Source organism: Musca autumnalis, unplaced genomic scaffold (assembly GCF_047663935.1).
Source record: "Musca autumnalis isolate F117 unplaced genomic scaffold, ASM4766393v1 scaffold_1, whole genome shotgun sequence".
NCBI classification, from domain to species: domain Eukaryota; kingdom Metazoa; phylum Arthropoda; class Insecta; order Diptera; family Muscidae; genus Musca; species Musca autumnalis.
This window is the reverse complement of record NW_027411644.1, coordinates 221,517,251-221,661,429: the sequence shown is the minus strand read 5'-3', so window position 1 is coordinate 221,661,429 and position 144,179 is coordinate 221,517,251. Positions and strand designations below refer to the sequence as shown.

The 144,179-nt window shown below is 36.3% G+C and overlaps 1 protein-coding gene across 29 annotated transcripts; it reads left to right on the top strand.

Annotated features, from left to right (window-relative positions):
- Positions 1-28,588: 28,588 nt before the first annotated feature.
- CanA1 (Calcineurin A1) lies at positions 28,589-109,652 on the top strand. 29 transcript variants are annotated; one of them, XM_073960242.1, is made up of 15 exons: positions 28,679-28,925; positions 29,217-29,235; positions 29,801-30,152; positions 69,506-69,834; positions 69,916-70,027; positions 77,734-77,879; positions 77,944-78,083; positions 78,221-78,298; positions 78,426-78,519; positions 88,207-88,332; positions 88,537-88,618; positions 97,898-97,954; positions 98,337-98,421; positions 108,719-108,816; positions 109,161-109,652. In XM_073960242.1, exons 3-15 carry the CDS (start codon positions 30,008-30,010, stop codon positions 109,361-109,363), a joined length of 1,695 nt encoding a protein of 564 aa, XP_073816343.1. In that variant the 5' UTR covers positions 28,679-28,925; positions 29,217-29,235; positions 29,801-30,007; the 3' UTR covers positions 109,364-109,652. The 29 variants fall into 29 exon arrangements, with proteins under 29 accessions (XP_073816340.1, XP_073816352.1, XP_073816345.1 ...); XM_073960233.1 differs by having other exon boundaries at positions 98,334-98,421; XM_073960245.1 differs by having other exon boundaries at positions 28,786-29,121.
- The last annotated feature ends 34,527 nt before the right edge of the window (positions 109,653-144,179 follow it).

The following is a 144,179-nucleotide window of genomic DNA, read 5'->3' as shown; positions in this document are numbered from 1 at the left end:
TCAAAAATCTTCGGAAAAAATATGCGCACGATAACTCTTGAAGGGAATGACCGATATCTACCAGATATAGATCAGGTTCGAATATGGACTATATTTGTGCACTCTTTTGGGTACCTCCCACACAAAATTTCAGATAAGTTCACATTGGGACCTGCTCTCGAATCATTGTGATTTTTGTTGAAGCGATCTGCATTCGCTACCTCCATTACGACGGTAAAAGTTTTTTCAGGTGCAGGTCCATATTTCTTGGGAAAACATCCCGAAAGGTGTAAAAACCCTATGTCACCATATGTGGCTCTCGAACTGTTCTACCGATTTGGTGCAACATTTGATCTTCGTCATATTTTATCCAAACTTAGGTTCATGGGGCAGTACCGGTCCTTAACTTCCGGTACTTCTCCCCAATATTTAAAAAATGTCACTAAAATGTTAGGACGATAACACTTGAATGGCCCAATCAATTTGGTCCAAACTTTGGATCTCCTAATATTTTGTCAAAATTTAGTTTAACTTCTAAAATGGCCCATATCGGTCCTCCCTAATGGTATCCCCCACAAAAGTTCAACATTTGTGTTAATTCCTAATCCACATTTTTGTCGGCAAGTTCAAATGTTGAAAAAGGGCCACAAAATTCTGAAGAGACGCTAAATACATTCTATCTGTCCGTAGATGAAGGTTTCAATTCACATTGGCTGAGGGTATACCTCTGTCGGCAAAGCCGACTGACACTTTTTTACTTGTTGAAACCTTTTTTAACTATCAAGTCAACCAAGTGCCTCTGGTCGTCCTAGAATCATTCTTCAATACACACACATATACAATCGAAGGTGTTTTTCCTTCATGCGATGACGTGATTGCATGGCATCTTTTGCATTGGTTCAAACGAAGTCGTGAAAGATCCGATCTTTTCATCAGCATTTGGACCCATTCCATCAATCCAATAGAGATGAATTTTGTGTTTTTATTTATACACATTTTTCTGAATATATAAGATTAATTATTTACAATAGACTTGATGTTGTCGGAAACTCGAAATCACAACCAACGTTGTTAAAACTCTCATCGTAATGATAATGTCATTGCAAAGGGTTGGTGAAAATGACATGCCAAAGCATTGGTGGAAATGACATGCCACAGCATCGGTGAAAATGACATGTCAAAGCATTGGTGTAAATGAAATGCTTTGGATCCAAAACTGAATAGCATCTTTGGGGGGTCCACGCTCATACAAAATTCATCGATGAAGATGCTAAAAAGATGACATGGCAGATCACTTGCACCCATGATTGAATGACATCTTTGGCATCGAACATTTTGCTGGGTGAATATTGTTTCCAACATTAGTTTATGTTCGGAAATGAGCCATGTCGATCCATTCCTTCAGGTACCTCCCCAACAAATGTTCAAAAATATTAGGAAAAAGTACGCGCGATAACCTATTTGGTCCATACTTTGAACATCGTGAAATTTCTACCAGACATAGATGAGGTTACATTGCTCCATTACGACGGTGCACATTTTTTCCATACTCCATGTCCATACTTCCTGAGAAAATAGCCCAAAAGTTGTAAAATAACCCGTATGGCACCATGTGTACTGACTGAAGCGCACTTGCACTGACCAACAGTTTGGTTCAAACTTTGACGTTCCTAATATATTGTCCAAACTTAGTTTAAGTTCGATGGTGAGAAATATCGGTCTACAATATCGGTCTAAAATTTACTAAAATTGTATCCGCCATATAGGAGATCCATTTTTTGGACAAAATCTGTTGAATTAAGCAACCTAATATTTTGTCCAAATGTAGTTTAACTTCGAGAATGGTCCAATTCGGTATTTCCTTAGGGTACCTCCCCCACAAAAATTCAATATTATTGTTTAATTTTTGTATGGTTTTTTGTTGACCTTTGGACTCAGATTTCCTTTTTAGTTTAGTTTGGCTCGAGGTCGTTTTTTGTTTAAGTGCAGGTTATGATCTGTTCGAAGATCATTTCGATGCTTCTACTTGTGGTCCTGTTTACAGCGATATTATGTTTACATGGGCAAGTACATGCTTCCAGACATAATGGTCGAAAAGATCAGCAAGTTTAAAAATCCTCAAAGGGCCATAATATTCTGAAAACCATCTAAATACATAAATTTTGTGGAAAAGGACTTTGTTTTTGTAACCAGTATTTGTTCTGTCCGTAGATGAAATTTTTAATTCACATAGGCTGAGTGTATTTCTCTGTCGGCAAAGCAGATTAATACTTTCTTCCTTGTTTTTGTATTCTATCACGCTACGGTGTCACAATATGATTAAGTTCCCAAGACCAAACAAATTTCACCCAGTGTAATTCTTGTAGCATTTTATTTCCTCCATATTCTATCAATACATTTAACAAAACTATTGGACAATGTTTGTCACAAAAATTTTGAATTGGTTCCACTGTGCGGCGTCTACCAGATATTGTTCATTCGAATTGTCTATCTTTTACCATTACGTAGATGATATAATTTATTCACCAAATACTGTAGGTCACATGCTACTGTCTCGAGTTTTTTTTCCTTCGTATTCGTTGATTTTGCTTTTAGTTTTATATCGGGGTATCACACGAATGGCACAAAGCAAAGCAGTCGATTAATTTTAGAACACAAAAATAAACACTGATATAAAATTAATATACGCTGCCTACACCCTCATGTCTCCCTTGTCTGCGTGAGTTCAAAAAAAAGAATTCAATACTGGCAGACAAGTAACTGCTCTTGGCCAAATTTTCTGAACAAATTACCAAAAGGAAAAAAAGTTTTAAGAGCGATTATATTTGGCACTCAATAAATGTTTGAAATACAATTTGTTTTTATTTTATTTGTTATCTTGTGACTTGTGACAAGCAATTTACATACATACAGACAGACATTAAGTACAAGTACATCTGTATATGTCACCGCAGGGGAAAGAATCCCCGCAGATGAACAAAGATGGGGGAACCAATATGCTAATGAGAAGAATCTAATGAAATTTTAGTCAAGATGTCCACTTCTATCGTATTTTTTTTTTCTTTTTGTTGACAATATTTGCCAATAGTTGGCACTTTCCTTCATATTTAAATTCCCATTTATTTCATGACAGCTTTTAATTGTTTCTCCTGTTTTGTGATAATTCTTGTTTGTTTGTTATTAAAATATTAGAAATACTATGTAGATAGACAACATCAAAGCAAAAATACTTTGAGGGAATTCTACAGAGGCGTAGTTGTTTTTAATCCCTAGAAATGTTTTTTTATATTCTGTTCATTTGTTTTGCCCCCCTTCGAACCAAATCAAAGCCAACAACGTCCATTAGTTCTCATAATTTTTCATTGGTATGGACATCTCAAGCATAGCCAAAATCCTAATGAGTCGTGTGACTTGTTAAATCTTTTATCAGATCTTTTGTGTCTCAACGAGAGGAAAGATCTTTGCGCAGTGTGCAAATTTGCCCCCGCACACACACACGGACACAAAGAGCAATAATTGTGGGAAATTATCGAGAATATCTTCTTGTCAATTTATATATGAGTGCCAAAAGGCAATGAATTGGTATTCTTTTTTGAATTTATCTGGAAATTATTTTTTTTTCAGAAGTGATGAACGACAACAATAAAAACAATGTACACAGTACACATGTTTATATCAAAGGTGTCCCCTAGAAAATGAAGAAAATTTATTTCCATGGCTTTGGGAATGGAATTCATAATTGTGGCAATTAATCAAGAGAACATCAACTTGGGATATGGCCACAATTACTCCTGTCATTCTGGATAAACATTAAAAATTATTTTAATTGTGTTATTATATTGTTGAATTATGTAATCGTTGAGGCTGAGGGATGGCGTAATAGATGTCATTACATTTTTCATGACGAATTACGTGGAGTCATATGAAGGGTTATATAAAACACCAGTTAACAGTTCTGACGTTTCATTCATTTGAACATAAAACAAGAAAAAAAGTATCAGTCGGCTTTGCCGACAGAGATATACCCTCAGCCTATGTGAATTGAAATACGTATTAATCTACAGACAGATCGAATATATTTCGGGTCTTTTCATAAATTTGTGGCCATTTTGTACCTTTGAACTTGCCGACGATAATGTGGATTGGGACTAGACGACATAGGAAGTGGACCTGATTTTGAGAGTCATATCTTTTTGATATATGTATATTGGGCACAGTAGTCATTTCAGTGGGTCATCTTATAACTTTTGGACCAGTAGCCAGGAAGCATGGACTTGTCCACGGAAAACATAATATGACTGTAAACAGCAGGACCACAATGAACAGGATCGGCATTCATTTCCAAAGCATCTTCGAAGAGACCGTAAACTGCATATCGACACGAATGTTGAACTTTTGTGGGGGAGGTACCCTAAGGGGAAGAAGAAGTTCTCGTGCTCTCCAGCGACTACTTATAGGAGTTTTTACACCTTTCGGGCTGTTTCCTCAAGAAGTACGGACTTGCCCCTGAAAAAACATTTATCGTCGTAATTGAGGTAGCGAATGCAAGTTGTTTCAACAGAAATCAAAGTGTCTCGAGAGCCGGTCTTAAAGTGAACCTATCCGAAATTTTGTGTGGGAGGTACCCGAGTGAGTGCACAAATATAGTCCATAATTAAACCTGATCTATATCTGGTAGATATATTACGATGTGTAAAGTATGGAACAAATCGTTCACTCAATTCAAGAGTTATCGTGCGCACAATTTTCCGAATATTTTTGAACTTTTGTGGGGGAGGTACCTGAAGGAATGGACCGATTTGGATTATCTTCGATCGTAAACTATGTTTGAACAAAATATTACGATAGCCAATTTTGGACTTAATCGGCAGATCCGTTCGAGAGTTATTTGCGCTCAAACATACGGTGTCATAGGGGTTTTTAGCGGGGTTTCAGGGTATTTTCTCAGGAAGTATGGACTTCCTCCAGATAAAACTTGCACCGTTGTATAGGGGGCGGTGAATACAAGTTGCTACAACAAAAATCAAAGCGATTCTAGACAAGGCCCTAAACCGAACTTTTCCGAAATTTTGTGTGGGAGGTACCCGAAGGAGTGGACCAATCGAGTCCATATTGGAACCCAATCTAAACCTGTTAGAAAATTTACGATATACAAAGTATGGACCAAATCGGTTACTCCCTTCAAGAGGTATCGTGCGCACAATTTTTCCGAACATTTTTTGTGGGGGAGGTACCTGAAGGAGTGGACCGATATCGCCCATCTTCGAACTTAAACTAAATTTGGACAAAATATTACGAAGCCTAAGTTTGGACCGTATCGGTTAATCCGTTCGAGAGTTATCGTGCGCTCCAGCCAGCAGGACACACAGACGGACGTACATGGCTAGATCGACTCCAAATTGTCTGAAACACATTTCGTCCAAACATACTTGGGGTCTAAAACTATTATTTCGATGAGGCACATTTTCATCGTATCAAAGTGTATATACCCTCTTTAGCCTAAAGGCGGAGGGTATAAAAAATCTGCTTCCAAAACCCCTGATATGAAGAAAACTGAAGAAACTCATAAGTCCATATTGTTTGTCTAGAGATGAGCGTGTGTCATTAAACTTTAATGTTGTTTATTTGGCCTATTAGGACCAAGATCATTTTAATGTTATTTTAATTAATTTATAGTTGGAGTCGAGATTACTGACCGAAGATTTCTTTGCAAGTGTAAAAGGAAAGACGACTATTCGGACCCACACAATCACCATTATGGGACCTGGTTTCTCTGTTGGTAGCAGCTCATCAGACATATCGGTTGTGTCTGTTATCAAACTATTCATTTCTCAAATGCAAGTTGTTTTTTACAGTGATGAGATTGTTTCTCATTCACGCAACCTTCGGAAGTTATGAGTTTGGCTCTGAACGCTAACACGCCGTGTTTTTCAAGGACCTGTTTTCAAACCCCAGCCTGGCTCAAGCTGATTTTTATTTATGTGAAGATCATTAGGGCGGAGATCATTTTAATTTTGTTGTTAAGTGTCAGTAGTGTAGTTCGGACTCCTTACACAAAATGTACAGATTCCTAACAGGCAGATGTATGTACATACATATGGTAAATTTCAAATTTCCTTTACAATTACATAGAAAAAAAAATTAAAAATTTTTTTGGCGAGCACATCTAACATTTTTGGTATAGAGGTTGAGGAAAATATTCTGGTTTCAAATCTGTTCGCGTTCACAAAATTGGAAGATGCGCGCAAAAGTTATAGCGGCTTTTATGGTCATATATTTAAAAATATATTTATAAATAAATCGTTAACATCATTCCATATCTATTCGTAGATGTTTAAAAATTCACTAAATTTATTATTATTTTCGCTGAAAATCAACAAATAATAAAAAAATCTTGAAGTAAATCCAAATTATCCTGTCCCAGAGTCCGTACAAACCCTCAAAAAATAAATTAAAAAATATATGCGGAATCTAGACAGTGCGTAGAAAAATAATTAGAGAAAAAAAATTAGAAAAAAATATTTGGGAGTTCCCAAACTATTTCGCTAAAATCCCATACAATAATTAATGTGTCCTGCTAAAACTTCATTAGGAAATATGGTTTACCATCGTGAAAGCTTAGTTGCTTACTGTGATAATTTATAAGGATAGGAAATTAAGAGCAATATTGAAATTACAATCATTCAAAAAATGTGAAAATTATAAAGCCTATTATTCGCGAATTAGTTAAAATCGGATGTGCATCAACTCAGTTTTTGGATACAGCGATTCAATCTCTTTCAATAATAATGCATATTTCGATGTTTCACTCAGCGGCCATTGTGGGCCGTCAGTTGCATCTCACAATGCCAAAAACCTTAAAGTGGGTAAAAGGCGCCCAATGTGCGTACGATTTTGATGCGTATCCGGTTACAGTAGCACCCATCAAATATACTTAAAAATACACCTATTTCAAATAGATTCTTCATGAATAGCGGAAGTGCCTCTACATTCTATTTTGCGTAAGGTACCCATATTACTCGCGTATCTGTGTAATTTATGACACGCGTTTTCGCAAATATTTTTAAAGAAAATCGCGGCTTAATACGCGGATTTGTCAAAATATATTTTTCCTGATTTTCCTATTTTCAAGGTATCTATATCCACGGTTTTAGTGGATGGATTCGATCGCCGAAGGGCTCATTAGATCCTTCGCGTAAAAAAACTAAATTCACGCGAGGTTCAAAGAAAATTGAATGACACTTGTAAATTTAAACACAAAAATAGGTTTTTTAAGAAAATTTACTCATCCAATTTTGGTTTTTAGACTCCAATTACTAGGATGCTGTATGGAGCACACTTATGAGATATTCATTAAACGATGTAAAATGACGAGTTCTATAATCCTATTATGAGTTTTGAATACTATCTTGTTGCGCGTCCGGATTAGTAAAAAAATTCAAAAAACCCCGAAATTCCGGCTTCAAAATGTCAGCATCAATTTTAGGTGGATGAAGTGGTTATATCGAAAAATCAAACACTAGTATTATGTTCCCCGTAGAGTATTCTGCGATTCTTTCTTTGCGCATAGGTCTATAAAATTTAAGGTTAAGCCAGAAATCGGAAGGGAACATAAAAAACTTGTTGGCTTCAACCCATTTTGACCCATTTCTGTATTTATGCTAACGAGGGTATATCACGCATATTGTCAATTATTTCATATTCCATTTCAGAAAAAAAGGATACATTTTTTCGCGCTACATCAACGATTTTTGATATGTAGGTTAAGAAAAAAATTCCCAGTACGAAACTGGTCGCGAGACAATTTTTGGTTGTTGCGGATAAAAGTTATGGCGCTTTTATTTCGCTTTTTAAGAAAGAAAATATTATAAAAACGCTAATTATTTTAATGAGCACAATTGTTACAAAAAACTTCTCTCGAATTGACTTCAGCGAGTAGATTGCATAATACCTCCAAAATGTTACACAGAATTCGCGGAATGTACATAAAATTGATAAATTATTGAATATAAGTACATTTTTTTCAAAATGAAGGCCCATTTAGTGGTCATAAAATTACATAAAAATTTGTTGTGGATCAAAACTTCACGGCGAATCAAATGAGACTACAATCATACAGATTGATGTTAAAGTTTCGATGTTACAGCCAAAATAAACACATATTTTGGTCAAAACAAGTAAGCAAAGGCTATAGTCGGACAGGGCCGACCATGTGGTACCCTACACCACAACCTCTAAGAATTAGCTATGTGCAACCGCCTTGCACGCTGAATGTCCGGTTTCGATTCTAAGGCCTGGCCACAACAAATTTTCAACGGTGGCAAAATACCCCTTAGTAATGTGGGCGATATTTCCTGAGTATTTCAGCCATCTAAAACTTCTTTACAAGTGACAACTTAGGACACGCCTTTCGGATTCGGCGATAAAAACTAGGTCACATATCAATGACCTAATATGAATGCATTGATATAAGAGAAGCCTCACTTGTCCCTACTGGGATGTTTGTGGAACAATTACATAAATTATACATTTTTAAAAAAGTTGAAAAATTCATATTGATTAACATCTCCTATTACATCTTTAAATTGTTTATAAATATGAGGTTCCTTTTTGAAATACCCCTAATATAAATAAAAATATATACAATGCAATTTGCCATATCTCTGAAATCTGATATTTTTTTTTAATTGTGAGTTTATTGAAGATCTATCGTCCAAAAATTGTGCACTTGTACCTCACATATGCTTGATAATGCACGCAGTTTTGTGATTTTCATGGTATTTCGAAAATAGTTCATTGTAGTCATATATTGTGATATCTAAAATATATTTTATACCGGTAGAAATAACTAATAATGAATAGAAATTCAAATAATTTGCATTCAAACAAATTTATAAATCCCAAAGTTATTCATATTCAATTACACACAAAGTAAGATAGTAAGATAGTAACTCATCTGTGCTAACGGTGATATACCCTCAGCATCTGACCAAAAACAGAAACAAACACAATAATTATGCCGTATAAAAAATATATTGATTTTTGTATCACGAGTGGGTATAGTAATTTAAGGCTATACCAAATCATTTTTGTAAGCTAACTTCAGATTTTTGAAAAAGTTTGAGAGTTATTTTTGGAAGTATGCACTTACTCCGCAAAAATTGTACCATTGCAATAGGGACCGTGAAAGGAACCTTTTTTAAAACAATTCAAATAGATCCGAGACGGGTCCTCAAACTGCACTTTTCCCAAATTTTGTGTGGGAGATACTCGAAGGACGGGACCGATATAGCCCATATTCCAACCTGATACATGACTGGATGAAATAATAGGATGTGCAAAGTTTGGACCAATCAGAAAATCCCCTTGAGAGTTATCTTGCGGATTTGCCATTTTAGTTAGGTTTCTTGTTTGTTTTTTATGGTTTCTTGGAGATTTTCGGCCATAATGTGAGGAAGTATGTACTTAAATTTCACTTTTCAGAATTTTGTGTGGGAGGTACTCGAAGGTGTGGACCGATATAGTCTTACACGATCTTTATCTGAAAGAATAATAAATAATAATATACGGAAAGCTTGGACCAAATCGATTGCTCACTTTGCCAGTTTTCGTTCACACAATTTTTCAAAAACAATTTTGAACTTTTTTGGGAGAGGTGTGGACCGACATAGCCTACATTCGAACTTAAACAAAGTTTGGGCAAAATATTACGAAGTATAAAATTTGGTTCTAATCGGTAGATCCGTTCGAGAGTAATCGTGCGCACCAGCCAGCTAGACATTAAGAGAGACAGATGAACGGACAGGGCTAAATAGACTCCAAATTGTCTGAAACGAATTTCGTCCAAACATACTTGGGGTCTAAAACCAATATTTCGATGAGACACATATTTGGTTGTATTTTGTTTGTATCCCCTTTACCCTAAATCCTGAGGTATAAAATAGGTGGCGAGGCGAACCCATGTTGCAATATTTGTATAAAAAAATCCAATTTGACAACTGAACTGAAAATTTATCTGTAATGATAGAGACAATTTGTAGCATGGGAGGAAATTGTGGTTCTCTACACAAAACCCATTATATATTAGGCAGTAGGTCCGTTATCTAGCAGACACATTATTGCAATTTGAATCAGGGGAAAGGTCAGTAGTTATTATTCCATATGTAGACTACTTTGCCGGTACATTCCCTCCAGGAATTAAAATATGGACCAAAAATAAAATTTGTATATTTTTTATACAAAAGTTATGGTCTATGTCACCCGCTAAATAATATCAGATCATCATGCAAAATTATAGGCATTTTCTTCAACCTAAACACTTACTTCGTGCAAAATTTCGTGACTATTGAGCTATAATTGCGACCTCTAGCGGGTTTATGATTACACTACAAACAAAAAACTGGATTCGAGTATATTAGGCTATATTTCTGTTATCTGATCACGTACATCAACATAATTGACATCAATTGAAAGCCAAGAGATCGTCTTCCAGATATAACTCACGATAGAAGAATGTGTCTTTTAGGAACAAATATATAAGCTGTATATTAACATTTTTCACAATTTTCACACAAAAGTTCTGGTCCATTCAACCCCCTAAATATTATCCGATCGCCATCTCAAAACGCAAACTTGCTCTTTGCCATATGCTCTAACCTTATTTAAAATTTCGAGGCGATCGGACTATTATTGAGACCTAAAGCGCAGCTACAAAATCGGATAAAAATTATGTTTTTGGTCCATTTCACCCGCTAAATATTTCACGATCATCACCAATTAAAATAGCGATCTATTCTGATGTGAAACCGACCTACATATCAAATTTCGTGACGGTCGGTCCATAATTGCGGCATTCAGTTTGATTACAATTTATAATGGACAGACGGACACACGGACGGACGGACACACATCTCAAAATCGCTTTATCTCGCCGAGATATGAAGATTGGTATACCACATTGGGGGTCTCCGACGAATATTTCGCAGTGTTGCATGAATTTTTCCCAAAACAAACTTATAATACCCTTTTCACATAGTGGTGTAGGGTATAAAAATAATTTTGTGTTTGAAAAAATATTTTTTCACATGCATTATGTAGTAGAAAATATTGTAAAAACTTAGGAATACTTCCTTCATTTTGCTTAAATCTTATTGACATTCATATTAAAGCTTTTCCATTGGGGAAGGTAATTGGGTTGATGATGATATATCTCATAGCTTCTGAAATGGAAATTGAGGTCAAATAACCCATTTTAATTTATATGCATTTTAAAATACGTGTAAATCGCGTAATTATCAAAATCATTTTGTCCGCATGTGATTTTCATGTACAGCAAGACCATATCTATTATGTTGTATATATTTTTCAAAATATAATTTGGACTCTAAGATGTAACATCGGCTGCATCTTAGCATTAAGAAACCTATAAAATATCGCTAATTTGCGCAAAGTGCATACAATTTTTGTCCGCATCCGATTTCAGTGTTCACCATGTAAATCTATATCGATATATATCTATTTCAAGGCGATCAATCACGAACCGTGGATGTAGAATCTCACACTCTTTTTGGGATAAAATGAATGTAGCTTCCTTATCAGTGAAGTTTTCAAATCTCTGTTTCCGCTAAAACGAAGATGCTGCGCTAGTTTTTTTCATTGCAATGGAAACGATCCGCAGAAAACGCGATAAAATACGCGATATTTTCAAAAACAATTTTAGGTGATTTTTCTACTTTGGAATTTCTCGTAACTCGCGTTTTAGTAGATGGATTTTCACGAGGAATGATTTATTGGATCCGGAACGTACAAAACTAAAATGGTATTCTGGAGACAATTACAAATATTAGACCCGAAAAATATGATTTTTAGAAAAATGTTCGCACAAAATTTCCGCATTTGGATGCAGATTTCTATGAAGCTGTGCAGACTACATTCACAATATACGTATCAAATAACTCAGAATCGCAAGTACTACAATCCTATATATGATTTTTTGAAAAACCTGTTTGCGGAATGAAATTAGAAGAAAATTTCAAAAAAAAACACTTTAAATCTGGCTTCAAAATGTCAGCATCATTTAATGGTAGAAGCAGTTCAAATTTTGAAAAGTTATACATTAGTGAGATGATCCTTATTTCGTTGGCTACTTTTACTTTGACAGGAAAATCAAGAGAAGTGTGGTTTACTCACAAATCGAGAGAAAACAAAAAAAGACATGTTGGCTTCAACCCATTTTTTAACATAAACATAGCCACAGCTTCCACGCAAATTATCTTTTAAGGCCGATATTTTTTGCCACGTCCAAAAACATTTCATTTTGTCCAAAAATATTTAATTTGTATAATATACAATCACAAGTCGCGTGTTCTAAAAGGGTAAACCTTGGCTTCAGCTATGTTAAATTTTCAAAAATATTGGTATACACTTTCATACGGGGAAAATGTGCCTCATCGAAATAATGGTTTTAGACCCCAAGTATGTTTGGACGAAATGTGTTTCAGACAATTTGAAGTCCATTGAGCAATGTCCGTCCGTCTGTCTGTCTGGCTGGTGCGCACGATAACTCTCGAACGGATGAACCGATTTGGTCCAAAATTTGGCACTAATTCCGGTACCTCCCCCACAAAAGTTCGAAAATGTTCGGAAAATTTGTGCGCATGATAACTCCTGAAGCAAATAAATAAAATAATTAGATGGGGTTCCAATATGGACTCAATCGGTCCACGCCTTCGGGTACCTCCCACACAAAATTTTGGAAAAGTCCAGTTTAGGACCTGTTCTCGAATCGGAGGTACAAGTTTCATCAGATGCAAAACCCTACTTCCTGAGAAAATAGCCTGAATGGCTCAAAAACCCCCTATGACACCGTGTGTAGTAACTCTCGAACGGATCTGTCGATTCGATCCAAAATTTGGCCTTCATAATATTTTGTCCAAACTTAGTTTATGTTCGAAGATAAGCTATATCGGTTCACTCCTTCAGGTACCTCCCCAAAAAAGTTCAAAAATGTTCGGAAAAATTGTTCGCACGATAACCCTTGAAGGGACAGACCGATTTGGTCCATACTTTACGCATCCTAATATATCTACCAGTATAGATCAGGTTTGAATATGGACTATATTTGCCCATTGGCAAGTCCATAGTTCTTGGAAAAACAGCCCGAAAGTTGTAAAAAATCCTTATGGCACCATATGAAGTAGTTGGAGAGCACAATAACTCTCGAAATGATAGCCTTCGTCATATTTTGTCCAAACTTAGTTTAACTTCTAAAATGGGCCATATCGGTCCTCTCCTTAGGATACCTCCCCCACAAAAGTTCAACATTTGTGTCCAAGTGCAGTTTAGGGTGTGTTCAGAGATCCTTTGGAAATTTATACCGATGATGTACAGCCATATTATGTTTTCCGTGGACAAGTCCATGCTTCCTGGCATACTGGTCCAACTGGTGTATGATAACCCACTCAAATGACTAGTGGGCGCGATATCTATCGAAAAGATATGACTCTCAATATAAGATCCACTTCCGTAATGCACTATGTCGGTCCATTCCCTCCTCCGCAAAACTTTTGAAATTTAATCCTAATCCACATTTTTGTCGGCAAGTTCAAATGTCCAAAAAGTGCCACAAAATTCTGAAAAGACCCTAAATACATTCGATCTGTCCGTAGATGAAAGTTCCAATTCACATAGGCTGAGGGTATATCTCTGTCGGCTGATACTTTTTAACTTGCTCTACATTGATGCCAGCACAGCTTCCACGAAAATTATTTTTATTGGTCGACACTATTTAAAAAATTTCAGTCATACTATATAGAATATGTTAACAGTTCGCTAATTCTGAAAGGGTGAAACTCGGATTCATCGATTGCAAAACATTTTTGGTTTTTACCATATGTACTTGAAACGAAAATGTGGCGATGCCATAAAATAGGACATGATTTCAGGAGAGGGAATACAACAGCTATGCTCACCCATAAACGGTAACGTACATTAGGCCGGGCCGATTTTTATGGAAGGAAAAAACCTTAAAGGGGGCGCGTCGCGTTTCTGAATCCTGGGATTGTACTGAGCACAAAAGGTTCGTAGAGCATATGTCTACGATGAAAATCGAGCATCTCGATTTTGACTTAAAGTTTTTATCCACGTTTTTGGATATTTTGTCATTTAACAGCCAAACTATTGAGATTTTCGATCTAAAACTAAGTCAAAAATTGTAGCCAAGACAATAATTAAGAACTCTATAGTACATGTTTTTTGTTTTGTTCAATATTTATTTTGAAAATTATGACAAATTCTGTTAGTTTTTTGTGAATTTTCTCACACTTCAACCACTATAATTTAGCCATTTGTTAACAGATTTAAAAAAGGAGTGGGCCGATATGGTCCCCATTCGAAGCCGATCTATATCTGGTAGGAATAATACGACATGCATAGTTTGGACCACATCGATTGCTCCATTCGAGAGTTATCGTATACACCATTTTACAGAAAAAAATTAACTTTTGTTGGGGAGGTACCTGAAGAAGTGGACCGATATGTCCCATCTTCGAAGTTAAACTAAGTTAAGGCAAAATATTACTACACCCAAAATTTTGTTCGAATCGGTTGATCCGTTCGAGAGTTATCGTGCGCACCAGCCAGACGGACGGACATTGATAAATCGACTCCATATTGTCTGAAATGGATTTCGTCCAAACCATTATTTAGATGAGGCACATTTTTTCAGTATGAATACACTACCCTCGTTAGCATAAATGCTGAGGGTATAAAAACAAGTAAAAAAATAACAATCGGCATTGCTGACAGAGATATAACCTCAGCATGTTTGAGCTGAAACTATGATCTATTGTCAATATAGAATCTAATACCGGTTATGCAGATTTTGTGGCCCTTCTTGGAAGTATGAACTTGCAGACAAAAAATATATTTGGTTTTAAGCTCAAAAGTGTTGCGGAGGATGTACTTTTGAAGGAATGGACCGACTTAGTCGATTTTGAAAGTGGATCTTATTTTGGGAGTCATTCCTTTCGATAGATATTGTGCCCATTAGTCATTCCAGTTTTTCAGATTTTGGACCGCTATGTCAGGAAGCATGGACTTGCCCATGAAAAACATAATATCGTTTCAACAGAACCACAAGGAATAGCATCGGTAGAATTTTCCAAAGGATAATCCAACAGATCATAAACTGCAGTTAAACAAAAATGTTGAACTTTTGTGGGGAAGGTACCCTAAGGGGAATACCGATGTGGACCATTTCTAAAGTAAAACTATATTTAGACAAAATATTCAACAGATATAGCTCGTACAATGTTAGTGACATTTTTTTTTTACTTTTGGTGGGAGGTACCGGCGGTTGCGCGCTGACAGTGGCCATCTTCAAACTTATACTATGTTTGGGTAAAAGATTATGAAGGCCAAATTTTGTACAGAATCTCCTGATCTGTTCGAACCGCGAACGGCGAATCTGCGCCTGTCAGGACTCTTTACAGAGAAAAGAAGGGATATATTATAGAACCGCCTAGAGGGATCGTATGACCGCTGCCCAGACCAAGACATTAAAATTTTTCTAGAACATTCCAGCCTGCATGAGATTACATCTGACAATGGAATGCGGCTGATCGATTTTGCAGCAGCAAAAAAAACATGGTAGTGAGCAGTACAAAGTTCCAACACCTAGACAGGTGAATGTACCCATATGAAGAATCCAGAAACCAGATCGAGTACGTTTGAACGCTCGTTTAGGATGTTAGATGCGACATCGATTCGAGGAGCGAACATCGATTCGGACCTCGTTTAAACAGGACGGAAGCTGGATGTCGAGGATTTGCAAAGACATCAGACCCATATGTCTTTTCATAAAAGACCAAAAAGATATTTTCAGAGAAGACTAAAAACCAACAGGTCTTCTCACGGAAGACCAATTGGTGTTTTTATAGAAGGCCAACAGGTCTTCTCTCTAAATATGACTAAATCTTCTCTAAGGCGAACAACAAATCGTATCATAGAAGATCAGCAGGTCTTTTCAAAGAAGACTCATAAAGACCAAAAAGACATTAAAATACTTTTAATTTATATATACTTCATTAAATTTATTATAAAAGTTGTCACTTAATGTTGTTATTTTAAACCAACAAAAATATCACAAAAACAATAATATAGTTGAGCCGTATTGGCACTTTCCCCAAAGTGTCTGTCATTTCAGAAGACATCAACATAAACATCGATATGTCTTAAAGCAAACAAACCGACATAAATGTCCGTTCTCACATATCAAAAATGTTTAGTTTTGTTGTTATTTTTATTGTTGTATATGAGATACCCATCTATAATAGCAGCCAGAAGCCGCCGCCGCATCAATCGACCTCAAAATCTTCTAAATCTATATCTGTCCTAAGTACTTGTTGTTGTCGTTGTCGTCGTTGTCTTTGTCTCTGATTCAAATGAGACTGGTTGTCGTTTTTCTCTAATAATATACGTATGTTTGTATGCAGATAAATATATTTGATTACTTTTTAATGTGGCCAAATAAAAATCATTATTATTCGACAACAGCCAAACACATGGACAAGAACACTGGTTGTTTGGGCGGCGATCACAGAGAAAAGTTTTCTTTACGCTCATCAAGAGAAAGTCAAACAAATATATACCAGCCAATTCAATAGAAACGCAGAGACATACGACTATACAAATCTGAAAATAAAAGCATGTTGTAGAACAGCAACAACAGCAATTAAAACACAATGAGCAAAAAATAAGAAAAATAACAACAATGACATTGTCACAAATTACACTTTCATCAAACGAGATGAACCATTTTCCACACATCAGCATCACCTTAAACACCGAAACGCTCGTCCGATGCCCGACAAGGTGGAACAACAAACGATACGCAACAAATCCTTCCACACCGAAAAAACATTTTGATATTTCGCCTCAACCCTTCTATAACGTCGCCTTCATTTATCTTGTGTGGATTGTTTGCAAAATTGAGAATTCTATAGCAGAAGGAAAATTCAAAAAAAAAATCGCCAAGAGCACGAAAAGCAAGAATAGCAAAGATATCATCAAATATAAGGCAAATTGCACACCCGCAATATAGAGAACCCACATTTGATAACATAAAGAATATGTGTATCGATATTCTAGTGTCTATTGGCATGTTATTAAATGTAGAACACCATTTTCGCAGGAAATAAGTAAACATTATTACTACAAATTAATACAATACCTTTTTAGATTTTATGTTTTATATTTTTACTAGCCGTCCCGGTCCGCGTTGCTGGTCCTTGAAGCAGTTTTATGTTATCTGAAGTCAGCGATTGTATTTTTATTGCATCGCTAATTAGTCGGGATCTGCAAGTGATTATAAATAAAAAAATCTTCAGATTTGTTTGTGTCGATATGCAATTTTAACATACCGCCAAAAAGCTGATGACTTGAGGCATGCATTTATTTCATCTGCTGGAATAGTACAACTGGAAGTGTTTGCCTGAAATCTAAAGGTGAATTGCTTCTTAAATTATTTTGTGTCATTGTAGATTCGTTCCAGGTGATAACTTATATTTAATACTGCACATCGATACCTCCATATAATAGTATGCTAAGTCTAAAAAGTGAGTTTTGCAGGAGAAGCTCTCAAAGTGTGGAAATTTTTTTGAACTTCACTACTATGCTAAGTCAATATTTGCTTATAACTTCTGTTCGGATTGACCGATCATTACCAAAATTTGACAGAATTAAAGTTAAAGGACGTTAAAAATAAAGATGTAAAGAACTTGAAAACATGCTAAGTCGACTTAGCATACTATTGTTTGGAGGCGTCGACATGTTCCCTTCATTCACATGAATGTTCAGTGGCAACTTAAGGACCAACTGTGTCGTCCTTACACCTTCTTATAATGTACATCTTATATATCTGATGAAGCTATAGCTATCGATATGTTGCCTTCTAATTTAAATACTTGCTTTCCAATAAGACCAAAGCTTCGCTATGCACAACATCTGGTATTTCCATTGATTTGTAACATATTTAAGAACGGGTCTTATGGTTTGTACATTTTACATGTATAGCGCATTTAAAAAATAGGACGCAAGGTATAGCCCGCACCTCCGAAATGTAACAAAATTTATAGAATTTTTCCACCAAGGGCCATCCCTGTACATCATATGAAAATTACATAGAAATCGGTTTAGAAGTTTTGAAGATATAACACATTTAAAAAGTGGGCGTGGTCGGGTCTTAAAGCCACAAATAAGTCCCTCGGGTCGGAGACACAACCACCATTGTCTATCGAATTAATTTTCCAACCACGCTCCGCCGAAATTCCACAAAATATATACTTTATTTTCACCAAGCACAAAGGGACATATATGCAGCCTTTTTCACCAGGATTATCCCGGTACATTCCCTGAAATTTTTGGGAAAATCGGCTCAGAAGTTTCAAAGATAGAAATTGGGCGTGGTCGGATCTTAAGGTCCCAAAATGAGTACCTAGGGTCGGAGAATCGAAGGGTGGAAGTTCGGAGCAGGGTGGTTCGTTGCAGAGTGGTTCGATATGTAGAAGTTCGGAGCGGGGTGGATGGGAGGGTGTGGTTCGGAGGGTGGAAATTCCGAGCGCGGTGGATCGGTGGTTCAGAGGGTGGTTGCTCGGAGGAATTAATTCAATCACTCGTTTTATTTTTGCTAAAATAGAGGTTTTATTATCAAACATAGTGGTTTTATTATTCAACACAATGTATATCATATTTTAACCACGGGTCCTCCCTCTACATTCTCTGAAATTTTCAGGAAAATAGGTTCAGTAGTTTTGGGTATGTAACGTATTTAAAAGTGGACGTGATAAAATAAGGTTTTTATAAAAATAGGGCATATGGGAGGTACCTCGCCCTCTCCGAAATTAAAAAAAATATATATAGCCTATTTTCACCATGGGTGTTTCTTGTACATTCCCTGAAATTTTGAAGAAAATCGGTTCAGCCGTTTTTGAGTGTATGCGGAACATACAAACATACACACATTGTCTTTTAGATATTAGATATCATTTTTAAAGACTTAGGCATAGACATAAAAACCCAAGTCGGGTTATGGTGCACATTTTACAGAAAGAGTTATCGAAATCGGTCCAGCCGTTCTCAACTGATGTCATTACCAACGAACGACATTTGATTTTTATTTATATAGATATTTTATACTAGCAGACACCGGCCCGCGTTGCTGGCCCGTCGTAATGAGTCTTAATGATATCCTTTTATCGACTTTATGCTTGAAAATTCAAAAACAGAAGGAGGATTTTAAATTTATTAACAGATTTGGGCTGTTTCTCTTACGGACTTTGCCGGATTTTTTCGCCAATTTATGCTTTTTAGGATTTATTATCGTCCAAGTTAAAAAATGGTTAAGTCGAATTCTCCCGATTATTGAGACTTATATGTTTTAGTTGCGTGGTCTGATATTTTGGCTCCAAATATGTACCTAGGCTGCACACAACTTCATTACCTACCAAAATGTATGCTGAAACCGATAGGGGAAGGCATGGGGAAGGTACCCCACCTCTTCCGAAATTCATAAAATATATATAACAACGGCAAACATTGAACTTTTGCTGCAAATGGAAATCCCTCCAGTAGTATTGGAGTTATGACATATTTAAAAAAAACAGGCGTGGTCGTGTCTTTAGGCCCTAAAGAAGTACCTAGATTGTAGATTAATCCGTAAATTTTTAAACTGATACATGCTTTTTGCAAATATAACGTTTTTAAAAAAATATCGCATAGGGGGGGGTACCGCCCCCTCTGGAATTCAATAAAATATGTAGCCTGTTTTCGAAGGCCATTCCTGACAATTTCAGTAGTTTTTGTAAAAAAGATTTAAAATTGGAAAAAAGTGGGCGTGGTAAACTTTTCTTTCCATAAAAAGATAAGGCGTTTTTTAAATATGCCCCTTCAAATTTCAAGAAACTATGCATTCTATTCTCACCTTGTATATTCCCTGAAATATTCAGGAAAATAGGTTCAATAGTTTTGTAGATGTAACATATTTTAAAAAGTAGGTGTGGTCAAGTCTTTAGATCCTAAAAAGTGGATAAGGTCGGAGACACAACCACAATCGTCTACCAAATTAACTTCCTCTTCCGAAGTTCAACTGAATTTGTAACCTATTTTAACCGGGGGCCTCCCTGTACATTCCCTGACAATTTCAGAAAAATCGGTTCAGTAGTTTTTGTAGAAAAAGATAAAAATTGAAAAATGAAAAAAGTACATAAAAACCTAAGTCGGGTTATGGCGAACATTTCACAGAAAACATTATCCAAATCGGTCCAACTGATGCCATTACCAACGAACGAAATTTGATTTTTATTTATATAGATTTTATATTTTATATTCTATACTAGCTGACCGTATTGCGTTTTAATGACAACTTTTTATGGAGTTTATGCTTTACAACTCAAAAATAGGTATTTTCTACCTCTTTTTTTTAAATTTATCAACAGATTTTCTCTTACGGACTTTGTCGGATTTGTTCACTCATTTATGCTGTTTAGGATTTATTATCGTCCTAACATACATATGTTCCCACAATATCCCTGAAGGGACAAGGGAGACTTCTCTCATATCAATGAGTGCACGCCGATTCATATTGGCTCAATGATACGGGACCTACTTTTTATTGCCGAGTCCGAACGGCGTGTCTTACGACACCACTTGTAGAGAAGTTTTTCATGGCTTAAATACTCAGGAAATGTCGCCGGCATTACTGAGGGGGAATTTTGCCACCGTTGAAAATTTGATGTTGCTTGGCCTGGGATTCGAACCGCAGACTTTCTGAATGCAAGGCGGACGTGCTAACCATTGCACCACGGTGGCCCCCGATCGTCCTAAAGCGATCTAAAAATGGTAAAGTCAAATTCTCCCGCTTATTGAGATGATGGACCGTTGAATTTCACCATTTAAGGAAATTTGTAAATATTTAATTTTTCTTAATAGGGAATATGCCGTGCCACCTTTCATAAATGAGAGCCAAATGAGAAATGAGAACAAAATCCACATATACATACAAATATTGGAATATGTGTGATTTGTTTTGTTTGAAAAATAAAGTGTGTGGGTATTTTGAATTATTTTATTTAATTGATTTCTTCAAAATAATGAATGAAAGCGCCATTGAATCTTATCTGTAAAATTTTAATTTTGCTTCAAGAATGTGTTGCATAAATTTGTTTTAAGATTTTCGGTGTTATTCGCGAGTTACGTTCTACTCGGCAGCTACAAAGCCAGTGAGTGATTTTGACATTCTCTTTCTATAAGAGACAGTCCTTTCGAAATACATAAACCCAAATTTAATGGAAAAGTGTACGTTTACGTGTTATTTCGTAGGGCTTGTCGGTCGCATTGATTTTCGTTTCGAAGGTGTTTACATGAACAGAAAATTATTTTTTTTCCACTTCCAAAGCGCAAGAAACCTTTCGGTCGACATACATGAACAGGCTGTTAATCTCTAAATTTAATTTTCAAGCCGATGCATTCATAACTTTAACAAATATAGCGATTATAAAACAACAGGCCCCCAGAATTCATCAACAAAAATATAGCATTTTTAACAACGGGTTATTCCTGAACATTTTCTGAAAATTTCATGAAATTATGTTCAATAGTTAAAAAAAAATAATTAAAAAGAGTGGGAGTGGTCATCAGTTTTCAAGACGTAACATATTTAAGAAAGTGGTCCGGTATTTTGTCTCCAAATATGTACCCATTGTCTCCCAAAATTAATGCTAAAACCGATATAATAATAAGTTTGGCATATACATATTACGTTTGAAAGAAATGCGTGAAATTCATAAAGCACACATTGCCACGGCAGAACTTGATCATTTGCTGCAATTTTCATGGAAATCGGTTCAGGATTTTGGCGATATAACATATTTGAAAAAGTAGACGTGGTCGGATCTTTAGGCCTAAATTAAGTACCTAGATTCTAGATTAATTCGTAAATTTTCAAACCGATACATTTGTTATTATTGAAAATGTTGCGTTTTTTAATATCAAACAAGCTATACAGCCTTTCCTTTCACCAGGAGCCATCCTAAATCGGTTTCGTAGTTTTATATATTTATATATTTTAATTTTTATATTTTCCATTTTATATTTTAAATTTTATATTTTGTATTTAATATTTTACTTTTTATTTTTATATTTTATTTTTTATATTTATATTTTATAATTCATATTTTATATATGTATAATATTTTATATTTTTCATTTTATATTTAGTATTTCATATTTTTTATTTTTATATTTTATACTTTATATTCTATTTTTATATTTCATATTTTATGTTTTATATTTTATGCTTTACCATTTATATTTTATATTTCGTATTTTATATTTCACATTTTATATTATCTTTTTTATTTTTTATTTTACGGCGTACGTCGTTTTATATTTTAAGTTTTGTATTTTATAATTTCTAGTATGTATTTTATATTTTGTATATTATATTTTAAATTTTATATTTTTATACTAAATTTAAATGAAAGGTGCTTACACCTGGGAAGTTTTTGCGGTTTCTGAAACTATAATGTTCATAGATGAGAAAAATCAAAAAACAAACAAAAAATCGCCGGTGGGATTTTCAAATAAATCGCGGTCAAAGTTCTCATTTTTAGGCTTTGTTAAGGTATTCACGATTTTGCTTGGAAACCGCAAGACCAATCGAAATGGGATTAAAGAAAATGTTGTAGCAGTGAAAATTCTCTACAAAATTGACATCAATGGTATTTTCGTAGATTTTACCCCCATAGCACGGTACATCTCGATTTTCGGTATTTTGAAGTCTGTGGCCACAGTAACCCATAGCAATGACTGAAATTTGGTATTTAGTCTTTGTTTGAGTTATCCAACTTTCCCTAACAAATTTCTCGGTGCAGGTCCACGTCTTAATATAGCCCCCATAGAACGGTACCTCCCGATTTTCGGTATTTTGAATGTTGTGGCCACAATAGCAATGGCTGAAATTTGGTATGTAGTCTTTGTTTGGGTTACACTGTGCAACATTTTTAAGGTAATCTTGTGCAAACAATTCGAACTGAGGATTTTTTGAAAGTTCAGACCCAAACGACAAGAAACCCTAGTTGGGTTTTGTTGTGTCAGATCCAGCTCGGATTATATGGCCCATCTAAACATGGTTAAATATTGAGTTTTTAAAGAAATTCTGGGCTATATCTCTGAAACCAATGCGAATCTTCTTCTGACCTCTGAAGCAAATTTGTAGATAAGGACAAGAATAAAATATTTGTAGAAATAATGAACTCGAAAAAATACATTAATTGCCTCAAATTTCGAAACATATGCAAAAATTCCACAATTTTTATACATTTCGAAACCGTATCTCCAAACCCGTTAATTTTTTCTGAATATTTTCTTTTGGATAAAAATTCCCTGGAATGTAATACACAACTCTTCAGAATATGTCATTGTTGAAAAATGCCTCTATGCCGTTGTTTTCAGTACATTTTTCAACGACGATTTAATAAAAATGTCAATAATGTGGTGAAATCCGAAATGCGAGAATAAACTGTTGGTGTGAACTGTGTTTGAAATACGTGTTGTAAAAGATATGATGAAAACAAGTGAGCCAAGGCTATAGTCGGGTCGGGGCCGACTATGTGATACCCTACACCACTACCCCTACCACTGTTCATAACCTTTTGACTAATAAAATTCAAAATATTAAAATTGGGATAGCTTAGCGCCTTTGCTCTGAATGTCTTCATTAACACAGCCAATTTTTTTGGAACGCATTTAAGTGCATCGACAGTACAACCCAAATAAAAAACGGAAAAGTGGGATGTATTTCAACCATCAATAGGCTTCTTTCTCTGTTAGATCCCCATCAACCCCCAAAATTTCGTGAGGATCCGATCAAAATTTCGTAGTGTGATTGCACAAAAATGGAAAAAGGGATGCATTACCGACTATTGCGATATCTCTGTTGTTTGACCACCTACGACAACCTACGTAACATCGTTGCAAAGGTGATATTTTCTACTTTCATTAGCAGGTTTGCTTTGCTTTTGATATACCCCTTTTAGAAGCGGAGATATTCGCTTTGAAATAAAACGTTGACTTTTTCCCCAAATACGTTTTTTGCCCATTCCGACCCCTGAATATTATCCGACCATCACCAAAATCAATAGGCATCTTTCTCTTTAGGATCGCCATTAGCCCCCAAAATTTCGTGACGATCCGATTAAAATTGCGACCTGTAGCGTGATTACAAAAAAATGAAAAAATGGGATGTATTGCCGACTATTGTGATATCTTCGTTATGTGGCCACCTACGCCAACCTACTTTGCATCACTGTAAATATGGGATTTTCTACTTTCATAGTCGGACTTTGTTTTTGGAAGATCCTCAACCGAAGCTGTCATATTCGTCATTATTATTAAAATCGCTAATATAAAAAGTTGGGTTCTATTAGCGGCTATTCCGATATATTCGTTGTTAGATCACCTACGAGAACCTACTTTACATCATTAGAAAGGCGATATTTTCTACTTTCTGTTGGTATACCCCATATTGAAGCTGAGATATTCGCTTAGGAAAAAAACGTTGCCTTTTTCTCCAAATAAGGTTTTTGCCCATTACGACCCCTAAATATTATCCGACCATCACCAAAATCAATAGGCTTCTTCATCTGTGTGACCCCCATTAACCCTCAAAATTTCGTGACGATCCGATAGAAATTGCCACCTGTAGCGTGATTTCTACAAAAGTGGAAAAATGGGATGTATTACCGACTATTGCGATATCTCCGTTATTTGGTCACCTACGCCGACCTAGTTTACATCATTGGAAAGACGGGATCTTCTACTTTCACAGCCAGGCTTTGCTATTGGAAAGTCCCCAACCAAAGCTGGTGATATTTGTCATTATAATTAAAATCGCAAACATGAAAATTTGGGTTTTATTTGCGACTATTGTGATATCTTCGTGGTTTGATCACCTACGAGAACCTACTTTACATCATTAGAAAGGTGATATTTTCTACTTTTATTGTCAGGTTTTGCTTTTGGAATACCCCGTATAAAAGCTGAGATATTCGCTTTGGAAAAAAACGTTGTCTTTTTATCCACATAAGTTTTTTGCTCATTCCGACCCCTAAATATTATCCGACCATCATCAAAATCAATAGGCTTCTTCCCCTCCGGGACCCCCATCAACATCCAAAATTTCGTGACGATCCGATCAAAACTGCGACCTGTAGCGTGATTACAAGGTTTAGATGGACAGACGGACAGACGGACGGACGGACACACATAGCCAGATCGACTCAGCTCGTCGAGACATTCATTTTGGTATATATAAGTATGGGTCTACGACCATTATTTCGATGCGTTACAAACTTTTTGGCCAAAACCAACTTATAATACCTTCCCCACATAGTGGTGTAGGGTATAAAAAGTTGGGTTCTATTAGCGGCTATTCCGATATATTCGTTGTTAGATCACCTACGAGAACCTACTTTACATCATTAGAAAGGCGATATTTTCTACTTTCATGGCCAGGTTTTTCTGTTGGTATACCCCATATTGAAGCTGAGATATTCGCTTAGGAAAAAAACGTTGTCTTTTTCTCCAAATAAGGTTTTTGCCCATTACGACCCCTAAATATTATCCGACCATCACCAGAATCAATAGGCTTCTTCATCTGTGTGACCCCCATTAACCCTCAAAATTTCGTGACGATCCGATCAAAATTGCCACCTGTAGCGTGATTTCTACAAAAGTGGAAAAATGGGATGTATTACCGACTATTGCGATATCTCCGTTATTTGGTCACCTACGCCGACCTAGTTTACATCATTGGAAAGACGGGATCTTCTACTTTCACAGCCAGGCTTTGCTATTGGAAAGTCCCCAACCAAAGCTGTGATATTTGTCATTATAATTAAAATCGCAAACATGAAAATTTGGGTTTTATTTGCGACTATTGTGATATCTTCGTGGTTTGATCACCTACGAGAACCTACTTTACATTATTAGAAAGGTGATATTTTCTACTTTTATTGTCAGGTTTTGCTTTTGGAATAGCCCGTATAAAAGCTGAGATATTCGCTTTGGAAAAAAACGTTGTCTTTTTATCCACATAAGTTTTTTGCTCATTCCGACCCCTAAATATTATCCGACCATCATCAAAATCAATAGGCTTCTTCCCCTCCGGGACCCCCATCAACATCCAAAATTTCGTGACGATCCGATCAAAACTGCGACCTGTAGCGTGATTACAAGGTTTAGATGGACAGACGGACAGACGGACGGACGGACGGACGGACGGACTGACGGACACACATAGCCAGATCGACTCAGCTCGTCGAGACATTCATTTTGGTATATATAAGTATGGGTCTACGACCATTATTTCGATGCGTTACAAACTTTTTGGCCAAAACCAACTTATAATACCCTCCCCACATAGTGGTGTAGGGTATAAATACCGCTGAAACAACATTTAGTAAGCATTTTAGAGTTAGAGTTCAGAATGTTCTAAAGAATTGTTGAGAACTTTATTTGGAAGATTTTTGCAAAGGTTGTTTGGTTCAACTCCCAATAGTTTAGCGGATATAGACCAGAATTTCAGCAGTTAGATAAAATTTCCTATATTTTATAGATTTCGATGCCCTAGATGGCGTTTTTCTTATGCGGTTTTTTTAAAAGATAAGTTCTACTAGTTTAGGGCTACAATATTGCTAAAGACAGCAATGTCAAATTCCTATTCGTTTTTGAGATAAAGGCCTGATAAATGCAAAAAAGTGTAGATTTAGCCCGGTTTAGATGAAGCCATAAAATCCGAACTGGATCTGACAGGACAAAACCATACTAGGGTTTTTGTAGTCTAAATATGTACTTTCAAAAAATGCATAGTAGAAGTTATTTGCATATTCAGTGTTGCATATTGTTATCCAACTTTCCCCCAGAAATATCTCGGTACAGGTCCACGCCTTAATATAGCCCCCATAGAACGGCACCTCCCGATTTTCGGCATTTTGAAGGTTTTGGCCTCAATATGTCTGAAATTTAGTATTTACGTTGGAGGTAAAAACTTTTCCGATTGAAATTCGTCGGTATAAGTACACGTTTCGATATAGGCCTCATAGAACGGTACCTCCCGATTTTAGTAATTCTGAAGGTTGTGACGTCAATATCCCACCCAAATGACTAAAATTTCTTATTTCGTCTTCCATGGGTTTATAAAATATTCCAGATGAGAATTATTGGTATAGGTCCACATCTTTCTATATCCCCCATAGGAATGTACCTCTTGATTTTCGGTATTTTGAAGGTTTTAGGCACATTATCTTACCGAAATATCGGATAGTTGGTATTTAGTCTTCTTTCCGCCAGAAATTTGACGGTATAGATCGACGTTGTGATATAGCCCTCATATAACGGCACCTAACGAATTTAAGTATTTTGAAGGATAGCCACATTGGTTTACCGAAATTGTTGAAATTTGGTATTTAGTCTTCTTCATAAACAAAAGGAAATTAATTGTTCCATTTTACTAAACACCACTCGTGGTGGAGGGTATAACAAGTTCGCCCCGGCCGAACTTTACGCCGTTCTTACTTGTTTATTTTATATTTTATATTTTGATTGTTTTTAAGTCTGGAGTATGACCCCAATGGCTTGAACTTCATCTTTACTTTCTGTTACAGAGAGTAATGTTTTTCAAAACGAACTGACATTGTTGCAAAATTTTACTGATCGCTACCAATGTCATGAGTGTATCCCGGCAAACAACCATCAGCACGTATCAACTAAGAACTCATCGAGTTCTGTAATTTGAAAAAAACATCACAACAGTTGCCTGTGAGTAATTGTTGTTGGAATTTGTTTCAAATTTCACTGCGCGTGCCATCCGCTGTTTTTTGTTTGTATTGTTTTGGTTAAAGTTTTAATCTCACTTGATATTTTATATTTTTATATTTTATATTTTAAATTTGATATTTTTATATTTTATTTTATAATTCATATTTTAAATTTTATATTTTATATTATTTTGTATTTTATATTTCATTTTATATTTTACATTTTATACTTTATATTTTATTTGATTTTGGGAATTTTGAAGGTTTGAAAGTCGTTACCACCGATTTACTTGCAAACTCTCTAACTGTATACAGTCCTGATTTAGAGCTGGTAATGATGGAAATGGTGTATATGAATGATGAAAATGTCTCAAAAACTAGATCGATGAAAATTGATTATTTCGACAAATAAAATCATAAAGTTCATGGTGCATAATTTTAAACAATTATTATATTATTAAAGGAAATAGTTTAGCAACAAAGCCATTTAAAAGTGTACAACGGAAATTGGAAAATTGAATGAGAATTGGTGAATTTAAAATTGTCTATTATTTTACATTTGAAAGTCAAACAAATTGTACGATACAATCAAAGAAAAATAGATAATGATACATGTATTCAAATCGATTTCGATTCTCTCTAAATATTTGATGGTTTATTCTCTCGCTCAGGCAAAAATGTATTTGTTGTTTATTACATTTTCAAAACAAAATCAAAAGCACCCAAAAAATAAAATTAAGCAAAAAATCGTGAGAAAAATAAGAACACATATCTTGACTGACTGAATACCGAATTCAAGGGCAATGAAAATTCAACATTTTCTTTTCAGTTGTTGGCACATCGACGATTGTGCGACTGCTGCTTCTACGACCGTCTGGCAGTTTCAGTTTCTAATTCGCAAAAAACAAATAATCGTGTGAAACGAAAACGCACTGTATTTCACAAAATATCGCACAAGTCGGTCGGTATGCGTGCGTACTGAAATATAACGTAAAATTTCGTATTGAAAATTTTGTGCAAATTATGAAAATCGTTGTTGACTGAAAATTCGGAAAAATATGCCAAGTTAATAAGGTGAACAAAATAACAAACAAGAAAGAATACGTCTGTACGCGTGTGTAAAATACAAGAAATGTTGTTTGAAATGGAAACAAATTAAAATAAAAATATGTCTCTTTTTGTGAAAGTTCAAGTTCAATAACAAAAAAATGCTTTTGAGAAATATCTTTGAAACAAAAAAGAAATTTGTCGTAATTTGTCCATCCAAATTGTGCGTGTTTGTTCTTGGTGGAAGTGTGAGAAACAAGCAGCATTGGCCTTCTAAATAAAAATATTTATTTTTTAAAATTTTTATTTTTGTTTCAGTGCACTACATATCAAAACAGTGAGTGGCATAAATTGTCAATTATCACTGAAAAAAAGCAAGCAAAACAAGGATACAATGTTTTAGAATAACAAGACAAACTACAAATTATCAATTGACCAGCACATCATAGTGACAACACCTTTCTGGGTTATACCCATGATATGTAGTGTTGATGATTAAGATAAATTTACAATACGTGTGAAAAGTGTATCAATGTTGTGTGTTTTAAAATTAAGATAATTTGTTACAATAGTGAATCTATATTTTAAAATTCTCTTTAAAACATATGGGCTAGAAGTGCAGGGCCTAGGAGTAGTGGACTTTAAATTTAATTTCCATCAAAACGGTATAAACGAGGATTAAAACGTTCACCAATTTCTGATCTAAGATATTTAGGATATTGCGTAGTGCTAAGCGCGTTCATGGCTGTTAAATCCTAATAAAATTTAAAAAAACCCGCTTGTGCTCTTTATTTATGCCCAGACTTTTCAGCCCATTTGTGTTATATAGAAAATCGAGCGAAAGTTGAAAATTAAAAAATTGTGAAAAAATATATATTTTATCTCTATTTATAAAATTCTAGAAGGATAGCAACAACAACAGCAATACAAAAAAAAATCATCAAAAAAGATAAAGAAATAAAACAAATCAAAAAGAATATCATCTAAAAGCAAAAATAAACTAAAGAAGAAAGTGTATTATTTTTCAAAAGTTTGTGTGTGGTGATATTTTTGCCAAAAAGCAATAAAATATTTTAAAAATTTGAAAATATTTGAAAATTTTTGTGAAAATGTCTTCGAAAACAACATCAACGACCGCATCGGCGGCCAACAACCAACAACAGAATTCTTCATCAAACACAGATACGACCAACACAACAACCGGAAACAAGACAAAGTGTAAATACACCAAAACCAAGGAGCGCATGATTGAGGGTAAACAAAACATGAATTTATTGTATAGCGTCCCCCACCCATCCCTAACAGAAAACAACAACTAAAAACCTCACATTCATTCATTAGCGTCTCAATAAAATAATCTCCTGTCTGAAATTAATAGACTAACAATAACATAATTTATTGCAACAATTCGATGCTTGTGTCTTTGTAGTTTTTTACAATGTCATGGCTGGTTGAATGTTTTTTCGTGGTATAGGGGGGATTTGTCGGCATTGCCATTGACATTGCCACCTTCATACACACACAGAATTTGCCTCGTTTTATTCTTGAGGCAGGCATGAGCTATTTTTACTTAATTTTCTCATCGAATATAAATCAACAAGTGTTCAATTACTTTCGAGTATATGGCGATCATGTGAATAAAGGGAAATACTTTTTCGTTCATTCAGCACACCATGACCTCAGTTACAGAATATTTCCACATGTATGGACATAATGTTTATATCTAATAAATTTATAAATCTGTGTATGTAAATACTTGCGGTCTTATGTGCGTTTCGGTGTTTGTGTTAAATGGGAACTCCTTCCAGTCATCGCCGACTTTGTAAGGTACATGACTTGGTTTACTGGAAACAGTAGAGGGCGGGTAACTGGCTTCTTGTTTCTTCTTCTCAAGTTTTTGCTCCTAAGGAGGAAGTTTTCAGAGTCTCTTAGGGATCACTCTACTTATTTTGTAGACTTGTTGATTTTTTGGTTCAATTGTAACACCATTGTACAGTGGATGCGCCCAACGACAAAGATCAAAAAAATGTATGTCATAATTTTTAGAATTTAAAGATGAAAATCGCTTCTAAACATTCCAAAATTTTCGGAACTCAACTTTTTTTGCCATTTTTCGCGGTTTTTAAGGAGAAAGAGCCTTACAAACAGGACTAATTTTGAACAAAAAACAAGTAAGAAAGTATAAGTCAGCGGAGATATACCCTCAGCCACTAATAACAAGTAAAAGAGTATCAGTCGGGGAGGTACCATAAAGAGAAGATCGATATCAGTCATTTTAGAAGTTTAACTAAATTTGGACAAAATATTATGAGATCCAATTTTTGGACCAATACGGTAGCCCCTTTCAAGGGATATCGTGCACCCAATTTAAGTGACATTTTTTAGATAATGGAAGGGGAAGTACAGGAAGTTGTTGCCAATCTTCGAACTGAAACAAAGTTTGGACACCTTTTGGGCTGTTTTCTCAAGAAGTATGGACTTGCCCCTGAGTGGAAGGAGTGGACAGATATAGTCCACATTCTCGAAGGAGTGGACAGATATAGTCCATATTCGAACCTGATCCATATCTGGTAAATATATTAGGACGTGTAAAGTATGGAATAAATCGGTCACTCCCTTCAAGAATTATGATGCGCATATTTTTCTCGAACATTTTTGAACTTTTGTGAGGGAGGTACCTGAAGGATATCGTTTATCTTTGAACCTAAACTAAGTTTGCACAAAATATTTTTGACCGAATCGGAAGATCCGTTTGAGAGCTATCTTGCGCTCCAACCACTGCACATGGTGTCATGGGGTTTTTTGCACCTTTCAGGTTATTTTCTCAGGAAGTATGGACTTGTCCCAGATGAAACTTGTACCGTCGTATGGGGGGCAGTGAATACAGATTGTTATAACAAAAATCGAAGCGAGAGCAGGTCCAAAACTGAACTTTTCCGAAATTTTGTGTGGGAGGTACCCGAAGGAGTGGACCGCCTGAGTCCATATTAAAACCTCATCTAAGTCTTGTAGAAATTTCATGATGTACAAAGTATGGACCAAAACCGTTACGCCCTTTAAGAAAAATTTTCCGAAGATTTTCAAACTTTTGTGGGTGTGTACCGATATAACCCATCTTCGAACTTAAACTAAGTTTCGACAAAATATTGCGAATCGGTTGATCCATTCGAGAGTTTTCGTGCGCTCCAGTCAGACAGACAGACGGACATGGCTAAATCAACTCCAAATTGTCTGAACACACATTTCGTCCAAACATACTTGGGGTCTAAAACAATTATTTCGATGAGGCACATTTTTCCCGTATGAAAGTGTATATACCCTCGTTAGCATAAATAAAACAACAAAACCAAACCGTATCGCGATGTTAGGCTATACCAAATCATTGACATATACCACGCATTTCTAGTAACTAAACATCTTCATAAAGGACTCGAAATATTAAATTACGTTAAACTAAGTTTGGCAGAAGTTTTTGAAAAAGTACCACAAACCGTATAAAAAATATATTGATTTTGATTTTTAGGTACCGCGATGTAAGGCTATACCAAATCATTGACATATCGTCGGTGTCATGCTTAAGTGTTCCATACGCCATTTTTGACATTTTGAGATAAAGGTACCTTACAAGGTTTTGAACCATGCTCTTTCTAATTTTTTGGTCGGTTTTTCTCTATCTCTTATAGTTTCTGAGATATTCAGATGCCAGTATGTTCCATATCCGCTTTGTGACCCAAAAAATCTTGTCGTTTTGTTCCATATCCATAAAGCCTGGCGTATGGAACAAAACAACTTTGAACTTTTTAGTTCCATATCCATGTCGTTTGGCGTATGGAACAAAAAGAGACAAAAACGAATTGTTCCGCACCAAAAATGATGGCGTATGGAACAAAAAATTGCCCATTTTTGCCAAGTTACGAATAATGTGGCGTATGGAACAAATTGTTTTAAAGGACTTGGTTTAAAAACGGAAGAATAATAGTTTCTAAATCCAAATATTTTTGAGTATTGTATTGTTATATGAAAACGAAAATGTATCAATCGTTTAAACAAAAAATCACTAGTTTAAAAACAAAATTTTGATGTAAGTCCACAAAAATATACGTAAAAACGTCCATTCGACTTGAAGCTAGTATGGACACCGACTATAAAAATGATATTATAAGAAAAACGAGAGAAGTCTCCCTTGTCCCTTATGGGATGTTTGTGGAACAATTATTATAATTATAAGAAAAACGCGTTTAAATGTCTTATGTTACCTTAGAAATGCAAAATATCAATCCGTTTTGTCCGATCGCAACTTTTACCACTGGAGGCAATCCCTTAAATAAATGTTAGGAAACCTATAATAATGGCCCTTATTGTATTTATATGTATAAAATAAATATTTCATTTAAAGTCCTGATTTTTAAACTCCACAGTAGCACTTCATATAAGGGAGGTGGAACACGATTGACAAAAAGTATTTTGGTTGAAATGTGACAAAACGTGTTCCATGTGACACAAACTGCCAAAAACATGCAAAAAAGATTCCATGGAACAATTCAGCAACCTTTTACAATTATAATAAGTAAGAAAAGCGTTATGTTCGGTCGGGCCGAACTTTTTATACCCTCCACCACAAATTTCAGCCATTTCGGTGGATTAATGTGGCCACTACCTTCAAAATACCGAAATTTGGAAGGTACCGTTCTATGGGGGCTATATGATGGCGTGGACCTATACCTACAAATTTCTGGGGGAAAGTTTTATACGCCTAAAGAAGACTAAATACCAAATTTCAGCCATATCGGTGTGATAATGAGGCTAAAACGTTCAAAATATCGAAAATCGGGAGATATTGTATTATGGGCAATGAACGGAAACAAACAAAACGATTCGCGTACCAATCACACAAAGCCACAAACTTTTCAGCTTCTCTGTATCGTTTCATTCTCACAACCAAAACAAAAACACAAACTTTTCAATGTAAAAAGATGGAAACTGTACGATTGCTGTAATGTAACTTCGGCTATGCTTTGCCGAGTTGTTTCATTCACCACCGAAACGACAAGTATTTTTGGGAAACGTTTGCAGTGCGTATTGTCAATGACACACTCAGACACACACACACATGTGATTGCTTAACAACCCTATAAGTTAGCATCAGCATACCACAGTGAACACAGTGAATTTTATCAACCACCAAACGTTTTTGATTTATTCACATGTGTTTAGTACTATTCCGTTTTCTATCTGCTCTTGTGGAGTTGAGTACTTTTCGCTTTTCGTTTTGTTCGTACTCACGAATGTAAACAAAACAAAACTAAACAGCGAGCTCGGCCAACGTGGGTTATGTTTCGTTTTGTATTGTTCCTATGGAAAATACGAAACGAAACGATTGGAAATGTTATTTAAAGTATTTTTACGTACGCTGATTATGGGGGCTATATCAACACGTGGACCTATATAAACATTTTATGGTAGAAATGTTTCTTAGCCTCTGGAAACACAAAATACGAAGTTACAACCGATTCTTTGGTCAAATGGGTCTAATACATTCAAAATATATTAAAATGACGCGTACTTTATAAGGGGTCTTATGTGGGAACTATACCAAAACGTGGACCTATATAACCCAACTTTGGTAGGAATGTTTTCTGGCCTCTGAAGACACAAAATACCAAATTACAACCAATTCTGTGGTCAAATGGGTCTAATAAATTCAAAATATATTAAAATGACGCGTACTTTATATGGGGCCTTATATGGGGGCTATACCAAAACGTGGACCTATATAACCCAACTTTGGTAGGAACATTGTTTGGCCTCTGGAGACACAAAGTACCAAATTACAACCAATTCGGTGGTAAAATGGGCCAAATATCTTAAAAATTCCTTAAAACGACGACGCGTCACGCGTCATTTTGTATGGGGGCTATACGAAAGCGTGGACCTTCATAGCCCGCTTTCAATACCAAAAGCCCTACGTAAATATAACATATTTTCCCAAAATTTCATCAGACAGACAGACGGACGGACATGGCTATATCGATGTAGAATTGCATGCTGATCAAGAATGTATATACTTTGTGGGGTCTACAATGATTATTTCGAGTAGTTACAAACGTAGTGACAAACTTAATATACACCCATCCTATGGTGGAGGGTATACAAATTGGCCGTAACTTCTAGACTATCACAGATATCTGACTAAAATAAACTACTGATATATTCTATGAGTTTAGTTAAGTAGAAATGAGCTCTTAAAGTATTGGATTATTGCACCATTTTTATCCTGTATGGCCTTAAACATTAACTTGAGTTTTTCTCTAATCAGGCAAATGGCGTATGGAACACTTAAGCATGACACCGACGATATGCCACACATTTTTAGTAACTAAACATCTTTATAATGGACTCGAAATATTAAATTACGTTAGACTAAGTTTGGCAGAAATTTTTGAAAAAGTTTTAGAGTTATCTAGCACAATAGCCATTTTTGTATGCGTAGGCAGGGTTTTGCAGCTTTTGGGCCATTATATCAGGAATTATTGACTTACTCCGGAAAAAAAGTATCGTTGTAAATGAAGCCGCTAGAACAACTTACTGAAACAAAAATCAAAACGATGCGAAAAGAGCTCTTAAACTTCACTTTTTCCGAATTTTGTGTGGAAGGTACCCGAGGAGTGGACCGATATAGTCCATATTCCAACCTGAAACATGACCGGATGAAATAATACGATGTGCAAAGTCTGCACCAATCAGAAACTTCCTGCGAAAATTATCATGCGGATTTGCCATTTTGGTTGGTTCCTTCAGGGTTTCCTGGAGCTTTTAGGTCAATATCTCTGAAAGTATTAACTTGCACAAGAAAAAATTGTACCGTCGTAAAGGAAGCCGCAAGGACAACCTACTGAAAAAAAATCAAAATGATCCGAGAGGAGCTCTCAAATTTCATTTCCACGCACTGAGAACTAAAAATACATTATTACAGGCAACTCTGCTGAAAAAGATGATTAAATCCAATAAAATACAGAAAGTTGATGGTAACCCTATATGGAGGCAGTGGTAAAAAGTGGACCGATATCGCATTTCTTTTAAGGTTATGTTCTAAAATTTGAGTTCACTATTAAAATCTACTCCTTTTGAAAAATTGTTTAATATCCGTAAGGGCGTATTCAAATCATGGACCAGTTACTTGAGAGAACGGTCGTGTTTTTGTTGAGCTCCGATTAAAAAGCTAAATTGTGATTACTTTAAATATTTTTAAGCTTTGAAAAGTGTGCCACATTGTGTCTGAACATCGCTGAAGTGTCTGAAATCACTAGTTATACGATTCAACAGCAAAAAAGGCTCTGTTTTATAAACTAAGTTTTCACGAAATTTCATCCAATTTAGTATGCATAGCCAAAAAGAAAAGAAAATAAACATAAAAACAAGAAGTTGGTGAGAGTGAGAGAGATCTGAGTGCATTTGACGTTTACCTAAGATAACCAAAAGCAAACAATAGTTTTTCTTAACATTATGTTAAGAAGCTTTTAATCCATACTCAAACCGTCAAAAATCCGTAAAACAGCTTTTCCGTTCAAATTTAAAAATGGAAATTGACTCAGAAATCGAAGATATTAAAAAGCTGCAGGAAACAACTGATAAAATGACGGTAGCCGTGGAGCTTAAATCGGCGAGAACAGTGTCGGAGGTCTTTAAGTCTACCAAGATGCTAGTTGGAACCTCTATCTTCATAGAACGAGACCTAAGTGGTCCACGTTTACAGAGGAAAAGGGTGATGTTGCTGCTAAAAAAAGAACTGCAGAAAATTAACAAAGATATCAGGATAGGTGTACGTGGCGATCAGCTTGCAACAGAGGGAAGGTCTTTCCATTGGAATAACGAAAATAAGCTGATGTGTGGACAAAGTTGTGGCATAGACGTTCTGATTAATATATTTGGTGGTAATATTAAAAATTTAAATATAAATTACAAAGACTTAGTTGAAAAACTACACTCAAAAAACTAAATAAATCTAAAAATGCTATTGCTAATGTTTGTTATTAAAATAAAAACTCTTCCTATTCTATTAAACAATCTAATAATTATATACTAAAAATAATAGCTTACAACATCCATGGCTTGGGCAACAAAATCCTTCACCACTTTTTTTTTCAATATCTAGATGAATTTGATATATTTATTCTTACTGAAACTCATTTAGAGTCAAAAAATCAGGAATATTACGCAAACAAATTCCCAAATTTTAAAACCTACTGGACACCAGCTACAAGATCTAGTTCCAGAGGAAGAGGAATTGGGGGCCAAGTATATGGTGTGAATAAAAAATTAGAAAATAAAGGCCTTAAGATAGGCAAGATGTGCTTATATGTGAGTTTGAGTCAACAAAATTCGAAATTCTTCCCGTATATCTACGAGGAGCAAACTGGATTGAGGACTTCGAAAAATTGAAGAGTGATATAGAGAGTTATGAGAGCAACAAAATAGTCATCGGAGATCACAATGCTCGAATTGGAGAGGAACAGGAGTTACCTGAAGAAATTCTTGACAACTGCCTTAGTACAAGAAAATCAAATGATAAAACGATTACCGCTAATGGGAAAAAGTATATTGAAATGTGTAATGATAATGGTCTAGTAGTTTTAAATGGACGCTGCATTGGGGATACTGAAGGCAATTATACTTTCTCAAACAATAATGGAAGCTCAGTGATTGACCTATGTGCAATTACAATAGGAATGTTACATTATGTTCAGTCATTCCAAGTAGATAATAAAATTTGGTCCGATCATTTTCCTCTCATTCTTTCTTTATCTATACCATGTGGACATACGGAAACTGTCAACGAATCCAACCCCTTGCCCAAACTTATGTGGAAAGAAAGGAATATACTTACCTACCAAACCACATTAAACAGTAACTTATATAAAATTACACATGGATCCAAGCTTAACGATTTATCCAGATTAATACACGAGTCATACCCTAGTGCTGAAAATATTGCAAGAAAACGATTCAAAAATAAATGGTTTGATACGGACTGCCTAAAGGTCAGAACGAAAACGATGAGAAAGCTTAATAAATATCGCAGATCAGGCAACGCAAACGACAGACGTTTATATCTAGAAGAAAAAAATATACCTATTTATGTAAAACCAAAAAACAGGAATATTATCAAAAAATAGAACAAAAGTTGGACACTGTATCAGACAGCAAGGCCTGGTGGAGGCTGGCAAGGGAAATTCGTCAGGAGAATATGGAATCGAGTTGCAACATTCCCGCAAAAGAGTTGAAGTCGTATTTTGAAAGTCTCCTAAACCCAAAAGCAACACGGAAATAATCTATTACGCGCCTATTAATACTGCAGATGAACTTTTAGATAGAGATTTCACACTTGCAGAACTCAAGAATCAATTAAAAACTGTTAAGACAAACAAAGCTCCAGGGGAAGATCGAATACCATATGAGTTCTTTCTTAACGCTACTGAGGAATTCTTAAGAACACTTTGCAATATGTACACTGGCATATTAAATGGAAACGACGATCTTGAATTATTTCGCACCGCTATCATTTTCCCAATTCACAAAAAGGGCGACGTAACAGATGTATCCAACTTTAGAGGAATATCTTTTTTGAACTGCATTGCTAAGCTGATGATTGGAATGCTGAATACTAGAATAGAGGATTGGTTAAACCGGCACAAAATTTTCAATGAATATCAAGCGGGTTTTCGAAAAGGTTACTCTACTATAGACAATATATTTAATCTAGCTGCAATAGTCAATATTAAATTGAGCGAAAACAAAAAAGTTTATGCATTCTTCGTTGATTTTAAGGCGGCCTTTGATAGAGTGCCAAGGGATTTGTTAATCTATAAACTATACGAAATTGGGTTGTCGGCGAAACTAGTTCGTTTTATTGAGAATATATATCAACACACAAAAGCTGCTGTTTGGTCTGGTACCCAGTTGTCACAATATTTTAGTACTTTTACTGGAGTAAAGCAAGGTTGCCTTTTGTCTCCTATTCTGTTCGCGATCTACTTAAATGATTTGCATGATCAACTTGATGGGGGACTATATGTAGAAGAAACAAATATCCGACTTTTAATGTACGCGGATGATATTGTGCTATTGGCGGACAATCCTTTAATCTTGCAGAGAATGATTGATAAACTTGAAGATAACTGTAAAAAATGGGGAATGGAAGTAAACCAGATGAAATCGGAGATAATGGTTTTTCGGAAAGGAGGCATACTTGCAAGAAATGAAAAGTGGACATACAAAGGTGAAACAATAAGGATTGTAAAGGAATACAAATATCTTGGCATGATTTTAACGCCCAAATTTTCGTTCACGAAACATATGATCAAAAAGGAAGAAGCCACCAAAATGTCAATAAACTCAACATGGAAAAATTTTATATGTAGACCATCAGTAAATCTAACTGCAAAATGGAAAATGTTTTTAGCTGTTTGTCGTTCCATACACAGCTACGGTGCGCAAATATGGGGAAATTCATATTTTAATGAGGTGGAAAAACTATATCGGTATTTCATTAAAAGAATATTGAAGCTACCAGAATCAACGCCAAATTACATAATATCTTTGGAAACCGGTTATGAACCGGGTTACATATACACATATTCTCTCCATTTAAACTATCTGGCAAAAGTTTTATTTGACCTAGGCAATCATAGGCTGCCAAAAATACTCGCCCTGAAACTAGCAAACAGAAATTTATTTTGGATCAAAGATTATATGTCAAAACTTGCAGAAAACAATATAGACAATGTGAATATATTAACAAACAAGAAATGTTGGATGGACGCCGGTCATAAACTGTTAATGGCATTAACAGAGAAAGAGTTTGCTTCGTATATACAAAAGGCACAACAAAGCGAGCATCGAATATACAAATACCTTGAGCACGGCATTGGTCCATTGTACTGCAATGAAGCTGTAACGCAGGAACAAATTACGTTAATAATGAAAGCTAGAGGAGATCTGTTTCGATTAAACTGTAACAGATACGCAAACGCTGAAAATCAAACATGCTCTCTATGTAATACCGGAGAAGCAGAAACAATAATCCATTTTATTGGTCAGTGCCCAATTTTGAGATACTCAAGACTCAAATTTTTTAACAAAACCTTCTTGGATGCTCTTGAAGATATTAACATACTAAATGGTGGTGAAGACTTTTGTTGGCTCAATTTATACCAATTTTTGAAAGAGTCACTAAAATATAGAAAAATGTTAATAGAAGAATTTAATTACTAAACAGCAAAATACTAAAAATAAATAACAACTCAACATCCCAGCGGACGGTTCTCTACATAACCATGCTGGAATATTCTTTATAAGTCAAACTTAATATTATGTATTACCAATTTATAATTTTTATAACGTTATATGAAAATAATGAATAATATTGACAATTTTTCGCGGGAAGCTTTACTATGTAATAAGAACTCCTAGTACAGGGCTACATCAAATCCGGTTAAATAATGTGATGGTAACAGTAAAATACTTCATACACTTAAGCCAGGATAGGCCTGTTGTGACCTCTAATTGCGGAAGCCTAAGGGGAATAAATTTTTATTGCTTAATTTAATAAAATAAATTGATCAGTTAAGAAATTCTGTGCCATTGACATAATCTCTTACGTTTTTGAACTCGCTTGCCTTAATTTGGTATAGTATTATAGTATAGTGTTATTCCCTAGAAATTGGTTTCTTAGCGTCGCGAAGACTGGGCAATGACAGAGATAGTGTTCCAACGTTTCGTCGTCCTCTCCGCAGCTCTGCATACGCTGCTTTCTGCACAACCGATTTTGTGCAGGTGTACTTGTATACCTAGGTGTTCTGTAAGGATGCCTGTCAGTCTACTGTCCTTTTAACTCATTAAAAGGAGTTCCTTTGTTTTATCCTCGTCTGGTTTTCCCCAGAGGATTTTTGTGTTTTTCGCTTTCTTCAGTGTTCCAGAGGGATGTATGAGCGTATTCTGCCCATGCCTTTAACTCTAGACGCGCCGCTTTTAAAGGCTTAGCATTATCTAGGCTTATCGTAGTTTGCTCCCTGACTTGCCTTGCCAAGGAGTTAGCTATCTCGTTACCCCTAATCCATTTATGTCCTGGTACCATGGTGGGAGTAGTCGTTGATTGATCGGATTTCGGCCTGTAGGATCGTATTATGATCCGGCAGTCGTTCCAGGGTTCCATCGATCCACATGTCTCTGTCCGGTATTAAAATTTCACACAAGGCGGCTTCAATTGTTTCAGGTATACCGTCTGATACAATATGATCTATTGACTCACCCGTTGTAACCTGTAATATGCTTTGGTGGTATGTTTGGTGGTCTCTTACGATCCACTCGCTCATCGACTTAAGTCTTATAGCTGCGATGGCTGCCTCATACCACCTTTGGGTGGCCAAATAAAATTGTCTCTAAAGCCCTAGTTGGTGTAGTCCTCATTGCCCCGCTAATACTTAAGCAGCACATTCAATGGACTTTTTGTAGTACTTTTACGTTGCATTTCTTGTCCCTAGCTGTCCACCATACCACAGAAGCGTAAGTTAGAATCGGTCTAATTACGCTTCTGTATAACCAGTGTGTCGTCCTAGGATTGAAACCCTATTTTGAGCCTACAGCCCTTCTGCAGGTTGACCAGCATGTGTGGGCTTTATTAGCCCTTTCCTGAATATGGTCTTTCCATTTAAGTTTCCTGTCTAGAATTACTGCCAGGTACCTTATTGTTGGAGAAATGTTTATCATCTTTATCATCGTAAGCTCCTATTTTCGTTTTTCTAGTGAATAGACATAGTTCGGTTTCTTCCGGGTTGACATTTAGACCTTTCGGTCTAGCCCAGTTATAAGCTATTTTTAGAGCCGTTTTTGCCCTTCTACAGAGTATATTTGGACTATTTCCCCTAAGAAGTATTATAACGTCGTCTGCATAGCAGATGGGTTCAAATCCCTCGTCGGTTAAGATCCTTAGTAGACTATTTATGGTGGTAACCCATAGGAGAGGTGATAGTATTGCTCCCTGTGGCGTCCCCTGACCAACTTTATTTTTTTTTTTTTGTTACGTCTTGTAGCGCGCAGCTTATCCATCTATTCCTTAGCATGTGGTGCCTCAAGGCCCGTTTTACCTGAAACTCGCTCCTTCGATGTCGATGCAAACTGCGAGTGTATACAACTTCATCTCGAAGGTTCTCTCTATATGGCGTACTACCTCATGTAATGCGGTTTCCACTGATCTACCTTTTACGTATGCATGTTGTTTGTACTTGAGCATATCGTTAGAGATGTTACTCTTTATCATGGTGTCGACCGTCCGTTCCATTGTTTTGAGTAAGAATGAAGTTAAACTTATCGGACGATTAGATTTTGGTATTGCATAACTAGACTTGCAGGGCTTGGGAATAAATACTACCCTTGCCTCTTGCCAGGCCAATGGAGTATACGCAAAGTTTAAGCAAGCATTGAAAATCTCGACCAGATTGGACGAAATGTAGTCCACTTCCCTTTGAAGTAAGGCTGGGAAAATCTGGTCTGGTCCCGCTGCTTTGTATGGTGAGAAGCTCATTATTGCTTCTTTAATCATCAGGTTGTCGATTTTTGGTGCTTCTTCTGATGCATAAGCTGTCTCCATCGGTGACAATGTGTGTGTCGTAGTACTCGACGGGAAGTGCATTCTCATCAGAAGGCTAAGAGTTTCCTCTGTTGTTTCCATCTTTTTACCCGTCTCATCAACCATAATCTCGGGATGTGAGTGAGTTTTAGATAGAAACTTTTTAATTTTAGAGACGTCATTTACGCTATCTACCTGTTCACAAAAAAGCTTCCAGGAGTTCCGTTTGGCGTTTCTTGCCATTTTGTTGTATTCCTTTAGTTTTGTTTGGTAGTTGTCCTAGAATACAGCTGCTTTTTTACGTTTTGCCCTATTGTAAAGTCTTCGGACCTCTTTGCTCTTTGCCCTAACTCTGTTAGCAAAGGTTGGTGTATTTCCTATGTTAAGGGTTAGCAGGTCGTTAGTATTCAAAAATTCTAGATGGACTTGACCCCTCTTGTTAGTGTTAGTACTACCCCACGAAATGTGGTGAGAGTTAGCATCGCTACCTACTAGTACTTCGTTACCTGTTTGCTTGATTTTCCTCACCAGTTGCTGCAGTTCCGACGAAGGTGGTAATGTCGGCGATTCGAACGGCAGGTAAATTGATGCTAGGTATATATTACCATTCCCTTGCTTCAACACTGTGGCGTCCGAGGTTGACAACTCTGGTGAGAAAAGAAAGCATACGTTTTTATGGCATATAATACAGGTCCTCGGTAGGTTTCCTGTATTAGCGTAAAAGAGTTGGTAGTTAATGTGGTTTAGTCCGGAAACGTTGTTCTTTACCGCCCAAGGTTCCTGGATTAAACCGATGTGTATATTACCTTTGTTTATTTTATCCATCCGGGCTTGAGTTGCCGTTTCGCTCCACTGGAGGTTTATCTGGATGACCTCAATCATGAGTCATCCAGTAAGCGGACTTCTTGGGAGTCGCTGATGGCTTCGACCCCCTCTTCGGTGTTGATCGGTGGTTTGTCCTCCTTGCTGGATTGGAGGATGCCTCCTCTTCCCCGACTCGTGCCCTTCCAACCTTAAAGGTGACTGCATTACAGATGTAATACGCCTTGCGCTTTGTCTTTGTAAGACTGGCTAGTGAGAGGTCGTATATTCCAACCGCAAGGAGAGTGCCATCCTCTTTCTCCTCCCTGTGGAAGACTTCCCACCTCTTCACTTCCAAGGTCTCATTTTGCTTGCCAAAGACCTCGAGCATGCGTTCTGTCTCGAACTTGCAGCCATACCCTTTCACGTATACCGTCGCTTAAGTCAGGTGAGGTATCTCGTCCTTCCTCACCAGCTTCAATTTTCCGCATTCACAAGGAGTTGTCACACTGTTGAGCACTTCCTCGAGAGCGGCCGGGTTCGCGTGCGGTCCGAAGTGGTATACTAAGAGCTCGCTGCTGACAATTTTTATTGGTCCACTCTTTAAAATGTGTTCCAGTATTTTATCGCTCACCCTATTTTCAATGGCCTGCTGGTGCTCTTTAGGTAATCTGCCGGACCCTCTAATGGTATCGATCACTGCATAGCACCTCTCGTCCCTGTAGTTCTTCCTGGCCACCTTGGCGTAAGTATATGGCGGCTCCGAACCAGTCTCTGCGCCCATCTTCCTCTTTTGGAAGGCCCTGGGCTTGTTAACAGAGCCCTTGCAACTTCCAGAGGATTCCGCGCTCGCGCTCACCTTCTTCGTGTCCAAGCACTCCTTTTCGCCCTCCGACGAAGGGTTCCTTGGGCAGTCTCCTTCGCGTGGGTTTAAAAGGAATTGCTTAGGGCATTTGATGGTGGGAAGCTCATTTTCTTCTTACTTGGTTTGGCGGTATTTTCTTCCTCTAGAGATCTGATCCTCTTCGCCGCTTCCGAAGAAGTGGAGGGATTGTTGATCTCTTTTGGGGCGGACCGCTGTTCTTTATTTAGCTGTGCCTGGATCCTCCTGTACCTACGTCACTGGGCTCCAGTCCACCGAACCGTTCATATTCCATATTCCAAACTGGTACATGGCTAGGTGAAATAATACAAAGTTTAAACCAATCAGAAACTCGGTGCGAGAGTTATCTTACGGATTTTCGGAAGTATGGACTTGCGACTAAAAAATGTTAACGGTCGTAATGGGAGCCGACAACCTGTTGAAAAAAATTCAAAACGATCCGATAGGAGCTCTTAAACTTCACTTCTTCCGAATTTTTGTGTGCGAGGTACCCGTAGGCGGGGGCCGAACCCGATCTATATCTGAAAGGAACTATACGATGTGCAAAGTTTGGACCAAATCGATTGCTACCTTCGAGAGTTATTTTTCACCCCATTTTACAGAAATATTTTGAACATTTGTGTGGGATGTAACAAAAGGAGTGGACCGATATGGCCCATCTTCGAACTTAAACTAAGTTTGGACAAAAATTTGGTTCGAATCGGTTAATCCGTTCGAGAGTTTTCGTTCGCACCTTAAACTTCAGACAGACGGACGGACATGGCTAAATCGACTTCAAATTGTCTGAAACGAATTTCGTCTAAACATGCTTGGAGTCTAAACCATTATTTGAACTTTTCATTCACAATTTTGGGAATTAATGTCACCGATTTTTGACTTTAACTCAAAAAATAAGTTACAGAATTCTACTACTGGTAAAGTGTTTTTATCGATTGGACCATAAATGTATTTTCGTGATTGAAATTGAACTTTGGTCCCATACAAATTACTACGGAAACAAAGATCGCTCTGGTAGCACGGATTAACGTTAACCGTTCGCCATAAAACGTCATATATAAGGTTTTAGGATGAAATGGAACAAATTAAAAAAAAACAATTTTGTCATTTTTTGGGACGCCCTTATGTAAATATACGTACAACATTTACTATTCGATCGTGTTCAATTTAGAATTGATATATAACTCAAGCATAACAGTAAACAAATTCAAAAATAATATTGGTACTTACAGAATATAAAAACAAATATCAATTCCTGAAAAGATACAAAAATAAATTAACGATTTTGTGGAAATAAGTTAGCGTCACAAAAAACACAGAACTCAAAAACATTATAAAATGTCAGTCCAAATTCGTTGCAAGGCGAAATAAAGAAAGCAAACAAGAGCCAAGTGATACCCACACTCGCACTCATTGTTTTTACGAAAAAGTACAAAGGAAGGAAAAAAAATACATTTTTGAACCAAAAGTTATGGCTCATTTTATCCGATAAATAATTTTCCATCATCATGGAAAGTGCGGCCAAGATAGTTCTTTTTTCGTATGTCATGTATCAAATTATCATGATTTGACACCAGAATATTAGAATATACGGCAGTAAATGCAATCGTATATACAGTTAAACCTTTTTTTACGAATATTTTTAAAACATCTCAAAATAAAGAATAAGCCTCATAGACTAATAAATGTATAGACAGAGAAGTTGTAATGTGCTTGTTGTTTGGGGTAAATTGGAATATTTTTTTGAATATTTTTATATGAGGATGTAGATGCGGCCAAAATTACCCACATATTGTCTTTTACCAGAATAAGTAGTTTACAAATTGATAGTTATTGCCATTTTAAGAATTAAGTGCATAGCCAACTGACTTAATTCACACCCAGTGGGAGAATTTAGGTGAGAGGATATCTTTGTCTTTTTTAGTCTATGTAAATCTCGATAAATAAACTTTGCAGTAGAAATATGACGTACATAAAAATACGACAGATTTAAATAAAATATTTGATTTTTTTTTAAATTAGTATTAAATAATGGATTTTGCATTTTAATAAAATAGTACCCTATAAACAAAATTCAATCAACATTTGTCCATGTTTGGGCGTATAAGGAGGTGTGAAAAATAATAGAGCCAACCTGAGTTAACAACAATATTTCTTAAGAAAATTGTAATTTGACCATTAAAATCTTAGAAGAAAATCAAGTTATCCTTGTTAGCATTATTTTCCAGAATAAATTCCGCACCGCATATTACATTTAGACCCCGGAAGGGCCTGAAAACCCATATGTTCCCAGAAATAAAGATAATGCCCACTACGAACCTCAAATATACCGCAATATCGTAACAAAAGTTGTAATTTGAATGGAATTGGAAAAACTTTTAACAAAAATAAGTAAACACTAAAAACCGGTTGAAAATTTTTGATATTTTTAAGATTTCAGTGCAAAAAATGGTGGGTCTTGTAAGGAATATCACTTGGTTGATATCAACTCTAATAAAGTAATATTATAAAAGTATTTATTGAAAATTATCACGAGATTTTGAAATAAGGACAGGATATGTTTATTCATGTCCCCAGTGGAACATGTGGTTTGGCCTATGGCTGAACATTTCCTTGGCAGATGGTACAAAAGTTTGTTTAATTTGAACAGAGGAAAAGTATATAGCAAATTGACACCATTTTCAATCAACTCTGCTAACTCCAGTCATTCTAAATCTTTTAAAAGGTCTGATGTGCTAAGCAATTTAGGTTCTGGGCACAGAGGAGTTTCCATTGAGTACATGAATTATTTCAAAATCTCGTGATTTTTCTTCCAATAAATATTTTTAGACTATGTTTAAACTACACGTACGTTTTATTAGAGTTGATATCAACCAAAGCAAAATTGTGCATTCCTTACAAGACCCACCATTTTGTGCACTGTAATCTACAAATTTTTTCAACCGGTTTTTAGGTATTTTTGCTTAGCCAATTCCATCCAAATTAAAACTTTTGTTACGCTATTGCGGTATATTCGAGTTCCGTATTGGCGGAAGTGTTTTAGAAACGTTTAATATATTTGACGACTACTGTTCTATTACTTCGCACAGGAGTATGTATGTATATAGTAAAAATTTCCTTAAAATTCCATTTAAAAAAAAATAAAAACATTTTTGCGAGCACATCTTCGAGTTTTGTTATAGAGATTAAGGAATAAAATCTGGTTTCAAATCTGTTCGCGTTCACAAAATTGGCTGATGCGCGTAAATGTTATGGCGGTTTTTATTCTCTTATAAAGAAAAAATATTTTAAAAATTCTTAATTGTTGTATTGAGAAAATGTATGCATATATCATCAACAGCATTTGAAATCCATCCGTTGATACACCATAATTTCTAAAATTTGTTTTTATTTTCGCGGAAAATAAAAAAAAAAATTAAAACAAGTAAAAAAGTATCAGTCGGCTTTGCCGACAGAGATATACCCTCAGCCTGTGTATATTGAAACAATTTTTTTCCAAAAAACGCATGATTTAGGGAGTTTTAAAAATTTTGGGCGTTTGAACTGACAAAAATGTTGATTAGGATTTAATATCAAAAGTTTTGCGGAGGAGATACTAAAAAGAATGGATCTCCAGCCACTACATATGGTACCATAGGGGTTTTTAGAACTTCAGGGATGTTTGCTCAAGAAGTATGAACTTGCCCCTGAAACAACTTTTTCCATCGCAATTGAGGCAGCAATGCAAGTTGCTTCAACAAAAATCAAAGTGATTCGAAAGCAGGTCTTAAAGTGAACATGTATCCGAAATTTTGAGTGGGAGGTACCGGATGGAGTGGACAAATATAGACTATATTTGAACCTGATCTATATCTGGTAGATATATTAGGATGTGTAAAGTATGGACCAATTCGGCCACTCTCTTCAAGAGTTATCGTACGCACAATTTTTCCGAACATTTTTGAACTTTTGTGGGGGAGGTACCTGAAGGAGTGGACCGATATGGCTTATCTTCGAACTTAAACTATGTTTGGCCAAAATATTACTAAGGCTAAACTTTGGACCGAATCGGCAGACCTGTTCGAGAGTTATTTTGCCCTCCAACCTCCTCACACGGTGTCATAGGGGTTTTTTGCAACTTTCAGGCTATTTTCTCAGGAAGTATGCACTTGCCCCTGATGAAACTTATACCGTCGTATGGAGGGCAGTGAATACAAGTTGCTAAAGCAAAAATCAAAGCGATTCGAGAGATGTTCCTAAACTGAACTTTTCCAAAATTTTGTGTGGGAGGTACCCGACGGAGTGGACCGATTGAGTCCATATTAAAACTTGATCTAAGTCTGGTACACGCTCCACGATGGGCAAAGTATGGACCAAATCGGTTACACCCTTCAAGAGTTATCGTGCGTACAAATTTTCCGAACATTTTCGAACTTTTGTGGGGGAGGTATCGGAAGGAGTGGACCGATAAAGCTCATCTTCGAACTTAAACTAAGTTTGGACAAAATATTACGAAAGCCAAAATTTGAACCGAATCGGTTCATCCCTTCGAGAGTTATCGTGCGCTCCAGCCAGCCAGACAGACAGACGGACGGACATTGCTCAATCGACTCCAAATTGTCTGAAACACATTTCGTCCAAACATACTTGGGGTCTAAAACCATTATTTCGATGAGGCACATTTTGCCCGTATGAAAGTGTATATACCCTTCATAGCCTAAAGGCTGAGGGTATAAAAAATATGGAGAAAGTTTTAATTATACTAACAAACAAACAAATACGTGCAGAATCTAGACAACGCGTAAAAAATATGAAACCAAAATTATGAACATTGGCTTTACAAATTGCATATTATAGCAACAACAAAAGTGAACAAACTTATTTTTAAAATATTATTCCAAATATATTTTTTGTTCGATTAGAAGAATTAAAAAAAATCCCATACAATAACACTGTGATACAAAAGTGGACAAAATTTTTTTGCAGGATTTCTGATGCACAAATTCGGTTTTGTGGGAGTCCATAGAAGACGAAAATACCTTTGGTTTCTTTGGGTCACTTCGGGTTTTGATTTTATAACGGTAAATGTAGTGAAAAATGGGCTTTCTTGGATTTTCAATTTTAAACGGACATTACTTCTTTTTTCCACAAACGATTTGCACACACTGTTTTTCATTATAAAGGGGAGAGTAATGCCTTTCGAACAAGCCATAGATTTTTAAAATCGTTTAACAAATGGCTAAGCAATAGTGGTTTAAATGTGACAAAAACGCTTTAAAAATCAGTAAAATGTTTTTCCTTGTGCTCTAGGCTGCGTAAACGACACCTAACAGTACAATTATTAACTGTTAACAAGTAGACAATTTAGTTGGCTTTCCAAAATGGGAAAAACCAACGAAATCGGTTGAAAAATGAATGCCTTATGGCATTTTTTGTGTTTCAACTTTTTGGTTTTTTTCATATTTTCCTTTATAAAAGATGGGTAGCTTAGCATGTATGATTCTAATTGTGATTATCCTGCTTAACAATTACGCACAAGATATCAATGTTTTATAAAGGAAAATATGAAAAAAGCCAAAAAGTTGAAACACAAAAAATGCCATAACGCATTCATTTTTAACGGATTTTGTTGGTTTTTCCCATTTTGGAAAGCCAACTAAATTTCCTACTTGCTAAGAGTAAATAATTGTACTGTTAGGTGTCGTTTACGCAGCCTACAGCACAAGGAAAAACATTTTACTGTTTTTTAATGCGTTTTTGTCACACTTAAACCACTATTACTTTGCCATTTGTTAACCGATTTTAAAAATCTATGGCTTGTTCGAAAGGCATTACTCTCCCCTTTATAATGAAAAACAGTGTGTGCAAATCGTTTGTGGAAAAAAGAAGTAATGTCCGTTTAAAATTGAAAATCCAAGAAAGCCCATTTTTCACTACATTTACCGTTATAAAATGAAAAACCGAAGTGACCCAAAGAAACCAAAGGTATTTTCATCTTCTGTGGACTCCCACAAATCCGAATTTATGCATTAGAACCCCTGCAAATTTTCACTGTAGCACAGTGTAATTAATGTATCATGCTAAAACTTCATCAAGAAATATGGTTTACCATCGCGAAAGTTTAACTGCTTACTGTGATAAGTTCTAAGGATAGGAAATTAAGAGCAATATTGAAATTACAATCATTGAAAAAATATGAAAATTAAAATGCTTGTTATTCGCGAATTAGTTAAAGTCGGTTGATGCGCATCCGATTTTCGCTACAGCGAATCAATCTCTTTCAATACCTATGCATAATTCGATGTTTGAGTGAACGGCCAAAGTGTGCCGTCAGTTGCATCCCACAATGCAAAAACCTTAAAGTGGGTAAAAGTCGCGTAATATGCATACGATTTTGATGCGCATCCTGTTTCATTAGCGCCCATCAAAAATACGTCATTATACACCTAATTTAAATAGATTCTTCAAGAACCGCAGATGTGCATCCACATTCTATTTTGAATAAAATACCCATATTACTCGCATATCTCTGTAATTTATGACACGTGTTTTCGCAAATATTATAATCGCGAATAAAGGATTCCATTTATGTAAAAAATTTTAACGAAAATCGCGGTTTAGTACAAGGATTTGTCAAAATATATTTTAGCTGATTTTCCTATTTCCAAGGTATCTATATCCGCGGTTTTAGTGGATAGATTCGATCGCGGAAGGGCTCATTACATCCGTCGCGTAAAAAAAAACTAAATTCAATTGAATGACACTTGTAAATTTTGAACGAAAAAATAGGTTTTTTAAGAAAATTAACGCATTAAATTTTGGCTTTTAGACTCCAATTAATAGGATGCTGTACGGAGCACACTCATTAGATATACATTAAACGACGTAGAATCACGAGTTCTGTAATCCTATTATGAGTTTGGAACATTATCTTGTTGCGCGTCCGGATTATTAAAAAATTCAAACAAAAAACCCCGAAATTCCGGCTTCAAAATGTCAGCATAAATTTTAGGTGGATGCAGTGGATATATCGAAAAATTATACACTAGTATCATATTGCCCATGAAGTATTCTTTGACTCTTTCTTTGGGCATATGTCTATAAAATGTAAGGTTAAGCCAGAAATCGGAAGGGAGCATTAAAAACTTGTTGGCTTTAACCCATTTTTACCTATTTTTCTACATTGATGCCAACACAGTTTCCACGTAAATTAATTTTAATTGTCGACCTTATGGGATTCCTCCTAAAACACTTAATTTTAAACAATTTCAATCATACTATAGCAAGATAACTCTCGAACGTATCTGCCGATCGGTCCAAAATGTGGCCTTCGTAATATGTTATGCAAACTTAGTTTAAGTTGGAAGATAAGCCATATCAGTCCACTCCTTCAGGTACCTCCCCCACAAAAGTTCAAACATGTTCGGAAAAATTGTGCGTAAGATAACTCTTGATGGGAGTGACCGATTTAGTCCATAGTTTACACATCCCGATATATCTACCAGATATAGATCAAGTTCGAATATGGACTATATTTGTCCAATCCATCGGGTACCTCCCACAAAAAATTTTTGGATAAATTCACTTTAAGACCTGATCTCGAATCACTTTGATTTTTGTTGAAGCAACTTGCATTCGCTGCCTCAATTACGAAAGTAAAAGTTTTTTCAAGGGCAAGTCCATACTTTTTGAGAAAACAGCCCGAAAGTTGTAAAAACCCCCTATGGTATCATATATAGTGGATGGAGGACCGAACCGAATACTGCATTCCTCCACACTTTGAATATTGTAATATTTCTTCGAATATTATATGAACTTCCGGTTCCTCCCCCACAAAAGTTCGCAAATATTCGCGAAAATGGTACGTGCGATTTCTCATAGACGTAGCAACCGATTACGTCCAAACTTTGGATCTCTAAATATTGTCGAAACTTAGCTTATGTTCAAATTTGGGCCCTATCTGTCCAATGCTTTTTTCCAGCATTTTTTCTTTCACATCAATTTAAATGTATAGTCATAGCTGGCATCCTTACAGACCAATCTGCAGAAAACCCCGCATGAATATCTAATTTTTTCAACGAGTTATAACGTTATTTTTAAATGGGTACAAATGTACCCGGTTATTGATCTATGTACTAAAAAAACGTAGAGTTTCTATACGTGATCCTGAGTAGAAACACCTCTTCTTCATTTGCTCCAAGTTTCATGTAAATATCTCTATTATTAAAGATTTGACAGCAATTTTATTTTAAAAATTATACATTTGTACCCGGTTATTGACCGTAGGGTTAAAAACGAAAGCTTCTGGATTTTTTGGAAACAATTCTCAAAAAAAAAACACATTCACATGCTTTATTTGCATTTCCAGTGTTTAGTGGTCATTAAACCAAAAAATTAAAAATATAAACAATTTGTCATTATTTTTCATATTTTTTTTTCTTAAGAATAAACAATGAAACTCAAATTTAAGTATGTTTGAGGAAAATTATATATATTAATACTTGTTTTTGTGGCCTATTTTAAGAAGCAAAGAAAACAAACAGAAAATAGATGAAAATAGAATGTAAATGAGACATCGTCCACATTGTCACTGATGTGTGCACTCTAGAAGTTTAACATATATGTACATACATACATCTGCAAATGCAGCGAAAACAGATAGCCAAATGAATTTTACAACTAATTAATTTTTAATTTATTTATATTTTGGTTTCAAAGGGTCACATGACTCGTATAAAGTTATATATATTTATTAAATCTATAATTAAATTACATGTTATAAAATACGTATCGTCAAATTTAATATAATAAACACCCACAATATTTTGAAAACCAATTTACATTTAACACCACCAAGTGATAACATGATTAAGTGACCACAATTAATCTCAAGTAAATGAGATTTAAAAATACATTTTTAGTTATTGTCCACGTGACTTAGTCACAGCACAAATGATGATTAATTAGGAAAAACACAAAAAAAAAAAAAAAACAAAAAATTCCCACCATAGACATTGTGTCCAATCGCTGAGTGTCTACTTGGGTGAGTGTTCACTAACAATAAATACCGGCAAAACAAAATAATGACAGCAACAGGGCAGAAATAACAAAAAATTCAAAATAAAACCAACAATAAATGCCAATGTGTACTGTTGAAACAGTAGCAAGTTAATGGATTTTAATATATGCATATGCACTAGGGTGACCCAAAAAAATGTTAGGATTCGTTTTTTAGCCAAAGCAATGAACTGGGAAAATTTGATCATCATAATTTTTTGTATGATATACTTTTAGTAACAATAAACTGGGGCTATGTAGATTCTTGTTCTATAAAAATTTGAAATGAAAAATATTTTCATTTGATAATTTTGACTGAAAAAAACATTCAGCACTGTAAAAAAACAAATTGCATTTGAAATAGTAAAAGTTAGATGATAGAGAAGCCGTCCCACATCCGATATGTCTAAGGAGCCTTCTTTAACAAAGGCGAAACGTGTCATGTCACATAGTGGTGGGTGTGTGGGTTCGATTCGTCGGTTTTCCTTTTTCAGATGCATTATTGATTATTAAGCTCGATTTCGAACGAGAAATTAATTAAAAAAGAAAAATATTTTCTTTATATTTTTTTCATTTGACATTTATTTCCTTTATAAAAGTTTTCATTCCAAATTTTCGAAGAAACAGAATTGACCCCTTGGTAAAGTTTTTCTCACCGATTAGACAATAATTACTCCATTTAGAGCAATTTCCTAAAAACTCACCTTTGACCCCATGCTAATTACTATGGTAACAAAGATCGCTAGGTGGTACGGGTTAACATTAACCGATCGCCATAAAATTTCATATATGTATAAGGTTTTTGGGTCAAATGGAAAAAATGTAGGGGGTAGCCATACAAAAATATTTTTAACAAGTAAAATTGGGTCTGTCGTTCTTGCCGACTGAAGTATACAATCAGCTCACGACAGAGATATACCCTCAACTTTTGCGAGTTCAAAATTCGAAAGTGATGCGGAGGAGGTACCTGAAGGAATGGAATGACATACTCCACTTTGGAAGCGGATGTTATTTTGGGAGTCATATAAATCGGTCACTGTTTAACGTAGAGGTTTTGGACCAGTATGTAAGGAAGCATGGGCTTGTCTACAAAACAAAATTTTTTGGATTGAATCGACCGATCCGTTCGAGAGTTATCGTGCGCTCCAGTCACTACACATCGCACCAAAGAGCATGGACTTGGCCTTGAAAAACTTGTACCGTCGTAATGGGGCCAGTGGTTACAAGTTGCTACAACAAAAATCAAAAAGGGTACCCGAAGTAGTGAACCGATATAGTCCATATCTGAACCTAATCGGTCACTGTCTTCGAGAGTTTTCGTGCACACAATTTTAGCGAAAAGTTTTGAACTTTTGTGGGGAGGTACCCGAAGCAGTGGGCCAATATGACCCATCTTCGATGTTTGATCAAAGTATTGCGAAGGGCAAATTTTGGACCTAATCGTTCGAAAGTATCGTGCGCTCGAACAACTACATATGGTGCCATAGTGGGGTTTAAAAACTTTTGGGCAATTTTCTCAGGAAAAAACTTGTACCATCGTAATGGCGGCAGCGAATACAAGTTGTTGCAAAAAGAATCCGTGTGAATACTTTTTAAACCTGCTTGATATGCCTGTTGATCTAGGGGTTCTCTCCTATATTGTTGGACCTCCCTCTCTATAGCATGAATATCCTTCCTGATATGCCTGAATGTGTCGGGCCTAGCCAACAGATGGCGATTGGGATGGATCTCACGGTAACACCCAAGCAAGTACTGTAACGAAAACATCTCATTGCATTGCTTTACTCGAACAATCGTTGCCTCCTCATGTAGATGGTCCACTGAAGACTTAAGGAGTCATCGTGTTGCTGTTCTCAGGGCGGAATTCTGACAGATTTTAATTTTTTCCCTATTCGCATCACATAATCCCGGGGACCAAACTGGTGCCGCGTAGCTTACCACAAACCGACCTATCACGTTATATGTGGTCAACAAGGTTTCTATATCTGCACCCCAATTGCTGCCGGCTAGGGACTTGAGGACCTTGTTCCTGCTTTTCAGTTTAACGCAGATAGCTGTGGCGTGTGCACACGACTTGAAAGTTTGGGCAGTTTGTAGTCGGAATTCTGCTACCGTCGACCACGACATTCAATTCTCTTCCAAACTGCGCTGTCCATGTGGTAAACAGAGTGGCTGTAGATTTTCCGCGTGGGAAAAGGTGGTAAGATCGGTTAAATAGGAGTTCAGTCTCTCACAGATGTCATCAGGGAAGATACCTGCCGCCAGAATCGTGCAATCATTCGCATATGTTACGATCTCGATGCCGTCTGGAGGGGGCGGAATACAGGAGAGGTAGATGCTAAACAATTTCGGAGATATCACTTCACCTTGGGGAACTTCCTGTTTCACTCTAGGGGGGTTGGACTTCTTCTATGACTGGCAACCCCTTAGATGCACCCACTCATGAAATCTATTGCATCTCACCGAAAGTTGGGTGAATATGCGAATGTGACAAACTGAGAACAAATTAATTGTTCCTGGGTTTTCCTCCGTCACGGCACGGATCTAAGAATTCGGAGCAGACATTCCGGGATATGCTGCTCCCAACACAGAAAAACGAAACAAATAAAAACAAGGGTCATTGCTACGGGCGACAAAAGCGAAATCGGCATATACGATTCACTTTTGCTGGCATCCTTGCCTGGCTTCCGTAACGGGACCACCCTGCCCATTTTTCAGACTTCGAGAACAATGAGCGTAGCTAGCGACAACTTGAGAACTTTAGTGTGATACTCCACTCCCGGCTCATCCAGCTGCTTCAGCATTACCATGGAGATTCCATCAGAGCCCAACGCTTTGGATCATTTAGCCTTCCTGATGGCATTCGCAACATCATCCATTGTAAACTGTGGTGGTTCATCCTCGGCAGGAAGAGATCCCGGGGTGCTTGACAAACTGTCGATTCAAATAACTTGCGCACCTCTTCGGGTCAGTCAACGTAACGTCGCCAAACGTGACTGAGATCCTATCTTCCATCCTTCTAGGGTTCGAGTGTGACTTAACCGTTGTCCACAATTCACGTATACCGGTTCCAAAGTTGCAACTCTTTAGATTATTTAACCGCTTGTTCCGCTTGTGTTCACCGACAAGCCTGTTAACTTCCAGTGTCAACTCCCTGACTCTGGGGTCATTGGGGTTGGCTCGACGAAGCTCATCACGCTCATTTGCTAATCCCAGGTTGTCAGGTAACGTCATTTGTCAGACCAGGTGATATGATGGTTATGTCTGGCGAACTGTAAGACTATCTTCTAATTCTGGTAGGGGCGTGCTCATTTACCGTGCAAAACGTAGAACTATCAATCTACTCAGCCAGTGCTGTACCTCTCTTGTCATTTACGAGGCTCATGAGGCTCCCCTGGACCAGACGTTTATGACCTTCCAAAAGCGAGCTAATGTCAGGCTCGTAATCTGAGATACAGTTATTTCTCGGCAGGATGTATGCGCTCAGCAACTCTATCTCGGCAGTTCCACATCTGACTGCTACCCCCATACATTTCATGTACGGATCATTAGAGACAGGCTTAAGCGTGATAGGTATGTATTGGACAGACTAGTGCATTAGGAAAGCTAATCCCCCATCTCCACTTCTGGTGCGATCCTTCCTTAACACGTTGTAAGCTACAGTTGTTGTTGAGCTTGGTTTCTTGCACCGCCGCGACCTTGATGTTCTTCCGACTCATGAAATCTACTATTTTCTCGATCTTACCTTAGAGTCCATTGCAATTAAATTGTTAAAGGATGCATTTTCTGGGATTGGGACAACAACGGCTGGTGTTAAATGCTGCGTGTGCGGTTGCTTTCGAGGGGACTGCGGGGGAGTTTCGTAATCTGACGACGACTCACCGGGACTGTATTCACGCAGCATGCAGCAACATAGTCCCTGTCGTAGTCCCTCACGTGGACAAGTCCAGAGCAACCCCTTAGGTACACCCACTCCTGAAATCTATTGCATCACACCGAAAGTTGGGTGAAGATGCGAATGTGACAAACTGAGCACAAATAAATTGGTCCTGGGTTTTCCTCCGTCCCGGCACGGATCAAAAGAATTCGGAGCAGACATTGCGGGATGTGCTGCTCCCAACACAGAAAAACGAAACAAATACAAACACATGTATGGACCAATTATGGAACAATGTTTACGAAATTTTGTATGGAGGTCGGGTTCAGACCATAATAGACCCCCATTAGTATTTGGCGATGATCGTAAAATGGACCAAAAACAAAATTTTTATCCAATTTTGTAGCGGCTCTGTAGGTCGCAATGGTTGTTGTTGTTGTTGTAACAGTGTTTTTGTTATGTTTATTTGTTCGTTCTTCTGTTCAATCTGGCTCTGGGTCTATCTCCAGTTCAAGAAAAGTGGCTGCTTCGATGGGATGTAGCCATAGATCCACTGGAGTTAGATGGGTAGGTTTGGCGGGGCAGTTAAAAAGGTGTTGTGTGTCGTGCGGGCCCATGCCGCATACTGGGCAGATGTCTTGCACGGTGCGATCGATTTCCGCCCAATAAGAATTTAGGCGACTGCAATATCCCGAGCGTAGTTGGGCCAAAACTACTCTAGTTTGTCGTGGCAGCTGACGCTCCTCAGCTGCGATAGATGGAGGATGTACTCCAAGTACTTTATTCACACTATAATTGCTTAAGGCCTTGGCAACTGCGTCCGTGTGAATGCTATTCAATCCTGCTTGATATGCTTGTTGATCTAGGGGTTCTCTCCTGTATCGTTGGACCTCTCCCTCTAGAGCATGGATATCCTTCCTGATCTCCCTGAATGGGCCGGGCCTACCCACAAGATGGTGATTGGGATGGCTCACACGATAACATCCAAGCAGGTACTGCAACGAAAGCATCTCATTGTGTTGCTTTACAGGAAGAATTTTTGCCTCCTCATGTAGATGGTCCACTGAAGATTTGAGGAGGCACCCTGTCGCTGTTCTCAGGGCTGCATTTTGGCAAGTTTGAATCTTTTTCCAGTTCGAATCACACAATCTCGGGGACCAGACTGGAGCCGCATAGCTTACCACAGACCGACCTATCGCGTTATATGTGGTCAACAAGGTTTCCTTATCTGCACCCCAAGTGCTGCCGGCCAGGGACTTGAGGACCTTGTTCCTATTTTTCAACTTGTCGCAGATAGCTGTGGCGTGTGCGCACGACGTGAATGTAGTGTCGAATGTGACCCCTAAAATTTTAGGGCAGTTTGTGGTCGGAATTCTGCTACCGTCGACCACGACATTCAACTCACGTCCAAACTGCGCTGTCCATGTGGTGAACAGAGTGGCTGTAGATTTTGTGGGGGAAATCTGCATATTCCTCGAATGGAAAAAGGTGGTAAGATCAGTTAAATAGTTGTTCGGTCTCTCACAGATGTCATCAGGATAGGTACCCGACGCCAAGATCGTGCAATCATCCGCATACGTCACGATCTCAATGCCGTCTGGAGGGGGTGGAATACAGGAGAGGTAGAGGTTAAACAGTTCCGGAGATATCACCCCACCTTGGGGAACTCCCTGTTTCACTCTACGGGGTTTGGGCTTCTTATTCCTGAATTCCACGTACGACTGGCGTCCACACATATAGTTGACTATCCAACGTTTCAAGCTTGGCCGGAGGGTTGTCTGCTCAATGTCCTCAAACAGCGTGGAGTGCCTGACTGTATCAAAGGCTTTTGATAACACTGTGTGTAATTTTTCGAGTCATGGAAAATTAACCATATTCTGACACCTCAGCATGATAGAAGACCAAAAAAAAGAAGACACGTGTCTCGGCGTTTCGTGCCATCACTTAGAATTTCGCGGTTATGGGCTCCCAAATGTCTAAGGCCTTGATATCAAAAATGGTCATATTGTCAGGCTCATATCTTCCAAACCATTAAGAATTTTGAATTCTACTCCGAGGCAATGTTGTAGCACTTGTCATAAAGAAAAAATCGTGCCAATACACAAAATCCATCCAAGGTCATCTTCAAGGTCAAAAATCATCAATGTTAAATTTCTTTAAACTTTTTTTTCGGGTTTTAGTCCATAGATATTTAACCGCTAGCAATTTGTGGAAACAGTCAACTAAAAAATTGTACCTTAGACCTCAGCAAAGAACTTTCTTGACTGCACGAACTTTCTAGGTGTAGTCCTTAAAGGTGAAAATAGCAACAAAACTATAAGAAAATTGCATTTTTGTCGATTTTGCTTCATAGATACCAAACCGTTCAAAATCTAAAGAAACAACTAACTAATAAAATGTACTTTAGATCTCAATACATAACATTCTAGAATATACAAAATTTCCAGGAGCCGTTCTGAAAGGTCAGAATGGGGAAAAAGTCTTAAATAATAAATTTTTCCCGGTTCACGTCCATAGAGCCCAAAGCGTTCAAAATCTAAGGAAACAACCAATTACAAAAATATATCTGACATCACAATAAACAACTTTTTAGAACATACGAATTATCTATGAATCGATCTTAAAAGTCAAAATAGCAAAAAACATAAAAAAATGTGTTTTTTATAATTTTTTTCTCGTGCTTTAGTCCATAGATCTCAAACCGTTCAAAATTCAAGGAAACAACCAACTACAAAAATATATCTGACATCACAATAAACAACTCTTTAGAACATACGAACTATCTATGAATCGATCTTAAAAGTCAAAATAACAAAAAACCTGAAAAAAGTGTGTTTTTAATCATTTATTTCCCGTGCTTTAGTCCATAGGGTACCAACCGATCAAAATTCAAGGAAACAACCAACTACAAAAATATCTCTGACATCATAATAAACAACTTTTTAGAACATACGAACTATCTATGAATCGATCTTAAAAGTCAAAATAACAATAAACCTGAAAAAAGTGCATTTTTAATCATTTATTTCCCGTGCTTTAGTCCATAGGGTACCAACCGTTCAAAATTCAAGGAAACAGCCAACTATATAAATGTATTTTACATCACAATAAACAGCTTTTTAGAACACACGAATTTTCTAGGCTTTAAAAAAATGTATGATTTTTATAATTGTTTCTCGTGATTTTGTCCATAGAACCCAAATCCCAAATCGCAAAGCTACCGAAGTTTTTAGTAAGCAAACTTACGATGGTTTTAGAAACTAATTTAATAGGTCCAAATTTATTTATTTCATATTACAAAAGAAACTTAAATATATACATATTTTAAAATGAAACAAAAACTGATTACAAGTGAATTTAAGAGAGCATATACTTTGTTTTTCGACGAACTCGACTTGACCGGCGAAAACTATTCCCCCAATACAGTGTGTCGCCCGTGTTATAACTATCTCATGGCATGGTTAAATGGTGGTAAGCATAGTATGAAATATTGTAAGCCGATAACATGGAATAAAATCCAAGATGATCATGACGAAAGCACATGCTACACATGCGTAAACTACACATGTGAGATGATACTAAAAATGTTTATGAACATGATGGATCTGGACTTATTAACCGTACTCTCTTACATTGGGGGTCCAAATCTTCGTCCGAATCTGATTCACAACATACGGTCTCCAAAAGTACGTTTGTCTGCCCTTTATCATCAACGTTTTCGAATTCATCGACGTCATACAGAGTGATCTTGTGACTCCACCAACATACCTACAATTAATTAAAAAATAAATAAAAAATAATGCATATAAAGTTGATAGTACCTCTGCAAGTAATGCATCGAGTTTTTTTCCTTTGTAGCGGTTTTCCATGGGCATTGTGACTTGGTGAAACCATTCTCCTTGTTCATCAGATTCAGATGGAAGTTGGCTAAATAAAACATCAAATGGAAATGGAGGAAATGCAACTTAAGTGTCATCGATGCGCCGATTTTTTCAAAATAATGCAGCATTTCTTTAACCCATTCCCTTGCATCCGGCTCCGCGTCTCGATCCCCTCCCAATACTTTTGTGCACACACGCTGTAGGTATACCCATGCCATATAATGATTTTCATCTAGCGATGCTTCAAAGTTTGTCTTGAACAACTTCCGAATATCAGGCCCATTAAGTACGCCTATTAAATGAAACATTAATATAGATAGATGTAGATAATATAAATTTACTAAAATACCGTTTTTAATTTTTTCATCGCTAAGCTTTGGAAAAACGCTTTTTAAAAAGTCGAATGCTTTTGGACAGTTCACAACAGCTACTTCTATGAATTTTTTTACGATTCCCAATTTTATATGCAGCGGTGGCAGCAAGATGTCATGGGTATTGTCAATTAAGGGCACATTTTTCAACTTGTTTTGTTCTATTTGTTCCTTCACACTTCCCCGTGGTCTCCACGAAGTACATTTGTACTGATTAAAAGGTGATCGGGAATCCCAATTGCAAAGGAAACAGAAGAATTTTGGATAGCCGCCCTTGTCGATGATTCCTTGTAAAATGTTTATAACTTTGAAGTCGCAACAAATCTTCCATTTATGTTCCGTGTATTGGATTTTGGCCAGTATGTGCTTTAATGTTTCATAACTTTCCTTCATGTTAATCCCCATTGCTACCGGAATGGAAGGTTTGCGGTTGGATACATGCAGCAGCACAGCTTTCAAGCTTGAAGCCGAACCATCTATAAACAATCTCCACTCACTATTAAACTTGGCCCATCTTTTTCTTGTTGGGGCTCATAGTCAAAGTCAAAATTATCTTCATACGTAACTGCACTTCCCATAGTCATTCCCGTAAATTCTGTATTGCGATCTGGACTTGGAGGCTTCGGTGAAACAAAATTTGGAGGTGCAAGCACTGGCAGTGTGGCTGTTGCAGTAGCTTTATATTTTTTCATCTTCTCAATATTTTTATTTTGGCAACATGTGTAGTTTACGCATGTGTAGCATGTGCTTTCGTCATGATCATCTTGGATTTTATTCCATGTTATCGGCTTACAATATTTCATACTATGCTTACCACCATTTAACCATGCCATGAGATAGTTATAACACGGGCGACACACTGTATTGGGGGAATAGTTTTCGCCGGTCAAGTCGAGTTCGTCGAAAAACAAAGTATATGCTCTCTTATATTCACTTGTAATCAGTTTTTGTTTCATTTTAAAATATGTATATATTTAAGTTTCTTTTGTAATATGAAATAAATAAATTTGGACCTATTAAATTAGTTTCTAAAACCATCGTAAGTTTGCTTACTAAAAACTTCGGTAGCTTTGCGATTTGGGATTTGGGTTCTATGGACAAAATCACGAGAAACAATTATAAAAATCATACATTTTTTTAAAGCCTAGAAAATTCGTGTGTTCTAAAAAGCTGTTTATTGTGATGTAAAATACATTTATATAGTTGGCTGTTTCCTTGAATTTTGAACGGTTGGTACCCTATGGACTAAAGCACGGGAAATAAATTATTAAAAATGCACTTTTTTCAGGTTTATTGTTATTTTGACTTTTAAGATCGATTCATAGATAGTTCGTATGTTCTAAAAAGTTGTTTATTATGATGTCAGAGATATTTTTGTAGTTGGTTGTTTCCTTGAATTTTGATCGGTTGGTACCCTATGGACTAAAGCACGGGAAATAAATGATTAAAAACACACTTTTTTCAGTTTTTTTGTTATTTTGACTTTTAAGATCGATTCATAGATAGTTCGTATGTTCTAAAGAGTTGTTTATTGTGATGTCAGATATATTTTTGTAGTTGGTTGTTTCCTTGAATTTTGAACGGTTTGAGATCTATGGACTAAAGCACGAGAAAAAAATTATAAAAAACACATTTTTTTATGTTTTTTGCTATTTTGACTTTTAAGATCGATTCATAGATAATTCGTATGTTCTAAAAAGTTGTTTATTGTGATGTCAGATATATTTTTGTAATTGGTTGTTTCCTTAGATTTTGAACGCTTTGGGCTCTATGGACGTGAACCGGGAAAAATTTATTATTTAAGACTTTTTCCCCATTCTGACCTTTCAGAACGGCTCCTGGAAATTTTGTATATTCTAGAATGTTATGTATTGAGATCTAAAGTACATTTTATTAGTTAGTTGTTTGTTTAGATTTTGAACGGTTTGGTATCTATGAAGCAAAATCGACAAAAATGCAATTTTCTTATAGTTTTGTTGCTATTTTCACCTTTAAGGACTACACCTAGAAAGTTCGTGCAGTCAAGAAAGTTCTTTGCTGAGGTCTAAGGTACAATTTTCTAGTTGACTGTTTCCACGAATTGCTAGCGGTTAAATATCTATGGTCTAAAACCCGAAAAAAAGTTTAAAGAAATTTGACATTGATGATTTTTGACCTTGAAGATGACCTTGGATGGATTTTGTGTATTGGCACGATTTTTTCTTTATGACAAGTGCTACAACATTGCCTCGGAGTAGAATTCAAAATTCTTAATGGTTTGGAAGATATGAGCCTGACAATGTGACCATTTTTGATATCAAGGCCTTAGACATTTGGGAGCCCATAACCGCGAAATTCTAAGTGATGGCACGAAACGCCGAGACACGTGTCTTCTTTTTTTTGGTCTTCTATCATGCTGAGGTGTCAGAATATGGTTAATTTTTTTTGTGTCGCACTGTGTAAGTCAAGAGCCACCATCACTGTTCTATCGCACGGTCGTCTCTGGTTGAGTCCTTTACAGATATATGTGGTAATGGCGTGCAGCGCTGTTGTCGTGCTGTGCTGCTTACGGAATCCATGATGATGATCGGCAACTTGATAGCTATTTCTGATACTGGGGAGGATCAAGGCCTCAAGTGTCTTTGCTACGGGCGACAAAAGCGAAATCGGTCTGTACGATTCACTTTTGCTGGCATCCTTGCCTGGCTTCCGTAGTGGGACCACCCTGCCCATTTTCCAGACTTCGGGAACAACGAGGGTGGCTAGCGACAAGTTGAAGACTTTGGTGAGATACTCGACTCCCGGCTCATCCAGCTGCTTCAACATTACCATGGAGATTCCATCAGGGCCCAACGCTTTGGATGATTTAGCGTTCCTGATGGCATTGGCAACATCATCCATTGTAAATTGTGGTGGTTCATCCTCGGCAAGAAGAGATCTGATGCGACGTAATACTCTTCTCTTCGCCCTGTCACTCTCGGGATGCTCGACAAACTGTCGATTGAAATTACTTGCGCACCTCTTCGGGTCAGTCAACGTAACGTCGCCAAACGTGACTGAGGTCCTATCTTCCCTTCTTCCAGGGTTCGAGAGTGACTTAACCGTTGCCCACAATTCACCTATACCGGCTCCAATGTTGCAGCTCTTCAGATGATTTAACCATTTGTTCCGCTTATGCTCGCCGACCAGCCTGTTAACTTCCAGTGTCAGCTCCCTGACTCTGGGGTCATTGGGGTTGATACGACGAAGCTCATCACGCTCGTTTGCTAATCCCGTCGCCTCTGCTGGGAAATTTGGTCTTACTTCGGGTATTCGACCAGCAGGGATATGGCGAACGGCTGCAGCAGTGATGATGTCCCGGAACGTCCTTTCCGCTACCCGAACATCAGAAGGATTGGGCAATTCTCTGAAGCGGTGATTGGTGAACTCTCTGAAACTCGGCCAATCAGCTTTTTTATGATTGACGAACGTGCGGCGTTCAGAGGTGATGAAGTCGGGTGGTCTGCTAATGGAGACAATTATGGGGAGATGGTCTGATCCAAGGGAAATCAGAAATATTTAAAAATCCCTTCGTCGATTTTTTGGTTTTTTGATTTTTCTCTTCTATGAACATTATAGATTCAGAATCTGCAAAACCTTCCCAGGTGTAAGCACGTTCCATTCAAAGTTAGTTAAGGCGCACCGTGCATGACATTGTTTTGTAAGGAGGCGATACCCCAATTTCAACTTCTATACGTATCTCAGAACTATTAAAACCTAGGAAAAAGTCATAAAGGTAGAGAATTTTTACAGCTACAACATTTGCTCCAAGTTCATTGCAAAAGGACTTGAGGTTTCCAAGTAAAATCGTGAAAACCTTAAAAAACTCTAAAAATGTGAACTTTGATCGCGATTAATTTACAAAGTGCTCCGGCGATTTTTTATTTTATTTATGTATTTATTTTTTTTTTATTTTTCTCATCTATGAACATTTTAGTTTCAGACTCCGCAAGCACCTTCCACTTAATGTTGGTTCAGGCGCACCGTGACATATAAGTGTGTTTCCTTTATATGTAGTCTTGGTTTGTTTATAAAGAACTACCCAGCAAAATGTTCGATGCCAAAGATGTCATTCAATCATGGGTGCAAGTGATCTGGCATGTCATCTTTTTAGCATCTTCATCGATGAATTTTATATGAGCGTGGACCCCAAAAGGTGCTATTCATTTTTGGACCCAAAGCGTGTCATTTACACCAATGCTTTGACATGTCATTTTCAACAATGCTTTGGCATGTCATTTTCACCAATGCTTTGGCATGTCATTTTCACCAACCCTTTGCAATGACATTATCATTACGACGAGAGTTTTAACAAAGTTGTTTGTGATTTCGAGTCTCCGACAACATCAAACCTATTGTAAATAATTTAGAAAAATGTGTATAAATAAAAACACAAAATTCGTCTCTATTGGATCGATGGAATGGGTTCAAATGCTGATGAAACAAGTAAAAAAGTATCAGTCGGCTTTGCCGACAGAGATATACCCTCAGCCTGTGCAAATTGAAACACTTTTTAGGGGGTTTCAAAATTTTGGTTGTATGAACCGACAAAAATGTTGATTAGGATTAAAGTTCAAAAATTTTGCGGAAAAGGTACTTAAAGGAATGGATCGACATAGATCATGGGGGTGCCATAGGGGGTTTTTACACCCTTCGGGCTGTTTTCTCAAGAAGTATGACTTGCCCCTGAAACAACTTTTACCATCGCAATTAAGGCAGCGAATGTAAGTTGCTTCAACAAAAATCAAAGTGATTCAATAGCAGGTCTTAAAGTGAACTTATCCAAAAATTTTTGTGGGAGGTGCGGGATGGTTTGGACAAATATAGTCCATATTAGAACCTGATCTATATCTGGTAGATATTATGAGAATGTGTACAGTATGGATCAAATCGGTCACTCCCATCAAAAGTTATAGTGCGAAAAATTTTTCCGAACATTTTTGAACTTTTGTGGGGGAGGTACCTGAAGGAGTGGACCGGTAGGGCTTATTTTCAAACTTAAACTAAGTTTGCACAAAATATTACGAAGGTCACATTTTGGACTGAATCGGCAGATTCGGTCGAGAGTTATCTTGCGCTCCAACCACTACACACGGTGTCACAGGGCTTTTTTGTACCTTTCAGGCTATTTTCTCAGGAAGTATGGACTTGCCCCTGAAGAAGCTTGTACCTTCGTTTAGGGGACAGTGAATACAAGGTGTTACAACAAAAACCAAGGCGATTCGAGAGCAGGTCCTAAACTGAACTTTTCCGAAATTTTGTGTGGGAGGTACTCGAAGGAGTTTACCGATTGAGTCCATATTGGAACCTTATATAATTCTGGTAGAAATTTCATAATGTGCAAAGTATGGACCAAATCGGTTGCTCCCTTCAAGAGTTATCGTACGCACAAATTTTCCGAACATTTTCGAACTCTTGTGGGTGAGGTACCGGAAGGAGTGGACCGATATAATCCATCTTTGAACTTGAACTAAGTTTCGACAAAATATTACGAAAGCCAAATTTTGGACCGAATCGGCAGATCCGTTCGAGAGTTATCTTGCGTTCCAACCACTACACACGGTGTCATAGGGTTTTTGTGACTTTCAGGCTATTTTCTCAGGAAGTATGGACTTGCCCCTAATGAAACTTACAGCGTCGTATAGAGGACAGCGAACACAACTTGCGTAAACAAAAATCAGAGCGATTCGAGACCAGGTCCTAAACTGAACTTTTCCGAAATTTTGTGTGGGAGGTACCTGAAGGAGTAGACCGATTGAGTCCATATTGGAACCTCATCTAAGTTTGGTAGAAATTACACGATGTGCAAAGTATGGACCAAATCGGTTATTCCCTTCGAGAGTTATCGTGCGCACAAATTTTCCGAACATATTCGAACTTTTGTGGGGGAGGTACCTGAAGGAGTGGACCTATATGGCCCATCTTCGAACTTAAATCGAATCTGGACAAAATATTTCGATACCCAAAATTTGAACCGAATCGATTAATCCGTTCGAGAGTTATCGTGCGCACCAGACTGCCAGACAGACAGACGGACGGACATTGCTAGATCTACTCAAAATTGTCTGAAACGGATATCGTACAAACATACTTGGGGTCTAAAACCATTATTTCGATGAGGCACATTTTTGGTCGTATCAAAGTGTAAATACCCTCTTTAGCCTAAAGGCTGAGGGTATAAAGATCGGATCTTTCACGACTTCCTTTGCATTGGTTCAAAGGCTAATGAAAAGATCGGATCTTTCACGACTTCGTTTGAACCAATGCAAAAGATGCCATGAAATCACGTTATCGCATGGAACCCCCTCCTTCAAATTTTGCTGGGTACGTTTACCTTCCATGCTACAAAATTTCGCAACCATGATAGAAAATATAAAAATCATGATAGAAGAATTCCCAGTTTTTGTAATTGATGCGATGTTGTACGAGTTTTTGATGTTTTTAAGCTACCTTTGATTAGAAGTAATGTACTACATCGAAATATTGATCTCGTTCATTGATCAAATCGGACAAAGTCAACAAAAGCTATTTCTAAATGCGGTATTTTTTTATTTCTTAATACAAATTTTTAATGTTTTGAAGGAATATGCATGTATGTATGTATGTATGCATGCATGTATGTTTGTATGTATGTATATGTAGCCAAAATGGTCCATCTGTACATTACGAAATAATGAAAATAATATGTTACTTGTCGCAATCATACATACATATATTCTCACAACATCCCCGAATGAATAATGTCATGTTCATACCAGCATTTGAATCACGTTGTTCGTTCTCATAATTACGTACACGAATTAACCCGTTCATACGACATGGTACACAATTCATAGCAACATGATTCATATTTTCATGGTTTTTGTTTAATTGATTTTAAAGAAAGTTTCAACCAAAATACGGGCAAAATTATTTTATATGAACTGAAAAAATATTTATCCTTCTTTCAGATATTTATTTCATATTAAATTCTATTATTTTCATTCATGTTTTCCATTTTTTCTCACAATTTTGGTGTTTTCAGTATATTTTCAAAATTTTCTATTTCAATAATTAACGAGAGAGAGACCTGCCAACATATCTTTTTGGTGTACAGACATTCCGGCAGGCATTTGATTTTTGTTTCTAAATTTGTACGCGAATTTGAAACGATGGACAAGAAATGCAACTGCAATGGAAGAGAAGACAAAATTTGCTATGATTTGAATGTATACTAGTCGTTAAACTGTTTACATTCCATTCATATTTTGCAGTTTTTCTAAAAAGTTTTGGATTTTTAATACATTTTTAATTTTTTATTTTTCCTGTCATAATTAATTTATTTCGATAAATTCTCTCATTTGTTAGAGATGGGACATATTTTATCGTCGTTCTGAGAGTAATTTAAATTGAACAATGTACAAAAATCGTTGTTCGTTCTCAAAATTTTGTATGGGAAATGAAGTAATTGTATCGTAATTTGGGGTCGAACAACGAATAGAGAGCGAATTACCGCTAGTCTGAACATAGCATAAGAGAGACCTCACAATCATATAAATAAATTCCGCGGAAAACTAGTGCCCAGGAGAAGTGGTGTAGGTTATAACATGGTCGGCTCCGTCCGACTATAGCCCTCTTTTACTTGTTTTTACTTGTTATGTTTAAAATAAACTATATTTCAAAATTTTATTAACACCTGAAGGATATGAGTAAAATAAACAAGACAATGAGTAAAATAAAAAACAAACGCAATTGAATTACCACCATATTAACACCTTTTATTAACAAATCATATTTCCCAATGGCATTTTATTAATAGTTTTCACTGCAGTTTACTGCAGAGAATTGTTTTAATGCAAACATTTTTTGGCGGCTAATAAAAGACGTCTGCCGTGCACGTCATTGGCGTCTTGTATGCAATCAATTATATGTTAAAGCCCATTAATTATACCCGGTTAAGACATTTTAAATCATTTACATTAAACAGATCCATAATAAATTTCGATAATTTACTGCCACCTATCAACAAGGTGTCTGCCGGGTGGTTGATTCCCGCTGATGGTGGGATTTAATGAATGTGAATTTATGAATTAATTTCTTATGCCTTTTCTGTATTATGTGTTTTTTTTTGTCTTTGTAGAGGTACCACTGCCACCTGCCCACAAATTAACAATGGACGAGGTCTATGATCCCAAAACAAATAAACCAAACTATGATGCTTTGCGACAACATTTCCTGCTCGAAGGACGCATTGAAGAAGAACCTGCCCTGCGAATTATTACAGAAGGTGCTGCGCTGTTGAGAAATGAAAGCAACATGATTGATGTGGAGGCACCCATAACAGTGTGCGGTGATATCCATGGGCAATTTTTCGATTTGGTAAAACTTTTCGAAGTTGGTGGTCCACCATCATCGACACGATATTTGTTTTTGGGTGATTATGTTGATCGTGGTTATTTTAGTATAGAGGTAAGAGAGAAGAGTGAAATTGTACATTAATGGATGCACATGGAATTATCAATTTAAATGTTCTCTTCTCTTTAATTTTAGTGTGTCCTATATTTGTGGTCTTTAAAAATCTGCTATCCTGATACATTATTTCTGCTGCGCGGTAATCACGAGTGCAGACATTTAACAGAATATTTTACCTTTAAGCAAGAATGTAAGTACATTTGTATACCCTCCACCATAGTATGGAGGGTATATTAAGTTTGTTTTCCGTTTGTAACGCATTAAAAAATTCCTTCAGACCCTATCGATCTTTCTGTGTCCGTCTGTTGTAATCACTCTAGCGTCCACAATAATTGAGATAGAGTTCGAAAATGGACTATATCGGTCCACACTTTGATATAGCCCCCCTCATAACGGTGCCGCCCGATTTTAACATAAGTCCACGTTTTGCATAGCCCCTTACATCAGGTACCTTAAAGTTTTTACACTTTCAGCGAAAATTGTCTGTAATTTGGCATTTAGTGTCCCCAGTGGTCAAAAAACTTCTCTATCAGAAATTGTTGACATATGTAGGTCCACTCTCGGTCTAAATTAGCTGTAAATTGGCATTTAGGGTTTCCCGTGGTAAAAAAAAAACGTGTTAGTATAGCCTCCACTTAACGATCACCCGATTTAGGTAAAGTTTTTATATACATTTTCTGTCTAAAGTGGCTCTTATTTGACAATTAGTGTTCCCGGGCGTCAAAACACCTCACCACCAAAAATTCTTGACATAGGTCCCAGTTTTGTTCTTCATCAACTTTTTCGACATAAATTGACCGCAGTTTGGCATTTTCACGGTACTCTTGAAGCAACTTTAAATGGAAGGTGCTTACACCTGGTAAGTTTTTGCGGATTCTGAAACTACAATGTTCATAGATGAGAAAAATCAAAAAAAGCCGGAACGCTTTTTAAATAAATCGCGGGTTTTTTAGCTTTTCGCGATTTTGCTTAGACACCGCAAGTCCTATCTAAATGGGACTAAGAAAAATATTGTAGCTATGCAAATTCTCTATCTCTTCTCTGCCGTTATTGAGATATAGAAGTTCAAATTGGGACAATGCATTGACTGTATCGCCTTCTTATAAAACAATGTCATGACTGCAATTTCCTAACTTAAACTTATATATCTCGAAAATTGTACAACCTAGGAAAAAATTACGAAATCCAATCTTATAGAAAATTTGCAAAGCTAAAAGATTCTCATTAGTCCCATTTCGATAAGACTTACCGTTTTCAAGCAAATCGTGAAAACCGAACAAAAAAAGCTGAAAATGTCACCTGAGCATCTATATTTCCCAAAAATGGTAAAACTTAGTAAGAAATCATAACGGTCAATCCTCTAGAGAATTTTCACAGCTACAACACTTTATTTAGCCCCATTTCGATAGGACTTGCGGTTTCCAAGCAAAATCGCGAAAACATAAAATAAACCTAAAAATGTGAATTTTGACCGCGATTTATTTAAAAATCCCTTCAGCGATTTTTTCTTGTTTTTAAATTTTTCTCAGCTATGAACATTGCTGTTTCAAAATCCGCAAACACTTCCCAGGTGTAAGCGGTTTTCACTTAAAGTTAGTTAATGCGCCAATGTATGACATTGTTTTGTAAGTAGCGATACAGTCAATGCATTGTCCTAATATGAACTTCTATATCTCAATAACGGCAAAACCTACGAAATTATCGTAAAGGTTAATCTTGTAGAGAATTTTCATAGCTATAATATTTTTCCCATTTCAATAGGACTTGCGGTTTCTAAGCAAAATCGTGAAAGCCTAAAAAGCCCTAAAAGTGTCAACTTGAATCGCGATTTATTTAAAAAGCGCTCCGGCGATTTTGTTTGTTTTTTGATTTTTTTTTTGTCTATGAACATTGCTGTTTCAAAATCCGCACAAACTTCCCAGGTGTAAGCACCTGCCATTTAAAGTTGCTTCAAGAGCAACGTGATTGGTGTTCTCAGTGGACGAAAAATCTTTCCAACCAAAGTTGGAGACATAGGCCAAATTGGGTTCATTAGAAATTAGAGCGACTACGCCGCCTGGATCTCAATTGGCCTAAAGCCACTCGTGGTTGCCTTGGCAGCTGCCGTTCTTTTGTTACGAAGGTTGTTGTTGGGTGGTCTCCGAGTGCGGCATTCACACTTTTTTCTGTGCAACTGTATCAGCTCCTTGATTTAGAGGTTACTTCTGACATGGATGCTCATGGCGGTAACGCCCAAGCAAGTACTGCATCAACAACATACTATTTTGCTGATGCACTAGTAAATTCGTCAACTTTTTATGAAGATGATTCACTGGTGTCCTGAGAAGGCGCCCTATTGCAGTTCTTAGGGCGACATTCTTGCCAGTTTGCATATTCTTCTATTCCGTAGCGCTAAAATTTGCATATCACACTGGCGCCGCATAGCTTACCACAGACCGGCCAATGTTTATAAGATATCAAGAAGTGTTGTGCTGTACTGCCGATCAGCGACTTGAGGACCATGTTCCTACTTCCAATGTTACTGCAAATAACAATGGCTGAACGTAACACCCAATAACTTGGGGTAGTTGATGAACGGAATCTGGACACCATCGACCAATATGTTCAGTGGAGCCTCATTCTAGCCTTTCAAGTGGTAAACAACGGTTATATTAGATTTGGCGTCGTATTTTTTTTTCCTTAGATGGAAGAACTGCCCCAAGTCAACTATGTAGATATTTAACCTATCACATAAGGACTTGAGCAGGCCAAGAACCAGGACCTGCCGTGGTTCAGTCCTCGACTGATATGTGTGGATATGGCATGTAATGCTGGTGTGGTGCCATGTATTCTCGGGAATCCATGCTGATGTTGGAGAACTGGAAAACAGTTTTTTATCGTGGGGAGGAGTAGTGCCTCTTGAATCTTTGCTGCTCGCCAAAGAGGAGAAATTGGCCCGTACGATTCACCTATGCTGGCATCCTTCTCTGGCTTCAGTAGTGGAACGAACCTGCTAACTTTGCAGACTTCTGGTACAATATGGGTGGCTAACGATATCTTGAGGATCCTTGTAAAGTACTTAACTCCAGGTTCATCCAGTTGTTTAAACGTTACTATTGAGATACCTTTTCGGATAACATCTGCAACATCATTCATTGTAAATTGAATTGGTACCTCCTCTATTGAAAGGGCTCACATACGGCGTAGCACATTCATCATCGTCCTGCCACCTTCGTGTTGCTTATAAACTGCCAGTTAAAATAAAATGCCCAACACTTCAGATTAGTCACTGTTGATGATAGTTATGTAACCGTTGCCCACAATTTACTCAATCTTGTACCAAAGTTGCATTGCTTCAGATGGTGTATACACTTTTTCCCCTTATACTCGCCTACTAACCTGTTGACTTCAAGAGTAAGTTCCCTAACTCTTGGAACTTCAGGGTTCGTACGACGACTGACCACGGTATCCAACCAATAGGTGAAACATTGCAGCAGTGATGATATACCGAAAAAATTCTCTCAGCTAGCCGATGATTTAACCAGAGCTCCGAATACTCGCTCTAATTCGCTCGAATTCCACTCGCGAGTGAAACTCCTCTTGAATTCGAGCAAGTTGAGGGGGGCAAATGGCCCACTTCTTCAATTATATTTTCGCTAAGTGTTGAACCCTCCTAACGTTGCAATCTACAGACAATGATATCTCATAAGAATCGCTGACTTTATTGCAGTGACCCTTGCGGATGAATTGGAGTAATGAAGTTCACACATTTGATACATCTCACTGATGTTGGCATGTAGAGGATGCTGACCTTGCAAATGGAATATATGGCCCGGTGTACTTCTGTATCCTTCCATGGATCAAAAATGTCGAAACAACGACAGTGGTAATATCTCCTGGAATATATTACCGCTGTCATGGTGAAAAAATGGTCCCTGGTCTAAGATTCATCCGAGCCAAATCGTTGCATAGAATCGACACTCGTGGGATTGATTGAATATGTGGTAGACGATAGTTTATTGTTACCTCTAATAATAAACTTCCAAAACGCCGATACAAGTATCTACTATTTTTCACTCCTGTTTCATAATCTGTCCGATTTTTGTACCCTTCACCATAATATGGAGGGTATACTTAAATTTGTCATTCCGTTTGTAGCACATCGAAATATTCGACGGAAACCCTATAAATTATATATCGGGATTTCTGAGTGATATCGGACACTTTTTCAAAATGAGGTTTTTGATTTCTTTTATTTTTGCTGTCGTAATGCTGCTTATCAGCAAAACGTTTCAGTATATTTTCAGAGATATTGCGCCTAGAAAATGTTGTATTCTGTAAAAACTATGTGCAAAGAAATAGATACTCATTACTTCTTTAATATTGTTTTAATAATTTAATATTGTTTTATCAGCTATTTAGTACAAAATAGAAAAAAATTGCACAGTGGGTTTGGATGCAATTTTCGCGATTATATATTTAAAATCAATTTTTAACAATGATTGTACTCTTCGATATTCTTGAAATGTTTTGTACTAAACTACGATCAATTACAAAAATGTTAAGTCCTACTTGGTAGTGGGATTCGAATGACTACTATTTTTTCTTAATTTTTTAAAATTTGTCAATAAACTTTTTCCTTTATACCAGTATGAAACATTTGTTATTTTACAAAAAAATATTATTTTTTAAATTTGTTTTGTTATTTTATTTAATAATTTATCTTAAACATCTTAAAAACAGCGTCATTTTTCGATTTTGAACGGTTTAGCAATTATTGTACTAACATTGGTGGGTATTACTGAATGACGTTTTTTTGTGCCAGCTATATATGTTTTGCCACTTCATATCTGAAATTCAAAATCTCACTTTAATAATTGGTAGATTATTTGAATCATTTCATGTAATTCATTTTATTTGATTATCAATTTATTTAGTTTATTGTCCGGCTGGTACACTTGTTGCTAATCCATTTTCAAAATCGAAAAATGACCCAGTTTTTAAGATATTTAAGATAAATTCATAAATAAAACTACAAAACAAAAATGTTATTTTTATATTTTTTTTTTTCATTTTTTTTTTTTTTTGTAAAGCAACAAACAGTGTGCAACTGGTATAAAGAAAAAATTTTATTGACAAATTTTAAAATATTAAGAAAAAATAGTAATCATTCGAATCCCACTACCAAATAGAACTTAAAATTTTTGTAATTGATTTTAAATATTAAATCGCGAAAATTGTATCCAAACCCACATTGCATTTTTTTCTATTTTTTATTGAATAACTGATAAAACAATAAAACATACAAAAATGATTTTTTCATATTAGAACAATATTAAAGAAGTAATGAGTATTTATTTCTTTACACATAGTTTTTACAGAATTCGACATTTTCAAGGAGCGATATCTCTTGAGACGTTAGTCAAAAAATATGAAAATATACTGCAATGTCTTGCTGTGATTTGTGATTAAGCTGGGCTTACTTTAAAAATAATAAGTAAAAAAAGTATCAGTCAGCTTTGCCGACAGAGATATACATACCCTCAGCCTCTGTATATTGAAATAATTTTTTTTTTTTTTTCAAAAAACGTATATATTTAGGGGTTTTAAAAATTTTGGGCGCATGAACCGACAAAAATGTTGAATAGGATTAAAAATCAAAATTTTTGCGGAGGAGATACTTAAAGGAATGGATCGACATTGACCATTATGGAAGTGGATCTCCAGCCACTACATATGGAGCCTTAGGGGATTTTTACAACCTTCGAGCTGTTAGCCCAAGAAGTATGGACTTACCCTTGAAAAAAATTAACCATCGCAATTGAGGCAGTTTGAAGTTGCTTCAACAAAAATCAAAGTGATTCGATTGCAGGTCTTAAAGCGAACTTGTCCGAAATTTTGTGTGGGAGGTACCGGAAGGAGTGGACAAATATAGTCCATATTTGAACCTGATCTAAGTCTGGTAGATATATTAGGATGTGTAAAGTATGGACCAATTCGGCCATCATTTTAAGAGTTACCGTACGAACAATTCTTCCGAATATTTTTGAACTTTAGTGGGGGAGATACCTGAAGGAGTAGACCGATATGGCTTATCTTCGAACTTAAACTATGTTTGGACAAAATATTACTAAGGCCAAATTTTGGACCGAATCGGCAGATTCGTTCGAGACTTATCTTGCGCTCCAACCACCTCACACGGTGTCATGGGGTTTTTTTTTGGAACTTTCAGGCTATTTACTCAGGAAGTGTGGGATTCGAATGTGTGGGATTCGAATGATGTCCCAGATGAAACTTGTACCGTCGTATGAAGGGCAGTGAATACAAGTTGCTAAAACAAAAATCAAAGCGATTCGAGAGCAGGTCCTAAACTGAACTTTTCCCAAATTTTGTGTGGGAGGTACCCGAAGTCGTGGACCGATTGAGTCCATTTTAAAACCAAGTCTATGTCTGGTTGACATTTCACAATTTGCAAAGTATGGACCAAATCGGTTACTCCCTTAAAGAGTTATCGTACGTACAAATTTTCCGAACATTTCGAACTTTTGTGGAGAAGGTACCGAAAGGAGTGGACCGATATAACCCATCTTCGCACTTAAACTAAGTTTGGACAAACTATTACGAAAGCAAAATTTTTGATCGAATGGGTTGATCCCTTCGAGAGTTATCGTGCGCTCCAGCCGCCAGACAGACAGACGGACGGACATTGCTCAATCGACTACAAATTGTCTAAAACAGATTTCGTCCAAACATACTTGGGGTCTAAAACCATTATTTCGATGAGGCAAATTTTGCCCGTATGAAAGTGTATATACCCTCGTTAGCACAAATGCTGAGGGAATAAAAAGGAAATCAAAAACCTCATTTTGAAAAAGTGTGATTTCACTCAGAAATCCGCACATATTATTGATCAGCATAAAATTCTAAGTCCCCCCAAGTATGTTTGGATGGTATGATAATATTTTGTCCAAACTTAGTTCAAGTTCGAAGATGGGCCAAATCGGTCCACTCATTCCGGTACCTCCCCCACAAATGTTAAACATTTTCCTGTAAAATGGTGTGAACTATAACTCTTGAAAATAGCAATTGATTTGGTCCAAACTTCGCACATCGTATTATTACTTCCAGATTTATATCGGGTTCGAATATAAAGAGAAGTTTAAGAGCCCTTTTGGATCGTTCTGAAATTTTTTTTCAGTAGGTTATCCTTGCGGCGCAAGTCCCTACTTCCTGAGATATTGGCCTAAACGCTCCAAGAAAAGCTGACGGCACCAACCTACATGGCAAATCCGCAAAATATTTCTCTTAGAGAGTTTCTGACTGGTGCAGACTTTGCACATCGTATTATTTCATCCAGTCATGTATCAGGTTGGAATATGGACTATATCGGCCCACTCCTTCGTGTACCTCCCTAGGAAAAAGTGAAGTTTAAAATCTCCTCTCGCATCGTTTTGATTCTTTTTTCAGTAGTTTGTTCTAGCGGCCTCATTTACAACGGTAATTTTTTTCTGGAGAGAGTCAATACTTGCTGAGATAATGACCCAAAAGCTCCAAAACCCTGCTATTGTACAAGATAACTCTAAAACTAATTTAATATTTCGAATCCTTTATGAAGAAGTTTAGTTACTAAAAATGTTTGGTATATGCCAGTTATTTGGCATAGCCCCACATTACGTTGCCTACAGACTTTAAAGCAAACTCTTGATTAAAAATCGATATATTTTGTATACGGCATAATTATTGTGTTTGGTTTGGCTTTTTTGGTCAGTGGCTGAGGGTATATCTCCGTCAGCATAGTTGACTGATACTTTCCTTTTTTGTTATTAAGTATTTATCATCAGTTTAGATATTCTGCTCCTCCAAGTAATAATGCTGTTTAGTTATATTATATTCATTAACTACTCTCTTCAATTTCAGGTGAAATAAAATACTCAATTAAGGTGTACGATGCCTGTATGGAGGCTTTTGACTGTTTGCCATTGGCGGCTTTATTAAATCAACAATTTCTGTGTATTCATGGAGGCCTATCACCTGAAATCTTTACCTTAGATGATATCAAAAAAGTAAGATGACCTGCACATGCATTCATTTCACACCTCTTTTATTACAAACTACCCACATTTTTAGTTAAACAGATTCCGTGAACCTCCCGCCTTTGGTCCCATGTGTGATTTGTTGTGGTCCGACCCACTGGAAGATTTTGGCAATGAAAAAAACAATGATTACTTTACACACAATTCAGTGCGTGGTTGTTCATACTTTTTCAGGTATGAAATGTAAATTTTATTTTTAGCCTTCCGAACTATTGCCACGTTGCCACAATAAATAATAATCGTTTGATTGCTTGTTCGCTGGCTCACTCGCCTGCCCCTCTTAATTATGTTTATAAATTTATTTATTTTAGCTATACGGCCTGCTGTGAATTTCTACAAAAGAACAATTTGTTATCGGTTGTCAGAGCCCATGAAGCACAAGATGCGGGGTAAGTGGTATTTGTTGCAAAATTTACTTGTTGTTTACTTTATTTCCGAATACGAATTATTTAAAGCGGGTCATTGTCGAGTTATAATTTTGAAATTGATTTTTGTTCTTGTTTTGTACTTTTTCAGCTACCGCATGTATCGCAAAAATCAGGTTACCGGTTTCCCATCGTTGATAACAATATTTTCGGCGCCCAATTATTTGGATGTTTATAACAACAAGGTATTTACAATAAATGAATTTCATTTTATAAACATTTTTCGTACGTTTTGGAAAATTGGGAAAACTGTAGAAATGTTATTTTTTTGTGTGTTGGAGGTTGCAGGTAAATTGTGCGATATAATAGCCATTTTAATTGTTTCATTATGCGTTTTCTAAATGTTTAATTTTCGATAATAGCGGATTTGCGTCTAACACATTTCAATTTTATTAATAGCAGTAATATTAAATCGAATATATTCTTTATTAAACCCTACATCACGGTTTGTTATACCCACCACTACATAATGTATGGTGGAGGTATATTAAGTTTATCATTCCGTTTGTAAATCATCGAAATAATCATTTGCGTCGCTATAAAGTACACATATATTCTTCATCAGCGTGTAATTCTACATCTTCTATTGAAATCCGAACAGATTGAAGTGGGTGGATAAATTGTTGGTCAAATGTATTGTAGGTCCTTAGAATTTTTGATATTGATTTACCCCCAATAAAAAGTTGTAGTAATAAACAAATTTCTCCACTAAAATTTGTAGACATACCATCTTTCGGTATTGCCCCCATATGACGGTACATCCCGATTAAGGGTATTTTAACGTATTTTGTGAATATAGTTTGGCATTTATGGTTATCCCTGCTTAAAAACTTCTGCACCAAAAATAGTGGACATAGAACGGTACCTCCCGGTTTTTAGGTATTATTTTTATGGGATAATGAAGCTATTATCCCATCAAAATGACTGAAATTTTGGTATTTAGTCTTCACTGGATTCTTGTTCTATGAAAATTTGAAATGAAAATTATTTTCTTTATATATTTTTTCTTTTGATTTTTATTTCCTTTATAACATTTTTCATTTCATATTTTCATAGAAACATAATTGAGTCCCTGGTCAAAGTTTTGGTATAGGGCCTAGGGCCTATAAAACAGTACACTCTGATTTTGGGAATTTTTATTTTAACTGCATTACAAAACTTTTCTTCAGAACTTTGTCGCTGCAGGTCAATGTTTTGATATAGCCCTCATTGAACGGTACCTTGGGAATTTGTAAGGTCTTAGCCCCATTATCCAGCCGAAATAGCTACAATTTCGTAAAGTCTTCTTTAAGGGATTAAAACATTTCCGCAGAGAATGGTTGGTACAGGTCCACGTTTTGATATACCCTCCATAGAACGGTACCTCTCGATTTTCGGTATTTGCATGTTTTAGCCACTTTATTCTCACACATATTATTTAGTCTCCGTTATTATAAGATATTTTTGCACAAAATTGGTTAAACGTGCCACGTTTAAGTATAGCTCCTGTAGAACGGCCCCCGCCCGATTGTCGGCTGAAATCTAATTTCACTTGATTATATGGTGGAGGATATACAAAGTTCGGCTCGGGCGAAATTAATGCCGTTTGCACTTGCTTTCTCTTTTCTAAAGCGGAAATATTTTAAAGCGGACAGATATCTGTGGCATGTGCGGACGACGTGAACATTCTGTCGAATGCGACACTTAGAATCTAGGGGTAGTTGGCGGTCGGGATTCTTCTTCCATCGACCATGACATTGCTAGCGTTGAAAAATGCGGTAAGATCAGTCAAATAGGGGATCAGCCTTTCACAAATGACATCAGAGAAGGTACCTGATGCCAAGATCGTAACTAGGAGCCTTTGCTACGTGCGTCAAAATCTGTCTGTAGGATTCACCTTTGCTGGCATCCTTCCCTGGCTTCAGTAACTGGACCACCTGCCCATTTTCCAGACTTCGGGCAACCACATTGTGCCCGCCACAGGCTGAGAACATTTGTGAGATGTTCCGATTCCGGCACATCCCAACGCTTTGGATGGTTTTTTTGTTCCTGACATGTTCACATGCACGAGTCCGGCATCGAAGAACCCGTCGCCGTGGGATTGTGAGTAACTTTCTTCCCGCATGCTTGGAAATAGGCTTCAGGAGTGTAACAACGAGGGTTTGAGCTCGCATCAGTTCAGTTAGCGTAGATATACGGTGGGCGTGTGGGTGCATTTGCAGGATAGTATGTGCGTGTCAAACCTAAATTATGTCCTAGTATTGTACTATTTACTTGTGCAAATATCCATGCTTCGGAACTATACATTAGCACAGGTAGTATCAGTGTTTTCTAAACTGCGACTTTTGTTTGAAGAAATGGGGCTTTGTTTGCTTACTTAGTCCAAGGTATCATCTCTATTGGACAATATTATTCCTCGCCTTATTTCACAAATGATGTTGTTTGTTGTATTTATGGCGTTGCCGAGGTAGATCAAATCTAACTACCTCAAAATTGTAAATAACAACTTCCGATCTCAGTGGATACAATGCATGTCGATACCATCAACTTAGTCATAAGTCTGACTAAAAAACGAATTCTACAAAATCGGATCAGATTTCGACATATGTATATAGGGCCCAAAATACCTAAAATCGGCCTATCGGAGCAATATCAAAATCCAATCCGATTTCACATTTTTTGTATGATTTTTTTTCAGCCACAACCATAAATGCAGCCTTTAGAGAATTTTCGTGAAAATTCATATTACTGTTGGGATATGTTACTTCCTATTTTAACTGAGGACCTGGTAGATCTGGTATCAATAAATGTCATTTTTCAAGGCCGAATGAACTTTACGGGAATACCAAATTCCGGCATAGCTTGGAATACCTTTTAACGTAAACATCGAAGAGTGCTTTGTATTCCACAAAAAAGTAGTGAATGTTGATCTGCATATCGAGGGGGTTTTCCAGGCTTGGTCGCAAGGTAAACATCTGTTAAATGTTTGTCAGAACTTAAGCCACACTAATATAGGCGAATTATTCCATTGACCATAGGCTCTAGTCTATGCAACTATAACTTGAGCGCACAGACTTATCTCTATTCTTGTGGAAGGGGCAGAAAATGCTCACGTTCCAATAATCATCGGATACGCGTTCTTGATGCCAACAGATTGCAAAAATGGATACCAACAGTTTGCAAACATCTCATTCCACAACCTGAGCACGCTTATCCACATTCATCGAATTTTCGGACTTCATTCTGGCTCCTGTTCACCTCGATTTTTCCACACTACCACTTTTCAATTTTTACTTTTTTTCGACGGAAAATACATTTTTCTTCTCTTCCTTTCTCCTAATACCTCTCTAGCAATATGCCGCATTTTTCTCTTCGGTAGAAACAGGACACTCATACCATAGTTTCGTTGGTGAAGGTCTCTGGTGTTCAAGTATGGATTTTGTGGCTGTTTGCATGAAGTGGGCAATACTTTGCCATTGTGCTGATATGTTATCAGGAGGAGGAGAGCTTTGATTAAGCAATTGGGCCAGTTGTGTGAAATATGTTGTGGCTATCTGTTGCGATTGCAGCATTCCGATGTTCAACTTCCGTGTTGTGTCCGTTCGTACTTTATTCCGAATCGATGTTTGCTATTTTGAACGATCGTACATCCAACACGCTCGATGAATGAATGTCGATATGCTTAGATCTGATACTAAAATGTTTTTTGCCACTGTGAAGTCTATTAGTATCATTCCAATGTCAGATTTTCACTGTCAAGACGGAATTCACCCACTGTTGGGCCAAAGATATACTCTTTTTCCATTTTGCCATTAAAATCACCTAGAATAATTCAATTCAATTCAATTCAATTCATATGCAAGACAACGGTCGTATGTTACTTCTGAGCGCTCCTAAGATACACTATGCAACACTGAAAATGCAAACAACTTCTAGTATGCATTTTTTGAAAGTACATATTTAGACTACAAAAAGCCTAGTAGGGTTTTGTCCTGTCAGATCCAGTTCGGATTTTATGGCCTTATCTACACCGGGCTAAATCCACACTTTTTTGCATTTATCAGGCCTTTATCTCAGAAACGAATAGGAATTTGGCCTTGCTGTCTTTAGCAATATTGTAGCCCTAAGCTAGTAGAACTTATCTTTTGAAAAACCCATATAAGAAAAACTCCATCTAGGGCATCAAAATCTATAAAATATAGAAAATTTTACATAATTGCTGAAACTCTGGTGAGTATCGGCTAAACTATTGGGAGTTGCACCAAGTAACCTTTTGCAAAAATCTTCCAAATAAGGTTCTCAACAATTCTTTCGAACATTCTGAAACTCTAAAATGCTTACTTTATGTTGTTTCAGCGGTATTTTGCATCATATCTTTTACAACACGTATTTTCACACGAACAGTTTATTCTCGCATTTCGGATTTCACTACATAATTGACATTTTTATTAAATCGTCGTTGAAAAATGTTCTGAAAACAACGTGATAGAGGCATTTTACAACAATGACATGTTCTGAAGAGTTGTGTATTACATTCCAGGGAATATTTTTCCAAAAGAAAGTATGCAGAAAAAATTAACGGTTTTGGGGATACGGTGCGAAATGTATAAAAATTGTGGCATTTTTGTATATATTTTGACATTTGAGGCAATAAATGTAGTTTTTCGAGTTCATTATTTCTCCACATATTTTATTCATGTCCTTGCCTACAAATTTGCTTCAGAGGTCAGAAGAAGATTCGCATTGGTTTCAGAGATATAGCCCCGAATTACTTTAAAAACTCAATATTTAACCATGTTTAGATGGGGCCATAAAATCCGAGCTGGATCTGACACAAAAAAACCCAACTTGGGGTTCTTGTCGTTTGTTTCTGTACTCTCAAAAAATATTCAGTTCGAATTGTTTGCACAAGATCACCGTAAAAATGTTGCACAGTGATATATCTTTGGTCTGTCCGTCCTTCCCTTTAGTGGGGAATGGCAGTTGTGACACCTTTCCAAATCTATCACAAGTACATCTCCCAGTCCGTAAACAGAACCTTCTCTATAAAGGGTCCAAACATTTGAAGTGCAGTTTCGCAGCTCATGATCCTTACATGGTTTGCGGAGGTCATCAACTTTACATCAATTTCGGTCGTTTTTATACCCTACACCACTATGTGGGGAGGGTATTATAAGTTGGTTTTGGCCAAAAAGTTTGTAACGCATCGAAATAGTGGTCGTAGACCCATACTTATATATACCAAAATGAATGTCTCGACGAGCTGAGTCGATCTGTCCATCTAAACCTTGTAATCACGCTACAGGTCGCAGTTTTGTTCGGGTCGTCACGAAATTTTGCATGTTGATGGGAGTCCCGGAGGGGAAGAAGCCTATTGATTTTGGTGATGGTCGGATAATATTTAGGGGTCGGAAAGGGCAAAAAACTTAGGTGGATAAAAAGACAACGTTTTTTTCCAAAGCGAATATCTCAGCTTCTATATGGGGTATACCAAAAGCAAACCCTGACAATTAAAGTAGAAAATATCACCTTTCTAATGATTTAAAGTAGGTTCTCGTAGGTGATCAAACAACGAAGATATCACAATAGTAGCAAATAAAACCCCAATTTTCATTTATGCAATTTTAATTATAATGACGAATATCGCAGCTTTGGTTGGGGACTATCCAAAAGCAAAACCTGGCTGTGAAAGTAGAAGATCCCGTCTTTACAATGATGTAAACTAGGTCGGCGTAGGTGACCAAATAACAGAGATATCGCAATAGTAGGTAATACATCCCATTTTTCCACTTTTTTGGAAATCACGCTACAGGTCTCAATTTTGATCGGATCGTTACGAAATTTTGAGGGTTAATGGGGGTCACATAGATGAAGAAGCCTCTTGATTTTGGTGATGGTCGGATAATATTTAGGGGTCGTAATGGGCAAAAAACTTATTTGGAGAAAAAGACAACGTTTTTTTCCAAAGCGAATATCTCAGCTTCAATATGGGGTATACCAAAAGCAGAACCTGGCCATGAAAGTAGAAAATATCGCCTTTCTAATGATGTGAAGTAGGTTCTCGTAGGTGAGCAAACAACGAATATATCGCAATAGCCACTAATAGAACCCAACTTTTTATTTTTGCGATTTTAATAATAATGACGAATATCACAGCTTCGGTTGGGGATCTTTCAAAAACAAAGTCTGACTATGAAAGTAAAAAATCCCATCTTTACAGTGATGCAAAGTAGGTTGGCGTAGGTGGCCACATAACGGAGATATCACAATAGTCGGCAATACATCCCATTTTTTTCATGGGCAAAAAACTTAATTGGAGAAAAAGTCAACGTTTTATTTCAAAGCGAATATCTCTGCTTCTAAAAGGGGTATATCAAAAGCAAAACCTGTTGATGAAAGTAGAAAATATCACCTTTGCAACGATGTTACGTAGGTTGTCGTAGGTGGTCAAACAACGTAGATATCGCAAAAGCCGCTAATAGAACACAACTTTTCCTTTTTACGATTTTAATAATAATGACGAATATCACAGCTTTGGTTCCGGACCTTCCAAAAGCAAAGTCTGACAATGAAAGTTAAAAATCCCATCATTACAATGATGTAAAGCAGGTTGGCGTAGGTATCCAAATAACGGAGATATCGCAATAGTCGGTAATACATCCCATTTTTCCACTTTTTTGGAAATCACGCTACAGGTCGCAATTTTAATTGGATCGTCACGAAATTTTGGGTGTTATTGGGGGTCCCACAGAGGAAAAAACCTTTTGATTTTTGATAATGATCGAATATTATTCAGGGGTCGGAATGTGACAAAAAAAAATATTTGAAAAAAGGCCAACGTTTTATTTCAAAGTTAATATCTCCCTTCTGTAGAAGGTATGTATATCGAAAGCAAAACCTGGCAAGGAAAGTAGAAAGTATCACCATAGGTGGTCAAACAACAGAGATATCGCAATAGTCGGTAATGCATCCCTTTTTCCATTTTTGTGCAATCACACTACGAAATTTTGGGGGTTGATGGGGGTCTAACACAGAAAGAAACCTATTGATGGTTGGCATACATCCCACTTTTCCATTTTTTATTTGGGTTGTACTGTTGATGCACTTCAATGCGTTTCAAAAAAATTGACCTGTGTTAATGTAGACATTCAGAGCAAAGGCGCTAAGCAATCCCAATTTTAATATTTTGGATTTTATTAGTCAAAAGCTTATGAACAGGGGTAGTGGTGTAGGGTATCGCATAGTCGGCCCCGACCCGACTATAGCCTTGGCTCACTTGTTTCATAGTAAATTTTTTATAAGTTTAAAGGCCTCGACACAAGAAGCATTGCATTCTTGCTGAAGTCATATCTGATAAAAGACTAAAGACCAAGTTCGACCTAATAAAAAGATTTCAGAATCACATTTGAATTAGGTCGAACTTGGTCTTTAGTCATTTACCAGATATGACTTAAGCAAGAATGCCATGCTTCTTATGTGTCGAGGCCTTTACTCTATGAATGTTCGGTACATGATATTTCACTACCTTCAACGGGTGTTAACAACCGGGTATGTTCTGAGACACACTTCACCTCTCAATTCACGCCTCAAGTATTTTGTTCTACCCATTTAGTCATATTTTTGCGAATTTCTTGGGGCTAAGATTAATTATTGTATTTAAAAAGAAAAGTACACCGTAGTCCTTCCATAAAATACTCGAAAAAGAAGTGTAAATGAGGTGAACAAAATGCTTGCGGGGTGAAGTGAGAGGTGAAGTGTGTCTCAGAACATACTTGAACATTCCCCAGGTGACACCGCACGGAGGTTAATGACTACTTGAGGTGGAAGAGGGACGGAGATAAGTCGTGAGCTTCGCAATGTTCATTTTAGAAGTGAATCCTATTTAGGGAGTTATTCCTTTCGATCGTAATCGCACCCACCAGGTATTTTAGTTGTTCACCGTAGAACTGTGTCGACCAAGAAGAGGGCAGAACAAAATTTGAATGTGTTGGAAATATTTTGTTAGTCTTCCCTTTGGTTCTGTATTTATTGCTATCCACTTCATAGTCTCTAGTACTGCGACAGATACACTTTAAACCAAGTAAGAAAGTATCAGCCAACTGTGCTGACGGAGATATACCCTTAGCCGCTGACAAAAAAATCCAAAACAAACACATTAATTATGCCGTATATAAAATATATCGATTTTGAAACAAGAGTTTGTTTTAAAATCTGTAGGTAACCTAATGAGGGGCTATACCAAATCACTGACATATACCAAACATTTTAAGTAACCAAACTTCTTCATAAAGGACTCGAAATATTATATTAGTTTTAGTGTTATCTTGCACAATAGCCATTATCTCAGGAAGTATTGACTTACTCAAGAAAAAAGAATCAAAATGATGCGAGAGGAGATCTTAAACTTCACTTTATCCTAATTTTGTGTGGCAGGTACCCGAAGGAGTGGGCCGATAAAATCCATATTCCAACCAGATATATGACTGGATGAAATAATATGATGTGCAAAGTCTACACCAATCAGAAACTCACTGCGAGAAATATCTTGCGGATTTGCCATTTAGGTTGGTGTCGTTAGGGTTTCATGTCGACTTGCGAAGGAAAAAAAAATTGTACCGTCGTAAAGAACCTAATGAAAGAAATTTCAAAACTATCCGAGAGGTGCTCTTAAACTTCACTTTATCCGAATTTTGTGTGGAAGGTACCCGAAGGATTGGACCGATATAGTCCATATTCGAACCCGAGTTTGGGCCAAATCAATTGCTCCCTTCAAGAGTTATCGTTCACACCATTTTACAGGAAAATTTTGAACTTTTATGGGGGAGGTACCGGAAGGAGTGGACCGATATGGCCCATCTTTGAACTTAAACTAAGTTTGGACAAAATATTACCATACCAAAAATTTGGTTCGAATCGGTTGATCCGTTCTAGAGTTATCGTGCTCACCAGCCAGCAAGACAGACGGACGGGTATGGCTAAATCGACTCCAAGTTGTCTGAAACGAATTTCGTCCAAACATACTTGGGGTCTAAAACCGTGATTTCGATTAGGCACATTTTTGGTCGTATCAAAGTGTATATACCCTTTATAGACTAAAGGCTGAGTGTATAAATATCGATGGTTTTGATTTTCAAAAATTTTTAATTATGAAAAATAATTCCTTCAAGCAGCGACTACGTTTAATAATAAATACTTTAAGGCCCGTTTTTACATCTTGTCTTTAATGTCAATTATTGTTACCCCTTACAATAAATGTTATAAATATGGCAATATCAAGCAAAACGATGTGTATACCTCAAGTTTACTGAAATCTAATTGGTTAATTTAAAAGTTCTCTTATTTTTTTATGTTTTTGGTGCAGCATACTCTCCGGCGTACTTTAAATTTTAAAAGGAACACAATGTTTCTTTAATTTATCTGACACTTATTCATAAAGCAAACTCGTAAGAATAAAAACCGGATTATCTGCCCGATAACCACCAAGATTTAACTACCGAAAGGATGTAATGCTGGGCCTATGTTTTAATTGTGTTTAGGCGAATGCGTGTTGTCAGCACTCATACGCTACATATGTATGTCACTTCATAAGTTGATTCTTCATCATTGGAAGTGTTTTTATTGAAAATTATAATATAACCGAATTAAAAATAAATATTTAAGTAGACAAAATACATTTTTGTATATAAAAATATTTCATTGACAGGAGTCTTTAAAATTGTATTATTTTTTATGTACCATCTGCACATTTTAGCAAACATTCAATTGAGTGCATACCAAAAATTTATAATATTTCGTTCTTCTGTCTCTTTTTCTTTCTTTCTGTTTACATGCATATATCAACAATGTGGACGGACCATGAACAACCAATATAAAATATTGTCATTTGACAAAAGGCAGCTGTACTTAAATATGAGAATAATGTTATGAATATTCGACAATTTAATTGTTCACCCCATCCATATTGGCTGCCAAATTTTATGGATGTCTTCACATGGTCATTGCCATTTGTTGGCGAGAAGGTAAGTTCGAAAAAAAGCAAAATACTTTTGTCTGTACATTCACACATGTCTCATTTTTATATCATCCCACCCTCAACATAAATTCATTAAGAAAAAAAGCTTAAGACTAAAGAAGGGTCAATGGAATCATAACTAATTATAGTTAAATGTGATCATCTATGTGATTAAATTTGTTGTTGTTTCATTGCCTATTCTTTTCATTAGGTCACCGATATGCTTGTTAGCATTTTAAATATCTGTTCGGATGACGAACTCTTGAGCGGTCCAGATGATGAACTAGAGGAAGGTCAGTATGACAAAAACAAAAATTGCAATAAACATAAATATTTTCCTTTTTTATTAAAAAAATCTTCGATCAAAGCACAACGGAACGTAAAAATAAATAAATAAATAATTTCTAAATTACAAATGTGTTTGTAATTAAAACACAACAGTAAATATTTACATTTTATGTTAACACTTTTAATGTGCACAGTGGTTACATTCAGCAAGGAAATACAATTTGTTTACACAGAGATTGCACCTTAAAATATATAATTTTTACGATTAACAAGGAAAATCGATTTCCTTTCACACCCGGCAGATTCAGAACGACGCAGAGGGATTTCGAATCGTTTATTTCTGGTCAAAATTCTGTAACATTTGAATGGGTAGAGAAATTTAAAACAAGTAAAAAAGTATCAGTCGGCTTTGCCGACAGACATACATATTCCCTCAGCCTGTGAGTATTGAAATACTTTTTTCCCAAAAAAAATATGTGTTTACGGGGGGTTTTCAAAATTTGGGCGTATGAACCGACAAAAGTATGGATAGGATTAAAGCTCAAAAATTTTGCGGGGATTACGATAGATAGGGTTTTTATCACACTAGCCTTCGAAAACATAATATCGCTTTCGGGCTGTTTTCTCAAGAAGTATGGACTTGCCCTGAAAAAACTTTTACTGTCGTAATTGAGGCAGCAAATGCAAGTTGCTTCAACAAAAAATCAAAGTGATTCTAGAGCAGGTCTTAAAGTGAATTTATCGAAAATTTTGTGTGGGAGGTACCCGAAGGAGTGGGCAAATATAGTCCATATTCGATCCTGATCAATATCTGGTAGATATATTAGGATGTGTAAAGTATGGACCAAATCGGCCACTCCCATCAAGACTTATCGTACGCACAATTTTTCCGAACATTTTTGAGCTTTTGTGGGGGAGGTACCTGAAGGAGTGGACCGATATGGCTTATCTTCGAACTTAAACTAAGTCTGCACAAAATATTACGAAGGCCACATTTTGGACCGAATCGGCAGATCCGTTCGAGAGTTATCTTGCGCTCCAACCACTACACACAGTGTCATAGGGTTTTTGGTACCTTTTAGGCTATTTCCTCAGGAAGTATGGACTTGCCCCTGATGAAACTTATAGAGTTATATGAGGGGCAGTGAATACAAGTTGCTACAACAAAAATCAAAGCGATTCGACAGCAGGTCCTAAACCACACTTTTCAGAAATTTTGTGTTGGAGGTACCCGAAGGAGTGGACTGATAGAGTCCATATTGGAACTTCATCTAATTCTGGTAGAAATTTCACGATGTGCAAAGTATGGACCAAATCGGTTACTTCCTTTAAGAGTTATCGTGCGCACAAATTTTCCGAACATTTCCGAACTTTTGTGGGGGAGGTACCGGAAGGAGTGGACCGATATAACCCATCTTCGAACTTAAACTAACTTTGGACAAAATATTGCGAAAGCAAAGTTGGACCGAATCGGTTGATCCGTTCGAGAGTTATCGTGCGCTCCAACCAGCCAGACACACAGACGGACGGACATTGCTCAATCGACTCCAAATTGTCTGAAACACATTTCGTCCAAACATACTTGGGGTCTAAAACCATTATTTCGATGAGGCACATTTTGCCCGTATGAAAGTGTATATACCCTCGTTAGCATAAATGCTAAGCGTGGTCAACGATTTTCGTCGCCAGCAGATGCTGTAAAAGTGTTCAAAAACCATGTTTTGGTTGTTTGTCAAACTGTCATGAGTACGCTTAGACTAAAAACTGTCAAACTTTCCAAAAAAAATGTCAAATGATTCCTGGCGACACTGCGTGTTGCTTAGGCCAGAAGGTTTTTTAGTGCCCCTCTTATTATTAATTTTTTCTAACATCCTTGTTTTCAGTAGCAGGCCCATTCTGCTCATTTTCCAAGCTCCGGGTTGTTAATGAGTTGAGGACTTTGTTCAAATACTCGAATCCCAATTCATCCAGCAGCTTTAGAACCACGATTGAAATTCCGACAAATCCAAGTGATTTTGCGCCTCGAACAACATCTGCAACATCGACCGTGGTCGATCGATCTTCCTCGGCTGAAGATATCGCAAGTGACGTAAAACACTTATCTTCGCTCTGTCAATATTGGGGACTCAAATACATTACCAGCTAAAATAACCCGCGTACCTCTTCAGATCTGTCACGCCCACGCGGATAAACATGACAGATATCCGATCATCCTTCTTGCCAGGGGTCGAAGACGCCTTATTCTTTGTCCCAAATTTAATACTACCGGTTCCTATGTTGCAGAACTTAAAAGTTTCTAGCCAATTTTCCACTTGTGTTCATCGACTAAAGCATAGTGTGGTGGTCCCACCCAAGGGAAACGGGGTGTGCAAAGATCGTCCTTGTTCCCGATGCAAAGTGTGGACCTATATATTTATATATTTGCCTCTGGGAATTTTCTAGGGTTGAATGCCATAGCTTATGATTCCCAGTAAAATCCCAAACAGTGGCTGATGTTAGGCGAATAACGCGCGACACAGCTGTTAATTGGTAGGATACACATTCTATAGTTATATCTAGGTTATTCCACACTTTACCGCTACCCCCATACAGTCCGTCCACGTCAAACTCAAGAGTCACTAGAGTCAAGCTCAATCGAATTAGTTCAGCCTCGACAGACTGGTGCAATAGGATTGCAAGTCCACCATCACTACTTTCCGTAGGATCCATCACAATCCAAAGACAGCAGGTGCTGTTCAACTTCGTTTCTTGAATCGCCTTCATTTCTTGAATTCAGAATCTCATTGGTCTTGCAACGCAGTTAAATTGCAGGAATGTCACATTATCAGGAACAGGAATAGCAATACATGGTGTTAGTGACTGTGGCTATCATAATATTGTTGAATAGTTTCACAATCGGATGACTACTTCGAAGACTTAATCAGGATCCAGTTGGCGCAGTACGATGAAACACTATTCTTATAGCTATACTGCCTCACGGAATTCGTTGCAGCTCACTGACACTAACCTAGGGTGGATGAGACGGTGACAAATGGAACAAAACTATTGTCTGTACCGAAAGAATGCGATAAAGAAATTCCAAAGCATACCGCTTCCAAAATAAAAACAAAGACTAACACGAACATGCAGTTTCTGGGGTTCCTGGGGTGACGGCCCCTGGCCGAGATGATGTTTCCTCTGGTCAATACGGTACATAAAGGGAAGTCGCGGGATATACTCGTCAGTTATGTTAGTTGGTGCCGGCAGCGTTCTTTCGAGAACACAACCTTCAAAACGAACCGAACCATGTCCTTTTGTGAACATTTTTGAAATTTTGTGTGGAATATACGCAATCGGGTGCCACCGTGGTGCAATGGTGCATACGAAAATTAAAACAAATAATTTCATTCTAAAATATATAAATTTTTAATCTAATTTTCTTAAGAAAATAGTATACCTAGATATATGGTTTATTCTGAAACTCATACTGAAATTTTGGGTAGAATTTTTCTCCTTTTGACATTTTTCACCAAGTTTCATATTACTTTCATGTACTTACTTACTTACTTAGCAGGCCCATTAGGCCCATACCTATATACGGACGTATACCCAGGGCGTGTGTGGTGAAAAAAGTAGAACACATGTATTTTTATGAGAACTACCGAAATACGTCGAGCGTATACTTTTTGTAAGTTGAACAAATCCAACTATGACAGAACGTTATTGTTTGTATGTGTGTATGTTTTGTATTTTAAAAACAAAAGCCCAACAAAACATGAAATACAATTCATTGGGAAGGAAAATTATTTGTTTTACGAATGAAAACATTTAAGTAAGTTACGGTCGCGGATTTGGTGTGTTTTAAATGTGATTTGGGACTCAACGTATTTGGGTAATACGGACGCTCAGAGAGCGTTGTTTTGGTAGGTTGGTGAAATATTTCTGTACGTCCCGTCGTTATTTAGGTTTAGCAGTTACAGAACATTTGTTCTATAGGCCGAACTAAGAAGAAATCTCCATTCCTCTCTATTTGTTTCTTCGCACTCTGGAATACCTCGCCTTTTCATCTCATCATCCACTTGTTTGCGCCATCTATTCCTTGGCCTGCCAATTCTGCGTGCACCGCCAAGAGGTCCGTATTTATACGCCTTTTTACCGGGTTCATCATCGCTCATTCTTATGATATGGCCTAGCCAACGCAATCGCTGCATCTCGATACGTTTAACAATATTGATGTCGTTGTATAGCAGATACAGCTCGTGGTTCATGCGACGTCGAGAATTTTTCTCTCAAACACACCAAGCACTGCCATGTCTGCTTGCGCAGGTACCCAGGCTTCGGAGCCATACATCAGCACGGGGTTGTTGTGTTTACGGCGGTGCCGAGGTAGACGAAGTCTTTTACTGCCTCAATATTATAGGAACCAACTTCCACAGTCGGTCCGAGCTCAATGGACGCATTGCGCGTCGACACCATCAACTTGGTCTTCTCACCGTTTACCGCCAGACCCACTTTAGCAGATTCTCCTTCGACGTTTATAAAGGTATCAGTTACTTCTTTTACTGATCGGCCCATGATGTCTATATCATCAGCATAAGCAAGTAACATGTGACTATTGATGTAGATTGTGCCACTTCTTTTGACGTTTGCCTCTCGTATAACCTTTTCTAGCAGGATGTTGAAGAGGTCACACAAAAGGCTGTCTCCTTGTCTGAAACCTCTTTTGGTACCAAACTCTTCGCAAAGGTTCTTTCCTATTTTAAATGAGGACCTCGTGTCAGTTAAAGTCATTATGCAAAGCCGGATGAGCTTTGCGGGGATACCAAATTCAGACATGGCTTGGAATACCTTTGAACGCAGCGGGCTGCCGAAGGCTGCTTTATAATCGACAAAAAGGTGGTAGGTGTCGATCTGCATCTCTTGGGTCTTCTCCAGGATTTGCCGCAGCGTAAATATCTGGTCAATGGTGGACTTGCCAGGTCTAAAGCCGCATTGGTATGGTCCAACTATCTCGTTGACCATAGGCTTTAGTCGTTCGCACAATATCCCTGACACGATCTTGTAGGCAATAGGGAGTAGACTTATGCCCCTATAGTTAGAGCATACAGTCTTATCTCCCTTCTTGTGGACGGGGCACAGGATACTCAGGTTCCAATCGTCGGGTACTCGTTCTTCCTGCCAGATGGTGCTAACTAGCTGATGAATACACCTTATCAGCGTGTCGCCTCCGGTTTTGAACAGCTCGGCTGGTAAGCCATCGGCTCCTGCTGCCTTATTATTCTTCAGCCGATTTATTGCTGTCTTTACCTCATCTTGGCTGGGCGGTATACATTCAATACCATCTTCTGGGGTTGGGACTGTGGTATCTTCGTCGTCTTCGCTGCTATTGGATACCAACAGTTTTGAAAAATGTTCTTTCCATATCCTGAGTACACTATATGTATCAGTTACCAAATTACCTTGCTGGTCTCTACAGGAGGATGCGCCTGTACCAAAGCCATCAGTTTGATGCTTGACTCTTTGGTAGAATTTTCGGACTTCATTCTGGCTCCTGTACATCTCGATTTTTTCACACTCCCGCTTTTCCATCTCTCTCTTTTTCCTGCGGAAAAGACGTTTCTCCTCTCTCCTTTTCCTCTGTAACTCTCTCGTGCGCTACGCGTTGCTACGGATTGTAAAGTAGCCCTATATGCCGCATTTTTCTCTTCGGTGGCAGCACGACACTCCTGATCATACCATGGATCCCTTGGTGGAGGCCTCTGGTATCCAAGTATGGATTTTGCGGCTGTTTGCATGGAATGGGCAATGCTTTGCCATTGCGCTGATATGTTATCGGGATGAGGAGTGCTTTGATTAAGCAATTGGGCTAGTTGAGTGGAATATGCTGTGGCTATCTGTTGTGATTGCAGCTTACCGATGTCTAACTTTCGTGTTGTGTCTGTTCGTACTTTGTTTGCTACGTTTAAACGGGTGCGTACCTTTGCTGCAACAAGGTAGTGGTCCGAATCAATGTTTGCGCCTCGGAACGATCGTACATCCAACACGCTCGATGAATGTCTTCCATCTATCATAGCATGATCAATTTGGTTTCTTGTTTTCTGCCCTTATGAATATCGAGATGATTAAATCTGGTACTGCTAACTACCATGTTTTTGCAGCTGCAAAGTCTATCAGCCTCATACCATTGTCAGATGTTTCACTTTGGAGACTGAATTTCCCGACTGTTGGGCCAACTTCAGTGGGAACATGAGCGCAAATAAAGCTGATGTTGAAGAATTTAGCTTTTGTTCGAATTGCAGCAAGTCTTTCATTCACTGGGATGAAGCTGGATACAAGATGTTTTAGTCTCCGACTAACTACGAATCCACAACCAAACTCGTGCTTTACGTCATGGCAGCTATAATATAGTGCGTCACCTTTAGGTGTTGTTGTGACGCCTTCCCCAATCCATCGTATTTCCTGTATGGCAGTAATATCGGTCTTGTACTTTTCATGTACGTCTGCTAATGCGAAGACTGCACCTTCTCTATAAAGAGTGCGAACATTCCAGGTGCAGATTCGCAAATCATGGTCCTTAAAACGTTTGCGGGGTTCGTCAACTTTAGAGGGGTTTGTTTTTCTTTTCTTTCGTTTTTTCATAGTAGGCTGTTTTTTCTAGGGGAGGGTTACTAACCCGACGCCCAAACCCAAGTTTTTAACGTTCTTATGGGTGAACGCGCGGCACATGTTAGCTCACTACCTTCAACGGGTGTTAAAGACAGTTCCCCAGGTGACACAACGGGGAGGTCAGTGTGCACTATGGATGAAAGAGGGACCAAGATAAGTCCTGGGCGTTGCCATGTTAAAACTGGTAAGGACCGTTGCTTGGTATCTTCCATCCCCTACGTCATGTATCAACTCAAAAAAGAAGGACAAATTTTCATAAAAAAAGAATGGTAAATATTTTCATGACCCATTCGTATTCAAATGCCTTTTTGGCGGGGGCATCTTTATCCATCCTGCTGACATGGCCAAGCAAACGAAGTCTTTGTAGTTCGATACGTTTTACTATATCGATGTCGGCCGGCTGGTATAGCTCGTGGTTCATACGACGTCGGAATTCACCCTCAACGCATATTGGTCCATAAATCTTTCGAAAAATTTTTCTCTCAAACACACCAAGTTCTGCCTCATCTGCTTTCGCAAGTGTCCATGCTTCAGATCCATACATAAGAACGGGTAGTATCAGTGTCCGGTAAAGTGTAAGTTTTGTTTGACGAGAGGTGGTTTAGCATTGAAACTGTTTATTTAGACCAAAGTAGCATCTGTTGGCCAATATAATTCTTCTCTTTATTTCAAGGCTTATATTGTTGGTTTTATTTATGGCGGTGCCGAGGTAGATAAAGTCATTTACTATCTCAAATTTATAATTATCAACATCCACAGTTAGTCTGAGTCTACTGGACGACTTGTGTGTTGATAGCATAAACTTCGTCTTATCGCCGTTGACTGCCAGACCCACTTTGGCAGACTCTTTTTCAATTTTTGCAAAGGTGGCTGTTACGGCTCGCGCTGATCTACCTATTATGTCTATGTCATCTGCGTATGCAAGCAACATTACATCTTTATTGTATATCGTGCTGTTTTTGTCTCTGGCCGTATATATATTCGCATCTCGTATCATCTTTTCCAGTAGGATATTAAACAGGTCACACGATAGACTGTCACCTTGTCTGAAACCTCGTTTTGTGTTGAAAGGCTCGGAGAGGTTCTTTCCTATTTTTCTATTTTCCTATTTCTTTCCACTGCTGATATTGTGTCATCCAATGTCATCCTGCATAGTCGAATTAGTTTTGCAGGGATGCTCATTTACGATTGGTTCTGGGGTATCTTCATCGCCATCCATTTTCGATACCAAAAGCTTCCTAAGTGCTCCTTCCAGATCCTCAGTACGCTATCTGTATCAGTTACCAGATTCCCTTGGTCATCTTTGCAGGAGAATGTACCTGCACCATATCCTTCAGTCTGGTGTTTTACACTCTGGTAAAATTTTCGGACTTCATTCTGTCTCCTGAACATCTCGAGTTTCTCGCACATCGCTAAGCTAATTGAATCGTTGTGCACTCATTGATATGAGAGAAGTCTTCCTTGGCCCTTCTGGGATGTTTGAGGGTATAAAAAGTTCGGCCCGGCCGATTGTATTTAGATTGTATTTATTAATATTTAAAATTTTAATTTTGTTTTCACGAAAGACTGCGAAATGTAAGTCTAGAAGAGAATATTTATAAACCACTGTGCACTGTAATGGTCGATCTTTACGTTTCGTTTGTTTTGTTAATTTTTTTGCTGTTGAATATCATCATTATATACATACGTATCTCGAAGTGTGTTTAGTTTTCGTTCGTTCGTCATTTGCAAATGTAAATCTATAAACATTTCAATGTTGTGACATTCCTTTTTATGGTTTGTAAATACAAATTTGATGTTGTAAAATTTGGCCCATAAACTGGGTGGCGATATGACTATTATTTTTATAGCAAAAATACGAATCAACAAATAATTAGCAGAACACCATATATATGTGCATATATAGAGGGTGTTTCATTTCTCGCTTATTTATTCATAGAGTGGCATAACTCAAAAAATGCGTTTACTGTTTTAGCAATTTCTATTTTTTCTACAACCTCTACTTTATCTTGGGTTCATATCTTTAAAACTCAACGAGTTACAGCTCATTTACTACGGGTTTGGCATAATTCAAAAAAAGTTTTTTGAGTTTAGAAAACACTAATAAAACACTTTAAATCATGGTTGGTCACGCACAGAAAATTGTCACTGCTATCTGACTCGCTGTTTGCAAAACAAGGCACAAGAAATCATTTTATTTTTTGTGTAATAATCTTTTTAAGTTGGGAAGTCGAATTTCAATCGCCAACTTAAAACGTGTTTTTTTCAAACCGGATTTTTTGAGATGTGTCACTATTTAAGTAAATGAGCTGTATGATGACAGAAAAAATTACTAAAAAAATACAATACAAGATACAATGTTTTGAAAAAAATTGTCCTATATTTATGTTTCTTATTGAATTTAAACTCCATTTCAATTTCGACAATTACTGTTGATACTCTTCATACTGATTTGAAACATCCCATATAAAATTATTCCCATAAAATATTATTTTTGATATTTCTATACAATTAAATGCAATTTTTTCAATATTATTTTCAAATAAAAAACAAAAACAATACTGTAAATCTGTAAAACTATATGTATCTTTCTGTGTGTCCGTATGCATGTTAAAAATATACACTATTTATTCATTCAGAAATGCGAAAGAAAATCGTTCTATTGCCCATGAACCATACTGAGCAACCAAAGAAAAGTAAGTCAAGCGATGATTTTTTTTCTGCATTCCGCATTTTATTGTCCACGCTGCTGCTCTATAGTTGGCTAGGCATTTTATATGCTAGAAAAAAGTGCTTTTCTAGATGAAGCTTTATGTCAATTATATTTATTTAGAAATAAATAATACAATTTTTCTATGTGTATGCAACGCTAAGCAGCGAAGACAACAACAAGTAGAAGCAAGCAAACTTTTGTGTAAAGCTTTTTTCGTAGTAAAAGCGCTACATGTAGATGTCGCCATAGCTCAATGTCGCAATATGCTATACCTAAGCAGTGAAAGCTTTTTTTGAACATATCAACTGCAAACAATTTTATAAAAAAAAGTTATTTTATTTTTATTCTTTCTTTAATACCAGCAGCTACTGTCTCAGCTCTGCGCAAGGAAATTATACGCAATAAAATTAGAGCGATTGGTAAAATGTCACGTGTATTCTCTGTACTAAGGTAAGTACATTTTCTTAATTATAACATATAACCATGCACATAGTTATGTAGTAAAACAAACCAGTAAGGAAAGGATCAAAGTCGGGCGGAGGCCGACCAGGGACGTACACAGGAGGGGATCCAGTTCCAAAATGGACTGGCCCGACTTCCAAAATGGACTGATCCTTCGGGTACTTTCTCCGTAAAAGTGAAACCCCTTTTCATTAAGATAAATGCCCCAAATTTGGTCTGCAAGTTCATTTGTCTAAAGAAGCTCAAAAATTCTGAAAACTCCCTAAATGCACATATTTTGGGGAAATTATATTGGTTGTGTAGCCGGTATTCGATCTATCATAGATAAAAGTCTCAATATACAGATAAAGCCGAATAATATTTCTTTACTTGTTTTCCAGAAAATAAAAGTAATGAATTTTCATGAATTCCCAACAGTTTACGAGCCATGAAAAAATGCTTTTGTGCTCAATTGATTATTTCGTTTGGGAAGATTCTTTGTTGACATACACGGTGCTCTTGAATCAAATTTAAATGGAAGGTGCTTACACCTGGGAAGTTTTTGCGGATTCTGAAACTACAATGTTCATAGATGAGAAAAATCAAAAAACAAAAAAAATCGCCGGAGGGCTTTTTAAATAAATCGCGATTCAAGATGACATTTTTAGGGGTTGTTCAGGTTTTCACAATTTTGCTTAGAAACCGCAAGCCCTATCAAAATGAGACTGAAGAAAATGTGCTACAAGATTGACCTTTACGGTATCTTCGTAGGTTCTACCATTTTTGAGATATTGAAGTTCAAATTGGGACAATGCACTGACTGTATCGCCGCCTTATAAAACAATGTCATGAAGGGTCGGCCTTAACTAACTTTTAATGAAAGCCGCTTACACAGGGGCAGTTTTTGTGAATTCTGAAACAGTAATGTTCATAGATGAGAAAAATCCAAAAACAAGAAAAAATCGCTGTAGGGATTTTTAAATAAATCGCGTTCAAAATTCACATTTTTAGGTGTTTTTTATGTTTTCACGTTTTTGCTTGGAAACAGGGGTGCCAACTGTTCTGGGGTAAAAATCGCTATATACCACATACGTACCATTGATCTGTAGCGATTTTTACCTTAAAACAGTTGAAACCGCTGCTAAAACAGTGGTTTTTGTACGTCAAAAAACACCACAAGTAGCGGGAAAAACACCACATTGGCATCCCTGCTTGGAAACCGCAAGTCCAATCGAAATTGAGCTAAAGAAAATGTTGTAGCTGTGAAAATTCTCTACAGGATTGACGTTTATGATTTGTTCTCAGGCAGTACCATTTTTGGGATTAAGAAGCTCATTTTACATTTTTACGTTTTTTTGGTTAGGATTTCGCGATTTTGCTTGAATACGGCAAGTCTTATCGGTATGGGAGCTGGGAAAATCTTATAGCTGTGAAAATTATCTACAAGACTGGCTTATGTAATTTTTCCTAGGTTGTACCATTTTTTTAGATATATAAGTTTAAGTTTGGAAATTGCAGTCATGACATTGTTTTATAAGGAGACGATACAGAATTGAATTGAGTTTGAATTGTCCCAATTTCAACTTCTACATCTCAAAAGTTGTAAAACCTACGAAAATATCATTAAGGTCAATCTTGTAGAGAATTTTGATAGCTACAACATTTTCTTTACTCCAATTTTGATATGACTTGCGGTTTTCAAGCAAAATCGCAAAAACCTAAACAACCCTTAAAAATATCAACTTGAATCGCGATTTATTTAAAAAGCGATCCGGCGATTTTTTTTGTTTTTTGATTTTCTCATCTATGAACATTGTAGTTTCAGAATCCGCAAAAACTTCCCAGGTGTAAGCACCTTCCATTTAAATTTGATTCAATAGCACCGTGCATATTTACTTATTTTTATATATCAAAACTTTGTAACTTTGTAAAAAGCGTTAAGCCGGTCATAACTTGTTATACCCTTCACCACGAAATATTTTGAAATAATTAGTTTATTTTCTGTTACGGAAGTACCAATGTCCACAGTTTTACGTGGAAAAGCTTTTTGACCACTGGGAACCCCAAATCTTAGCTAATTCGGAAGGCAAAAAACTTGAAAATGCCTGAAAACGTGGACCGATGCAGCCCATTTTCGAATTGCAAACAAAGATATGCACTTTGCCAAAATTTCAGAGTCCTATCTCAGTTTTTGTGTATGCTAGGGTGATTACCAAAGACGGAGGGAAGGACGGATTGACGTGCATAAATTGACTCAGAAATATACCTTGATCAAGAATATATATACAGTCGAAATCGCTTATAACGTCGTCGTTTATAACGTCATATCGCTTATAACGTCGAAATCCAAAAGTCCCGAATTTCTGCCCTTTATATCCCACACAAATAAATATCGTTTATAACGTCGTCGCTTATAACGTCATATCGGTTGTAACGTCGATTTTTTGTGAAATATTTGAATTTTGCTATCGGTTATAACGTCGAACCATACAAAAAAGACAAATTTTTGTTTTATGTATAAATTTCCAAACTCAAACAACAAAATACCAAACATATGTATGCGCATGTTCGAAGATGGGGTTGGACAACTGAATAACGACTCCCACGGAGGCGCTCTCAAGTCAATGAAGCTTGAATTTTTGCCACCTAATGTGACATTTGTTTTCAACCCATGGACCAAGGTGTATTAAAAACACATTGCCGGAATCGGAAAATATCCACTATACTGGCAAGAATAAAAAAGCATCAAAGTGCGAAATTAAATGTGTTGGATGTCGTGTAATTGTTAGATAAAGCGTGGAAAAATGTAACGTCGTCTGCCATTGCTAACTGTTTTCATCATGCGCGATTGTCAATGGTCCTTTAAACGATTCTGAAGAAATTTTGATTTTGTTGTCTTCATTCTCATTTCTCCCTGCACGTAGAAGATATTGATGAATAAGTAGCCATTGACGACAATGTTTTCAACGAGGACATAATATTGGAAGATGAAGACAATTCTAATGAAGAAATTGAGGATACTACAGAACCAGAATTTCAATTACCGTCGGTGTCATAGACGTGTCTAGCTATGAAACACTTCAAAAATTTATTTGCACAGAAGAACTCAGATCTGAGTTAAATTAAAAACTTTTGTTGGAATTCAAAAGCACAAACTAAAATAACAGATTATTTTAAAGATAATCAGATAACCATGTCTCATATTTACGTAATATATCTTCTGAAGAATATATTTAATATACTTTTCGATTGTTTGAGTGGAGTATTCCCCCATTGGCTCAACTTCATTTATTACCCTCTATTACAGAGAGTAATGTTTTTCAAAACGAACTGACAATGTTGCAAAATTTTACTGATCGCTACCAATATCATGATTTCATCCCGGCGAAGGGAATTATCAATTGGCTTCTCAGTTTTTGAAATGATGCCTTTTTAGGGAAAAACCGAACTCTTTAAGTGTCTAGTATTCTCATATGAATGAGAATCACACTCACTTTTCGGCTTTTCCAAAGAAACACCAAAATCAAAATATTTTGCAACATGTCAGCACGTATCAACTAAGAATTCTGTGAGTTGAATTTTATAGTTATTTTTTAATATAGTTATTTTTTATTATTTTGTTTTTAAGTCATTCGTACGTATGTACATAGATGAAAAAGTAATAAAACAACGTATTTATACCCAAAAGTCACTATACATAATAAAATTTCACCCCTTTTATAAGTATCGTTTATAACGACTATCCGATTTTGGTCGGTCCCTTGGACGTCGTTATAAGCGATTTCGACTGTACCTTATAGTGTCGCAAATGATTATTTCAATACGTTAAAAACGGAAAAACTAACTTAGTATACCCTCTATACTATGGCGGTGGGAATAAAACGGTTTGCATTTTTTCCAATAAATAGTAAAAACGGTGCCCAGCAAAGTTTTTAATGTCACCGAGTCCTAAGATCGTACAATTAAGAAATTAATAACGCTTCTTATGTAACATTATACCAATAGTAAAGAATGCGGCCTAAAGAAAAATTTTGGAGTGTTTTATGTTGGGAAAAGCCAAACATAAGTTTCGGAGTCTCAAACAGTATTGCAAGTAGGATTCGTAGTCTGCATCTCTCGATTCCGATCATAAACGCTTTCCTATTTTCCTAATGTAAATTTCGGAATTTATTAGTTGGCTTGGACGGACTCTAAATAAAATATGAATGTTTTGGTGTTTCGATAACATAAAATAGTCTTATCTTCTTATGTTATCGACACAATAACTGGATTGGAAATATTCGATAGAAGTCCAATCTGCATTCGCGGTTTTTAATTATCTATCTTTTTGGAGGTACAGTCTGTCGCAAAAGTTAGTATACACCGTTGAAAACAAAATGTATTAGGGATAAATATCACTATAACTTATTGAAAACAACAAACAATTAGTTTTATTTGATAGACAAGAAGGTTGTCTTCCGTAATAACAATTAAAAGTGTGCAATATTTGCATACATTAGCAAATGTAAGGTTCGAATCCCAAAAAGACCAAAATTTATGTCGCAAAAGTTAGTATACAACGGAGAATCCTCGTGGATCTGTGTAAAAAATTCTTGATATTTTTGAACAAAATGAAACTAAATCTGTACTTAAGATCATAAAAAGTATATTAATTGGTTTTAATGGCAGTTATAGTACTTACAGTGGCAAGTCCAACATACACTGGATCGTAAAACCCACAAAAATTGGTCATCTACAAATACAACAACTGTAGCGACAAAATTCCGAGTGTTATGTCCTGTTTATGATTTCTAAAGCCATGAAATGCCCAAAAAAGCTCTAAAGTTTCAATATGGGGTGATCTGGATCGAGTTTCGACTTGTCCTTTTTGAAAAAACGGGAATTTCTTGAAGGAAACCCATACTTTTGAGGCTATTGTCCTTTTAAAACATGTAATAATTCTTAATCCTTACACATAAGGACTTTCCTTTTCAGTTAATTTTCTCACAAATGTTGCTCCTTTTCATATTCTCACCAAAAGTAAATAGTAGGAGAACCTCAAGTTCCGTTGTAAGCCCTACAGTTACACTGTCCTACCGGCCTTTTAGCAGTATCGGACATTCTTCTCGTGTCCCTAGTGTCGAATGTACTACTAATGTCTAATGAACTACTTTTAACTGATCCATTTAGTTGTATTTTGGTCCTAAGTGAAGCGAACACAGCTTTTCAGAACGTTTTTGCACAATCCATGCGTTATAACAGTAGAGAAAACTCTGTATTAAAATTTTAAATTAGCTATCATATCCTTCTGTGGTGGTGGAGTATCACTGTAGGGCTTACACCAGAACTTGAGGTTCTCCTATTATTTATTTTTGGTGGGGATGTGAAAAGGGACATAATTTTTGAGAAAATTAACTGAAAAGGAAAGTCCTTATGTGAAAGGATTAAGGATCATTACATGTTTCAAAAGGACAACGGCCTCAAAAGTATGGGTTTCCTTCAAGAAATTCCCGTTTTTTCAAAAAGGACAAGTCGAAACTCGATCAAGATCAACCCATATTGAAACTTTAGAGCTTTTCTGAGCATTTCATGGCTTTATAATTCTTAAACAGGACATAACACCCGGAATTTTGTCGCTACAGTTGTTGTATTTGTAGATGACCAATTTTTGTGGATTTTACGATTCAGAGTATGTTGGACTTGTCACTGTAAGTACTATAACTGCCACTAAAACCAATTAATATACTCTTTATGATCTTAAGTACAGATTTAGTTTCATTTTGTTCAAAAATATCAAGAATTTTTTACACAGTTCCAGGAGGATTCTCCGTTGTATACTAACTTTTGCGACATAAATTTTGGTATTTTTGGGATTCAAACCGTACATTTGCTAATGTATGCAAATATTCCGCACTTTTAATTGTTATTACGGAAGACAACCTTCTTGTCTATCAAATAAAACTAATTGTTTGTTGTTTTCAATAAGTTATAGCGATATTTATCCCTAATACATTTTGGTTTCAACTGTGTATACTAACTTTTGCGACAGACTGTATCTAATTCAAAGAGTCAATTCAGATAAATATTACAAAAGTATTATATAGCGAGATGCTGAGATAATAAAATACCATGTCAGATTGCTGTATACCATTAAAAGGTTTATAAGATGGTAATAAAGGTTAAATGTCAAAAATTTGTTCAATTAAAAACTGAGATTGAATTTAAAGTGTGATAACTGGATACGAACTTTAAAGAAAAAAATGTATATTCGGATCGAACTTGTTATAACGTCCATGACATTAATCCCCTTTGACATATTCGCGAATGGTATTATTTAGGGATTGCATTGGGATTTTGCAAACCGAGAGGTTTTGGTTAAAAATTTCAAAATACCGAAAACCGGGCAGAACTTTTTATATGGGGACATTGTGAACTTTTTCTCTATTAAATTTATATACTTTGTGTCGATAATTCATATAAAATCAACAACAAAACCTTAAAATAGCTTTACGTAACGCTACACATCATTTTAAATTTTCAAGATTTTTGGTCAAGTTTACACATTTATTTCTAGACCAAATGTAGTCACACATTCCAAATTTCATCGAAATCCGACATATATAGCGTACTTTGTGCAGCAAATACGTGAAATCGGCCGAAAATATGTATGGGAGCTATATCCAAATCTGAACTGATTTTGATATAATTTGGCAGATATATTTCTTGACCGAATTCAGTCACACATTCCCAATTTCATCGACATCGGACATATATAGCGTGTTTGGTGCAGCAAACCGATTTTCACCAAAAGCAATAGCGCTTCTTCCTATGGCCATGTTTATATTGTAGCCTTTTGCAGGGTTAACCTTCTTTATGAGGATTTGTTTGACGTATATGTAATGGAATTGACATTTAAAACCCAGTGGGTTTTTTTCTAAATCCGGTTATATATAAACGTAATATTAGATATTCTCAATGTCATGACTGCAATTTCCCAACTTAAGGTTATATATCTCAAAAATAGTACAACCTAGGAAAAAGAAACAAAAGCCAATCTTGTAAAGAATTTTCACAGCTACAACATTTTCTTTAGTTTCATTCCCTTGCGGTTTTCAAGCAACGTCCTGAAGACCTGAGAAAAAATTTGAATGATTGATCTGAACTTCTATATCTCAAAAACGGTAAAACCTATGAAAATGTTCTGCAGATCAATCTTGTACATTACATTTTCATTGCTACAATATTTTCTTTAGTCCATTTCGATAGGACTTGCGGTTTCCAAGCAAAATCGTGAAAACCTAGAAAACCCTAAAAATGTCAAATTGAGTCGTTATTTATTTAGGAAGCACTCTGGCGATTTTTTTTTGGTTTATCTCATCTATGAACATTGTAGTTTCAGAATCCGCAAAAACTTCCCAGGTGTAAGCACCTTCCATTTTAAGTTGCTTCAAGAGCACCGTAAAGTTCCCATCGATCCAATGTGTGCAAACGAAGTTATTCAGGGTCAAAGGTCATATTTTGGAGGCCTTTTTCAGTTTTTTTATTTTTCTCAAAAACGGTAATACATATCAGAAATTGACCAAAGTAAAAGTTGTAGGCTTAAGAATTCCCTTCAAGACTTTTCAATAGGATTCACAATTTTTCAGATATCGTGATATAAGTGTCAAATTACACATGTGAAGAAGTAACATCATGAAGCGGACCAGTTAAAATAACAATGCCATGTGTTGGGTATTTCCATAAGCTTTCAAGCGACAGCGTAATCGGTTCGGTAGAACCGGGTCTAATCCGGTATTAAATCTATCCTTTCGGGTCCAATAACCGGCGAACCGGGTCCGCCATACATTTTCGCAATCAGCGCAACAAACCATACCTTTTGACAAAAATTCGGAGAGTTTTCGTTGTGGTCGTTCCCATTGGGATTTCGATTACTCATGTAATGCTTCTAATTTCAACGTATCTAAGCGTTTGAAAATTTCTACGTGCCATTTGCCCAGGAGTGTAATTTTTGAAAACACCTGATTTTCATACATAATTTCGCAAAACCATTGCCATATATAAGTGTTTTACAACTTTTAACGGAATTGGTTCATACTTTGCACATCGTGACATTTCTACCAGACATAGACAAGGTTCCAATATGGTCCCAATCGGTCCGCTCCTTCGGGTACCTCCCATACAAAATTTGGCATAAGTTCAGTTTGAGATCTGCTCTCGATTCGCTTTGATTTTTTGCAGCTTCTAGTATTCGCTGCCCCCATTACGGCGATGCAAGCTTTTTCAGGGGCAAGTCCACACGTCTTCAGAAAAAAAGCTCGAAAACTGCAAACGACCTATGTGTCGTGGCTGGAGCGCACGATAACTCTGGACAGGATTAGCCCATTCGGTCCAACATTTGGCCTTAGTGATATTTTGTCCAAACTAATTTTAAGTTTGAAGATGCGCAATATCGGTCTACACCTTCCGATACCTCCGCCGCATAAGTTAACAACTTTTAACTTTGCACAACGTAATATTTCTGTTAATCTTAGATAAAGTTCGAATATGGACTATATCAGTCCACTCCTTCGGCTACCTCCCACACAAAATTTCGGAAAAGTGCAGTGTAGGAGCTGCTCTGAAATCCGCTTGTATTCGCTGTCCCCATTACGACAGTACAAGTTTTTTAGGGGCAAGACCATACTTCCTGAGAAAATGGCCCAAAAGTTGTAAAGCAAAATTAGTATAAGTTCGATGTTGAGCCATTTCTGTCCACTCCTTCGTGTACTCACCCACAAAAGATCCTAACATTTGGCTAAAATGGTACGCGCTATACCTGTTGAACGGAGCAACCGATTTGGTACAAACTATGAATGTCCCAATATTTTGTCCAATTGTAGTTTAACTTTCAAAATTGTCCATATCGGTCTTCTGCTTAGGACACCTCCCCCACAAAAGTCCAAGTAAACTTTACGGTCTGTTCGAATATCCTCGGGCAATTTATTTCGATGCTACTCCAGGACCACAAATATATTATGTTTTTCATTGGCAAGTCTATGCTTCCTGACGTAGTGGTCCAGCTAAAATGACAGGAAAAATAACTTCCAAAATAAGATCTACTTCCAAAATGGACCATGTCTATGCATTCCTTCAGTAGTGCGATTCTCTAACTCATTTTTGGAGTTACCGACAAAAATCGATAAACTAAAAATGTTTATTGTTTCGGTAATTAACGATACTATTCGGTAAGTTAGGGAATTAAAAGTAGTCGTAAAGTTCTAGCGATAGCAACGTGTTGTCAACTTTTATTTGAGCTTTTCATTCATAACTTTGTGTTTTAAAGTTACTGATTTGATGGGATACTTCTTAAAAAAATTACAAGGCAAACCTGCTTACTTGCTCCTCACTAAGTAATGAGGACGGTGGCACAGTGAGTGTGTGTCCGACTATAAATCCTTTGGTTGTGTGTTCAACGCTCACTGTCGGCACGCGAGTTTTTTTAATTAAAAAATAACAGTTCGTGGTGCACATGTGCACTGCACATTTAAGTTCTTAAGCAACCCTTAATGTTCGTGTGCGTGGCATAGTATGTAGTGTCTTTGGCTAGAAATCAGAGGGTTCGTGTGTTCAACTCGCACAGCGAGCGAAATAAAATAATGTGAAATAAAAGTAAGAAGTGTGATGAAATTAAAAAAAATCTCTACATTAACTGTTCTAAAAATAGAATTTTTTCAACTTACTTTTCAACTTCTAGTGGCCACAGAATAACTAGTTATTCTAGTGGTCATAAAATAACTACAAACTGAGTGCGACATGCCCTTGTAAAAATAATGGGGAAGAAAGGGGGTTTGCGAGTAGTTACGGCTGCCAAAAATCCCTTACAAAACCCATGATTTTGGGAGGACTATTTTTGCTGGGTTAATCCAAAAATATACTTTTGTCGGCAAGTCGTACGTCTAAAACGGGCCACAAAATCGGAAACCTCTTAAATATATAATTATTGGGGAAAGTGATGTTGATTGTGTAGCCGGTAGTGGATCTGCCCATAGTTAGTTTCAATTCACACAGGCTGAGGGTATATCTCTGTCGGCAAAGTCGACTGATACTTTTTTACTTGTTTTCTTTAGTTTCAAGTTGATAGCAAATCTCATTGCAGAAAATGTTACATATATTCTGTTTTGGGTGTTTCATTATACACAATAATCAACGCGTACCCACGTTTTTCTATTTACCTGTTATTTTGATCCGGTATTAAATATTTCAATATTCTCTTTTGCATTTATTACATTCAAACATACCATCAACTTATAAGTTATTGCATACTATTTTTGATTTCCCCCTTTTTCAGAGAGGAATCCGAATCTGTCTTGGCATTGAAAGGTCTTACACCGACCGGTGCCTTACCCATGGGTGCCTTATCTGGTGGCAAAGACTCATTGAGAAGCGGTAAGTATTTTAGAATTCTAGAATTTTGCACGAAACTTAAATGTCATTTGATAAATAAAGTCACACTAATATTGATATAGACAGGAAATTATCTTAATAATCTTTTTCAAGTTGTTTTGACAAATACAATAACAATTAGAATGGGGCAATTAACGAATATAAACAACATGCATGAATTGTAAAAATATTAATAACGGCCAAGTGTCGCCACACGTGTTGTATAATCACGTGAAATACTTGAAAATTGCATGTTTATGATTTAAATTTTACAATTAACAATTTGCCAATAAAAATGTTTATGACATTAACTTTGTTGTTTTTTTTTTATTATATTTTTGTTTTAGCTTTACAAGGTCTGGGTGCCACACCAGAAATTCATTCATTTGCCGAAGCCAAGGGTTTGGACGCTGTTAATGAACGTATGCCTCCCAGACGTCCTGGTCTAATCAATGCTGACCCTGCAACAGAGAATAGTTCAGCTGTTAAGAAGAATGGAACCGCAGGAAAAGTGCCCAAGCGCAGCACAGCATCGAGCAAAAGTTCATAGTTTTTAAAAAAAGAGAAACTTAACTGCAAACATAATACTCTTCCCCATCCTGCTCATGAAAAACACCCAACAACACACACACGCACACAGAAGAAAAATACATGACTACACATCTTTTTTCGTTACGTTTTGCAAACCGTTACCGATAATGATTTGATTTAGTTAAATCGTAATGTTTTTTTAGTGAAATTTTAAGATAATTACAAACTTTTTTTAATTCGATAATTAGTGCTTTAAATAAATTTAATACTTGTTTTTAAATAAAGCATTGAAAAATCACAAACTGTGAGATGCGATGATTTTTTTTTTTCGTTTTTCTGTTTGTTATTATTTACAAATGGTCTATTGTTAGTTTATAATTAAGATATAATTATTTTTGACAAACAAATGTCAAATTTACAAAAGGTGGGTATGTAAACACAAATGTAATTGAAATTTGTGTTTGTGTTTCTGGCGGTAGTAAAACAGAATTTCCACTTAATGAACTATTATTTTTAAAATAGGAATGAGTCAAAGAACTTCGTTTCGAATGATATTAATTTGCTTATATTGAAAATGTAAATGTGTTACATACGATTTGAACCAAGGTTACAATTGATTCTGGAATGATGACCTTAAGAGTATGTTAACAAAAGTTGAAAAGTTTCCGATATTTCACCTCGCCTTTTTTATTCTGTGTGGTTTGAGTTCGCGATCTTGAACTCAATGTTTTAAGACTGACATTTAAATTCAGTTGTAGGTTAGGTGCATTAAAACATCTGGTCTCTAGTTGGGATACGTATTACAAAACAAAATTCGACTTTTCAATTTTTTGATTTTTAGTTAAAACTCAAATATCGATGATTCAATCTTTTAGTTTGTACTTAGATCTGAAAAATCGATTTTTAAATTTTTACTCAAGCGGGGTACATACTAGATCTGGCAAAAAATCGATGGCACTATCGATTCTTTTTTTAAAATTCAATATCTATATAAAGTTTTGTCTAACGATATTATCGGATTAAAAACCCCTAACCTAATATCTATTGAAATGAATAAAAAATACGCGGCTTTTCAGTTTTTTTTTTTTTTTTTTGGTGTCAGAAAGTAAGTAGTCACACGTACAAATTTTACGGTGAAGTAAATTGTATTTTTTGTGTATTTTTATACCCTCAGTATTTATGCTAACGAGGGTATATACACTTTCATACAGGCAAGATGTGCCTCGTGGAAATAATGGTTTTAGACCAAATGTGTTCTTCTTTGACACAGCGGTGCCGAAGTTTTTCGGCAATTTACACACATACGACCCGACTGCATAGAAAGAGCGCACGAAAAAGAGATAATGTTTTGATTTGTTTTTTGTTTTGTAGCGTGCGTGCATAAAAACACACTAACACACAGTCATAAGTTGCCAATAGTTTGAATACATTCACATTTTGGGCTATACTCTTTTTGGTCACGTCTGCTTTCGCAATATTTTGTCCAAACTTAGTTTAAGTTCGAAGATGGGTTATATCGGTCCACTCCTTCCGGTACCTTCCCCACAAAAGTTCGAAAATGTTCGGAAAATGTGTGCCCACGATAACTTTTGAAGGGAGTTACCGATTTGGTCCATACTTTACACATCGTGAAATTTCTACCAAACTTAGATGAGGTCCCAATATGGACTCAATCGGTCCACGCCTTCGGGTACCTCCCACACAAAATTTCGGAAAACTTTAGTTTAGGACCTGCTCTCGAATCGTTTTGATTTTTGTTGTAACAACTTTTATTCAGGGCCCCACATTCGACGGTACAAGTTTCATCAGGGGAAAAACCATACTTCCTGAGAAAATAGCCTGAAAGGTTCAAAAAAATCCTATGACACCGTGTGTAGGGGTTGGAGCGCAAGATAACTCTCGAATGGATCTACCGATATGAACCAAAATTTGGTATTCATAATGTTTTGTCTAAACTTAGTTTATGTTGGAAGATAAGCCATATCGGTTCACTCCTTCAGGTACCTCCCGCACAAAAGTTAAAAAAATGTTCGGAAAAATTGTGCGCACGTAACACTTGTAGGGAAGGACCGATTTGGTCTATACTTTAGGCATCCTAATATATCTACCAGATATAGATCAGGTTTGAATATTGACTATATTTGCCCATTCCTTCGGGTACCTCACACACAAAATTTCGGATAAGTTTACTTTAAGACCTGTTATTGATTAACATTGATTTCTGTTAAAGCAACTTGCAATCGTTGTCTCAATTACAACGGTAAAAGTTTTTTTCAGTGGCAAGTCCATACTTCTTGGGAAAACAGCCCGAAAGTTGTAAAAACCCCTATGGCACCATATGTAGCAGTTGGAGAGCACAATAACTCTCGAACTGATAGACCGATTTGGTCCAAAATTTGGCATTCGTCATATTTTGTCCAAACTTAGTTTAAATTCTAAAATGGTCCATATCGGTGCTCTCCTTAGGATACCTCCCCCACAAAAGTTCAACATTTGTTTCCAAGTGCAGTTTAGGGTCTGTTCGGAGATCCTTTGAAAATTTATACCGATGATGTACAGCCATATTATATTTTCCATGCACAAGTCCATGCTTCCTGGCATACTGGTCCAACAGGTGTACGATAACCCACTGAAATGACTTGTGGGCGCGATATCTATCGAACAGATATGACTCTCAAAATAAGATCCACTTCCGTAATGCACTATGTCGGTCCATTCCCTCCTCCGCAAAACTTTTTAACTTTAATCCTAATCCACAGTTTTGTCGGCAAGTTCAAATGTCCAAAAAGTGCCACAAAATTCTGAAAAGACGCTAAATACATTCGATCTGTCCGTAGATGATAGTTCCAATTCACATGGGCTGAGGGTATATATCTGTCGGCAAAGCCGACTGATACTTTTTTTAATTGTTTTTAAATAAGGGCGAAACCTATAGCTTTGCGTGTGCGTTCAAAAAAAACAAAATACATGTATTTGTTGTTGTTTTCAATTTGAAATACATGTATTTTGTTTTTGTATTTTTGAACGCACACGCAACCGTTCGTCTGTCTGTCCGTCTCTCGAACGAATCAACCGATTCGAACAAATTTTGGGTATCGTAATATTTTGTCCAAACTTAGTTTATGTTCGAAGATGGGCCTTATCGGTCCACTCCTGCGGGAACCTCCCCCACAAAAGTTAAAAATTTGTCTGTACAAGAAGAAAGTATCAGTCAGCTGTGCTGACGGAGATATACCCTCAGCCACTGAGCACAAATAAACAGTTTGGAAAAAAAGAGTGGTACGATATAGTCCAAATTCTAACGTGATACAAGACTTGATGAAATAATATGATGTGCAAAGTCTGTACCCTTCGGAAATTATCTTGCGGATTTGCCATTTTGGTTGGTGACGTCATGGTTTCATGGAGATTTTAGGCTAATATCTCAAGAAGTATGGACTTGCGCAAGAAAAAATTGTACCGTCGTGAAGAAGAAGATGAGTTGATATAAGGAGATAGTTTTGAAAATGTGTACTCATGTGTACGAATAGTACTAAATGGTACTAAATTTGGTAAAATTTGAATTTGGGCGAACCGATAAAGTTGGAATTCTGAAATTTGGAATTACTATTACTGTTGGAGTGTAGGTTTGAGATATGGAGGTAGTTTTCGAAATTCGTATATATGGGTACGAAAGGTACTAAATAGTACCAAAAAAGGAATCCTGAAATTTAGAATTATGATTACTGCCGGAGTGGAGGATAGAGATATTTTGGAAATTAGTACTTTTGGGTACGAAAAGTACTAAATGGTACCAAATTTGGTACAATATGAATTTAAGTGATCGGATAGAGCTGGAATAGTCAAATTTGGAATTAAGATTACTATTGGAGTGTGGGATTGGGATACTTTTGGAAATTCGTAGTTATGGCAACGAAAAGTTCAAAATTCGTACTTGTGGGTACAAAAAGTACTAAGTGGTACTAAATTTGGTACAATAGGGATTTGGGTAAATGGATATAGCAGGAATTCTGAAATTTGGAATTAAGATTACTGTTGGAGTGTAGGATTGAGGTAGTTTTGGAAATTTTTGGTTATGGGTACGAAAAGTACTAAATGGTACCAAATCTTGTACAATTTGGATTTGAGTGATCGGAAAGAGCAGGAATAGTGAAATTTAAAATTATGATTAATATTGGAGGTTGGATAGAGATAGGTTCGGAAATGCGGACCTATGGGAACAAAAAGTACTAAATGGTACTAAATTTGGTACAATTTGGATTACGGTGATCGGATGCAGCTGCAATCCTGAAATTTGGAATTAAGATTACTGTTGGCGTGTAGGGTTGAGGTAGTTATGGAAATTCGTACTCATGGGTACGAATAGTACTAAATTTGGATTTGGGTGAACGGATATAGCTGGAATCCCGATATTTGGAATAAGGAGTACTGTCGGAGTGTAGGATTGATAAAGTTTTGGAAATTTTTAGTTATGGGTAGGAAAAGTACTAAATGGTACTAAATTTAAATTTGAATTTCAGTGATAGGAGACATTCGGAATTGAATTCGGAATTAAAAGTGCTGTTGGAGTGTTGATAGAGGTAGGTTTGGAAATTCGTACTTTAGATACGAATAGTACTAAATGGTACCAACTTTGGATTTGAGTTATCGGATGTATCTGGAATCCTGAAATTCGGAGTTAAGCTTATTGTTTGAACATAGCACTGAGGTAGTTTTGAAAATTTTTATTTATGGGTACGAAAAGTACGAAATGATACCAAATCTGGTACAATTTGGATTTGGATGGACGGATATAGCTGGAATCCCTAGATTCGGAATAAGGATTACCGTTGGTGTGTAGGATTGATGAAGTTTTTGACATTTTTAGTTATGGGTACCAAAAGTACTAAATTGTACCAAATTTGGTACAATTTTAATTTGTGTGATCGGATATATTTGGAATCCTGAAATTCGGAATTACGATTACTGTTGGAGTGTTGATAGAGGTAGGTTTGGAAATTTGTACTTTGGATACGAAAAGTACTAAATGGTACCAAATTTGGTACAATTTGGATTACGGTGATCGGATGCAGCTGTAATCCTAAAATTTGGAATTGTTGGCGTGTAGGATTGAGGTAGTTTTGAAAATGTGTACTCATGGGTACGAATAGTACTAAATGGTACCAAATTTGGTACAATTTGGATTTGGGTGAACGGATATAGCTGGAATCCCGATATTTGGAATAGGGAGTACTGTTGTGGACATTCGTACCTATATTTACAAAAAGTACTACATTTGGTACAATTAGGATTTGGTAGTCCTAGGGGAACGAAGATGGTCCAATGCATAGTACAATTTTGAATTGGACTAACGAATAGACCTGGATTCGTAAGATTTAGAATTAAGATTACTGTTGTTATTTGGTAATAAAGTCCGATTTAGGAAATATGTACCATACATATACGAATTGTACTGGTACAGGATTTGGTACTATTTGTTATTGTGTAAAGGGAATTTTGGAACATTAGGAGGAGGTTCGTATTTATATGTTAAGTACTAAATAGTACAATAAATGGTTTTGTGGGAACAGATAGAGCTGGAAATGAAGATCGCGGTAGGTGGATTAAGCCGTCTTGGCGCTGAGCACCCCAATTAAAATATCTCAACAATTATGGCTGGCTCTTGATGTGTAGGCGTGAGGAAAATCGGACTTATGTGGTACGAATAGTACTTACATGAAAATAAATATATATATATATATATATATATATATATATATATATATGAAAATAAATATCAAAAATATCAATTAAAATAGGTATTACTACAAAAAGTTTTCCATGTTCACCGTTCTTATATTATATATTGTTTATTTGCTTTGTATATCCTTTCCGCATACGAAGTAACGGGTACTTTGCTAGTAACAACATAATTTTATGGGAACTAAATGTGACCGATATGGCTTATCTTTAAACTTAAACTATGTTTTGAAAAAAAATTACTAGGGCCATATTTTAGACCGAATCGGCAGATCCGTTCGAGAGTTATCTTGCGCTCCAACCACCTCACACGGTGTCATAGGGGTTTTTTGCAATTTTCATGCTATTTTCTCAGGAAGTATGGACTTGCCCCTGATGAAACTTGTACCGTCGTATGGAGGGCAGTGAATACAAGTTGCTGAAACAAAAATTAAAGCGATTCGAGAGATGGCCCTAAACTGAACTTTTCCGAAATTTTGTGTGGGAGGTACCCGAAGGAGTGGATCTATTGAGACCATATTGGAACCTCATCTATGTCTGGTAGAAAGTTCACGATGTGTAAAGTATGGAGCAGATCGGTTACTTACTTTAAGAGTTATCGTTAGCACAATTTTTCCGAACATTTTCGAACTTATGTGGGGGAGGTACCGGAAGGAGTGGACCGATATAACCCATCTTCGAACTTAAACTAAGTTTGGACAAAATATTACGAAACCCAAAATTTTAACCGAATCGGGTCATCCGTTCGAGAGTTATCGTGCGCTCCAGCCAGCAGGACAGACAGACAGACAGGCGGACGGACATGGCTAGATCGACTACAAATTGTCTGAAACACATTTCGTCCAAACATACTTGGGGTATAAAACCATTATTTCGGTGAGGCACATTTTCATCGTATCAAAGTGTATATACCCTCCTTAGCCTAAAGGCTGAGGGTATAAAAATTTACAAGAAATAAATAAAAAGTTTTAAAATTTAATTCTAATTGGCATCGAAATTACTCTATACATAATGTGATACATTTTACACTTCATATATTTATTGTGCGGCACTGAATAGAACAGATTGGGCATCTATTTATAAAATTTTGGAATATTCGGGGTAGATCCTGATATATTCTATATCCACAGCTGACTGATACTTTCTTACTTGTTTTTTCTAATTTTGTATATTATTATACCCTATACCACAATGTGGAAAAGGGTATTATAAGTTTGTTTTGGTAAAAATTCATGTAACACCGCGAAATATTGGTCGGAGACCCCCAATGTGGTATACCAATCTCCATATCTCGACTCGATAAAGCGATTTTGAGATGCGTGTCCGTCCTCCCGTCTGTCCATTATAAATTGTAAACACGCTCCAGGCCGCAATTATGGACCGATCGTCACGATTTTGTATGGAGGTCGGGTTCAGATCAGAAGAGATCCCTATTCTTATTGGTGATGATCGTGAAATATTTAGCGGGTGAAATGGTTGGTCTCAATAATAGTCCGATCAACGCGTAATTTTAAATAAGGTAAGGTATATCAGAAAGGAGAAGCTTGCAATTTGAGTGAGATATACTTGAAAGTGGAACGCTTGACCTTTCAATTGATGCTAATTATGTTGGTGTGCATGATCAGATAACAGAGTTACAGCTTAATATATTCTGTTATTTGTTTGTAGTGTAATAATAAACTCGCTAGAAGTCGCAATTATACATCAATAGTTACGAAATTTTGCACCGGGTAAGAGTATAGGTCGAATAAGATGCCTACAATTTTGAATGATGATCTGATATTCTTTAGCGGGTGAAATGGACCATTACTTTTGTATGAAAAATATAAAAATTTATTTTTGGTCGATATTTTAATTCCTTGAGGACATATATCAGGAAAAATGTCTAAAATTGTCTTTTTCATTTCAAAAAAATCAAAAAAAAATTTTGATACTACATCAATGATTTTTGGCACATAGATTAAGAAAAAAATCAGCATTCCAAATCTGTTTTCGTTACTAATTTTGATCGTTGCGCGCAAAAGATATGACTGTTTTAATTATGATAATTAGAAAAAATTCTAAAAAAATCGCGGCTTAATATTTTTTAGCTGTTATATCCTATTATCGTGAACTGAATTCGTAACCTTTGCGATGATGCAAAAAAATAATCGCAAAGTCTCAATGGATTCGCGAAAAATCAAATTTGTTAAATAATTTCACGTATTTACAAACATATTTTTGAAACAATAGCGCTCATACTTACAAAAATTATATATAAAAAAATTATAACAGCATCCAGACATTTTGAGGAGTAAAATGAAACCTAAGTTGTGAAGGTTGGAGCTATAGTATTCATGTTATTTGCAAAAATACGAAGAAAATATTAGGAAAAAATTAAAATCATATTATTCTAATTTTATTTTTTTATGGTTTTCTAGGAAAAATTGGAGAAAAAATGTTTGAGTTCTTCGGCATTTTCGTCAAAATTTCACGCAATAATGATGATATTTCGTTGTAACAAATTTTTCGCTTATAGTTTTCCTATTGGATAATATTATTAGAACCTTATATCAAATCACAAGGAATTCCAATGATCGCATAACGTTAAAATAATGTTATATTGAATATTACAACATTTGAGATGCATATAAACCGCGCAATTGTGAAAATGACATGATGCGCATCCGATTTTCCAACACAGCGAATCAATCCCTCTTATTTGATGTACAGTTTGTCAAATTCTATTTGGCGACCACGATGTAGCATCTGCTGCATATTAGGGTGCAAAACACAGTAAAATGGTCATAATTTCCGCGAAGTTCATTTACATTTTATGCGCATCCGATTTCAATAATCACCATTAAAAAATACATCATTCTATGCCGTTTCAATGCGATCCATCAAGAACCGTGGATGTAGCATCGCACTCAATTTTTAGAAAAAAATTATTATATCTCTGGATTTACGAGAGTTTTTAAATATCTGTTTTCGCGCAGTTTAAACACGCGTATCGATCTATTTATTTGAGTAGAACTGACACATCCAAACCGCGTTTTAATATGCGATATTTTCAAAATAATTTTTTGCAAATTTTCAAAATTTGAGGGGTATCATATCCGCCGATCTAGTGGGTGGATTTTTACGCGTCGTGGCTTGTTAGATTCAGAACGCAAAAAAACTAAATTTACGCGGGTTTCCACGGAAATCGATTGACGTTTGTAAATTTTACACCAAAAAAATAGGTTTTTGAGAAAAATTTACGCACAAAAATTTCGTGTTTGGGCGCAGATTACTGTGATCGTGAGTACTATAATCAAATAATAAGCTTTTAGTGAAATCCAGCTGCGCGTCCCGATTAGAACAAAAATTCAAAAAACCCCATTTTTCTGGTTTCAAAATGTCAGCATCCGTTTGAGGTTGATACAGTGGATATATTAAAAAATCATACTTTAGAAACTTCAACTCTGAAGTGTACTCTTTAACTTCTCCTTTGAGCTTTAAGCTCTACATTGTGTTATAAAACCACTAATTCGAAATTGGAAAATAACATAATGAAACTCGTTTTTTTTCAACGATTTTTTCCGATTTTTTTACATTAGTACGACCACAGCTTCCGCTCAAAATATTATTTTAAGAAACCCCTCGGTGAATCGGGCTAAAACAGTTTATTTTACCGAAATGCGGTCAAAAGTTATGGTATAGTAAAACTGATCGCGAGTTACAATACCCCATACCTCAGTTTCAACATAAGTTAATTTTCTACAAAAAGCTTGATATATATATTTCGCAAAGTATCCTACATATGGAAAACAAGTAAAAAAGTATCAGTCGGCTTGGCCGACAGAGATATACCCTCAGCCTGTGTATATTGAAACAATTTTTTCCTAAAATACGTATGTATTTAGAGAGTATTGAATATTTTGGGCGTATGAAACGACAGATATGTTGATTAGTATTAAAGAGCAAAAGTTTTGCGGAGAAAATACTTAAAGGAATGGATCGACATTGACCATTATGGAAGTGGATCTCCGGCCACTACATATGGTGCCATGGGGGTTTTTACACCCTTCGGGCCGTTTGCTCAAGAAGTGTGCGAACTTATCCGAAATTTTGTTTGGGAGGTACTGGATGAAGTGGACAAATATAGTCCATATTTGAAATTGATCTATATCTGGTAGATATATTAGGATGTGTAAAGTATAGACCAATTCGGCCACTTCCTTCAAAAGTTATCGTACGAACAATTTTCCGAACATTTTTGAAATTTAGTGCGGGAGGTACCTGAAGGAGTGGACCGATATTGCTTATCTTCAAACTTACACTATGTTTGAACAAAATATTACTAAGGCCATATTTTGGACCGAATCGGCAGATCCGTTCGAGAGTTATCTTGCGCTCAAACCACCTCACAGGGTGTCATAGGGGTTTTTTGCAACTTTCATGCTATTTTCTCAGGAAGTATGGACTTGCCCCTGATGAAACTTGTACCGTCGTATGGAGGGCAGTGAATACAAGTTGCTAAAATAAAAATCAAAGCGATTCGAGAGATGGCCCTAAACTGAACTTTTCCGAAATTTTGTGTGGTAGGTACCCGAAGGAGTGGACCTCTTGAGACCATATTGGAACCTCATATTACTCTGGTAGAAAGTTTACGCTAGACAAAGTATGGACCAAATCGGTAACTTCAAGAGTTATCGTGCGCACAAACTTTCCGAACATATTCGAACTTTTGTGGGGTAGGTACCGGAAGGAGTGGACCGATGTAGCTCATCTTCGAACTTAAACTAAGCTTGGGCAAAATATTACTAAAGCCAAAATTTGAACCGAATCGGTTCATCCGTTCGAGAGTTATCGTGCGCTCCAGCCAGCAGGACAGACAGAACGACAGACAACGGACATGGCTAGATCGACTCCAAATTTCGTCCAAACATACTTGGGGTCTAAAACCATTATTTCGATGGGGCACATTTTCATCGTATCAAAGTGTATATACCCTCCTTAGCCTAAAGGCTGAGGGTATAAAAACTACTGACCTTTCCTCTGATGTGAATTGCAATAAAGTGTTTGCTAGATAACGGGCCTACTGCCTAATATATAATAGGTTCTGTGTAGAAAACAACATTTTTATCCCATGCTACATATTGTCTCTCCAAAAGTTTATGTAACACCACGAAATATTCGTCCTAGACCCCTTATTTGGTATGCCAAAATTCATATCTCGACGAGATAAAGCGATTTAGCGATGTGTGTCCGTCCATTAAAAATAGTAAACCGATTGTAACGAATTTTTTAAAGAGGTTGGGTTCGGGCCAGAATAGAAATGATTAGTTTTTGGTGATGATCGTGAAAGGTTCAGGGGATGAAATAGATCAAAGTAATAACCCGAAGAAGAAGCGTACAAACCAACGTGAAGATCAGATAATACTTAGCGGGTTAAATGGACTGAAACTTTTGTGTGAAATTGGTAAAAATTTCAATAGCGTAGCGGTTGTAGTTAGTCGGAAAACATCTGGTATCCAGCTTCACTCCAGTGAATGAAAGACTTGCTGCAATTCGAATAAAAGCTAAATTCTTCAACATCAGCTTTATTTGCGCTCATGCTCCCACTGAAGAAAAGGACGAACAGACCAAAGATATATTTTAGGAGCGCTTAGAAGAAACATATGACAGTTGCCCTGCCCATGACATTAAAATCATTCTAGGCGATTTTAATGCTAAAATTGGAAAGGAGAATATCTTTGGCCCAACAGTCGGGAAATTAAGCCTCCACAGTGAAACATCTGACAATGGTATGAGGCTGATAGACTTTGCAGCTGCAAAAAACATGGTAGTTAGCAGTACCAGATTTAATGATCTCGATATTCATAAGGGCACCTGGCTGTCTCCAGATCAGAAAACAAGAAACCAAATTGATCATGTTGTGATAGATGGAAGACATTCATCGAGCGTACGATCGTTCCGAGGCGCAAACATTGATTCGGACCACTACCTTGTTGCAGCAAAGGTACGCACCCGCTTAAACGTGGCAAACAAAGTACGAACAGACACAACACGAAAGTTAGACATCGGTAAGCTGCAATCACAACAGATAGCCACGGCATATCCCACTCAACTAGCCTAATTGCTTAATCAAAGCACTCCTCATCCCGATAACATATCAGCGCAATGGCAAAGCATTGCCCACTCCATGCAAACAGCCGCAAAATCCATACTTGGATACCAGAGGCCTCCACCAAGGAATCCATGGTATGATCAGGAGTGTCGTGCTGCCACCGAAGAGAAAAATGCGGCATATAGGGCTACTTTACAATCCGTAGCAACGCGTAGCGCACGAGAGAGATACAGGGAGAAAAGGAGAGAGGAGAAACTCCTTTTTCCGCAGGAAAAAGAGAGAGATGGAAAAGCGGGAGTGTGAAAAAATCGAGATGTACAGGAGCCGGAATGAAGTCCGAAAATTTTACCAAAGAGTCAAGCATCAAACTGATGGCTTTGGTACAGGCACATCCTCCTGTAGAGACCAGCAAGGTAATTTGGTAACTGATACAGATAGTGTACTCAGGATATGGAAAGACCATTTTTCAAAACTGTTGGTATCCAATAGCAGCGAAGACGACGAAGATACCACAGTCCCAATCCCAGAAGATGGTATTGAATGTATACCGCCCAGCCAAGATGAGGTAATGAGAGCAATAAATCGGCTGAAGAATAATAAGGCTGCAGGAGCCGATGGCTTACCAGCCGAGCTGTTCAAAACCGGAGGCGACACGCTGATAAGGTGTATTCATCAGCTAGTTAGCACCATCTGGCAGGAAGAACGAGTACCCGACGATTGGAACCTGAGTATCCTGTGCCCCGTCCACAAGAAGGGAGATAAGACTGTATGCTCTAACTATAGGGGCATAAGTCTACTCCCTATTGCCTACAAGATCGTGTCAGGGATATTGTGCGAACGACTAAAGCCTATGGTCAACGAGATAATTGGACCATACCAATGCGGCTTTAGACCTGGCAAGTCCACCATTGACCAGATATTTACCCTGCGGAGAAGACCCAAGAGATGCAGATCGACACCTACCACCTCTTTGTCGATTATAAAGCAGCCTTCGACAGCCCGCTGCGTTCAAAGGTATTCCAAGCCATGTCTGTATTTGGTATCCTCGCAAAGCTAATCCGGCTTTGCAAAATGACTTTAACTGACACGAGGTCCTCAGTTAAAATAGGAAAGAACCTCTCCGAAGAGTTTGGTACCAAAAGAGGTTTCAGACAAGGAGACAGCCTTTCATGTGATCTCTTTAACATCCTGCTGGAAAAGGTTATACGAGAGGCAAACGTCAAAAGAAGTGGCGCAATCTACACCAATAGTCACATGTTACTTACTTATGCTGATGATATAGACATCATGGGCCGATCAGTAAAAGAAGTAACTGATACCTTTAAGAAGGTCGAAGGAGAATCTGCTAAAGTGGGTATGGCGGTAAACGGTGAGAAGACCAAGTTGATGGTGTCGACGCGCAATGCGTCCATTGAGCTCGGACCGACTGTGGAAGTTGGTTCCTATAATATTGAGGTAGTAAAAGACTTCGTCTACCTCGGCACCTCCGTAAACACAACAAACGACATCAGTTGTGAAATAAAAAGAAGAATTGTATTGGCCAACAGATGCTACTTTGGTTTAAGTAAGCAGTTTAAAAACAAAAACAAATCTCGTCAAACAAAAATAACGCTCTACAAAACACTGATACTACCCGTGCTGATGTATGGCTCCGAAGCCTGGGTACTTGCGCAAGCAGACATGGCAGTGCTTGGTGTGTTTGAGAGAAAAATTCTTCGAAAGATCTACGGACCAATCTGCGTTAACGGTGAATATCGACGTCGCATGAACCACGAGCTGTATCTGCTGTACAACGACATCAATATTGTTAAACGTATCGAGATGCAGCGTTTGCGTTGGCTAGACCATATCATAAGAATGAGCGATGATGACCCCGCTAAAAAGGTGTATAAACACGGACCGCTTGGCGGAGCACGCAGAATTGGCAGGCCAAGGAATAGATGGCGCAAACAAGTGGATGATGAGATGAAAAGGCGCGGTATTCCAGAAAGCGAAGCAACAAATAGAGAGAATTGGAGATCTTTTCTTAGTTCGGCCTATAGGACAAATGTTCTGTAATGGGCCAGCTAAGTAAGTAAGTAAGCGGTTAAACAACGGAAGTAGTAGTACTACATAAGTGTGTTTCATTACATTTTAGTTTGTGTGAACTAAATTTTCCATTCCTGCTACAAAATGTCTTTGTCATGCTTTTTTGGTTTTGGTCATAAGTATCATACATTACATCTCGGATATTTGATAATTAAATTTTCACAATCATTGAAAAGAAGTCCGTGGAGAGCGATTGTCCAGGGATAGTGGTATAGGGTATCCCATGGTCGGCTCCGTCCGACTATAGACTTTTCTTACTTGTTTTAATATATTTTGAATGTATTAGACCCATTTGACCAATGAATCGGTTGTAACTTTGTATTTTGTGTTTCCAGAGGCTAAGAAACATTTCTACCATAAAATGTTTATATAGGTCCACGTGTTGATATAGCCCCCATAATACAATATCTCCCGATTTTCGATATTTTGAACGTTTTAGACTCATTATCACACCGAGATGGCTGAAATTTGGTATTTAGTCTTCTTTAGGCGTATAAAACTTTCCCCCAGAAATTTGTAGGTATAGGTCCACGCCATCATATAGCCCCCATAGAACGGTACCTTCCGAATTTCGGTATTTTGAAGGTTGTGGCCACATTAATCCACCGAAATGGCTGAAATTTGTGGTGGAGGGTACAAAAGGTTCGGCCCGACCGAACTTAACGCTTTTCTTACTTGTTTTGTTTTTAACAAAGCTCCATTCGCCCGTGCCTCGGCTGTTTTTTGTTTGTTTTGTTTATTGTTGAAGATTCAATCTCATTTTCGATTGCTTGAGTGGAGTATTCCCCCATTGGCTCAACTTCATTTATTACCCTCTATTACAGAGAGTAATGTTTTTCAAAACGAACTGACAGTGTTGCAAAATTTACTGATCGCTACCAATATCATGATTTCATCCCGGCGAAGGGAATTATCAATTGGCTTCTCAGTTTTTGAAATGATGCCTTTTCAGAGAAAAACCGAACTCTTTAAGTTTTTCGCTAAAAATACATTTTTCGTGATTATTTTTTATTTATTCAAAATTCTGTGTTGTGGTGTCCAGTTTTTATAATAAGAACGAATTTACATGAAATATGTAACAAAAACTAATTGTAAGCAATAATTTTAACTAAACTCAAAAAATGATTTGGAATTAAAATACATGTTATTGTCTTAGGATTTTCAATAAAGACTCCTGATGAAATTGGAATGAACCCAACGAAACGTTGAGTACGAAATGAAATAAATTAGTTTTATTTACTTCATTAACACCTGACACCTCCCTACGAAGACTTTATACCAAATGTCAGCCATTTAAGTGCGATGTTGATGCCACAACCTTCAAAATATCGGAAATCGGGAGGTTCCGTTCTATGGGGGCTATATGAAAACGTGGACCCATGCGGACATATTTCAGGTGTAAAGTTTCATACCCCTAACGAAGACTTAATACCACATTTCAGCCATTTCGGTGGGATTTTTAGACCACAAATCCCTGTATATATTTTTGCATATGGTTTTGCATATGCCCATTTTATGCAAATATGTAAAAATATGTCAAAGTATGCACGATATGCAAAATATGCAAAAATTTCTAGGCCTAATTCGTTTTATTTTGTGATAAAACGAGTCTCTGTCTAATCAGATTTTCTCTACGAGCATCCTAACCATATATGCATTTGCATAGGATTCCGCTGTCTAGTAATATAATATATTTTAATTCATAATATAATTTCCCATTTCCTTTGCTACGATTTATTAGAACTGTCAAGTTACTATGACAAAACCAAGAATAAGTTCCTTACCTATAAATCCAAATACTACAGTGATTGCAATTTGTGTTCGTCACCTTTCCTCTGTTCTAGAACCTTTATGATATCGAAAAAAATAGTAAACATTTGTAAATTCTTGCTGTTCTGAACTAGACCACTCATCTTAAAAACATTATCAAAAATTCCTCAAAAGGTATTTTCAATCACATGAAATTGTTTGTTTCAGTTTATTAACAATTTACTAATATTTATTTTTTTTTATTTATAACAAATATATCGAGAATGCAACGTATAGCTGCCATCTAAACAGCAAAACAATAAACATTTTCAAAAGAAAAAATCCATTTTTACTAATATTTATTTTTTTTTATTTATAACAAATATATCGAGAATGCAACGTATAGCTGCCATCTAAACAGCAAAACAATAAACATTTTCAAAAGAAAAAATCCATTTTTTGCAAAACACTCGTAAACGAGTGGAAAAACTATTTTTGATGACTTGACAACATTCTAAACAATTTATCGCGGTTAACAATTTGCAATGGTAGGTATACTAGGGTTGCTACTATTTTATTACAATCTTCATTCTATAAATTTTATTTAAATCAAATGCCAGTTATTAAAATAAACATTTTATTACGCATCTTAACATGATGTATTCTTATAATTATATGTCAACGTTCTATGATGAAACACTCTAATATGCAATTATTGCGAGACGTTATGATTGTAATTTCTGTAAACCTTAATACCAAGATAAATATTAATAATATTATCTGACAGTTCACGATTTAAATAACAACACGTTTTAGTCACGTTATGTTCATACATACATGTGGATAACATTCAAACAACAACAACAGTGGGAGTGAGCTATTTTCTAGTTGAAAATAATTCATAATAGCCTCATATCCATTTTTTTATAATTTGTTTATACTCAAAAGGAGAACATGAGGAGATTTACATACATCATTTTTACATAACCCTTTATAAGTTATTAAAATATTTCCTAAAACACATAGCCCGAGTTGTTCTATAAAGACATAGTCCGACACAATTAACTTAAAATATATTGAGGTTGCACATAGCGTTTCAAGTTTGGAATTTCTTTGTCAAAAATTTTAGCCTAACAATACAAGGGTCACTAGAAAACTTTCTGGCTGTTCCGCCAGGCATCGTTTGACTTTTTTTTTGGAACGTTTAACAGTTGTTAGCCTAATCGTACTCAGGACAATTCGACATACGACCATGTGTTGGGTTGTTTACAGTGGCTTGAAAAAATCACTTTGCAAAAAATGGAATTCACTTATGAACATGTTCGTCCGATAATTTTTCACAACTTTCGACGTGGATAATCACAGCAAGAGTGCATCGATCAAATTTAATCTTTGTATGTCGATAAAGGATCATCCTATATCACTATGAAAAACTGGTTCAATGAATTCATTGATCAAGCGTGCCGAACCTACATTGAATATTTTCTTAGAAAAGAGCTTCATAAATTGGAAAATATGGCCAAGACCCTCGAAATAGCAGGGGGTACCTATATATGAGTGCTATACCTACATACATTGATGATTTTTTGCATAGATGGTTTATATTAACTAAAAACTCAAAATATCAACATTTGACGAAGTTGAAAAATATGGGTAAAACGTAAAAAATTCTGGAAATCGGGGTAATACCAAAAAGGGGCTATACCAAAAAAGTGGTCCGACATGACCTATTTTTTGTACCAATGAATCTATATGTAATGCAAAGGCCTCTATCAATTTTCAAAGCATTATCTTTAATTTTGCGAAGTATAGCACATAATATTGGGGACCCATTGCCTTTGGTTAAAGTTATAATACGTATAGGGGGCCAGAGAACCCAAAACCTTTTTGGATTTTTGATCTACTAACTGAATACTATCACCTACACTTGGAATTTTTCACATCCCTTATCGGCTGTTTCACAGTGTTATTGTTAGATAAAACATAAAAGCATGGTTTCTTGGCCAACGTAAACTTATCGACAGCAATCAAAACGATAGTCGTACTATCGATAGTTTGACAGCTCTAATTTAGTTTCCCACGGAACTAGCTTAATTGCTTAATGAAAGCACTCATCGTTCCTATAATATATTAACACAGTGGAAAAGTATTGTTCATTCCATCCAAACAGTCGCAAAGACCGTACTTGGATACCATAGAGAAAAATGCGGCATATAGGACTACTCTACAATCAGTAGCAACGCGTAATGCACGAGAGAGATATAGGGTGGAATGGAGTGAGGAAAAACGTCTTTTCCATATAAAAAAGAGAGAAATGGAAAAGCAGCGGTGTGAAAAAAATAGAGATGCACAGGAGCCAGAATAAAGTCCGAAAATGCTACCATGGAGTGGCTTTGGTACAGACACATCCTCCTGTAGAGACCAGCAATGTAATTTGGTAACACGTACAGATAGTGTGCTGAAAATATGGAAAAGTAATTTTTCCAAACTATTGAAGCGAAGACGACGAATATTCCACAGATCCAATGCAGGAAGATGGTATTGAATGTATACCGCCCGGTTAGGATGAGGTGAAGACAGCAATAAACCGATTGAAAAATATAATATGGCATCAAAAGCCGATGGCACTTACCAGTCGAGCTGTTCAAAACTGTAGACGACACGGTGATAAGGTGTATGCATCAGCACCAACTGGCAGAAAGAACGCGTACGCGGAGGTAGGAACCTAAGCATTCTGTACCCGTGCGTAAGAAAGGAGTTAATACTGTGTATTCTTACTATAGGGACACACGTCTGCTCTCTACTGCTTAGAAGATTGTGTCAGGGATATTGTGCGAACGACTAAAGCCCAGCAAAACATCATTACAAAATAATGGGTTTTTGTCAAAGAGCGTAACAACAGGGTAAGCTTCTTTCTTCTTTGTTGTTGTTGTTGTTGCGATTTATTCATCCACAAGCGAATAGGAAAAGAAACTAATTGTATGCATTATTTTTGTTATTTTTGCGAGCAAGACATTTTTTCTTCAGTTTCCCAAAGGCAGTCGTTAAATAAAGACATTAAAGTGAGTGAATAAATCAGTGTTTGTGTTTTCTTAAAGAAATGGTGCTTTTAAGTAAATTAAATGTCCAATATATGTATGTATGTTATAATTGGAAATTTTATAATTGAATTAAAATGAAAATATTACGTTGTTTTCAGTATATTTTTCAACAACAATTTAATAAATATGTCAATAATGTGGTGAAATCCGAAATGCGAGAATAAGCTGTTGGTGTGAACTGTGTTTCAAATACGTGTTGTAAAACATGTGATGCGAAATACCGCTGAAACAATATGTAGTAAGTATTTTCCAGAATGTTCTGAGTTCCAGAATGTTCTGAAGAATTTCTGGGAACTTCATTTCCCAAAAGTTTAGCTGATATTGACCACGCTATCGATATTTCCGACATTAGTTGTTTTCGATATTTCATTTTTTGTTTTTCAAAATAGTCAGGCTTAATCCCATAGTCGTTGTTTCAATATTTTATTAAAACAACTTTAATTTATTAGTGGGAAAAAATTGGCGATGTTTACCAAGGGGTAAGGCAGGGAATACTATAGTTTCAGATCTCGCCACAGATCTTCATCAGTTCCCTTATTTCTTGTTTTTCAACAAGAAACTTTTTATACCCAAGTGTCAATTGCTAGCTCAAATAGATACGTGCGCAAAGAAACACTCTGATCGAGAATTTCTTTGGCACTACCTAAACTCTAGCAACTTCACTTGCAAACAAATCCAAATTTTTCCCACTGCTATGCGTTCGTCGATACTCGACGAAAAAGCACATAACTAATTTGTTGGTATTGCATACTACAGCAATAAACAACATTTTGACGGTGCCCGGTCTCACAATTAGGAGGGTTGGCGTTTTTTGTTTGGGATGACGACTTCTATTTTGTTTTTCAAAATAGTCAGGCTTAATCCCATAGTCGTTGTTTTAATATTTTATTAAAACAACTTTAATTTTCTTTGCGCACGTATCTATTTGAGCTAGCAATGGACACTTGGGTATAAAAAGTTTCTTGTTGAAAAACAAGAAATAAGGGAACTGATGAAGATCTGTGGCGAGATCTGAAACTATAGTATTCCCTGCCTTACCCCTTGGTAAACATCGCCAATTTTTTCCCACTAATAAATTAAAGTTGTTTTAATAAAATATTAAAACAACGACTATGGGATTAAGCCTGACTATTTTGAAAAACAAAATAGAAGTCGTCATCCCAAACAAAAAACGCCAACCCTCCTAGATATTTCATTTCAACAAATCGATATCTATCGTAAATTTGTCATCACCATTACTCTGGAAATAAAAATTACGGAAATGTCTATGCTTTGTTGATATTTCGCACAAGTACTTACACAAAAATATAAAGGAGAAAAAAACAATTGCTATTATTTATTAAAAAGACAAAAATATACAATTTACTTTTCCGAAAAATGTGTGCGTGTGACTATGGACTAGTTTCTATTCATTTCAATAGATTTTAGCTTAGGGGTTTTTAATCCGATAATATCGACAGACAAAACTATCTTTGCAAAACTATCTATCGATATTGAATTTTTAAAAAAAATAATCGATACTATCGATAGTGCCGTCGATTTTTGTCAATTGTTTTTTTTAATTGAAAGTTTTGCCTATTAGGGCGAAGATTATTTTTAATATTAATTTTAATTAATTTCTCGTTAGAATCGAGCTTAATGACTAATGATTTTTTTTTTTTTAAGTAAAAAAGAAAGCCGAAGATTTGAACCCAGACAACCATGGTATAAGTAAAGAGGTAGATTTAAATGAAAAAAATCTATAGAACCCTTGTTTTCATGAATTCATAAAACTTCAAAATTAGTAAACAAAAAGGCAACAAGTGGGTATGTTTACAAAATACTAATTTTGAGCATTTTATAAAAAACGCGAAAATGAATGAAGGGCCCAAGTTTCTCCACATAATCGAGTTGTGGATAATAATAAGCTGAAGGATTTCTTCCATACAAATGTTCTAAAACCAATTTTGAAAATCATTGAATTCGATTGTTTTTAAAATTGTTGGCATATTATTCAAACATCACACACACATACAAAAATTGTGTATATTGTTTTGACGTTTTAGGAACAGTCGAAAGAAAAAAATTTAAATTGACAGGAAGCTTTCTTCTTCTTCTTTATTGCATATTCGATATTCGAATGTTAGCGACCATATTACATTTCATGTATAATTTTCTTTATATATTATTGATAAAATATGAATATAAATCTCTGTTTCTTGCGACACTTATTAAATTTTCTGCATTTCGAAATTCCGTCCATTGTTGAATATTTTGAAGCCAGGACATCTCTTGTCTTCCTCTGCTGCGTTTACCTTCTATTTTGGCTTGTAGAATTCTTTGCAGGATGCGGTATTTTGGGTTTCGCATTATGTGTCCGAGATATGAAATTTTTCTCCTTTTTATGTGATCGAAGAGTTCTCTTGTTTTATTCAATCTTCGTAGAACTTCGTCATTTGATACGTGAGCTATCCACGGTATTTTAAGAATTCTTCGATATATCCACATTTCGAAGGCTTCTAAGCGCTTGACATCTATTGCTTTTAAAGTCCATACTTCCACAGAATATAACAAAACTGGCCATATGTAGGCCTTTATGAACCTTGTCTTTGTTGCAATGTTAATATCATGGCTTGTTAATACTCTTTTGTATTTGTGAAAGGTGTCTCTTGCCATTTCTATCCGGCATTTAATTTCTTTGGAGTTATCCCACTGATCATTTATTGAAAACCCGAGATATTTGAAGCTCGACACTCTCTCGAGTGGAGTGTTATGAATTGTTATATTCATGTTTTCAAAATTATTTTTCTTGCTTATTATCATATATTTTGTTTTATTGGTGTTTAATCTTAACCCATATGTTTCACTACACGCAGTTAGTCTTGTGACAAGGTTTTGTAGACCCGATAAGCTGTCTGCTATTAGGGTAGTATCGTCAGCGTATCTGATATTGTTTACGTATTCATTATTTATTAGAACTCCTTCTTGGACGTTGTTAACTGATTCCTCGAATATTTTTTCGGAATAAATATTAAACAATAGTGGGGACAGTGCACAGCCCTGTCTTACTCCTTTGGATATAGATATTTCTTCCGTAATTTCTCCATCGATATTAACATGTGCACTTTGATGCCAATACAGACTTTCAATGCATCTAATTTCTTTCTCGCTTATTCCAATTGACGCCAGAATATCCATGAGCTTGTCATGCTGTACGGTGTCAAATGCTTTCTCGTAGTCTATAAAGCACATAAATATATCCTTATTGACATCTCTACATTTTTGAACCAACACTTGAACGCAGAATAGTGCTTCACGCGTTCCTTTTGCTTCTTTGAAGCCAAATTGTGTTTCACCCATTTCCCTTTCGCATTTTTCATATATCCGTTTATGTATAATTTTAAGGAAGATTTTTAGGGCATGGCTCATTAGGCTGATAAGTCGGTAGTCGTTGCATCTTTTCGGGTGAGATTTTTTTGGGATGGTTATAAATGTGGACTTCAGCCAATCCTGGGGGTATTGTCCTGTGTCATATATGTGGTTAAATAGTTTTGTTAGCAGGTCAACATTGTCACCATTTATCATTTTTAGTATTTCGGCAGGTATTTCGTCAGGACCCGTGGCTTTTCGTTCTCGGAGGGATTTTAATGCATCTTCAACTTCATTGTTTGTGATTGCCTCGCCTGTCATTTGCTGTGATATCCGGTTGTCATAATCCGATCTGGTAGAGTCTCTGAATAAGTTTTGTATGTATTCTTTCCAGATATCTTTCTTCTCAGCAGTTTCAAAAACGGGTTCATTATTATTGTTGTAAAGGACTGATGAATTGGTATTTCTGTAAATGCCGGCTGCTTCTTTCATTTTTTTGTGTAACTGGAAGTCGTCGTGCAGTGTCATCAGTCGTTCAATTTCTTGCCATTGACTGTTCAGGTGGTTATTTTTGGCTATACGCACTTCCCTTTGAATTTCCCTGTTGATTTCCCAATACATCTCGTAGTTACTATTTTTGTATTTTCTACGCTCATCCATCAGTTGAAGTATCTCTTCAGTCATCCAACTTTTACTCTTTGGTTTTGTGTAGTTTCCAAGCGTGTTACGTGCAATTGAATTGATTGTGGTCTTCACACTGTTCCATATATTTTCCACGTCATTCCTGTTGATATTGATTAATTCTGTGTTGACTTGAGAAGAAACGTCAGCTTTAGCTAACCTTTATTATTAAACCATGCAGACAACCACTATGTGACATGTTTCGCCTTTTGTGGAGGCTCATAAGACATATAGGCTGTGAAGCGGCTTCGCTATCATCTAACTTTTGCTCTTTCAAATGCAAGTGTTAATCGGACGAAACGGGACGGGTAGAAAACATATATGGGTTGAAAGAGGAAACTTTGTTCCATGCTGGGGCTGAATTCTTGTTCTATGAAAATTTGAAATGAAAAATATTTCCTTTATAATTTTTTTTCATTTGACAGTTTTTATACCCTCCACCATAGGATGGGGGGAATATTAAGTTTGTCACTACGTTTGTAACTACTCGAAATAATGATTGTAGACCCCACAAAGTATATATATTCTTGATCAGCGTGCAATTCTACATCGATATAGCCATGTCAGTCCGTCTGTGGAAATCACTCTAGCGGCCGAACAGATTGACGTAGGTTGATGAAATTTTGGGAAAATATATATGTACGTAGGACTTTTGGTATTGAAAGCGGGCTATGTATGGCCACGATTACGTATAGCCCCCATACAAAATTACGCGTGACGCGTCGTCGTTTTAAGGAATTTTTAAGATTTTGTCCCATTTTACCACCGAATTGGTTGTAATTTGGTACTTTGTGTCTCCAGAGGCCAAAAAGCATTCCTACCAAAGTTGGGTTATATACATAGGTCCACGTTTTGGTATAGCCCCCATATAAGGCACCATATAAAGTACGCGTCATTTTAGGCTTATAAAACTTCTTTAGGCTTATAAAACTTTTCCCCAGAAATTTGTAGGTATAGGTCCACGCCATCATATAGCCCCCATGCCTTCCGACTTTCGGTTTTTTGAAGGTTGTGGTCACATTAATCCACCGAAATGGCTGAAATTTGTGGTGGAGGGTATAAAAAGTTCGGCCCGGCCGAACTTAATGCTTTTCTTACTTGTTTCCTTTATAAAAGTTTTCATTACACATTTTCATAGAAACAGAATTGAGCCCCTGTTCCGTAAAAGTTCTATTCCACCAAATTTGGCATTTCCCTGAAATTGAGTACCTGAGGAAAAATAAAATATCTCACTACGTGTAAATGCTAAGGTAATTTATTAGAACCTTTCTTAAAGGCACAATCCTATCTACCTAACAAAAACATAAACACAATATCTGTTATAGTCCTCGAGTAATAGCCATTTCTTTCTCCAGAAACTTGGAAAAATTACGTATTTCCAAAATTGGCAAAAATCGTCTTTAGGAGCTTACCACGACCACACCATCCAAGATTTCGAACTAATTAGTTGGTTTCCTTAGTTTCAATATGATTACTGTCAAATCCAATATTGAAATTAACAATCGGTGACGGTAAAAAATTGGGGCTTTGACCAGAAAAATCGATTTCTGAACCATTGTGCGACGTTCTTATTTGTTTACATTGGGGACATACCTACGAATTTCGAACGCTCAATTTCAGCCATTTGTTTTAATTATTTATTGGTAAAAATGAAAATAAAAATGTAGGTGATCCTCCATTTCTCCTGTGTCGTAGTTTTTTTTTAACTGATTGACCAGTAAAATTGAATTCCGAATCTCTGGATCAGAGGAATGCGAACATGAGCACGTAGATAAAACTTTGTGCGATTGAGAAAAAAAATTGTGGAAACATTTTTTTTTTCTTTGCAATTTACAATAACTTATATTCAAACATATTCTTCCATAGAAACAATTTATTTAAATAAAATAAATGAACAACACTTCATATTACAGATAACTTTTCAAAATACACTTCAACATACAAAATGAAGAAAAACACCAACTCTCAAGTGGAAAACTATCTACCACCTACTTGAGAACTCAAAATTATCAAATATTATTTTACATCAAGACGATAAATAAGTTGCGATGCAATGCAAGTTTTACAATTTTATTACATTTTTGTGAAAAGTGTCGATTTTCACCTGATGTAGATAATTTCTATTTTCACACAGCCACACTCACACATCCATCTCGTTTATAACAACTGTTTAAATATTTAATTACAAGTTGGAAATATAGATTAGCAGACACGTCACATACTCGTACATACATACATATATTTAAATTCTGTTGGGTGTTGGGGAAAATGTTCACGCTTTTAAGATGTGCAATGATGACACGTTTGGATATTTCATTTTATATTTATAATAGAAATTGTAATGGGACTATACTAAAACGAAGACCTGTGTTGTGATGAGTTCTGTGCAATGATGAGTCGTTTGTAAATTTAATTTTATATTCTTATAATATTGCTAATCTTTATGTGAATGCTTTAAAATACTTAACAATTGTAATTAGTTGTTAAACTATAATTTACAAAGGTGATCTTTATAGTAATCACGAACATGGCATGAACACTAATCGCTTGGGAGAATTGAGATGGTGAAGCAGTTGAATGTTAATAAATTTATAAAATTTTAAGACCAGGAATTGTCATGGATTTACTTTTTGATAAAGATGTTACGTTTTCTACCTGCTAGATTTATGTAATATCAATGTCAATAATTATATCATTTTAACATCACGAGAAAATTGCATTGTTGAAAACAATCTTGAGAAGAGTGTATGGGGATTTTAGAGTGCATGTACAATGACACCGAATGTTTATAACTAACCAATTGTCCCCCTAAAATTCTTCAAAATAAATAAATAAATCCACGCCTACTACCTCCTAAAAACCTAAATATCCACGCCTATTGTCCTCCCAAAAATCGTAAAAAGATTCAATCCTATTGTCCTCCTAAAAATTTAAAAAAATCCTTAAAATCTTAAAAAAACCCAAGCCTATTGACTTTCTAAAAATCGTCCTTCAAAAAAAGAAAAATCCGTGCCATTATCATTAAAAATAAATAAATAAATCCACGCCTATTGCCTCCTTAAATCATAAAAATCCACTCCTATGTTACATAATGTTGATAACTAACCAATTGTCCTCCTAATAATCTTCAAAACAAAAAAAAAAAAAATAAATAAATCCACGCCTACTACCCCCTAAAAATCTTAAAAAATACACGCCTACTACCCCCTAAAAATCTTAAAAAATACACGCCTATTTTCCTCCTAAAAATCTTAAAAAATCCACGCCTACTGTCCTCCTAAAATCTTAAAAAATCCACGCCTATTGTCCTCCTAAAATCTTAAAAAAACGACGCCTGCTGTCCTCCTAAAATCTTACCAAATCCGCGCCCATTGTCCCCCTAAAAATCTTAAAAAATCCACGCCTAATATCCTAAAAATCTTAAAAAATCCACGCCTAATATCCTAAAAATCTTAAAAAATCCACGCCTAATATCCTAAAAATCTTAAAAAATCCACGCCTAATATCCTAAAAATCTTAAAAAATCCACGCCTAATATCCTAAAAATCTTAAAAAATCCACGCCTATTGTCCCCCTAAAATCGTAGAAAAATCCATGCCTATTGTCATCCTAAAATCTTAAAAAATCCGCGCCCATTGTCCCCCTAAAATCGTAGAAAAATCCACGCCTAATGTTCTCCTAATATCGTAGAAAATTCAAGGTCTATTGTCCTTCTAAAATCGTAGAAAAATCAAGGCCTATTGTCCTCCTAAAAATCTTAAAAAAAATCCACGCCTATTATCCTCCTAAAATCGTAGAAAAATCCATGCCTATTGTCATCCTAAAATCTTAAAAAATCCGCGCCCATTGTCCCCCTAAAATCGTAGAAAAATCCACGCCTATTGTCCTCCTAATATCGTAGAAAATTCAAGGTCTATTGTCCTCCTAAAAATCTTAAAAAAAATCCACGCCTATTATCCTCCTAAAATCGTAGAAAAATCCATGCCTATTGTCATCCTAAAATCTTAAAAAATCCGCGCCCATTGTCCTTCTAAAATCGTAGAAAAATCAAGGCCTATTGTCCTCCTAAAAATCTTAAAAAAATCCACGCCTATTATCCTCCTAAAAATCTTAAAGAAATCCACGCCCATTGTCCTCCTAAAATCGTACAAAATACACGCCTATTGTCCTCCTAGAATCGTAGAAAAATCCACGCCTATTGTCCTCCTAGAATCGTAGAAAATTCCACAACTATTGTCCTCCTAAAAATCTTAAAAAATCCACGCCTATTGTTCTCTAGAATCGTAGAAAAATCCACGACTATTGTCCTCCTAAAAATCTTAAAAAATCCACGACTATTGTCCTCCTAAAAATTTAAAAAAAATCCACCTCTATTGTCCTCTTAAAAATCTTACAAAATCCACGCCCATGGTTCCCCTTGAAATCTTTAAAAAAATCCACTCCTAATGTCCTCCAAAAATTTTCAGAAAATGCAAGCCTATTGTCCTCCGAAAAAATTTAAAAAAACCACCCCTATTGCTCGGCGAAAAAAAAATCAAAAAATGCACGCCTATTATCATCCAAAAAAATTCAAGCCTATTGTCCTCTGAAAATTATTGAAAAAATCCGCGCCTATTGTCCTTCAAAAAAAATAAAAAGTCCACGCCTATTACCTCCCAAAAATCTTAAAAAAATACGCCTATGGTCATCTTAAAAATTAAAAAAAAAATTACGCCTATCGTCCTTCTAAAGATCTTAAAAAATCTACGTCTATTGTCATCCTAAAAATCTTACAAAATCCACACCTATTGTACTACTGAAAAAAATGAAAAAAATTCACACCTATTGTACTACTGAAAAAAATGAAAAAAATTCACACCTATTGTACTACTGAAAAAATTAAAAAAATTCACACCAATTGTCCATCTAAAACTCTTCCTAAAAATTAAAAAATCCACGCCTATTGTCTTCCGAAAAATTAAAAAAAAATCCACGCCTATTGTCCTCCTAAAATCATAAAAAATCTACGCCCATTGTCCTCCAAAAATTTTCAAAAAAATTCAAGCCTATTGTCCTGCGAAAAATTAAAGAAAATCCTCGCCTATTATCCTCCAAAAAATTTTCAAAAAAATTTAATCCACGCCTATTGTCCTGCTAAAATCATAAAAAAATCTACGCTACTGTCCTCCTAAAAATTAAAAAAAATCCACTTATATTGTTCTCCTAAAAATCCTAAAAAATTCAAGTCTATTGTCCTCCTAAAATTTTTAAAAAATCCACGCCTATTGTTCTCCTTGAAATCTTTAAAAACATCCATTCCTAATGTACTCCAAAAAAAATTTCAGAAAATTCAAGCCTATTGTCCTCCGAAAAAATTTAAAAAACCCACGCCTATTGCTCTCCAAAAAAAATCATTCGAAAATTAAAAAAAAAAAAATTCAAGACTATTATCATCTGAAAAAAATATTGAAAAAAGAAGCGTCTATTGTCATAACATAAAAAATCTAGGCCTATTACCTCCTAAAATTCTTTAAAAAAAATTCTTTGTATAATTGTTCCACAAACATCCAATACGGGATAAGGGAGACTTCTCTCATATCAATGAGAGCACCCCCATTCATATTAGCTGAATGATATGGGACCTACGCCGAGTCCGAACGGCGTGTCTTAAGACACCACTTTCCTTAAAAAACTCTTAACGAATTCCAAGAAATCTAAAAAATCCACTCCTATTGTCCTCCAAAAAATTTCAAAAAAATTCAAGCCTATTGTCCTGCGAAAAATTAAAGAAAATCCTCGCCTATTATCCTCCAAAAAAAATTTCAAAAAAATTTAATCCACGCCTATTGTCCTCCTAATATTAAGAAAAAAAATCTACGCCTATTGTCCTCCTAAAAATTAAAAAAAAAATCCACTTCTATTGTTCTCCTAAAAATCTTAAAAAATTCACGTCTATTGTCCTCCTAAAATTTTTAAAAAATCCCGCCTGTTGTTCTCCTTGAAATCTTAAAAAAAACACCCCTAATGTCCTCCAAAAAAATTTCAGAAAATTCAAGCCTATTGTCTTCCGAAAAAATTTAAAAAATCCACGCCTATTGCTCTCCAAAAAAAATCATTCGAAAATTTAAAAAAAAAAATCAAGACTATTATCATCTGAAAAAAATATTGAAAAAATAAGCGCCTATTGTCATAACATAAAAAATCTAGGCCTATTACCTCCTAAAATTCTTTAAAAAAATGTCTTTATATATAATTGTTCCACAAACATCCAATACGGGATAAGGGAGACTTCTCTCATATCAATGAGAGCACCCCGATTCATATTAGCTGAATGATATGGGACCTACGCCGAGTCCGAACGGCGTGTCTTAAGACACCACTTTTAGGTCCTTAAAAAACTCTTAACGAATTCCACGAAATCTAAAAAATCCACTCCTATTGTCCTCCAAAAAAATTAAAAAAAAAATAAGCCTATTGTCCTGCGAAAAATTAAAGAAAATCCTCGCCTATTATCCTCCAAAAATTTTTCAAAAAAATTCAAGCCTTTTGTCCTCTAAAAAGATTGAAAAAATCCACGCCTATTGTCCTTCAAAAAAATAAAAAATCCGTGCTTATTGTAGTTAAAAAAAAATAAAAAATCCACACCTATTACTTCCTAAAAATCTTAACAAATTTACGCAAATTGTCCTCTTAAAAATTAAAAAAAAAAATCACGCCTATTGACCTTCTAAAAATCTTAAAAAAATCGACGTCTATTGTCCTCCTAAAAATCTTAAAAAAAATCGACACCTATTGTACTGAAAATATTGAACCTTTGGTTTTTTCTAAAAATCTTAAAAATCCCACACCTATTGTCGTCTTTAATTTGTCCCAAAAATCTTAAAGAAATTCGTGTCTATTGACGCCTTTAATTTCGCCTAAAAATCTTCAACAAATCCAAGCCCGTTGTCGTCCTTAACTTCTCCTAAAAATCTTAAAGAAATCCACTTCTATTAACGTCTTTAGGTCTTCCAAATAATTTTTAAAATTTTTAGACAAAATGTCCTCTTTAGTCCTACTAAAAATCTTTAAAAAAAACCAAACGTATTGCCCTCTTCTAGCCTTCCTTAAAATTATGATTAGGCCTAATTATTGTCGCTCTGTGTTTCATTTCAGATATAGATCTGTTCTTCTGGGTGTACCTTGTGTAAATAAGATTCTGACAAAAATCACGTGAAAGCAATTTTCACATCAATATAATACGAATTATTATAAATGTGTATGTCGATATGTAAAGTATATATTTAAATAATTTTCACTCGGTGAAAGTTGATCTGATTTAAGCTCACTCACTCAGTATATGTAAGTGGATTACAAAATACCTTCATCTAATAAGATTTGCACTTGTCAGACTGTTTTTTACATAAACAAATCCAGTTGAATTATTTTATTAGTTGTTATGACAATAACAACAATTATAATAAGAAATTCAGACAGCTGACTGAGCACGTAAGCAGAACAACTTTAACAATATTCATTGACTTGTTATTTTAGTTCGCAATTTTGTATTTTTTGCAGTACGTGAGGAGTGGTGTTATTTACCCTACAACACTAGGTGGGAAAGGTATTGAAAATACATACATATATATCTCTATAACAGTGAAAATTACATCAAAATATTGGACATACGTTCAGACAATTTTTCTCACCGCTCAATGCTATTGATATAGGTTATTCAATTCCAGAAGATGGATTTGAAGGCATTTCATGTAGCCTGAATAAAGTTAAGATATCAGTAATATGACTGAAGAATAAAAGACATTAGGAACCGAAGAATAGTACGGCCAAAATCAATATTTTCTGACAGAAATGCTATATTTTCCCACAAATATTGAACTTATAGAAAACAAGGTAAACATAAAACAAGTAAAAAACATTTAATTAAATCTGAAATAAAATGGTATACTTAGTTTCTTTTCCTGTCCACGATTTTATGTGGTGGCCTATATTAGGTCTGAAAATTTAAGTAACAACGTCTTCAATCGGGCGGAACCGTTATATGTGGGGGGATATATCTAAGTGTGAACCTACATAGTTTGACAATTTTTCGTGAAGAAGTGTTGTGACCACTGAGAACCTCCCAATTACGTTTAGTTCAGTCAAAAAATGTAGCTAAAACCAAAATCCCGAAAATTTATAGGTATCGTTATATGAGTCTATACCAAAACAATGACCTACGTTGACAATTTTAAGTGAAGAAGTTTTGTGACCACTGGGAATCTCAAATGTCAAATTCAATTAAAAAATGATAGGTAGTGTTATCATTCCAGCCGTTCGAATATGAATCGTCAAACCCCTTTATAATTACATAGTTGGCCCTCTACTGAACATTTGTCCTATAAGTCGAACTAAGAAAAGATTTCCATTCCTCTCTATTTGTTGATTTACTTCTCCAATTTGTAATATCGTGGTTTTTGATTTCGTCTTCCACTTGTTGACTCCACTCCAGTTCTGCTGATACGGTCATACACTGAAAGCAAAATGTTTCATAGATTTTGAACCAACGTAGAGATTCATTGAATAAATGAAGAGTTTTATTAAATAAGAATAATGAGTTTCTTCTTTATTCCAATGAAATTTCCTCAATTATGCAATGATACTTCTGTATTAATTCAATAAATTAGTTAGAAGTTACAATTATATTATTGCTATGGAACATTCACATTAATACTATGAAACAATAATAAAAGTTATTTTATGAAACTCAATGAAACTTCTTCATTAATACAATGAAGTCTTACGTTGGTTCAAAATCAATGAAAAATTTCGTTGATACAACGTAATTTTCTTTTAGTGTACGGTCCGTATTTACACCATTTTTAGCAGGTTAATCATTGCTCATTCTTATGACTAGTCAACGCAATCGCTGTATCTCGATACGTTTAACTACATATACTGATGTCGATGTAAAGCCGATACAACTCGTGGTTCGTACGACACACTGTGGTTCAGAATCGTTTTTTCTCGTCAAAATTCTGTAACTTTTGACGGATAGAGATATTTTCATAATTCTTTTTTTCAGTTAAACAATCAGCTTTCAGATAAATTTTAAGCGGTCAAATTCGGCCTGGTAGTTGCAGAGAAACTCAAGGTCAAAGTTAAACTTTTAAGTTTTTTTTACTATTTTTCATCAATATATCAGTATCAAGGTCAAAGTTAAACTTTTAAGTTTTTTTTTACTATTTTTCATCAATATATCAGTGTGTTTGTGTTTTTTATATCTTGCTATATATTTATGATGGTTAAACGCCAATAAATAAACTATAAAAAATACAAAAAAATTAAAAAATGCGAAAAAAATTTAAAATTTTTTTTTTCACAAATTTAAAAAAAAAAATTACAAAAAATTTTAATTTTTTCAAAGATTAAAAAATACTCCTTAGGTTTATACAAATCTTTTATAACTCGTATAAAAACTCATACACTTAAAAAATGTCCAGTTGTGTAAAAAACTGTAATTCATATTGGAAACGGTATGGAAAAAACACACATGTATAATTTCAATAAATTTAAAAAAGTGTTAAACGGACGGAACGGGACTGAAAGAGTAGACTCTCGGACATCTTTCTGTGAAAACAGAACATTTTTCCATGTTGTTCCACAAAAGTTCTAGTCCAGTAAATTTGCAATTTCATAAAATTTAGTACCTGAGGAAAAATAAAATAGCTCATCCTGTGTAAACGCTACGGTAATTTATTAAAAAGATTTTTAAAGGCCACATTCCTACCTACTTTACAAATCTCAATGAACACAATATCTGTTATATTTTCCGAGAAATAGCTATTTCTTTCTCCAGAAATTTGCAAAAAATACATATTTCCCAACGCCTACACCTTCCAATATTTTGACTTATTTTTTTGGTTCCCTTAGTTTTAATATGTTTACTATCGATCCCATATAGAAATTAAATATCTTTGACAAAACAAACTGTTAATTTTTAGCCAGGAAAATCAATTTCTGAACCACCGTGCGACGTCTATGCACCGTCAACTCATATTGACCAGTAGATCATCCTAAGATTTTTTCTCTCAAAGACACCAAGCGCTGCCTTATCTGCTTGTACTAAGGAAGACTTTAAACGGTCTTTTATCTACTACTGAAGACCTTAAAAGGTATTCTATCTACTAGTAATATGACTTTGTTTTTAACCGCTTACTTAAGCCAAAGTAGTATCTATTGACCAATACCATTCTGCTTCTTATTTCATAACTTATGTTGTTTGTTGTGTTTATGGCGGTGCACTGTGGACGCATTTCCCGTCAATACCATCAATTGGTCTTGTTGCCTTTTTCTGCCAGACCCTCTTTAGCAGATTCTTTACTTTTTTAACTGATCGACCTATGATATCAACATCGTCAGCTTAAGCAAGTAACATGTGGTTGTTGGAAGATATAGTGTCATTTTGGGGATACCAAATTCATGGGGCTGCCGATCTCCATATCTTGAGTCTTTTCCAAGATTTGCCGCAAGGTAAATATCTCGACAATTGTGGATTTGCCAGGTCTAAAGTCACATTGGTATGGACCAACTATTTCGTTGATCATAAGCTTTAGTCGTTCGCACAATATCCCTGATACTATCTTATAAGCAATAGGGGTGACTTATGCCCCTACAGTTCGAGCACGCAGTCTTATCTCCTTTCTTGTGGACGGAGTACAGGATTCTCAGGTTCCAATCGCCGCGTACACGTTCTTACTGCCAGATGTGCTAAATAGCTAATGCATACACCTAATCAGCGTGTCGCCTCTGGTTTTTAACAGCTCAGTTGGTACGCCGTCGGCTCCTGCTGCCTTATTATTCTTCAGACGGTTTTTTGCTGTCATTATCTCATCTTGGCCGGGCGTTATACATTCAATACCATCTTCTGGGATTGGATCTGCGGTATTTTTGTCGTCTTCGCTACTATTGTATACCAACAGTTTGGAAAAATATCCTGAGCACACTACAGATAGTGTATAACCAGATTACCTTACTGGTCTCTACAGGAGGATGTGCCTGTACGAAAGCCATTAGTTTGATGTTTCATTCTTTGGTAGAATTTTCGGACTTCACTCCGGCTTCTGTACATCTCGGTTTTTTCAAACTCCCGATTTTTCAATTCTCTCTGTTTCCTAAGAAATATACTTTTCTCCTCTCTCCTTTTCTCCCCTTAGCTCTCTCGCGTTGCTGATGATTGTAGTGTAGCCATATATGCCGAATTTTTCTCTTCGGTAGCGGCACGACACTCCTGATCATGTCATGGGTTTCTTGGTGGAGGTCTCTGGTATCCAAGTACGTATGTTTGGACGAAATCCGTTTCAGACAATTTGGAGTTAGTTTAAAACACGAACAGTTTAACCGTTAGTTTAAGTTCGAAGATAGGCCATATCGATCCAATCTGTCCGGTACAATTCCTACAAAAGTTCAAAATGTTTCGGGAGCAATCGAATTGGTAATAAATTTGCATATGGTAATATTATTTCCAGGCATAGGTTTTAATATAGTCTAAGTCGGTATACTCTTTCGTGTACCTCCCACACAAAATTTGGAAAAGTACATTTTAACAGCTCGTCTCGAATCGTTTTAAAATTGTTTGCATCCTGCGGGCCCTTGAGCCGTCGTTTTTAATTTTTTACCGACATGTTGTGTACGAGGGGCACTAGAAAACCATCTGGCCTGGGCAACGCGCAGTGTTGCCAGGCGTCATTTGACATTTGTTTTGGAAAATTTGACAATTTTTAGCGTAAACGTGCTCATACGTGTTGGCTTGTTTACAGTGACTTGAAAACATTTTCGTCCGATAATCGTGGATTATCGTCCGATTTCGTGGATAATCACGGCAAGAGTACATTGATCAAATTAAATCTTTGTATGTCGATAAAGGACCATCTTCTAGCATATGAAGAACTGGTTTAATGAATTCAATCGTGGCCGACACTCGCCAGAAAAAGAATTTCGTGAGGGTCGCACAAAAACGGCTGTTGCGCCAGAAAAAATTAAGCCGTGTTTGAATGGATAATGCAAAATCACCATGTTAT

Bases quoted from the DNA above. Each gene is read 5' to 3' on its own strand.
- CanA1 (XM_073960231.1), top strand. From the start codon at position 30,008: ATGTCTTCGAAAACAACATCAACGACCGCATCGGCGGCCAACAACCAA. The intron at 70,028-77,733 runs GTAAGTACATTT...CTTCAATTTCAG, and splicing joins TTTTACCTTTAAGCAAGAAT to GTGAAATAAAATACTCAATT. The intron at 78,084-78,220 runs GTATGAAATGTA...TATTTATTTTAG, and splicing joins GGTTGTTCATACTTTTTCAG to CTATACGGCCTGCTGTGAAT.